The sequence below is a fragment of the Phaenicophaeus curvirostris genome, chromosome Z (genome assembly GCF_032191515.1).
Source record: "Phaenicophaeus curvirostris isolate KB17595 chromosome Z, BPBGC_Pcur_1.0, whole genome shotgun sequence".
Taxonomy (NCBI): Eukaryota; Metazoa; Chordata; class Aves; order Cuculiformes; family Cuculidae; genus Phaenicophaeus; species Phaenicophaeus curvirostris.
Window position 1 is genome coordinate 65,055,945 of NC_091431.1, and position 105,865 is coordinate 65,161,809.

The following is a 105,865-nucleotide window of genomic DNA, read 5'->3' on the forward strand; positions in this document are numbered from 1 at the left end:
TAATATCCTTTTTTATGAATGGTGGGGAAGCGGCAGCTGTACACAAGGATAAACAGCCGTCGCAGCAAAGATGCTTTGAACTGCTCTGCTCGTTTGGGAAAGAGATCTAAGATAAAGCCGAATCTGGAAAGCATCAGCGGCGGTGCGCGGGGAGCCGCTTATCACCCCCGCGGTCCCTTTCTGCATCCCTTTACCCCGCAGGGACCGTCGGCGGCGGTGGGGGGGGCGGCGTCCGATGCGTGTGTGGAGCCCCCTCCCCCGCACATCTGGCCCCGCCCCGCCGCATCTGCCGGCACATCTGGGCGGCCGCGGCCCCTCCCCGCGGGCACATCTGCGGGGGGCGGCCCCGGGCCGGGGCGGGAGGAGCGGGCGGCCCGGCGGAGCGCGGCCGGGGCGGGCAGAGCCCGAGCGGAGCGCGGGGGGAGAGGCGGCCCGATGGGGCGGCCGGGCGGCAGCCTGGCCCCGCTCCGCCTGCTGCTGCTGCTGGCGCTGGGGCACGCCTGGACCTACCGGGAGGAGCCGCAGGACGGCGACAGGTGGGAGCGCCCCCCGCGGGACAGACCCCCCCCCACTCCGTGACTTTTCTATCCATCCTTTCCTTCCTCCCCTCTTCTTTCTTTATTTTCTTTTAATTTTCTTTTCAATAACCCGACTCCCCGCCTTGCAGGGAGGTTTGCTCCGAGAACAAAATCGCCACCACGCGGTACCCCTGCCTGAAACCCACGGGCGAGCTCACCACCTGCTTCAGGTGAGCGCTTGCGGGGCGTGGGAAAAGCGCGCACACGCGTGTCGCCGCCGGGGTCGGGGACAGGCGATGGGGCATCGGGTCATCTCCTCCCCGCCCTGCTCGGTGCCACCGCCCCAGGTAACCTGGCCACATCCCTCTCGTATTCGGCATCGCTGCTCTTGCCCCAGTGGAAGGTTTACAAGGGGCGGCTGAGGGAGCTGGGGTTGTTTAGCCTGGAGAGAAGGAAGCTGAGGGGAGACCTTATCGCTCTCTGCAAGGAGTTTGTAGTGAGGTGGGTGTTGTTGGTCTCTTCTCCCGAGTGATAGGATGACAGCTTCAAGCTGTGCCAGGGGAGGTCCAGATTAGACATTTGGAAAAAAAATTTCACTGAAAGGGTTATCAGGCACTGAAACAGCTTCCCAGGGAAGTGGTCAAGTCACCATTCCTGGAGGTATTTAAAAGACAGGTAGGTGAAATGCTTTGGGATATGATTTAGTAGTGGACAGGAACAGTTGGGCTAGATGATCTCAAAGGTCTTTTCCAACCTAGTGATTCTATGATTCTGTGATTCTATGAAAGGTGTTATTAACTTGCTGCAAATGTCAGCTCAAAGGCATCGCAGAAAAGGATGCGTGTGATTTTGACTGCTGTATCTTGGCCATCTATCATTGATACAGTGAGAGAGGCTTCGTGCGACCTGGATGTCTAGAAGTGCATTGGAGCTATAGCAACATCAGTTGTAGTGTAGTCAATGGGACCAATTATATTCATGCCACCCAAAAGACATCACATTTAAGTAGGTGAATTATATGCTCAGAATGAGTAACTTCTGCAGCAACCAGCTCTGGGATAGCCTTCAGCAGAGGCCTCTCAAATTAAGTAAAATTAATCCAGCTCTGAGTTTTCATTTTTCAACTGTGTATTTGAGAAACGTCATCTGTTTCCAGAATAATTTTAAAGCTGTTTTAATGCTTACAAATGTCTGGAGCAGTTGTCAGTAGATGTGGTTTTGAAGCAACAGACACGAAGTCACAAAGTAGCGGCACACACGTAACTTTTACTGATGTCCTCTGATGAGTCCCATTCTCACAGATGAGGTGTTTAATGTATGAAAGCTGCTTCTTGTGAGAGGATGCTTTTTGGGGGCAACTGTGTTCTGCCTGCATGTGTATTCTGCACGTGGCAGGGAGCCACTAACGTATACCAAAAATATGATAGGGCACGTTAATGCTTGTGAAAAGTGTTACAGACATCATCCGTTTCTTTCCAGGCAGTTTTCTGTTTGGCACAAACACTAGGGAGCTGCAGACACACAGTGCAGCAGTATTGTCCCTCTCTCATGTGCTCAGGACTGACTCATGCCCTCCGACAGCCACCTGGGAAGGTTTCACATTGCTGCCTACTTCTCAGCAGCGTTAGCATCCTTACAGCCTCTGAGGAGGGCTCTGCAGGGATTGGAGACCACCCTTCTTGGCTTTCCTCTCTCCTCTCTCCTCTCTCCTCTCTCCTCTCTCCTCTCTCCTCTCTCCTCTCTCCTCTCTCCTCTCTCCTCTCTCCTCTCTCGCTCTGTGAAGGTGAGGTAGAACTTGCTTATAAGGAGCCTTGCAGCACACAGCAGCACACAGCACTTTCTGGAGACAAGCAGAGTGTTCTCAGGCTTTGCAGAGAGGGAGAGTACTTGGTTGAACCTGCAGCATCTCTCTAGTTTGGAAGCAGAGCACTGGGGTGAACAAGGTTGTGCTGAGTGGGGAGTTATTGAGTTATTGAAGGAAAAAGCAAGAGTAGGAGCTGCATAAAGCAGCGCACACGTGACTGTCCTGCTATTTACCGCGTGCCCCAAAATCCATCTGAGCAAAGTTGGTCTGCTTTCTGTTTAAGGGATGAGGACCTCACAGGCTCCCTCGGCTGCTGCGGGCCACCGTGCAGAGAAAGCAGGACTCTGTCCAGCTGCCAAGTCCCACTTGTAATTTCTTTCATCCTTGCTGAGGTATTTCTGACCTTTGGGCTCTGGTTGTGCTGAGCCCTGCCTCCCTCCCCAGCTCTCCCCCTGCGCAATCCCAAGTGGTATTCACTATTCACCCAAACCAGCACATATTGTGAGTGAGCATTTCTAAACTGCTTCACTGCATTCTAGATTGTTTGGTTTTGATTCATGTTTTCAAATCTATGACTGCCAGGTTTGCCTTCCTTAAAAAGAAAAAAAAAAGAGAAAAAAAAGAATTTATATGTAATCATGTGTTTTCAAGGTCTAGACTTTAGGGTGGGGTAAGGAGAGCTCTTCGTCTCCCACTCAGCACACTCTCTTTCATGATGTCCGTATGCAGAAGTGCAGGGCAGCATCTCCAAAACAGAGTTGTGCTGCTCGGAAAAGCAGCTCTGCACAGAGGAAATACCTGTGCTGCGATGTGCTGCTGGTCCTGCCCCTTGGAGGTGCCACGCTGAGGCAGACCAGCAGCGTCACCCACCCGTGATGGGTGATGGTAAGGTAGACCTTAGGAGAAGAGCAGAGTCCTTGTTGCTCCTGGTAGCAAGGTGTACTTTCAGCAGGCATGTGGGATTAACCTTGGCGGAACACATTTTAATTTAAGATTTGTCAATATTTTGAGGTTGAGCCTGTTAACGACAGAAAACTTGCAAGTGTTGACTAATCCTGTGAATGATTCAAGGAGGGTTATGTTTCATAGGACATTCCGGTAGGTGCTTTAGGATTTGATTTTCACAGCTGGAATGCCAGTGAACATTTCAAAAACTACAGTTGAACAGAAACTCATCTGTAGCTTTAGGGAACTTTAACTCCATGTTTTTGAGAAACGTGGTATTCTAATATTTATTCTTACAAAATTTCCTTTTCTATCTTCCTCAACAGTTTTTTCACTGTATTTCATAATGACAATAGTTACGTGTAATACAGTAATTTATATATATTGTTAGAGGTAGTTTAAAAGGATAGTTAATGTCGGTTGTAGAGAGGAGGGTGCTGGCCTCTTCTTCCAAGTGACAGGGGACAGGACAAGAGGGAATGGCCTCAAGCTCCGCCAGGGGAGGTTTAGGCTGGACATTAGGAAAAAATTTTTCATGGAAAGGGTCATTGGGCACTGGAACAGGCTGCCCAGGGAGGTGGTTGATTCACCTTCCCTGGAGGTGTTTAAGGCACGGGTGGATGAGGTGCTGAGGGATATGGTTTAGTGTTTGATAGGAACGGTTGAACTTGATGATCCGGTGGGTCTCTTCCAACCTGGTTATTCTGTGATTCTGTGATTCTGTGCTATTAGCATACACAGCTTTTTTTTTTTTTTAGGTCAAAGTACCTTTTGTGTAGAAATTAAACAAACTAACACAAAATCTCCTGTCATAACACGTTGGGCATAAGGCAACATGAATTTCTAATAATGACCTGCTGTGCAATTAGTTAAATAAAAAAAGAAATATATTTGAAGTCAGATGTCAAAATTCCTCAGGAAAATTAGTTTTCCAAAGCATAAATTCTTGACTGAAAACAATTTTATCCTTTTATTCCTCTGGCTGCATTTTTTAATGAAAATTAGCAAGTTTGCAGAGCGCTTTAATAAAAATAGCATCTTTTCATCACAAAAAATATTTCTTGAATTATTTTTTTACCAGATTTACTCATGAATAAAGATGAGCCAAATGGAGGGCCAAGCCAAAAGAGGGGCCAAACACTGAGAATATATTGGCATTTTTCCCTGTGGTCATAGCAACCTTGTACATAATTAGATGTATTTTTTCCTTTTTGAATCTGTGCAGTCTGGCCCTTGACTTAGTTTGATTTGTATTTTTTTAAATGTTCTTTGTATTTATTTTCATAAGAGTACAGAGGAACAGATGCAGAGAGCAGTGGGAGCTTGTACGATATCTTTTCAGTACAAATCTCATTTGAACTCTTGTATATAACTGCACAAAGTACTTGGTACTAATGGCCCCATCAAGCAGGTACAGAGAATGAGTAAATTCTGCAAATTTGTTGATGTTATAAGACTTTGAATTCATACTGTATGCAAAATTCATCAAATTTGCTGATATTTGGGCAGCATGAGAATATGAGGTTCCAATACTATTACGGTGTTATCCAGCTATTTGAATGTGATGTTAACCTGTTTCACTCTCAGACAGATGATGTGTTGGCATGTTAAATCAAATGAACGTTGCTGTGGTTTTCTTCAGTGCTTCCATGAGTTATCACTTGCATGTGACAGTTCAGTTTGAACATCTTAGCTTCAGTCCTGTTCATTACAGTCCTTCATTCATTTTCATTTTAAGCAGTGTACATTGATTCTGTGGTCCAGAAGGAAAAGCAGTGTCTGGAATAGGCATCCCCTTGCTTTATCCTGATTGTGTAGCTGTGTTCCTGTAAGGAGACGGTAGGGCTTATGCTGCTTCCAATGTCAGGAAGCTTAACATCTAGTCAGGTACAATTTATTAATTGGAATTGCTTCCTTTTTAAAAACCAGCAGAACTTGATCACCTTATTAAGTGCTGTATATTATGAAAGCTAACTGTTGTATTCAGGTGGAATTCAGAGAATATAGAGAAAATTATTCAGAAAGACCATACACAGGCTTAACAGGCTTGTGGGAGCTGTTTACCCATCACTAGCTGGAGGAAGAGTCAAGCAGTAAGCAGATGGGAAAATGAGAATATTTATATCCCCTGACTGTGCAAATCTCTTAATCTACCAGACACTTAAATATTGTTGAAAATTTACTTAAAAGAAATCATTTTACTCCTTTTTAAGAATTTTTGAAAAAAATAAAGGGCTAAATTAAGGATTGTGGCATGCATGAATCAGGCAGATGAAAATTTGAACCTGGATCTGCATAGCCTGAAAGAAAAATTTAGCCATTTCCTTCATGGGGAAAGGGCTTTGTTCTTTTATTCAGTTGAAACTATTGGTCTAATTCCTGGGACATGATGAGATGCATCCATGGGTGCTGAGGGAACTGGTAGATGACACTGCTAAGTCAATAGCCGTCATATTTGAGAAGATGTGGCAGTCCAGTGAAGTTCCCACTGGGTGGAAAAGGAGAAACTTAACACCCCTTTTTAAAAAACAAAAAGAGAAAGACCTGGGGAAGTACAGGTCTCAACCTGTACTCAGTCTCAACTCAGTACCCAGCAAGATCATGGAGCAGATCCTCCTGGAAACTATGCTATGGCACGTGGAAAATTAAGAGGAGATTGGTGACAGTCAACATGGCTTTACTAAGGGCAAATCATTCCTGACAAATCTGGTGACCATCTACGATGCTGCTATGGTGCTGGTGGGTAAGGGATGCCAGAGGGACCTGGACAGGCTTAAGAGGTGGGCCTGTGCAAACCTTATGAAGTTCAACAAGGTAGAGGATGGATTGAGAGCAGCTGTGAGGAGGACTTGGGGTGTTGTTGGATGAGAAGATCAACATAACCCAGCAATGTGTACTTGCAGCCCAGAAAGCCAACTATACTCCAGGCTGCATCAAAAAAGTGTGACCGGCAGATCGAGGGAGGTGATTCCTCCTCCCACCCCCGACTCTGCTCTGGTGAGATCCCACCTGTAGCACTGTGTTCAGTTCTAGAGTCTGCAGCACAGGAAGGACGTGGATCTTTTACAGCAAGTCCAGAGGAGGGCCATGAAGATGATCAAGAGGGCTGGAGCACCTCTTCTTTGCAGAAGGCTGAGAGAATTGGGCTTATTTAGCCTAGAGAAGAGAAGGCTCTGGGGAGACCTCATAGCAGCCTTCCAATACTTAAAGGGAGCTACAGGAAAGACTAGGAGGAGCTTTGAGCAGCCTGATTCAGTGGAAGGTGTCCCTGGCCATGGCAGGAGGGTTGGAACTGGATAAGCTTTAATGTCTCTTCCAACCCAAACCATTCTATGATAATTCCCTCTCAACTTGTAAATAACATTGACTAAATCCATTGACAAAACTGACTTTTTCAAACAAATAGACTAATGACCTGATGAGAGAAAATACCAATCTTTCTTTGACATCATGGTAAACACTCTCTACTTCCTGCATGTTTTTCTGATGATGAAGTGTACTGGTTCATCAAGGAACATATTATACCCGAATTTTCTGTGATGGTGATGTAGAATGCTTCTGTCTCTTCCTTATGCAGGAACAGCAGGGATTAGGAGATGTAGAAAAAGAAATCTTGACAGAGTAGTCCTAGCTAATGACAGTAAAATCTTTGTCAAGGCGAGACAAACTTTATGTGTTATATCTGCAAATAAACCCCATGTTGTCAGGCTTAGATCTTAATCAATAACTTTTTTGGTAGTGTTTCACAAGCAAAAGCTTTTTTAAATAGGATAAACGCATTTCAAAGTAGGTTGTCTGCTTCTTCATCTCATAGTTACAAGCTGCAAGTACCTTACAGAAACCCTGCCTACATTTCAGGTTTTAAATTTTGCTCTGAAAGGTTGCTCTGCACTTCATAACAAAAAGACAATGCACATGTATTGCAGAAGAGAATGCGAGTATACTTACACACTACTCAATTCTGATGCTAACTAGAGATCACATGCCTCAAAAAGCATTTCTTTTTACTCTCTTGAATGCTGATACTGTGGTGGAGCCTACTACTTTCATAGACTGTATCATTTTGCACATTCTTAAAAGATAAAAGTAATTGCAAGTAAGTTGGATTGTAGCTGTTTCACAAAGAACAGCACTTTCACTAATATGCCCGTGGGGACCATATGCAATTCCTGGTTCCCAGATACTTGATGAGAATGCTGCAGAGCTTTCCAACAGGAAAAAAAAAATGCTGTGTACAGTTTTAAAGCTTTCAGACGGAGTAAGCAAGAATTACGTTTTGTCATCTTATCTTCAGACTTTTATTTTTAGACATTTCTTTTTTATTGTTGCCGTTGCGTTTCCTCTCTGAAGTTTCGCTGACCATTTCAATTTTAACAGAGTTGAAAGAGCTCCAATTTATATGTTACGTTGTAACAGTGAAAACAAGAAATTTATCTGATGAGAGCAAAGTACTGCTTCTTCTCCAGTTATCTTGCAGGGAAATGCACTCTGTAGTGGAATCTTGCTGAAACTTTACGAGAGGATATGATTTAGAATTGTGTTTTAGTTTTAGAAAACTAAACATACACAACATCTACAATTCCACATCTGCCAAAAGAGTTTCTTTACATTTCAATAAACTAAGAATTCTTTTGCAAATAGGCCAGTGGTGACATGCCACGAGCGGCTAACTCTGTGCTTCACTCAGGGTAGCATCAGCATCTGAAACATGCCTGCATAGACTGTGAGCACTGCTGAAAAGAGCTGTGGTAATGTTTATTGGTAATCAGATTGAAAATGAGGAGCACCGTAACTTATTAGTTTATTTATCCTATGATGAAGCCTGTGAATATACACATAGTACTGGGCCTTTTGAACTCCATATCAAACCATCATCATGAAAACGTTGTGTTCAGCAGCTCTGTGATGTGGCACATCTATGGAAGGAGTGCTGCTCTGAAAATCTCGTTAGTACTAACTCTATTAATTCATTCACTAGCAGTGTTTATGAAGAGATGCAACGTAGATAGGTGTTCCCTTAGTTAAAAAGTTTTTGTTGTCTGTTTTATATATACATATTAAAAACATCTTCCTGGAAATTGCCATCACAGGTAGATTTTCATACATGTATACGTAAAATCTCGCTTCAGTACACCACTTTTCTACAAAACAGTGTATACTACAATGATACTAAGATGTTTTTCCCAGCTTTCCTAGATTTTTTTTTCTCGCTATTGCTTTAGAAGTAGCACTTTAAAGTTTCATGGTTCTGATTGCAGTCAGACTTTAGTTTGATTCAATTTCCTTTGCTATGATTGCCAAGGAAACAGCTTACTCACAGTTACTGAGACACATTGTGAATTATCGACCAGTTAAGAGTAACAGCAATGCCACACATGTGTCTGTAGGTTTCCATACAAAATTTAGGTGCCATGACTTTCTGGGTCACTTTGCTGTCTCAGGCAGTAAGGCTAAAGATCTTAATTATTTATGAATTTTTGTGAGGTTAGGGAGGGACACTTGTGATTTCAGCAGATGTGGACGCTACTGGTTTGAGAAAAGCCTTCTGCAGCAAAATGCAGTGCTTCAGTGGGTTTACTGTGAAGTGTCTCCTCTGTAAAGCCAGTTCACTTCAAAACGAACCAATATAATTAATGATATAATGAACCAATATAACTAATGAACTTTCAGAACATTTTGTAATTACTCTGAGTGGTACACTGAGGTAGGAAGTGCTACAGTTAAAGGATGAGGTCTGGCAAATGGTTGTTTGTGTAGTCCAGAAGTTTTTGATGTTCACATCAAAGCAGTATAGAGAATTTTAAAACTGGCAAGCCCAGAACTTTATGATAAGTGCCCTCCTTACTGGTTTGATCAATAATGAAATCCAGGTGCATTGCATTATGGTTTTCATCTACAGAATACAGGGTTAAGTTTGAACTGACTTTCCTGGGCATGTTGTCTAGCTCAGAGACTCCAGACAAACAAAATGGTAGCCCCAGGGCCTCCTGTGGCTGATGCAAAATATGTAATAAATACAGGCTGCCAAAGGGAATAAGACTTTTGTAATTATCATAAGTATTGTATATGCTCCCTAAGGTCAAGCTGCTTTGTCCTTAGAGAAGTGGTTGCATACTCCCTGGCTAACAGCAGGACATTATTAATACTTGTATTACTTCTGCCATTGTGATAGAGACCTGTTGAGCCGGGCTGTTCTATGCTGATTGCAGTCAAAACAGGCAAACAGAAAAAGCAAGAATGGAAAGATAAAGATAGACAGTGGCAAGGAAGAGAAAATTAAAAAAAAACCAATATGGGTGTGGAGCAGGGAGAAAAAAAGCAATATAGACATAAAAAGAGAAAAATTCTATCTTGCTGGTGGTTTGTGTGACAGATGCATGTGTGATAGAAGAGAGGTAATCACTCCCCATTTAAACGTTTCCAGCCCTCTATTTAAGTAGAAGCCAGGAAAACAAAACATCAGCCAAACCCAAACAAAACCACACATGCACGCACCCCAGGGAGGATGCCTGGTCTCCCAGCTATACTTGAAGCTAAGGTACAGGAGCTACTACATCTTCCCATGACAGCCTTTCCCCTTCTTTCCTTCCTCAGCTGGAAAAACCTCTCTTCCCCCTCTGTAAAGAGCAGGTCCATATGGGGGCAGGAGAGACACCTTACAGGTCAGTATCTAAATTGCTGGTTCAGTCTTTGCTCGGTTCATATTGTCTTCAGTCATTGTCATAGCCCAGAACTACTGGGAAGCAGTTGAACATGAAATATTTAAACTATGCTTAGAAAAACAGATCAGGCTTATTAGACATCCCAGACAAGACAAGATTGCCCATTTTCTGCTGTGAAAGAGCTTTGACAGAGCACAAGAGCATTTGGGCAGCAGTTCTTTCTGAGGCTTCTGCAGTGCTTGCCTTTCTTTATGTCACTGCATGTTTGGGAGAGCAGTTCCTGCATGTGTGCAACAGGGTCACACAAAGCAGGTATGTGCAAGATACCTAGAAGGCCTGTACTGCTGATTTACAGATACCTGTACTGCTGATTTACAGATGTTCAGAGAAACCTCACCTGGGATGTATCACATTTTGGTTTGTGCTCAGGCTTGTGCAATCCTGGTCACTTAAGGTATGTGTGACTTCAGGTTTTTGTTGAGATTGTGCTGAATTCTCACAACCTTGAGTTTAATCTTTTGTCTCCACCACAGTGCCCTGAGATGACTTGTCTGTCAACGTGTGAGTCATTGCTGAGTGTTCAATATCAGTGTCACTTCAGCTGGAGCTGTTGGGGATGGCTTGCTTTGTGCTAAGTCAGTGACAGGGAGCAGATCTGCTCTGGAGACCTTTGCTTGTGTTGATTATGTCTCCTACAGACCCATCTGGGACACTCCAGGGTTCCTCTCTTTAAAATTCATGATTATTAGGAAGCTGAGAGTTGTGCCTACCATGCAAATAATCAGAGCTGACTTTGATTTACAGATAAAAAAAAACCTTTCCCCAAATTCTGTGCTGATTTTTTTCTCTCTGTTTTCCATTTTTTTGTTTGCTCAGTTTCAGTTTTCAAACTAATGGTAGCTTCTTTTGTAAACTAAGAGTAGCAAATGTCACTCTACTGCTCTGCTTTGCTGTCTCTTCTATGTTGTTCCAATTGTAGGCAGAAACAATGGAAAGCAGAATCCTATAGTGCTGACTTGGTTTCTTCTTGGCCTGGGAAAAGAAAGCAATTTGTTTGCATCTCCTTGAGGGTAGCTCTGTCTAAAATTCAAAGAGAAAAACAATTTCAGTTGCAGACAGTAATCTCAGAGTTCAGTTGTGTTCGGAAAATCCTTCTTGCATGGTGTTTTCCATCATGATGTGTTGATTTCATTGCTGATTCTGGTTTAAAAAAATACATTTAGCATACATCCATCTAGTAAAAACCTGTAATTCTAGGGTTTTTGTTAAATTTGAGTTCTAACTACGTACCTTTTAATTTTTATGATCTGTGCTGGAATTTCAATAAGGTGTGATAGACAGCCATTATATTCACTGTATTAATATTAGCAGCCATTCAGTAGTGAATGCACATCAAACAGGTTTTCTCTCTTCAAATGAGCTCAAGAGGTGTGTACACAATATCTTAAGTGGGAAAGAAAGGAAAAATCAAAGCTGTGATCTGAGTTTTCAAATGATTTGTTCTTGGAGAATGAATAGGCTTATAAGTCAAAGGCAAGTTAGTCTATAGAGTGGGTTTGAGGATATATAGGACAACATTCACCTGGGCTAGCAAGTGTACAACAGAAATAGCCTTTATATGGAGAAATCAGTAGCGCATAGCTTCCAGTGTTAAACAGCAGCATTCAACAGTTGGCTTCACAGTCTCATTACCCTCCCTCAAAGGGGAAGGTTGACCACCAAGTTCTCCATAACAGCATGTGTAAGTTGAAGAAGTTGGATGATACAGTTTGCAAAATGGATGAAGAAATACATGAAGTATTATCGTAGTATTTTATGAGTAATGGGTAAGTGCTTACAATTTAGAAGTTTGTGAAAACACATCAAAAAAGTATGTTCAGAATTCTTTTTATAAGAGAGAGCAAATAACTTTATTGGATGTGTTATTTCATTGTAAATAACTTCCTGCCCAGAGCTCAAGTGTCTCAGTGGAATGTTAATATCTCTATGATCACATTCAACACGTTTAATATATGTTGTAAATCTGACATCTTGCCTGTTCTCAAGATATTATTATCATACTCAGTTTTCATTATGGAGTTTATTATCATAGCTGCACCAAAAAAGCAGTGTCGGTTCCTAAACATTGCTCTCTGGAATTCTGACAAAACCCCTTAGTTTAGAGATTATTGCCTTTGAGAGTTGAAATGAGTTATAATTCAAACAAAAATAGCCAAACTGAAAGTTATTTAATCTTTGTAATAGCATCTGTGGGAAGAATAAAAATGGGTGAAAATGGAGTTGAGGGTCTTTGGTAGATCTTAGTGGTTGAGAAGCAGCAAGTGAGAGAAAGACTTGAGGGACCAGGGGTCACCAGAGCTACTGTTTGGTAAAAGCTTGATCCTCCTGGGGATCTGTGCTCTTAACTACAGCTTCCTAAGGCAGGAGCAAGGAGCAGTGGCAGAAAGGCATGCTGGCAGTCTGGGCTGATCTCTGCCTGCTGCTTGGAAATCTGTAGCATGAAGAATCCAGCTGTGGTTGGGCTGTTGGTCTGCACGGTGGCCCAGACAGTTTATGAGCAAGAGCTGCTTCAGGCTGTCTCATGTGCCTCAGATGTTGGCTTCTTGATATATTACATAACATGCTGCTTAAATAGAAGATTTAAAAGAGTGGGTTTTGCTTAAGCATATGCAGAAAGGTTGTTTTAATGTATATCTGGATTTACAAAACTTATTAGGTTTTTTTTTTAGTTTGTTTTCTTTTTCCTGAAGAAAGTGTATGTCTGCTTCACTGGACTTAGTACTCCCTGGAGGCTACAAATGCGTATCCAGAGAGCAGTTGGTGAAACTGCTTTAAATGCCAAAACTAAGAGATGAAGAGCCTATAGCAAATGGCTTGGTTTTTGCTTTTTTGGAATTTGCATGGAAAAATTCTCATTTCAGCTTTTCTGATTTCAAAAAGAAGAAACACAGAATGGAATATGTTTTAAAGATGGACACCGTGGGATTCCTTTTTATTCTACCTTGTCTTCTAGCTTGTCTGATGGCAAAACAGAGGATATTAAAAATGTTACTTCTGAGTATCTTTCCCTGCTTACTCTCACCCTTCAGCTCCCCACATTCTTCCTTCCAGACAAAACACAGTAAATTAGGAATGAGGGAGGGAAACAAGACAATATGACACTTACCAGTTTTTAGACCTTTCTTTTAAGAGTCTGCTTCAGAAGTCCAGGCTTCATCTGCCCTTTCTGTATTCAATCAGTGGGAAGAAAGGGAAGGAGTTATCCTTCGGGCCAAGTTAACATGTCTTATTTCTTCTTAGTTTTAAAATTGGTTAAAGAAAAAATGAAAATTTCGCTGTGGTAGGACCTGGTACTGAGCTTTGTCCACAGATGTTTTATAAAGACAGACCTGCATTCCTGGTATCTCCTCTGGATCAAAGTAGATTCAAAGTGCATTCAAACCTTCTCTTTGTATCTGGTCTCAAATTAGGCCCATTTCCTGTAGAAATGTTCTTGTGTGGCACAGGAGCTCAAGAAAACTACTTGGCATGCATGAATGTGTTTGCAAGACTGTTACCTTCTTGATTGTTTTTAGAAGCTTGTCTGTGTTAAAGAATGGCTCTTTTGGTCCTCTGCATGGGCCCTAAAGATGCTGAAGGAAAGATTTGCAGAGGGCTGCATTTACATAGTTCTACTGACTTCCCTGAAGGACAACAATTTTGGAATTCATAATTCTTCTTAGAGTTCCATGAATAAAAGAACTCAAAAAAGTTGTTATAGCAGACTGAATGCATCTTGCCACCAAGGAGAGTTCTGTGCTTGACTTTCCAAGCTAAGTTTATTGTTCAGAGTCTTGTTTGTACTGTTTGTTGTCCTCGTGCTGACCTGTATTTGAGTTGTAGTTTTATGGAGCATGCCTGGAGGGGTACTTGACAGTGCCCCTCTAGATTTACATCAGTGGGAGCACTGTGATCCTGGGAGGCAATGTTGTTTAACCTTAGGACAGACGTGCCAGCAGTTGAGTTGTAGTTCTAGATCCTGGGTTAAATTTCTGTGCTCCTCAAGGAGATGTATCGTGCCAAATACTGCCTTTAGTTACGTGCTATTGTTTACTACCAATGTCAGTATTATCTGCTTCTCCAGCTATAAAATGGAGGAAAAAGCCTAATTTATGCCTCACAGACAAAGGAACTTGATAGCTTATACTGAAGATGTTGTATTACTGTTATAGCGAAGAAGGTCGTCATAAATCGAATCTTCAAATAACTTGCTGGACTTTGTTTGCTTATGGTGATTTGTTGTCATTCCAGTTCAACAAAATGCTACTGTTTGAGATAAGAGGAAAAAATGCTCCCCTTTTTGAAGTATATTTTTTCATATCCACTGAGAGACAAATTAGATTTTTGTGATGTTTTCTTATGTTGCAAAAATATCCAGAGTATTTCCACAGTGGGAGTAAGCTAATGGTACATCACTGGAACATCTCCAGTGAAAATAACTGTAGTAGAGTGAAAAGAGCAGCAGAAAACAAGTAGTCAGCAGCAAGAATGGCTAACATGTACACATATGTTTATTTTCACATCCTCGTTTGCAATATGGACTGCTGGATATTTTTAAGTACCAGGAAAAAGAGACTTCAAACATTTTCATTGACCTTGCAGCCATTACAGTTACAAGTTGTTCCAATGAAAAGAAAATTGTTCCAAGAAAATTTCTTTAAGGACTTATCAAAGATTTAGTGTAGGGCAAATGTATCTTCAGGATGGAAATAGAGGAGAAATTCCTTTTAATTGTGTCCTAGGACTGAAGACCCTGGCTGTAATCCATATTGTCCGATCTGGTGCTTTGCTCTGTAGGTCTTCTCTTTTGGAAGAAAGAGCCAAATTAATATAACAGTCCGTTTTATTAAATGCTGTCTTGACTGTGCTTCTTGGAAATATAATGTCTCAGAGGATGAAAAGTTACAGCAAGTGTTTATTACTAAAATCCAGCCTCAGTTGCAAGAAGATTGACTGTTTCAAAGTACTCAGTATCCTGCCTGCTACAGTGGGATGCATGTGGAAAAAAAAGGTGCAAAGCAGCATCAAAGATCTGGAAAAGTCTGTGTCGTATCTTACTCTGGAGGCAGGTGATTGGTATTTGTGTGAAACACTTGAGAGTGTGAGTTTCAGTAGTCCTTCCACCTCTGAGTTGCCTTGTTAACTAAATAGGGCTGCTGTGGGGAAGACCTGGACCGTGAGTCCTTGCATCGCGCCAAGTTGCCCTGTGATGATTGCAAAGAGAAGCAGAGGCTTCCAAAATTTGGGTCTGGAAGTCCTCAGTCAAATGTAAGTTCTGAGACTGGGTATCAATAACAGAATCAAAAGATACTTTACTCCTTTTTAAAAAAAAAATCTTTTGTAGGAAATACATAGTCCATTTATATAGCATGAAAATAAATCTGTTTGTGAGCAGGGCTTCTTTGGAAGAGCAGTTCTTGATAGATACAGAAGTAGACACTAGCCTCTGTTCAAAATAGATTTTATTTTTTAAATGGCTAAACTGCAGACTGTAATAAATTTCAAGATTTTTCCTTGCTACTGGAGACAAAATGAAGTTGGTAGTCTTCGAATGCACATTTCCATCTTTTACTCCATAGTAGGAAGACATACAGCATTCGGAACTCCCTGAAATGTTTTAATGGTATCTTTATGAAGTGTAATGCTTAGTCTCTTGGAGAGAATAATTTTTTTTTGGCACCCCTTCTTACTGAAGCATGAGTTTTACAAGTAAGTGCAAATTTTTATTTTTTTTATTATTTGGTAGCAGCTATAAAAATAACAAGACGTGTAGAGCATGACAGCTTATTTCCCTACTTTACTCAGACTAAATGCATTATTTTTACAAGTCTTTGAGAGGCACAGACACCTACTAATTTTTGTTTGCATTGTTTATAGTAAAAGTTTATTACTTCTGCTAACAAAATCTTTTATTAAAAAAATCTCCTTAAAAAGTAGATTTTCCACAGTGTACTTTTTCTATTAAATGCTCCAAGGTTTTTCATAGGCTGCAGTTGGATGGTTAGTCATTCCCTTTATGAAGTTAGTGTTCAGATGGCGGGTTACCACAGAGCCCTCAATTTTTCCCCTTACAGCATAAAGCTGAAAATCATAACAAAAGAAAATTATTTATAAACTTAGCATCTCAACTGTTAATGTTAGGAAGGTTCTAACAACGTCATAGTAAACTCTGTAATGGCAGAGCATGAATTCTCTTGGAAGAAGTTTATGTTGAGATATGACAGCATATGCACATAAAAATGCTACGCAAATAACTGTTCTATCCATAACAGCAGGAGTAACTTGTGTTTGGTTTTTAGTGCCTGTGAACAAAAAAGTATAGCTAGAATCAAAACCTGTTCTGCAGCACCAGTGAAAATTGCATGTGTCTCTATTGGCTTTGATTGAACTTCTCTAGATTTATGCTTCTTTAAATGATAGTGAAAATGAGATTAGGCCCTGGAATTCTGCTTTTGTGAAATGCCTCACAGTTCCCTTCATCATGAAGTAATTTGATCATATTCTACAAGGAGTCATTTAACTCAGCAGTTGTTGTGCTTGAGCAATTAAGTTCTGTTTTTTAAGCACTTTTCTGTCTCACTATATATTTTTAAAGTTATTTTTGATTGCAGGTAAACAGAATTTAAAAAAAAAACCAAACAAACGCAACAATCAACAACTGTCTTGTGAAGATCAGTGTAAGTTTATTCTCAGCCCTGTGAGGCCCAAAGGAATGGATCATCAAACCATTTGGCTGCTTCACACAATCCATTTTGGTAGGAGGCAGATGCCTATGTACCATCTGAGGACCTGTGCTCAAGTAGAGGGGATAAAAGATGAGTAAGGGTCGGTTAATTCCTGTATGTGGTAGCACCTTGTAACTTACTGACAAGAAGAAAAAAAACTCACAACTGGTTACAAATCTCCTCTGTCCACTTTTTCTTTTTTATCTGCTTGCAAATATTTTAACTGTGTTAAACAGTGCTGCAAGTGGGCGTAGAGGTAGAGAACACTTGAACCTTATCAGGAGTCTGGGGAGTACATGTAACTCTGCCAAAGCAGGAATTGGATATGCCCAGAAGGGAGAAGCCCCAGCCAGCACCAGAGCAGGGCAGGATTACAATGTCCTCACTACAGTCCCTCGTAGTGTGCTGTGTGATGTGGTACGGTGGGGTGAGTCTGAGAGGATATTAAAGACATGGATCTTATCACAAATACAAAGATGCACAGGTTTTGAACAGAAAATTAATTATGGATCATTTCCATGCTAGGGTGTCTGGAATTGGAAATGCAGAGATACAGAATGAGCATCCCTGAAACCCCCAATCTGCCAAAGTACTGTAGTAAAGAGGACAAAGCCCATTAATCTGAATAAATGAGGGGGAAACGATGTCTTTGAAAACTCTGAGATTTTGCTAGAATTTGGAGAACAAACTGATGCAGGATTTGCCCTGGGTCATCCAGAACCATGAAGAGCTGCTCTGAAGTGGTGCTTGTTCACCAGTCTCAGAAAAGCCAAGGGGTGTGTGTCTTCAGGAAGAAAGTCACGCATTTTCAGTCTGCTCTAGAAATGTCACTCCAGGCAGACTTCTTTAGTGTTTTCCTAGAGGAATATATGCAACTGCTGGAATGTTTGTGCTTTTCTAACACTCTTGCTTAGTGGATCATCACCTCTGGTACTTAGATCTCTGGGAATGAGAGAAAATAAATAGTGGTCAAAACTTGGCAGGAATTGATCCCCAACAGGGATTACCTAAACCTTTTGCTGTTCCATGTATCATTTAAAGAGGCAGCTTGTTTTAGGTAAAATAAATTTATCTGGCCCAGTGGGAATATTGAGGTAATTGTCTCTATCAGGAGGTGGTGCTGGAAGAAAAAGGCTCATCAGCTGCAAAGACACTGGAGGAAAAGTCTGGTACAGGAAAATGAAGAGCTAGAAATCAGAAAGACAAGTGTGATAACATAGTGTATGCAGTGAAGTATTTTTAGTAGTGGTAAGAAAATTTTAATACTACTGTGTAAGCCCTTGGTGAGACCTCAGCTGAAACAGCCTGTGCAATTCTGGATGTTAACTTGCAAGCATGAAGAGTCACACCTGGGACAAGACTTTCAGAAACCGATACAGCCCATATGATGGGAAAAGGGAAATGGTTTAGAGATAAAGTGAAGCAGCACCACTCTTGGAAAGGCACAAGCCAGTCCTGGTTTAAAAGTTGTATAGCTGTTTGAGTGACAATGAGTACCAAGCTTTAAGACATTGATCTTGTTAGGTGTAGTCCATATTGATGTGGAAATAGGACTTTTAGGTTTGGAACTGGTTTGCACTGGGAAGTCTGGACATCGTGATAGGTCCATGCAAGCATTTATATGCAAGCACCTAACTTGGAGAAGTTGACTTCCCTCTGCTCTGTAGCTCATATACTTTCACTACGTTGCAAACCTGTGTGCAGATGTTGAGGCTCTGGAGCAAGTCCAGAGAAGAGCAACGAAGCTGGTGAAGGGGCTGGAGAACAGGCCTTATGAGGAACGGCTGAAAGAGCTGGGGTTGTTTAGCCTGGAGAAGAGGAGGCTGAGGGGAGACCTCATTGCTCTCTACAACTACCTGAAAGGAGGTTGGGGAGAGGAGGGTGCTGGCCTCTTCTCTCCAGTGACAGGGGACAAGACGAGAGGGAATGGCCTCAAGCTCCGCCAGGGGAGGTTTAGGCTGGACATTAGGAAAAAAAATTTCACAGAAAGGGTCATTGGGCACTGGCAGAGGCTTCCCAGGGAGGTGGTTGAGTCACCTTCCCTGGAGGTGTTTAAGGCACGGGTGGATGAGGTGCTAAGGGGCATGGTTTAGTGATTGATAGGAATGGTTGGACTCAATGATCCAGCAGGTCTCTTCTAACCTGGTTATTCTATGATTCTGTGATTCTATGATTCTTGTAAAAAGCTGATTAAGCTGGCTAGACTGAGCCAGCGTATTCCCAGCTTGCATGGGAACTGCTAGTGCCCCCCTCACATCTTGTCAGCAGACCCCAGAACATGGTCATGCTTACTCCAGCCTGGAGGTGTTTGGGGTCAGCAAAAGTGAGCCATTAGGGACACCCGTACTACCCTTCATATTTGCACTAGTGTGTTGAGGTTTTACTACTGATGACTTCTGCAGGCTGGAAATCCTCAGTGTCACCAGTGTCCTCGTGTCTTAGTATCTGGTGCTCCTTCCTCTCTGGCGTTTTGACTGGGCTTTCAGCTCTGTTATTGAAAGTAGTAAACGTGGGAAATCTTATCTCTTGTCTGAATGACTTCCATAGCTGTGCTCAACATCCTGTGATGGTGCTGTCTCTTTATTAATGTCTCCCTAGTCATTGTTAACATGGAACAAATATCCCTGGAAACAAACAAAACAAGGAAATATAGAAAATATTTGTTATAAACCAGAATTGTGTTTAAATAGAAAGTCTTCCCGAGGAGCTAACTAAAATGCGCTTAGATCAGAACATGCTTTGTCTAGCCCTGAATGTTGACTTTTCCTTCTGAATCCTAGCGAGATAATGTGGGCTTTTTAAAAACATCACAGTCTCTCAAATCATGGTGAGTTTTTTGTACAGAATGATTTAAAAGCTGAAGTGGAGTCAGAGCCTTAATGTCATCAATGTGCATAAATTCTTGAAAAATTAGATTTTTAATTAGTTAACAGTATTCTATTGTAGTCAGTTTTGAGAGTGGATAGAGATGTTTTGAGTATGCTTTTCTCAGTACCTGGTCCACGGATCTGAGTATCAAGCATATAGTATCTTGAGGGATACAATTTCAGGGAATAGCATTGTTTAAAGAAAAGAACAGTTATTCTTTATGAAGTTGTTCCAAGAGGCAGTTTTGAGATTGGATGTCTCGAGACACATGTAAAAAGAGAACTTTTTGTATGCATGCTGCCTGTTCAAATCCAATCTGGAGGCTGCTGGCATACAGTTAGGGGTATTTTGGGTTTGCTTTCTTTCATTAGGAGAGCAAAGAGATGGGTTGTTTTGTTTAGGTGACTTTCACAGATGCTTGTTACTGAATAGTAACAGTGCAAAGACTTGACCTGGAGGTTGACTCTCCAGTGACCCAAGCTGGAATAACTAAGAAAGCAGCAGTTACACCAATAAAAGCTTCAAAAGAGTTGAGGTTTGAGAAAAGGGAGATCGTTGCTTATAAGAAGAACTGAACCGATGCCAGCAGAAAGCTGATACAGGAGCGACATGAGTGATATTATCTCCCTAACAGACGTGACTGTGTTACAGAGGCTGCAAGGTCAGACCTTGGGTTTGCTTAAGGGCACAAGAAGAAAAAATACATCCTTTCCATAGTACTGTAAACAGGGATCTGAGACAGGGTAATTAGTGTTATTGGAATGAGCTCTCTGCTTTGTGGAATTTCTTCATGTACTTCTGAACCAAGAAGCAGTCTTTGGAAAAATAACTTGCAGCAAGTTTTAAATGACTCAGTGGTCAGACAGAGAGAGGTGATGTCTGTACTTTCCACCATGTGCATAGAAGCTGCTCAATCTAGATGATTTTTACCATGAGTAGGATCTTACTACAGAATGAGGATTTACAGGATGAAATCAAGGCAAACATGTCCCAGCCGTCCACTTAACTTCCAACCCAACATTTAGAGCTGTTTTCCCCTTACATTCTGTATTTAAGTGTCATTACCACAAATACCAGGGGAGCTGGAGCAGATTCTGCCCTTTTTATTACTATGTTTGTAGTCCCTGGGACGTGAGTGAAGGACAGTTCAATTGTGAGCCACAGTGGCAGACCATCTCCAAAGGCATTCTGGTTGCTTGATGGAGAGAAGCCCAAGCTTTCCAAATATTTGAGAGTTAATGACACATTTCATGCTAGAAATAGTCACCACGTGAGTGAGTTATTCACTAACTGCAAGGAGGGCTCAGGGGTACTGGAAGATAATTTTAGAGTATTGCAGTCACCTAGGTACTTGGTTAAGTCTTGTGCCATGTAGTGATGCTTCTGTAACTTTATATACAGATCAAAGAGAAGGGAAAAATACCAATAACCGATACCAATGATTTTTTTTCCAAATTCTGGGGGAATTGTTAGGATTTAACAACCTGACAAGTCTAAGGCCAGGAGATAAAATGCACTAGATGAACCATTATACAGAAAAGTAAACTAGTGGATTTTAGCTGATTGGTCTTGTTGCTTGCAAATTTATTTAAAAAAAAAAAAAAAAAGAAAGGATGCTGCTATGATCAAGTTACTTGCTGTGGGTCAATGTGTTCCCAACTGCAATGTCAAAATAAATCAAATCCTATGCCTAAATACCCTGAGTGTTGCCAGGGCTACTGCCTGTGGAGCTTGACAAGACACAAGGCAGCAGCAACTGATGTCCTCAGTGTCACTGAGAAGCTAAGCCACCTTTTCAGGTGGATATGGTGGCTGGAAACACTTCTGATGGTTGTGTTCTATGTGTTTTATCTGATCCTCCCATTTTACCTTTTTCTTTTTTTTCTTTTTTTTTTTTTTTAATTCTCTTTTTCAGTATAGAAATGAACCTGAATATGTATTTTGCTGTGGCACCTACTAAAGACACCTGGAAATAATCCAGTTGTAATTAGTTGTTACAGACTAAGAGCAGTTGCTCTGTCTCATTCAGGATTTGAAAATATAGTTCCATTTCTTAAAATAACTGTATCTCATGCTGTGATTTTGGCAGGGATCTCTATAGGGGGTACAATTTACCAGAAATGGGTGGAGACCTCAAGAAACATTAACTTTCTTGGAGAAGTCTGAAAAGACCAAATATTATGGGAAAGATTGGAAGAACACAAATTATCTCTAATCTCTTGAGAGATATTAGAAATAAGGTTTTATATATGATGCCTCATATCTATGAACTGAAATGAAAATCCAAATGTGAAATCAGGGCCAGGAAGCACTTTGTATTACTTAACAATCCCTGATAGCCGTAATTTATACCTGGGTTACAGGGAACTTAGAACAGTGTTTTAAGCAGTGACAGCTGTAAGCTTGCTGTAATTTTTCAGAAAAGGCAAAATGAGGGAAGAGTTGTAATTCTAGTGGATTTGGGGACCTCTGTTCTACTTGTCTTAAATGTGACCCCAATACATGCTGCAGAATGAAATCAAGCAAGGAACTCTGTGCTCTAAATAGCAACTAGTTACGTTTTCTTAAATCCCTAAGGAATGCAGGATTTGGGGGTAAAAAAATTGCTCTGTTGCTATCTGATATAAAAATTGCTTTTTCCTCCAATATAGATTAGTTTTTACCATTTCACAATCTCTTCCATGTAAAGGATTTTTAGACACAAGATATTTGTACATTTGTTGGGTTGTTTTGTTGTGGTATTTTTTCCCCCAAACCAGGCTGGTCCTTTTAATTTCTGTTACATAGCACTAGTGAAGTAAAGGAAGCACCACAGGGGCCCTGAGGACACGAGTGGTGTTTCAAATTCAGGGGAATCCAGAGGAGCTGTAAATCCTGTAAGAGGACATTGTGAACATGGTAACTCATAGTCTGAGGAAAGCTGTCCTGAACCTCCCTGAATACAACCTCTGGCTTGGTGTGCAGAACCACCCTCCACACAAATATTATCCCTACATCCTGCTGCACGTTTCCCACGGGCTGGCAGCGAGAGTACACAGCATCCTTATTGAGGATACTATATTTTATTTTCAAGCAACAAGTCTAAACCCTATCTGTCCCTGATAATAGGACCTGGATCCTGCTGATATCAGCGTCTCCCATCAGTTGGCATTAAAACTCACTGGGTGGGGAAGATATGGGTGGAAGGTTATGTTAAGTGCCCACGAAGCCTTAGCAGTGATCTGTTTTGAGGAACAAAGTGGTATTTGCTGTGGGATAAAAACCTAAATTGTTTGCGTTTTCACTGACATTTTGCCAGTGGTGTTTTAGAGCTTAGACCACACAAGGAAAATGGTGTTCCAGGATATATTGCCTCCTTAAAGAGAGACTCTGAGACTATGACCTAATGTTTATAATTGTAGGAGTTATTGAGAGTCAATTGAAAATGCAAAATTCCCAAGTGATTGCATTTATCGGTTGTGTGATTAGCATGCTTTTGTGGAGCATAAACAGCTGAACAAACCCAAATGGTTGAAGCAGTTCATAGGGAAAAAGAAAATTAAAAATATGTCAGATTTTGTTGAAAATATAGGTAAGGCATGATTTAAACTCTGCTTAGAGAGAATGATCAAAGGATTTTTTAATGGGCTTTTCATCATTGCTTGTCTCCGTAAATGTCTGAACAAATACAGTTTACTTGGAAACTGATAGGAATATGGATAGCATCACTGTACTTAGTGGGATTTTACACATTCAGATACAAAAGCTCTCTTTATGGATTACTCAGGAGAAGGTTTGGTTTTAGCAAAGTGCTCCTAAGATGAGCTTTACTTTTAGCATAAATATATTTAAATATAGCTCTCTCTCTCTCTCATTCTCATATATATCATAAATTTAATATACTACATATGTAATCTTATATATTTTTATATCTATTTTTATTATTTTAAAATATATATTTGTAAATGAAATCTCTTCATCCTTTCCTAAAGCACCATGTCATAGCATTGCATTTGTGTGAGTCTACCAGAAGTTTCTCTGGGTGAGATTACCATTTGAAGTCTGAAACAACTTGAAAAGTATTTTTTAATTCAGATTTCAGTATATAAAGTCAAAATTGTCATATGTTGGGTGACAGAAAGCCAGATGTTTAGTGCTGTTCTATAGAACCTGGAAAACCTGTTTTGTTATAGATGAAGCATTGTGATTTCTGCATTCTAGTTGTATCTTATTTTTACATCTTTGTTAGCTCAAGAGAGAACGCAAAATGATAATTTTTTTTTTTAGCTTCCTTTCAGAAAAGATTTATTGGTTTTAGGTTTTGGCTAAGGTTGAAGTTAAAAACTTCCCAGCTTACTCCATCTTGGTATGCTTTCCTCCTGCAGAAAGAATCTGGGAAAAGAGAGTTAAAACTAAAAGTGCCATTATAACTGAAAATTGCAGATAAGTTTCAATAACAGTGTAGCAAGTTTTGCTTTGTGATTACCCCATGTTGTTCATATATGATCTTAAAGGAGACAATTTTAATTTTAAAAAATAGAATTTTTTTCTCTTTGTTTTTTGTTAATAATAAAAGAAATCGGAACATGTTCTTCTTTAAAGTGTTCGTCTTAAAAAGGATACTTAGAAAGTTGGCTTTTGGTGGTGACTACTGCCAAAATTATCATCCCTACTGCCACAATATATGAATGTTTCACAAGCAATACCCTGTTTCTACATCTTCTTTTGTGAATGTAAATTCTGCTGATCCAGGAACTGCAGAGATGTCTACATGGCCATCACTCGAAATCCAGGCTGGAAGGTGCTTGTCCAGGGGGCAGCTTCGGGACGGATTTATGCAGCTTTCTATTTGCGTGCAGATGGAGTTTGCGTAGGGGCTGGGAACACTATTTTTATTGGTTCTGTTCTGTTTTTTTCCTTTGGCTGACTTTGCCCGTCTTCGTTCACTCAGCCCCAGGAGTGTGCTGTGGTTGGGACCTTGCACTTAATTCACATCAGCAGTTTCAGTAAACACTTAGTAAATAACAGATCGTGCATTTAAAAAAAGATATGTTTTGAGATGTGTTTTTTTAACAGATTTAACACCTGTGTTATTGGCAGTTTTTAACAATGCTGTATAATCGAAGAATTGTCACGCATTTATTTTGGAGAGGCAAATACTTGCAGATCAAGGGGACCTTTTCCATTTGCTCCCATCTGCCAAGCCGCAGATCTGCCTGTTTGCATTGCTTACATTTTGGATGACTTCTTCATAAAATCCAGGACAATGGGGAGTCAAATGCCTTGTCTCCACATGGTGTGTCGGATTTCCATGGTCGTGGTAGCTTGTGGTATGTGGAACTGCTTTAAAACCACCTTCTCCTTCTGCCAGCCAAGTGCCTCAGCTGGGCTCTATGAAGGTGGTGGTTTTCTCAGTAAAACTCATGACTCTCAGTTTCTCTGCTTAGCTTATGATTTATTCCTCAAAATGACCCTAACGTGCATTTCTTGTAAATGGCCCATAGCCTCACGAGAGTGGCTTGGCTCATCTGCTGTGGCTTTTGAAATCCTAATGACCATTTAATTGAGTAAATGTGAGATAAGCTGTGAGCTGGAGTTGGCTTCATGGCTCTGATTGCATTTAAAAGTGTCATGGTCTTCAAATGATACGTGTCCTAAAGCGTTAAACCATCCTGCTCACTGATGGCATTAAGCTGTTTTCCATACTCACGGTCTAGCTGTGCATCTGCAGCTCAGTGTGAATTGCCCCGCAGTTGGGGATGCCACAAATATCCATGTACACTGTCTTTCGTTACACAGCTTAATGAGATTTCCGTGTCCTCTGGGAAACCAGCATGACCCACAGATGGATGATAATCATGTTATTTTTCTGCTGCCACCATGTCCCTGTACTTCTGAGATCCTCTCCAAAGAAAAGGCATAGCTATGTGTAACAAACTGCAAAAAAAGAAAGAAGTTAAAACAAATGCCAATACTTCACACTGTTTAAATGTATTTTAAATAACAGAGGGAAGGAATATATTAATTTTTTGTTGTTGTCGATAATTTTGTTTCCATAGGAGCCTCCAGGTAATGCTGAAAGCCTGGTGGTGTAATTTCTGTGCTAATGGCAGATGCCCAGCAGGAGATAATTACCTTTTAAGAGTGCCTGGCTTCTTTTTTAGGTACTTAAAGTAACTGGCCAGCAGACAAGAAATGTTTCCAAAGTTTTGTGCTTGGGAAGAGATTTCCCAAACTGCAATCTTTTATCAAGAAAAAATGAGATATTGAATAAACTTGCAGGGAACCACTTAAGATCTGACTAAAGGAGAATTCTGCTCCAGACAACACAAAACTGCAGGAATGTGTTTTGTCAAAGTCACAATTCACTGAATTAAGATTTCTCAGAGCTGACTGCTCTCCCCTTCTCATAGAGCACAAACACAGAAGATATTTTTCCGTTTTCAAACCCTCTACGTTTGGACTCCACACCATCAGGGAGTGAGGAGCTTGGTTGCTTAGCTATGTCAGGGAATGTAGAAGTTCTGTTAAAAGTTTCTATTCATTTATATCCACACTGTGAAAAATATTAGGGTATCAAATTAGACAGAAAGAGATCATCAACCAGGTTGCAGAAATTGCAAGCAACTTTTAGCCTCATATTTAACAAGGTGTGAAAATTTCTTCTGCAGTCATCAAACTGCAGTTTGTGTTTTACCAGCCTTAACACAACTCTCTACATGATTGCTTATAGTGCCGATAAAATATATACTATTGAACTGTGTTTTATATAATCTCTTTTCAATTAGTTACTAAAGAAAAAACTACCCAAACTGTAGAAAGGGAAATGTGATTAAACATCAAAATTTTAAACTCATTAAGTGTAATGAAAAAATTGTGCACAAAACTAGCATCCTTGAACCCTTTTGTATTTGCCTCTTATGCACACTTTTTCATCTTTGATTGATAAGGAAGCTTAGACTATGCAACTCTAAAATCGTGGTTTGAAGTTATGTAATTTCTAAATATTTTAAAGTGAAGAAACGTTTAGCATAATCTCCTGTTTCCGTTAGATGTAATGCCTAGAAATGGGGGAGAAAATCTGTTTCTCTAATTGCATCATGCACATCCACAGGACATCTCCAGCCAGCCAAGCACTGTCCCAGTCTGTAAAGAAAATGATGCTGAGAGCTTTGAACTAGTACAGGTCTAATGCATTGTGTGTGGTTCAAGTGTTAATAATTCAACCATATTCTCTCCGAGTTAGCAATATGGGTTTCTATGGAATTGCATCTCTTGTTAAAGTGGAGACGCAGTATTTGTACAGCTTGCATGATAATTTGAATATACGTTTAAAAGGTGTGCTATTAGATTATTTATTTGTGGTGGAAGTCTAGCAGGTGTTTTGTAACACCTGCTTTTGGTTTTGTTGTGATAAATGACTACCTGACAGATGTCTGATAGGAAATATAGTCATGTCCCAGGCGAGCCAAGACATCTTCTCCTTGGGCATAACCAAGAGTCTGATCTTTTCCTTCTAACACTGAACTAATACAGAGTTAAATTCTTAACTAGAGGATTTTTGTGTGAGCATGAACTTCGTGGCTTTTAACATAGCCATAGGAAATGAAAAAGTCATTAATGAATTTAGAGTAGATAAGCATGCAAACTGAAAACCAAAGAGGACTCCCTGTGCTGAAAATGTTAGACAATACTGGCTAAAAACTCTTTTTGTGAGGTTTTTGGTCACACTGGAAGGAACAACTTCAACTTTCAGCTGTTGTATTGTTACCCGAAGGGCTTGCTAATACCACACAATTAATTGAGGCTACAAATAGACCCGTAATCCTCCTGTCACATGCTGTTTTTTTTAAATTTTGCCTTATGTGAATGATGTTAGTCTTTCCATTTTTGGATAAAATTACGTCCATTACACAGTCTACTAATGGTTTTCCTATGGGAGGCAAATCCTCACACACTAGTGGTCTCTTGGATGTTGTTTCTCATCCAAATTCAGATTACATATTTAAAGCCATTTTTAGCCTCTAATGCTGATGATGCTTTGTAAGATGACACTGCAATGAGGAATACAGCTTGTTCAGTGCCCACCCAAAGCCAGCAGGAATGCCTATAAGATGTTTTCTTACATACTTTTCTCGCCTGTGGGCGGTCTTTGGTCTACGAGTTAATTGATCCAGTATTTTCTGAGATAATTATCTTAAGCTTTGACAGGTTGGTTAGGAAAGCAGTTGCACATGTAAATCAAAAATAAAACCCATATACATTCAGCACACTTGCAATTAGGCGGCAGTACTATGGTTGGCTTATCAGGAACAACGGTGGAATTTTTTCCTTCTTTAGTTGAGGACAAGATTGGCATTTGATTACTGACCTCTCAAGAGTTCAAAGCTCTAGGAAAGACCTCAGCTATCACACGTGCTATGATCATTTGGTGTTTCTCAGGGATGGTAAATGAATACCATTGCACCCCGAAATTTAACTAGTTCCTCTAGGATTTATGTGATGCTGAGAAAAAGGCCCAGGATGAAGTTCAGATCAAATTTTTAACTTGCATGGTGGGACAGCACAGCGTGTTTGACCTCAAACAGTGTTTTAGTCTCTCTTTCCTACTGACTTACTGTAGGGTGGTGTATTTGGTAGTGTTGGTGTGGAGGTTGCAGTCTGCCTTCAGAAGAGACCTGGGGGTGCAGCATACTCACTGCTGCAGATTTTTTTGACTTCTCATACTCAAAGAAATGAAAATTGATCAAAATACCAATGAATCAATAATTGCTACTAATAAGATGCTTGGCTTTGGTTATGATTTAGCAGTAGTATTTACACCAACAGCTTTTATCAGCATTTAGCAGGAGTGGGAACAGCCACCAGAGTGTAATTAAACTCCATTTAGAGTGTTTAATTTGTGCTTTGGTGCTAAGGGAGTCACTGCAAAGCTTACAATTATAAACGGGATTTAATCATAAAAGATTAAATAAATCCCAGCTACATTTGACAGGCATGTCGCTCTTCAGTGAGTCATATGATCCATAATTATTCTCCAAAAGCCTAATTAGCTCCATTCCTTATTTAAATTGTAATCTTCCACAAGACTATTCTGGCACAGCTTGATCTGTGTTGCCTTTTTGATGTGAATTTTGCTTAATCACAGTTTTTATCCATCCAGTTGTTCAGCCCTGCCGTGAAGCCTGGCTGCTATACTCCGTGTTCAGCAAGATGCTTTAGAAGCCTCATAACCTGGCCTCAGAAATCTTGTGTGGCCAAGTGCCCCAGGGCAGGCGATAGCAGGAGTCAAAGGCCAGCGCTATGGAAAGCAGCATGATTTAAACCTGTCTGAAGAAATGTCTGAAGAGGTTTTTTGCTGGAGGCTTTCATTCCACCTGTTGCCCTATGACCTCCTCCGCTGGGACAGAGCCACGCTTTGTCTTCTTCATGGAAACTTTTATTTTCTTCCCTCAAATAAAGTACCATTTCTCTTCTCTGTTTCTGTCCTTTTTTCCTGAGCAGGGTTTCTAGCAGGAAAAACCTGGGACGTATTTTCAAAAAATACATACAATTTTGGTATGGTACTGGGTGTGTGTAATTTTGCCAAATGTATATACTTGGCTCGGGAAAAAATTAAATCTTTACCTAATCAAAGATTCTTTAACAATTGTCTAGCCAGAGTGCATGAACTTTTCCAAATACTTGAAATTATTAATGGAGATGCCTTCTGAAGTGTAATAGCAAACCTGTGTTTTCCTGTAAGTGGGTATGTAATCTCTTTACATCTTATAGTGCTGGGGAACAACATTTGTCAAGGTTCATTTGCCTGCAGTTATCCCTTGTTCATCCACCTTTAAAACTCAGTTGCAGAATTTCCGAAGTACTCTCTGTTGAACAACAACAAAGAAATAAAAGGTCTCTCATGCATACTAATGGCTTGCATGTTTTGCCTGAAAACTTTAATGGGTGGCTGTGCTGTGCGAATGCTGTTTCCTCTACATCGAAAACTGATTTGGAGCTGGAGGCCAGAACTCTGGAGAAAGGCGTAGCACTGCTGTATTTTCTATGGCTAAATTTCTTTAAAGAAAGCTTAAACCTCCCCATCTGCGTGTGTTTCTTGCCCTGCTTTAATCTCAGCTAAATGACCAGACTGTCTGGGAGTGGAGTTGTGTAAACCCTGGCACAGGTATCAGAGCAAAGCTTTGCAAATGCATCTCAGTTCCACTATGCTTAATTTCACTGATCCATCATGTCCCACTGATGTTTTTATTCTTTTATTTCAATATTTTTTTTATTCTATTATTCTCCAAGTAGACGGCAAATACTGTAGCTGTATAGAAATCCAACCCAAACCTTGCTGCCGGGAGGAGTGCTAAATGGAGGAGGACTTGAGTTGTTGGCACTGATATTGGACAACTTCTTTCCATTTTTTTTTCCATAAGATTGCTTGTTGAGGCCAGCAAAAGCCTGAGTGAGTTGTGCTGTCCAGTCCAGTGGTGCAGTCTATTCCTCTCTGCTGGTGATGTGTGGACTACAGAAGGGAATTAACAAGCCATGCTGCAGGTTTTCATTTCATATTGCACAGGCTCCACACTAGAGGTTGTGAGATGTCTGTTGCCAGCCACACAGAGTTGCTGACCTGACTGCTGTTCTGTACCAAACTTTCAAGGATAAGAGCAATCCCCATGATGTGGGGCAGAAGGAGCCCCCTGGCAGTGGTGGTTTGGTAATCCACACCTGCCCTGTGCATGGCCAGCCCTCTGCTTTGATCATTTTTCAGGGTATTGATTCCTGATGTTTCTGTCCCAGTCTCCTGACTTCCAGGTGTCATAAACTCTGCCAGAAAAGAATCTCATTCAGTACACACCAAATCATTCAATACTGGAAAGTTTCCTTAAAAACAGTCTGCGCGGTCAAAGAGATTTCCCAAGCGGTCATAGCAGATGTCAGATGTTCTGCTTCTAGCAACTCTAGTTGCTCCAGGGGAGGTTTAGAGCTGGTATTAGGAAAAACTTCTTTACTGAAAGAGTGGTGAAGCATTGGAACAGGCTGCCCAGGGAAGTGGTGGAGTCTCTGTCCCTGGAAGTATTATAAAAAAATGTGTAGATGTGTCACTGTAGGACATAGTTTAGTAGGCACAGTGGTATTGTGTTAATGGTTGGACCTGATCTTGCAAAGTCTTTTCCAACCTTAATGATTCTATGATTCTAGAACTTCAGAGTTTCACCCTCCCTTAAAACAGAGGGATACACCAAGGCATTTTTAAATATACAATCCATAGGAGTGGGGAAATACTTTGCTATGTTTCTGCAGCTAATATTTTTCTGTGAAGCTATGATATGAAACCAATTGTAACTTAAAAAAAAATCTTAGAAATAAGAGAGTCTGAGTCTTGAACTTGAAGCATGTGGACTTAAATTCTGCTCACTCAGGTTCTTTTAGTTATCCCATAGATATCCTATTGAGTTGGGTCTGAAAACAACAAACTTTATGGCCAGACCCAAAGATGGGATATATCACCAGGGAATAAAGAATGTTGACTAATTCATCAAAGGATAACTTTATATAGGCTTTTCTAAAGACAACTTGAAGTGTTCCAAGATTTAGAACACAATTTGATGGTTTTGGAGGGGTTTAAAAAAGGAAAAAGAAGGAGAAAAAAGCCGCCTAAGGAAACATTCTGTGTTTCTGAAAAGCCACATTTCTGCTGAATGCTCTTCTTGTTTTGTCAAGTGTGTTTCCCTTGACACCAAGAAGGGACAATGCCAGTGGCTTGGATACCCATCTGCCCTGGGTACCAGAGCTCTGTGTGGTGCTCTTTCTGGTCCCTGTCACTCTGTTGACCATCTCCTTTATTGCCCTTCACCCTGGGCTGTCGTTAGTCCCCAGTGATGAGAATTCTCTTATCTAGCCTGCATTAATGCACTCTGAGCCAAGTGTGTCCCCCTTACCCCTACAATGCAGGCATTATGCATGTGCATGGATTATACTATTTGGGTATATCCCTGCAAAGAAAGATTGAGCAGAACAGGGGCATTGTCCTATCACACCACTAGGGAAAAGGTTTAAAGAAGGAGGACAGTATAGACAGGAGAACTGGTTGGAGAAAATACAAATGCTCAGCTCTGCAGAGGTGTCCCCATGAAAGGCACTTTGCTCCCTGATAGCACACCTTTGCAGCTGCAGTTTAGTCCCAAAACCTGGACAAAACTGCTGGGAAACTTGATGTCTTTCCAAGATTTCACAGTGGCTTTGTTAATGCACCAAAGCCTTTGTTTGACCTATTCCTTTAAGCCCCAGGGTGCAGCATTGTTTAATTTAAAAAAATGATTATTTTGTGAATAATAATAATTGCTATGTGATTTATTTTTCACAATTTTTAAACCAGCATTTACCAAAAATAGTTGGGGCATTTACATAATTGAGAGCTTTCATAAAAGATATTGTCTACCTTATTGTCCTTGTCTGTTCAAATATTGAATAAATCCCTTGCCAGGGAAAGCAATGGGATGCATGAGCTTGTGTGTGCTGATAAAAGATGAGTTTCATTCATTTTGGTGAAGCCAAGATTTTCAAAACCAAGTGAAGTCTATTTACTCAATTTCTGGGGTCTATGGTGACTGACAGGAGTCTGGCTTTTCTGGGATGGAGCAGGGAACATTTTGAAACCCAAACCACGGGAGCTATGATGCAAAGAATGCCTCAACTCTAGACATTTTGCCATCTTAAAACACCCATATGGCAAAAGACAACCCCAGTGGTAGCTGATAGATGCCTTATTGTGAATGCCAGCTCCTTGGAATGCCACCTCCATATTCCTGGAAGAGAAGAAGGATAGAGGAGGAAGCCTATTTTTAATGCTCTTTCCCTAAGCTATTGCATGAGATAGGGCTGGGATAGATGGACTTTTGTTTTGACCTACCAATGGCGGTTTTGTGGTCTTATCATCACTAGTTATTTATACTGTTCTTGTGTCTATTAATTTCCAGACCAGCCGTGTTTTACAGTTCTGAGCATTTGGAGAACACATGCATGTACTTAGTGAGTTCTGATTTAGTTTCCCAGTAACTTGAAAATAAAATATACCTCTTAAAAAATCATGAAAGATTTGAAGAGCCAAAATACAACACTTAAAAATGGCAAAACACTCTAAAATTTGCTTTAACAGTTTGGATTCACTAATACATTCCTTTTATCCATCCTAAACTTCTTGGCGTACTTAAAAGATTCCTATTCAGATTGTCTCTAACAAATCCATCCTACAGATGGGTTGCACAATTAAACCCAATCTTATGTTTCTTTCTTAGGCTTTCAGTGTTATTATCAAATTCTGAATTGATTGTTGTTTTCTAGTCTTAATTTTTGTGTCATTTTAAGTGCACAGAGGGGGTTTTAAAAAATAATTTGAGCTGGGATCATGCCAAAATCTTCATCTGGATTCCTGGAGAATGAAGGAAGCTTTGAATCAAACAGCTGGCAAGTTTGCTGGGTAGAGAAAGGCCAGCGCAGTGCTCTCGGCCTGTGCAGTTATCCACAGGAACTCTTGGCTGCTATAGCAGAGTTGCTCAACTTTGCGGTTTCATTTGGAATCTTGCGTTTGAGGCTTTGCTTAACACCTGAGCTGCCACTACACAGCTGTCCTGTGAAAAAGCTCTGTCTTGGGGGTAAGGGGTGGAGTTTTTTTATTGTTAGTCATTGTTAAGCCCTTGTTTACAGAGGGGCTCAAGAAGATGACCATAAACCCCACAACCATCAAGCGAAGCAATCCAATCTCTGTGCAGTATCCATGTGCCTCCCTTGCCACCTTACGCTGATGAGATCCCAGTACAGTGGGATCCTGCACCCTTCGGCTGTGCAGCATCTCAGAGCCACTGTCCTTACGGCAATCTCAAGGTGGTTTCGTGGTCCCTGCTGTGAGGATGTCAATGAGCCACTCTCGTCCCTGATCAATGAGGAGACTTAAAACTATAAGAAGAGACTACAAGCTCTGCTCGGTGCTCCTGATTTCTGGAGCTGCATCAGACTCTGGGCTCTGCTAGATCAGGTGGTACCACATGCCTGTGAGCCCAGGTGAGCCCTTGTGGCTTTAGGGTTCAGAGAGAAACTGTGGTTGAAGATCATTTTCCTCTCTATAGCTCTTCTTGGACCTGCTTGGTGTGACATACTTTTTTCTAGACAAAAAGATTATACCATCTTGGATGATGTCATCATTGGTGTCCCCTTGGAAATGCTGTGTTTGTTGCTCTGCTTGTACACATTGGTGTTTTTCAAGCAGAGTTTCATCTGCAATTTCACGACACAGAGTACTTGGTAGTACAAGTTTCTCATGTCTCCCCATCTGCTAGTGCCCATCTCCACTTCACGGCCTTCACTTTGACTGCATGGCAACTTTGGTCTGACACCGAGAATGGTGGGTCAGGGAATGGATCTTGTCTTTTCTGGTGTTGCGTTTGGGTTGTTTTCCTCTTTATTTTCCTTTTTTAAGCTAGAGAAGTCCCTAATGTGGCTAATGGAGTGGCCTGTGCCTGGGCTGGGGAAACATCATAATAAGTACAACGAGTCCCTCACGAGTAGCAGAGCTGTACCTACAGGGACATTGCTGCCATCTACCCATGGACTAGCATGTTTGTGCCTTCAAAAAGGATTCCTAAATTATTTTACATTTTGTTCCCAAACAAATCTATTCTTCCAATCTCACCTGCAAATGCAATGTTGTTTGTTTGCGAGCAAACAAAGTGTTGCAGGGAGCACACCAAAAATTTGCTGGCTACAACAGAGTGCTGGAGCTTTGTGAATTTTCTTCTAAATTATTCATAGCCAATTTTACCCCTCTTATCCCAATCTTGACGTGAACAGAGTGAGATAACTGAGTTAATTCCAATTATTAATGTAAATGTGAACATTACCTTTTGGGTGGTGAAACATTAAGTATATCTCGTGGCAGGAACTACCAAGGTTACAAAGACACATTTAGGGAAGATGCGTGTATACATTTAGCACATTGAGTGCTAATGCCAGAAAGCCTTCTAGACGCTGGATCAACTCACTGCTCTTCATGTCACTAAATTTAATACTAGGAAGTGTTCTCTCTTCCACATAGCAGAAATGCATATTCAATTAATTCATTTTTATAATTAGAAGCATATTCAATTTCAAACTTCTGATTGTCATGCAAAAGTTGAATCTGAAGTACTTCCCAAGTTTAAAAAATTATTATAATATCTGAAAATAATAAGAAAAAAAAAGCTCATGTCCAACAATACTTATTTATAAAGACTTCTAAAGGAGAAAAAAGAAGAAACAATGTAGTTTTTGTGACCTGAGCCTTTGGCACCCACCCAAACCCGTTTGCATGCTGAGTCCATCCATTATACACTTTGTCAAATCTTTCCTATAATCCCACTGTCTCTGGTCTTAATCTTAAAAAAATAAGCCTTTGTTTTCTATTTGACTCTAGAGGATAAAGAATAGGAGACTGTCTGCTGTGTTGTCAAACCTGGGTGGGCATTTTAATGTGCCTGTACATTTTTCTATTGTGTAAGGGCATTTCCCTCTGTGTGTGTGAGTCTGCTGGGTGTCCATTGTTTATATCCTCTGCTGGTGTTATCTCCAAATTCCTCCTCTTCTCCGAGGGAGTAGATTTCTTCACAAAAAATTCTCTTCCAGGCTCAGAAGGGCTGTCTTCGCTGGGCCACTGGCAAGGCACGCAGCTCTGCTTGTGGGGTGCTGGGGGGTCAGTGCTTCTGCAGGGATGAAGCCTATATTAAGCTTTTAAGGGGAGATAATAAGAAAGTTGCAGTGCCTCAGGACAGAAGGGAATGCAGGGCTGCTCTGCCAAGGGCAGACTTTGCACACCAGGCTGTGCAATCAAGAACTGAGTATCTCAACACAGTGAAAACTGCAGCCTCCATTTCCTTTATGATTTTAGGCTATACTTCATGAGTTTCACTATTATTTGTAAAGATGCATGTCAGTTGCAATAGCCACAGCAGACTTTGCGTGCAGCTGTTTATTACTTTTTGTTGATGCAATTGGTGATGTCAAGTCCCAGTCTGTATCTTTGCATCCCTCAGGAGAGCAAGACACATTCAGCTGTCAAAATATCACATTCTGATGGGGAGGGAAGAAAAGGCAGCATTTAGTCTTGGATTTGTCAAAACTGTTGTTTGTCACCTATCCCTCCATTTTAGCTCACAGTTCAGATAGCCTCCCTATGCTCCCTGTGGTGCTGAAAAAAATACAAGACCTTAGATGCTCTGTTATTTTAAGATTAAAACAACATTGCACTGGCTCACATTATGCTACTAAGAATTGTATCTCATAGTTTGGTGAGTCTGTATAACATTAACCTTTTTTTAACTAACTACAATCTTCTTTTTGCCAAATGTCCATATCTTGAGGATTATGATAGTTGATACCCCATATCAAGAATTGGGCTTTCGTAATCCAAATTTGTGGTCAGGTTGATATGGAAGTGAAAAAGGGATGGGTTACTCCGTGGCAGCATCTATCTCAAAAAGCAAAAGGTATCGGTTAATTGCTTGCAAGCTCTTGTCATCTTATTATAGTAATTTCTTTTCTATGTAATGTAATTTCTGTACTTTCCCATCAGTGATGCTATTGGCATTGTGCCAGCTGAAAATATTTTATACCTGCAGCTGCAGCTGGTCTCTTGGTCTAGGTCCTGTGTTTAACTAGCTCCCTGTAATTTGACCATGCAGGCCAGTGTTGTAGTCTTACAGCAGTGCCTTTTCCAGGGATGCCTGTTAAGAGGATGATTTGCTCTTTACAAGTCAGTTGACGAAACATAACAGAACTGCAGTGCAAACCGTTACCAAAAGGTATGTGAATATTGAGCTTTACACCACAAGAAAACCAAGACTTGGCAAGCTGCAAAAGCAGAGGCTCACTGTGTTTTACACAAAGGTGTGTAAAGGACATAGAGGGCAACAGAGGTGACACCAACAGGAGTAGAAAAAAATGCTTGGTACAGTAATGGGCTTCAGCTGTGAGATCAGTGGGAACAGCGATGTCCAGTAATGAGCTTTTATTTGTTTAACTGGAGCAAGTTCTTTGGTTTCTATACACAGAAATTGTCTCTGTGTGTTTGCTGGTGAATCCTCCCCATCTCCTAGGTAAATGTGCATATGGTGTGATTATTCAGGGGGAACAGGGCAAGCAAGCTGCAGCTGCTCCATGCAGCCCTGTACAATGATAATACTCACTAACTCAGCACTTCCGGCACTACCTAAAACCACCAGAATTGTTGAGCTGAATGCTGCTGCTGATCCACCAGCCATCTTTATGAGCAGCCAAAGTCACTCTCCTAAATACTCTCCAGTAGTTTTTCTCCAATTTTCAACCCAGACACTAACAGAACAGGAAACAGTTTCTATATATTTAATCAAAATAAGGGATTTCTCTTCTGCAACTTTGTTCAGTTTCCCCTTTGACGGATGAAAACTTTGTCATCCCTTGGCAAGTAGCTCCAGAGTTCAAATAGCCACTGTGTGAGTAAAACTTACTTTATTTATTTCTTACTAGTTTCCTCTGATGCTCCCTGCTTCTTGCAATGTGCCAGTAACATAATATTGGATGGTACATTATAGTCATGCACTTTCAGCTTGGCAGACTCCAGTATGTTTTATGGACATTTATTTGGGAAAAGTTATTCTAGCAAAAAAGTTCCTTCTGTAAAGTCTCTGTTTCTAATCCCTCATATTGCTTAAATCTGACTTCTGGGACAAACATCTCTTAAAATACATTTTCCGTTAAGTAAAACGTTTTTCATTTGTAGTCAGTTAGGAAAGATATTACTGAGGGACTCGCTTCTATTCATGAGATTGCTTATTTGTAGGAGCAGGGAGCATTTGTGGCCACATTTAGTACAGGCAAATCTGCACCTGCAAAGCTTGGGGACTGTTTCTGCTGGTGCAGGGATGGTTGACCACTGCTGTGACTCCCCAAAACCATAGCTGCCCTCTATGGCATTGTTACAGATTTGTGGCAGAATTCCAGGCTTGCTCTGGCCACCTTGCACCATTGAGATGATGCACTTCTGTCCTACAGCTAGTGCTCCAGCCCCAGTAGTGGCTTCTGTCCAAGAGCTGTGATCTCTCCTTCATCTTCCAAGACCCTCACCTGCTTTGGGTTGACTTGTGAGAGGCTCTTGCATGCCAACCGACCTGCTCCAGGGATTGATGGCCAGTCCTGGGGCAGTGCTGCCTGTGTGGTCATGGCTGGAGCTAACTCCCTGCATGGGTATAGTCCTGGAAATAAGCACCTCCTAGCCAGGCTTTTTTCAGAGACCCCAAGAAATTGTTTCACCACTTGGCTTATGCAACAAACTCATCCTTGCCTCCCCTTTACCCAAAACGTGGCCCACAGCTGTCCTGCAGGTTGCCTGGTTCTTGTTCCCACTGGTAGACCTGAGTTTGCTGATGCCAAGGAGCAGTTCTTCAGTTATCCTTCCTTAGGCTGATCTATCACCATTTTGGGGCAAGCAGGGAACATGGGAGCTTCTGTCCTCCATCAGCTTCCCAGAGAAGTGGCAACCCAGCAAAGCAGCTGCTGGTCATTGGGTTGGATGCACAATGACCTCCCCTGGGACAGGTGTACATGGGGCTTCGAAAGAAGGGACAAGCCTGTGAGTGTTGCGGCCTCTCTGGATGTGTAGGCTTTACCACAGGCATTTCCTTAGGTGACTTATTTACACGGAACGGGGATAATGGGATTTACTGATAAACTGTAGAAAAAGGGAGAGTTGGTGAAATGAAGGCTTCTTATCTCTCTGTGATGTGGCACACAACCCAGGATATAAATTACAGTTTTCACCAGATACTAATGTAGAGGCTGTTCCTGAAAGCAAAGGTAAAGCCTGTGAAGCACGCTAAGCAGCTGTGTTCTTTTTCACCAGCTTAATGGTAAGTGACTCCTTAGATAACTACTTAGCTTCGGTATCTGTAAACTGTGGGTGTCATTTGGGTGGGAGAGGTGGGAGGCTGAGAAAAGGGCTTATTTCTGTGCTTTCTGGGATGTCTTCAGGATTGCTGTGAGAAGAGTCACGGGCTGGATGCTAATGAGTTCAGCAGCTGCTGCGACTGACGTTATTTTCCCACTGTCAGAACAGATGCTGTGTTGCCAGGCTGGGTATTCTTATGACGATGGATAACTATGGTCTGGTGCCAAAGCTCCTTCTGTCTTTATGGGCTTTTTCATCTTTGTCCCTTTAAGATTTAAACCAGTTCTGCTCTTACAGAGCTTCTCACTTTCTTATGAATATTTGAAATCGTAGGCATAAAATGCCTATTTTTTAAGCTGTTGACCACATCTTTTAAGTTATACCTAATACTGGCCCTGTGGTAGGTTGTTACTGTGTTCCTTGTTATCACAAGTGCCATAGACATGGGCTGTTGTACCTACAGGGACCCGCAGAGCAAGTCTCACCATGTGCCTAGTTAGCAGCAGTCTCTATCTCATGTGGCCATCCTCTCTTGCAATTACAAAGGATAAATATCCATCTGCAGACCGTGTTTTCTGAAAAGTTCATGGACAGGTCTCAATATACACCATTGAATCATGCCTTCCCCTAAATAAGAGCTAGCTTTTATTATTTCTAAGGGTTCAACCCTATTGCTAGAGTATTAATGCTACTAGTTTATCTTTCTTGAGGCAGTGTAATATTTTCTTGGCTATGTAACTCTTCTTCCTGTGCAGCAAACAGATGTTTCCACTGGATTCCTCGCATCTCTGAGGTCTTTTTCCTGGATGTTTTACATACAGTTAGACTTTATGAATGTGTAGAAGCTCCTTCTGGGATGTACTGCATTTCTTCCCAGAGAGTTTCCCAGGGTGCTGGGCTATCTGTGAGCTTTCTGGTGTTTCTTGGAATTGTGTGAACATCACTTTCCAGCATGCTTTATCAGCCAGGGGTCTTGCCACTTTATGCAACTGATAATTAACAGACATTAATCATTACTAACAGCCAAGGCAGGTTTTTGTCCTACTATTTCACTTTCTTCATGTTGGATACTGCCAGCTTTTTCGGTCTCCATATTTCTCTCTGTTTTTGAACTTTTACCCCTGTAACATAGTGTCTACAAATAACGTAATAAAACATAAAAAATAAACACTAAAACACAAAAAAACTAAAAATAACAAATAAACAAAAAATAGCATAATATATTTTTTTCATCATGGTGTATATGAACGTGGGGGGTGGTTTGCTGTTCCTTAGTTTTTCGCTTTGCTATACCAAGGCCTATGGTTTTTTTTCAAGCATAAATACATTGCTGTCCTTGTGGGTCTGACTGGGATTTCTACCCTTTGCTTAGAGGTGCAGATTTTGGAGACGAGTATCTCAGCTGTGCTGCAATGAGCCTGACATGCCTGCACAGCTCCATGAGTAACAGCAAGCACAGCTAATCTGTGCTTTTCCTCTTACAACTTTCCAGTTGAACATACGCAAACAATTTGGGCTGAAACTTCAGCTTGGCAATATTGGGGTAATAGCTCTGCATACAGGACAAAGCAATCTTCCACAATGGGATTACCTCATGGGAGAAGTCCTTCAATTTGTTCCAGCTTGGCCTCAGAAATATATTTTGGTTTGGTTGGTGAATTTCTAAAAATGAAGCTAAGACAACCAGGGCAATGGTTTAGATGAATGGTTAATGAACACTGGTCCAGTTACAGCTCTTCTGTGCAGCTTGTTCCTTATCCTAGCAAAGGAATTAAAAAAATCCATCCCATTCCTATGTTGTTTTACAGCACTTGCCCAGAACTAGTTCTTAAACTTACTGGTTTAAAAATAATTGTTAAGCTCATGTGTTTACAATCAAATCTATCTTTTTAAAGTAGGGGGGGTTTGTGTATCTTTGGTGTCTTTTCCCCTCCCCTCTCTTTTTATGGAGGAGAGTGTGATAAGTGTTATGGAGATCATTCATCTGCTCTAGCACATTAAGCAAACTTTGCAAAGGGAGACATGAGTTGCCTGCACTGACTGCACGCAAGGGACATCCCTTGGTCTGTCCCCTAGTCTCCATCTTTTATCTCGCCTGGCCGCCAACTATCATATTGTGAGCTTTAAAGCAGGTAGCTTGGGAGCTTTTTCAAACTCGCAATTTTTATTTTGATTTTCAGAACATCTCAGCACTCCTTAATCCCAGTTTGGATTCAGAAAGAGATGTGCATGCTCTGTGGTGAGAAGATGGGATGCATCTGTGTCTTGTTCAGGGAAGTGCTGCATACATCTTTAGAAAGGAGACTGGGAGCTTCAATCACATTTGACACTCTTGGATCCTTCTTGGCTTAGCTACAGCTGCTGGGTGTCATTAGTGTGTTGCTTTGGGCCAAGCCCAGAAGGATTTTGGTATTGCAGTGGCTGACTTCTAGGCACCCAGCCACCTAATGAAATCCAGATCCCGAAGTCAGACATCCAGACACATTCAGGGGAGACAAAGGGCCTGCAAGAGGGAGCCCCAAGAAGGCCCATGGGATGGGAGATGCTGTGTGAGCAAACCAGCAGGGAGTTATGTTGAGATGTTACTCAGTGTAACACCTGCTGCTTGGAGGCTTTTCCTATAGCTGGTTGCTTACAGCACTACAATAGGAAAAGCAGAGAGACCATTGTGATGAGACCTGTGTGATGTTGAGAGGCTTGCTTTAGGAGCTGGGTACATGGGGGCTTGATGATGGCAGGAGCACTTGTGCCCTTCTGCTGTATGCCCCAGCAGAAGAGTCAAGGGCCTGAAGGCCATCAGCAGGGTTGCCAATGTCAGAATTGAAGCTGGACTTGAATAGCTTAGTCCTTAAATTCATCTAAATTTCAGGGTGAAGTACTTTCATGGTACTTTTCTCCAAGTTCTTTGCACAGACTGGACTGCATGGAAGGAGCTACATGGAAGCTAGATATTGGCAAATAAACATTAAGATACTTGGCCTGTAAAGCCCTTTTAACGGAACTGCCTGTGACACGTAGTATGCTCCATCATTTCACAAGGGTAAAATACCTCTTCAAATAAAAAGCAGCCATGCTGGCAAATTATCTTCAAAGGTAGCAAAATAATCCCTAAGGGGAGATCTGCTTTTGTGAGGAATTCCCCAGCAGACGGCTGGGAGATCTTAACAAACAAGTCCTTTTTAACTGCCATGTACTTTGAAGCTTGAGTGAGCATTCATTCATTTGGCACAAAAAGCAACAGTGAAGGGAGGGGGGCAAGGGGGTGGAAAGGCTTAGTCAAGGTGAAAACGAAGTTGGGTCTTTACCCAAAGCCATTGTGGGTACAAATGAATTGCTTCAGTGGAGGTAATAAAAGATATGTTATCCCACATTTAATAAAAAGCAACAGTGAAAATACAAAGAGCTCATTTCAGACTTCACTTATCTGATGTTTATTGCACACAACCATTTCTACCAGGACAGAGACCCAAGAAGTGTATTGCCCTTTGAAGTGTGGGCTGTGTGGCCACTTGCCCATTCACTGTTTTATGGCTAAATCTGCTTAGTATGATCCACTTTCATCTTCCCAGTGGCAGAGGGGAGAGGGCAGACAGGCTTCTGGATGAGCCCACAAATGTGCACCAATGATGGGGCAAACTGGGGACTGCTTCCTTCTGGGGTGTAAGTAGAAAGGAGGATGTGAGGCAAAGGGGAGGCTGGGCTCAGTGGGATGCAGAGCACACACGGCTTTCAGCAGAAGTGAGATGCTTGGCAGGACTGCGAGGACCACAGGCTTTGCAGTGAAAAGCACTCATCAGAGCTATTGTGGAGTGAGTTTCTGTTCCCTTCGAGTAGCAATAATATAACCTGGTCGTATTTTTGCTTATCCTGCTAGTATTTTCAACTCTCAGTTGAAATTGTTGTGTTTATCTCCAGTAGTTAGATCATGGTATTTGGAAAAATAGATTTCTTGACAGCGCATTCCTGCTAACTAAGATATTGAAGTCTGTGGAAGAATCCTCATTAACGTCAACAAGCTTTGGACTGGGGCCATGATCCACTTCCAGGCACTGCACATTTTTTCTATCAAGAGCAATTATTTTACAGATGAACTGTAATAAACTGGCTGATAAGTTTACCTTTGTAATGCCATATAGGAAAAAACATCAGTGGACTTGAATCACAGTCATGTTTACATTTTATTGTATAACACAGTAACATACTTACAAAGCTTATCTTGAAAAATATTTTTCCTTTTGCTGAAGCATTTTGCACCAACCTCATGCTTGTAAGCAAGACCATAGAAATAAAGCAAAAGGAATGGATTAAGATAGGCTTTTCCAAAGACTTGCATTGTGACTGTTCTTAAAATAACATCTTTCTTTCCTCAGAAAGTAGGTTGTTCTGCTGTGATATCATTGTGGATTCATGACATTGAGAAGCAAACTTATTTATATTAATGAAAAATATTTCAGTTGAAAATGCTGTCAAAACAATCTCCAGGAAAGTTATTGTTGTGGACTGGAAAGAATGCTACTTCACGTGTGTTTAATTACTGGGGGGGGAAAAATGAATCTTGCCTTGCATCACAAAAATCAATCTGCAACAACAGGAAATCCTGAGCCATTTGTGTAGACGTTCCTCTTTCACTGTAACTGGCAATTGGTTCCAGCTTCTAAAACCTGTCTTAATTCTTGACAGCTACAATAATACTGCCTCAGCTGGGCTCTACACAGCAATGCTCTGATGGTGAGTCTGATTTAATGTTGTAAATAAGAAAACCCAACCAACAGTAGAAATGACCTGTTGGTATACAGCAATGCTCTACAACATTTTTGTTAAGAACACAGAGGTCAATAAAAATAAGTGTGTGGGGTTTTTTTTCCATTGCCCATAAAGTTCATGCTCTGCATCAGCTGCCACGTAGCTGATCTTGCAGGATCATTTTCCAGGCTGCAGCATGACTTACATAAAATTTCTCCTTACTTTGCCTGACCCAGTTCCTGTAGCTCAGTGTTTGTTATATATTTCCTCTGATAATCTTTGCACTGTGTCTTTAGTGAAGATTACAGTGTTCTCTTCCTACATGTGGAGGCATCCTTCTTCTGCAGGAACTTTGTGAGGAGTAGTCTTCAGCTTTCAGGGAACATCTTCTCTTCCTGTACTTTGCCAAGGAGTCTACAGATGAGTGTCCAAACACTGTTCTGCAGCTCCAGCATCAGGAACCACCATGACTGCTGGCAGGCAAGACTAAACCAACCCTCAGGCTGGATTTCTGCTGTGGCAGGGCTGCTTGTAAGAACAAGAGCAACTGATCTTGTATGCAGTGGTTTCCATGTGGAGAGGGATTGAACAGCTAAGGATTTATTTTGAAAAAGAAGCGACAGAGGGGGAGTAACATAGGTCTCTGAGGTCGGGAGTGCACAGCTTTTCATAATCTAAAATCTAAATGCGTTTTTTTAGATGTCTAATAAAATTATCAGGTGGTAGGTTTACAGATGATGAAGTATACATGGCTTCAAAAGAAAATTTTCTTCAGAGAAGAAAAGTCCATCCTGAGCTCCTGGGCATCCTGAATGTAGAGACGCTATCTCTGCCTTACCTGCTGTATTACCTTTATGAATGACAATTGTAGAAATGAGAGATTTTTTCTTACTCGAATGCTCCTTTTGGAAATAGTGGGTAAAACCTCTGCCATGCAGACTGGAGGCTATGATTTGTAAATACTAGAAGAAAACAATAGAACAACTCTGGCTGTAGGACATCAAGCCCTGTCTCTCCTGGGGCCATCTGGGAACTTGTTACAGGTTTGGGGGCACCTGGAACTCCTGTTTTTTTCAGAGGGGGCATGAAGACATTGCCCCACTCCCTCCCAACATGGACTGAGAATTTTGTTTTTTCCTTATTCAGGAAAGAGATCATCCAACATCTGATCAATTCACTTACTGGTGCAGCTTCGCGAGTTAAACTGCTTCTAGTTGCTGCTATAACAAGATCATGGCAGAGCTTACCAGATGCCTTTATTAAGTTACAGAGCCCCCTTTCTAATATTCGGATTCTATGTTTGTTTACCCAGGGATTAATTAGTTTGTTTGCACTGTGAGTCACTGCCTGCTGTTTGGAGAGTAAACATGCGCTGCCCTGTGATGCGCTTGAAGCTGAACATGGTTAGATGCACAGCAGTGATGGAGCAACTCGGTGATGAACTGCACCAGCAGCTGGTGGCACTGAGCTGCTTAATGCTTTTAAAATGCAAATATGTTCGCAGACTACAACAACTGCAAGCCTCAAATGGAAGGCATGGTATCTGTCCATATTACATATTATGTCCAAAAGCCTGGGGCAGTCTGAACTAGATTCATGTGAAATTATCAAAATTAAATTGCCCTTTCATAAGCAAGTTTGAAAAGCTGGAAACTTTCCAGCTTTTGTTGACACTGAATTGTTTTCAGTATTGTAGGTTTATTGAGTTGATGTCTGTAATGAGTAGCATTTTTTGATGATTCAGTGTAGCTGATCTGCCAGATTTGAAAACGCAACCAGAAGTAGGAACATGGTGAAAAATGGGTGATTGTGGGGTGTAAATGAAGCATCATGAGGTCAAAAATAACTCATGAAAAAAGGACACTGTCATTTACAGTGTATGCAAAAGTAAATCATACCAAACAAATGGGCCAAATTGGTGTGGGTGAATGCATGGATGGTTTCTCCGCTGATATCAGTAGACGAGCTCACGGCTAAATTAAAAGCACTACAGGAAAACAGCTAAATTGATTGTTTCTGGATAGAAGACAAATACTTGCTTTATTCAACTTCTTCTTCCAAGCAGAATGAAAGGTAGTATTTTTTAAGTTGAAAAAATAAGTCTTCAAGCATAAATTCATCTCATAACCATTGCCACTGACATTGTCTAAGATACCTGGAAGCTCCAGAGCATGGGTGCAGATGGTAGCAGACATACATTCTCAGTGCCTTGGAGAGGAAGACTTGTCATTCATCCTGTTGGGAGTGAACTCAAGTGATTTCAGATTGGTTGTACACCAAAAGTGAGGAGCAGAGACCAATTACACTGAAGAGTTCACAAATAAACATATCAGAAAACAGGAAATAACAATACTTGGTGCGTATTTTCTCCTAAATTAAGGTATGAAATAAGAATTCCAAAATATTTTGTGGCCTAACATGTAAAATGCTTTTTTTTTTTTACCTGGAATTTTTTCCTTTGAAAACATTGTCAACATTGATGCAGTCATAGAAAACATTTAGATTACAGTTAAACAGTATTTTCCAGTGTTGGATGGGTCTCCTGGGTGTTTTTGACCTGGCCTGTTGAAGTCAGAGACACTTAGCAAGGAGCTCCTTAAAAAGTGGGATTTTGTTTTCAAATTCTATAGTTTAAATGGGATGATGTGAAGGCAAAATTCATCTGATAAGTTGTTCATAGATAATAGTTTAACCAATTCAGTGGATGCACACATACATAGATATATTAATAGGATAGTAGAATAAGATTACTTTGAAAATTATTAGAGCTGAGTTATTTTGTTTTACAATATAGCATAGTATAATGTCTCACTTCTTTGTGGATCACAATTGCAGTAAATACTTCGAGCAACCTCATCCTCTCAGTTATTGCCAGTGATCCCTGCCATGACATGACTGAATAAGCATCAGTATTGTGGGGATCGAGTAATGGAGGACTCTGTGGAATGGTAGGAGAGACTAGTTTAGAATAAAGCAAGTTGGACAGTATCACTGTACAGCAGGAGGCTGTGAATGCACCCTGCCTGCCCCGTGCAGCATACTCGACGATCTCAGCATCAGTGAAGTGCTATTAATAATTTTCCTGGGAGCTTGGAACACACCATTGTTCTACATAATGAAAGGAAAAGTAAATAAAGTAACTCCTATTGTAGCTATTTTAAAATACTCAATGTGCGGAATGCAGCTTTTCAAAAATACTCTGGTTTGGGTTTTTCCCTCTGTGCGGACTGACTCCGGCACTTTTCTAGTCAGTACTGTTCATTCAAAAGTCTGGTATTGATAATATAGAGGCATTAGGGGCAACCCTTCCCCCGCTGTATTTCCACTGGTAATAACATAATTACGCCAAAGGCAGCAGTGGAATTTACCTTTTTGTTTTAATCCTTGCATAGCAAATGAGACGTTAATTAGGACTTGAAAATCCTGATGAGATGTGAACTTCCACCACCTTTTTAGTGATAGAATCATAGAATCATAGAATCATAGAATGGTTTGGGTTGAAAGGAACCTGAAAGAGCATCTAGTTCCACACCCTGCCATCAGACCAGGCTGCTCAAGGCCCCATCCAGCCTGGTCTTGAACACCTCCAGGGATGGGGCACTCACAACTTCCCTGGACAACCTGTGCACCACATTCATTGTGAAGAATTTCTTCCTAATGTCTAATCTAAATTTTCCCCCTTCCATTTAAAGCCATTCCCCCTTGCCCCATCACTCCATATCCTTGTAAAAAGTCCCTCCCCAGCTTTATTGTACGCCCCCTTTAAGTACTGGAAGGCTGCTCTAATGTCTCCTCAGAGCCTTCTCTTCTCCAGGCTGAATGACTTCAACTCTCTTAGCCTGTCCTCGTAAGGGAGGTGCTTCAGCCCTCTGATCATCTTTGTAGCCCTGCTCTAGACCCATTCCAACAGTTCCATATCCTTCTTATGCTGAAGATTCCAGAACTGGACACAGGTGATAATATATGTTTGGAAGCAGCTGTGGTTCTGACACCCACATCAAGAGTTCTTCAGATGAGATAGGAAAAGATATTAAAAAACGCACCCTACCGTCTTTGAAAGCAAAGATCATACATGGCATCACTAGCTTAAATCACACTTCTTAGTCTTTGAGGTGTATGTGAAACTCTGATTGGCTGGCAGCTACAGCAGGATGAGAAAGTAGCATTCTTGGCAACCTCCGACTTGATTGAAACAGTCTGTGTGTTCACCAGAAGTCCAATCCTTTTCTATTTACTATTCCTCTGTTATTTATACAACATTGCAACAACATAAATATCCTACATGAAAACCTTATTGCATCCTGTTTAAAATAGTTGTTTTGTTGTGTACTAGTCATATTTCCTGAATACGTAAAACCAAATTTTGTGGCCAACTTTCCCCAGTGCTTATAGGAACATTTATACCGACAAACACAGATTAATGTGCATGCACATCCCTTTAGTGCCCATAATGCTTGAGCCTGGATGGTAAAGTAGCTTTGCACGGGATTTCCGCAAGGATCTGCTATCTGTGACTTCTGACTGATTTTGCTGGATTTTACAAAACTGAAGTAGCTCCATTGTGAATGGTACAAGAAAGCTGCTACGGAGCACGTGATGTTAAATGGATTACCAAAAAGCCTTCCTGCTAGCTGTGGTGCTTGCCTGCCTACCTCCTGGAAACGAGCACAGGAACATTTTTTTGCGAGGGGAAAAGAACAGTGTGTTTTCAGAGAAGTATCGTAATTTGTCCCCTAAGGGTTCATTGAAGAATATTCTTTAGAATAATGACTTTTCATTGGGATAAAAAAGCCTGTAGGATTTTAGACGTTGTGCAGGTTCTGGAAAAATCCCAGCTAGTGAACAAACTTTCTTTTCTCTTTGTGGTAAATGCTTATTATTCACAGCAAAGAGCTGAGTCTGACAAGAAGCTCAGATCTGGCTTCCATTTTAATAGTCCTTCTTCTACTCCTCTCCTCCAGCAGACTTTCGTGTTTCTTGCAAAGGTTTCCATTTTACCACAAGCACAATTCCAAGATGCAATAACATTGTTCCCTTTATTGGATTGGTTTTGGTTGTTGCTTAGTTAGTAATGCAGGCTGTCACTGCCAGTCCCAATTTGTGACTCACTGCAGAAGAATGCCCGTGATGTAGCTTTACTCCATATAGGCAGTGGCTTTCCAGCCTCACTGGGGCATTGCAAGGTGTATTTTTGCCCCTTACATCCCATCTGCTTCTGGCACTCTGCAGCTTCTCTGGATGGGGTTCATCTGGTACATCAGTGTTTTGGCTTTGATTGATAAAGGACAGCAGGAGAAAAATAGCTCCAGTGCTAAAGGGTGACCTAACCCTTTGAATCAGAAAGTAAAGTAGAAGTGAAGATGAAAGAAGAGAGATTTAAAGTGGCATTTCCATGGTAGTAATCTAAACCAAGCCAAGGCGGGCAGCCCAGCAGCACAGGGAATGCTGAGTATTCAAGGGGTGGGCAATTGCTCCCACCTTCCAGACAGCCCAGGGTTCCCCTTTGCTCTTCTTCTGTGCAGTGGCTGTCGGCTGCCTCATTCCTTACACAAACAGCCTATCCTGCTGGCATGTCATCCTCAATTACGGCATGTAGCTGATGGTTTGCATTCATTAATCATCACTTAGGAGGAATGCCGGGGAGGGAGTTGTTGTGCAGTTCCCTCTCTCGCGTCCTTGCTGATACAAGGCCTTTTCACGTTCTTGTATTAAAAACATGACTCCCTCTTTATCACTGTCTGCAGACAGGGTACAGCTGTGGTCAGCAGCTTCAGCCTTCCAGAGGTGCAAACAACCTCAGCCCTTTGCTACCACCATTTCTCATTTATGGGTGCAGAGGACAACCCCATGAGTGGTGCCACAGGTGGAGCTATGAGTCCTACAGCAGCACAGCCATGGGTATCTCGGCCACTGGGGCAGGCAAGGTGAAAGCTGAAGTAAAAGCTTTGAAGAAAAAAGCAAAAGGTGTTAACAGTCAGTGTATCTCTTGTTGTGTTGGAGCAGGGGTTTTGATAAGCTCTGTTTAGGCCCCCAGAGGTGGCTGAGCACCAGCACGTCACCTCCACCCTACTGGGGCTTGGGACACTTGGCTCCCTGCAGTTAGTAAACATAGACAAAAAGACTTGGGTTCCCCCCGCTCTAGTATTTTCACTGCCAAAACCAAACTTTATGTATAACAGATGGAGCCAGTCTGCAAACTCAGAATGCTGCTCATCTCCCAGGCTTGACCTTCACATGTAGAAAATGGCAGGGAATTCGTACTAGCTATTTTAGCAATCCCTGGCAGTTTGACTGATTTTTAAGTGCTACAAAACATGTTTTGCATTTAAAACAGAGTTTATTAGAATCTCTGGATTTACTTAGTATTGCTGCAATGTGTTTAAAAAGAAAACTACAGAGAAACCTTATAGTATATCTGGCTTTTTGTCTCTGCCAAAGAGTCAAGAAGTATGAAATTAAATAATATTCTAGCACAGAGTCAACTGCTGGGCTTCAAAGCAGGACCTTATTTAAATTCACTTTGGGGTGGTGGATATTTTATTGAGCTTTCAAAGTAAGAAGAAAAACATAGTCAGCTGTTGCCTTACAAAACGCTCCACCGACGTGAGAAGTTGCTGTCCTGTGGCTTATGGTTCCCCTATGTGCAACAGCATGAAAAGAAATGAAATGGGGAGCAAGGCCTGGCAGTCCTCTACTTGCAAGTGTGTGAGGAAGAGGAGGAGAGAAAGGCACCCTGTTATCCTCTGCAGTGCACCAGGGAGTACTCAGTACTGCTGCCCCACACATGATGACTGCACAGGAAAACCCTTCATGTAGGTGGTGGGTATATCAGGCCATGACAAGAAATCTCTGCCCCCAGCCAGCATCCTGAGGAGCAGTTTCTGTCGTGGAGAGAAGGTGGGGTGGAAGATGAAATCCTCTTTTCTGTGTCTCCCCAGCACCCCTGTCTTCCTTCTTGTATCCCTTCCTCTCCTCTTGAGGACAAGATTGAGAGGTTTCTAGCTGTATAATCCTTTGCTTCTGGGAATGCTGGAGAAGGACATGTAAAAATGAAGCAAGGGCTGCAGAAAGAGAAGGTTTGTGAGAGCTGGGGCACACCTTCCAGCTCTTTCTGGTGTAGCAAAAATGTTTCAAGCACTGTTCTCAGGTGACATCTGGCTGCGGACTTTGGTTTGCATTTACAGTAATAGTGAGCACTCGCAGCTGCATCCAGAGACAGTGAGAACCAGGCTTCAAATACAGAATGATGCAAAAACTCTGAAAACTCATCCTCTTGTGTTCATAAATCGCTCCACAGTAAGTGATCATCCTTTTATCCTCATCTCCCTGTGTTTCAGCTCCCTATCTGGCAAATAAAAGAAGAAACTGTCCACTGACTTCACAGAAACTGCTTATTTTTGTGTGTATCTAGATGAGTGTGTTTCTAGTTCACTATATAAAATTAACTGTATGAAAAGAAATGCGTAGTTGTTAGAAAACAGCTCTTGGACAACTCATTCATCTTTATTTTCCCACTGGTAAAATCCTGATTCTGACCGAGTGGTTATGTTTTGTCTTTCTTTCACTCAATGCACTCTTTTTAATCCTGTAATCTTTCCTCTTGGCTTCAGTTGCTGATCTCCAACATGAATCCTATAAAATGCGCTTTGGAAATGTAGGCATGTTGTTGGAAATGTATGCATGCTAGTAAATTTTCCTTATCTCTCATAGCAATAATACTTCCAAAATCTCTGTAGCAAAGGAAAGGACATGCTGCACATGAATCTGTCCTTAGCTGACATGTGGTTTTGGAGTGTTTTCTTAGCCCATCAGTAAGACCACTTCCAGTGATTCATTTACATCTCTTTGTGCTTGCATTGGTCAAGAGTTTATTGCAAAAGGTGAAATGCGTTCTCCAAAAACGCAAAGCCTCAGATCTCCAGTCAAATGCTACGGAGAAGTCTATAAATACCGTGCAGATCATATGACTGAAAAGTGAATGGATTGTTTGAGCTCAGTGAGCACATTATCTGGTTACTTCTGGGGTCTTTATCATCTGTTCATTGTCCTGGACATGGTTATTTTTTGTGGGCTCTTCCCACCTCCTTTCTGACACTAATTTTGTCATGTAGATTTAGCAGCGAAGCAGATGCTTGCTTGAGAACCTGTCAGTGACTGGCAGTGCTCCTACCTTCCTCTTTCCTCCTGAACATCAATCCTGTCTTATTTGTCCTGCCTCTGCCTGAGCTTTACTTTAATATCTCAGTGAAAATAACACAATCTTGTGATATATTTTCAGTTTTGAAGAAAAAAAGCAATGCTCCACTCTCTGTCCCGTGCAGAACTTAAAGCATACATTGTGTTGTGCATGTCACTGTCTCCCCTGCAGTCTGCTAGGATATCTAAAGATGCTCTAAACTCTTGGAAGAAGAGATATAATAAGCACACCTGGAATTAGAAATGTGCTGGTCATAGCATGGCTGCTACCTGTGGGGTTAACATTTTTTATCTGTTTTTTCATCTGCACGAAGGACAGCCCCAGAGCAGCCTTGTTTTCTTTGGCTGTCATGCTATTGCGGGGCTGTACTTCTCACCAGTGTTCTCCCACGATCCAGCTCTGTTCGACTTTTGGGTCTAATGCTTCTGTTAAATGGTTCTCCACTGCCAATATTTATGTGGGGCAGAGTGTGCTCAGGAGAGGCCTGCCAAGATTTATATCCTGTCATGTAAAGCATGTTTTTGGAAATAACGGCATAATTGACTAGGAAAACAACTCCCTTCTGCAACAAGCCAGCCTGTCATGATGGTTAGCACAATGACCAAGGGCCACCAGTGAAATTTCAGCTCTTGAAAAATGACTGCTGAATTTATGACGTAGGGAAAGCTTGCCACATACCTCTGCTAAATTAGCAGAACTGTACTGGGGCATAACCAGAGCTCAGCTAGAAAAGGGTGTCAGTACAGCCATCAGTTCATCTAATGTTAGAGTGATTTGCTTTTAGGTGATGCTTTAAGAATCGTTCCTTGATTTTGGTTTCTGAGCATGATGCTGCTAAAAATACCAGCAGTTTTCTTGGAATTTGCAGTGTGTTGTGTTCTCAAGAGAAAGCTGACAGTTGCAGATTATTTGGGAAAAACAGCAGTGGTTTGGGGATCTGAGCTGACTCTATTTCAAGGTTGGGCAAGCATGTATTGCAGTGTGTTTTCAGGAGCTTTAATGTGAGTATTTGCCACACAAAGTGCTGGTCAGAGAGAGTGCTGTGAATAGCATGCACTGCTGCCTGTCTCCGTCACAGTGCTCAGCAGTGTGTGGTTACTGACTTGCTGTGCTGTTTTGTTTCCCCAAGTACTGAGACTGGTCACCGTGGGTATCAAGAGAGGATGGCTGTGTTTGAGGGCAAAGACTTCATGTGAGCACCTGCTTTTTTTGTGTGCAGTGATCTGGAGTATGGGAGGTCCCTAATGATGCTCGCTTTGCAGTGAGCGTTTTCATCACGCCCACCTGGTGGAAACCCGTGAGAATCATGTTGCTGGGCTGTGATGGTGCTTAACTGCGTGGGCATGAGAGTCTCCATCTCCCAAGTGTTCTCAAGGAGAACGAGGACTTGCGTCATTTCTTACACATTCATCTATACTGCTGACCTAATGATCTGTGTTAATACACACTGCTGCCTCCCTTTGAGAGCTGCTGGGCACCACCCTTTAACTGGGACTTTAGTTTTTGTCTTGGTTTTTCGATTCTGTCTCTTATTCCCTGTTGGCATTATGCAGTACTAGCAAAGTCAGTACCGCATAATTTTTTGACAGTTGCATTGCCATCACTGGCTGGATTTTAGGCTTCCTGCCAGCCCTGCATTTCTATGGGTGCCATTCCAGAGGCAGACGATGTTTTGCAGGAAGAAAAGCCCTGGAGTCAGTTCACATTGCAGTGGCTGGAATGGTGGTACAGAAGTCCCTGGGTGAAATCTTCTTGCTGCAGCTAGAAGGCATTAAAAGCCCTGGTATGAAGTCTTGTTGCTTATAGAAGTGCCAGTTCATGTATCTGTCTGTCCATATGCACCTACATAGGCATATACTGGCCCACTGTGAGCCCCATTTTACACAATTGTTCAGAGAAATCCAAACCTAGCCCACCATTCAGCTGGGATGAATTACAAACCAAAGTCCAGCCTTTCCATGAAACATCTGCAGGCAAAATAAAAACTTCAACAGTATCCTAGCCACATTTATTTTGCATCTATAGGCTGAATTATGAATTGAAGTGAATCTCATTGCATACTTGACACATTTCCTGTTGACAATGAAGCAGTAGAAGCAGGCTGGTATCCATCCCCACTGGAAATGTTCACATCAGTCTTTCATTCCAGGAAAATAATTTGGGTTGTTCTGTAAACTAACTGAGCTGATCCATAACCTTTTGTCTGGCTGTGCCAGGGACATGTAATGCAGTAAGCGGGGAGGCGTTTTCCCCTCCCCATACTTCAGACTGCTCTTCAGGTCAGTATGATCCAGGAATGCAGTTGTAATCTTCATTTGGTTAGAGGAGACCATTTAGCTTGTTGGGTGACATTGGAATTACTACTCCTTTCACAGGGAAGAGATTACAGCCATGTGGTTTTCCTTTCAGATTTGGGTCTTGGTTTCCATTTACAAGCGGTTCTTGTAAACAGAGCATCTCTGCTTCATTTTTGCTAAAAGAATTCTTGTCATAACACTTAGGGGCTGCTTTATCTTGCCTTCAAACTAGCGCAGGTAGCTGGCCAGGCTGAGATGAAGCTGCTCTTGCTCAACATTCCCATTTGCAGCAGGAGCTTCAAAGTAGATCAAAGCAGACTGTGCAGCTTAGGGCCACCAGCACTTGGCTGACAGAGTTTCTAAGGGGCTAAGATAGCACGTCAGTGGATGTCTTAGTGCACATTTAGATAAAAAGCTGGCAGATGGCAGCGCAAAAGCACTACTGGGAGGACTTATACTGTACCTAACTCCTGTCTGCAGCCTGCAGCATCCCTACACCTGCCTGTGCCAATGGGGACAGACAGGCATTTTGCCTGTGGTGCTCATCCAGAGCTAGTCCTCATGAAAAAGATACAGGTGATCTTGAGTGCTATCATGAAGCACATGCAAGAGAACCGGGTGATCAGGCCCAGTCAACATGGGTTCACAAAAGGCAGGTCTTGCCAGACTAACCTGATCGCCTTCTATGACAAAGTGACTCGGCTGCTGGATGAGGGAAAGGCTGTGGATGTGGTCTTCCTGGACTTCAGCAAAGCCTTTGACACAGTTTCCCACAGCATTCTGCTTGAGAAACTGTCAGCCTCTGGGCTGGACAGGCGCACACTCTCCTGGGTGGAAAACTGGTTGGATGGCCGGGCCCAGAGAGTGGTGGGAAATGGTGTGAAATCCAGCTGGAGGCCAGTGACAAGTGGGGTTCCCCAGGGCTCAGTGCTGGGTCCAGCCCTGTTCAATGTCTTCATCAATGACCTGGATGAAGGCATTGAATGCACCCTTAGCAAGTTTGCGGACGACACTAAGCTGGGTGGAAGTGTCGATCTGCTGGAGGGTCGGGAGGCTCTGCAAAGGGATCTGAACAGGCTGGACCGCTGGGCAGAGTCCAATGGCATGAGGTTTAACAAGGCCAAATGCCGGGTCCTTCACTTGGGGCACAACAACCCTATGCAGTGCTACAGACTGGGAGAAGTCTGTCTAGAAAGCTGCCTGGAGGAGAGGGACCTGGGGGTGTTGGTTGACAGCCGACTGAATATGAGCCAGCAGTGTGCCCAGGTGGCCAAGAAGGCCAATGGCATCTTGGCTTGTATCAGAAATGGCGTGACCAGCAGGTCCAGGGAGCTTATTCTCCCTCTGCACTCGGCACTGGTGAGACCGCTCCTCGAATCCTGTGTTCAGTTCTGGGCCCCTCACCACAAGAAGGATGTTGAGGCTCTGGAGAGAGTACAGAGAAGAGCAACAAAGCTGGTGAAAGGGCTGGAGAACAGGCCTTATGAGGAGCGGCTGAGAGAGCTGGGGTTGTTTAGCCTGGAGAAGAGGAGGCTGAGGGGTGACCTCATTGCTCTCTACAACTACCTGAAAGGACGTTGTAGAGAGGAGGGTGCTGGCCTCTTCTCCCAAGTGACAGGGGACAGGACAAGAGGGAATGGCCTCAAGCTCCGACAGGGGAGGTTTAGGCTAGACGTTAGGAAAAAATTCTTTACAGAAAGGGTCATTGGGCACTGGAACAGGCTGCCCAGGGAGGTGGTTGAGTCACCTTCCCTGGAGGTGTTTAAGGCACGGGTGGACGAGGTGCTGAGGGATATGGTTTAGTGTTTGGTAGGAACGGTTGGACTCGGTGATCCGGTGGGTCTCTTCCAACCTGGTTATTCTGTGATTCTGTAATTTGTCTGAGTCCTGTGTGAACATCCTTAATCCTTTAACCTCCACCTCACCCTAAATATTGCAGTTAGTGTTGCGTGAAAAAGTACTTGTTATCTGGTTTATTTAAGTCTGCTGTCTCATTGTTTCTTTGGGTCTTCTCTGAATTTGACAAGGGAAGACATAGCACAGCACTCCTCCTTATCTGCCTGCTCCCCCCTGTTCTTCAGTTTCAATCCTCTGTTCCACCTCCCTTCTACTGTCCCTTTTTTCTTTCCACTGAAAAGAACTTGTGTTGTTTGCAAGTTTCCTTTCCAGTAGTGTTCCATGCTTTTGAACATCCCTTTCCTTTTCTCCAGACTTTTTACCTCTTAAGTTCTCCTCCTGTACAAGTGTCCTCTCACAAGCTTCTTAGAAGCTGGGGATGCAATTCATTTCAGATGTAGAGCTGTCTTCAGAGACTTAGTCCCAGAGCTGTAGATCCTGGGACCTACTCACATATTGGTGGGTTATAGACTGTTCAACTCTGTAACATGTTTGTGGACCCCAGCGGAGTCAGTTGCTGGAGCATGATGTTCCTGTGCAATGCAAGCATTCAACAGAGGGACGAGGAAGGAGTTCACAGGCCCTGCCCAGTCCTTTGGGCATCCTCGTAAGACAGCCCTCAGTGCTGGCTGAAAGTGGGACTACTGGCTCCAAACACATCAGTGGCAGGGGCAATGGATCACCGCGACAAGGGAGCAGCTCTGGAGTGCCACCCGAACCGCTGGGCTGCCTCATTGCTGTTCTGATTTTGGAAGGCTGTGCCATCCTTTTTTACATCCATTGTGAATACTGGAGCAGAAAAAATGGGTTAATGCCTTCCAGTTCCCTTGTGTGGTCATGCAGGAAGGAGATGCTCAATTTCCATGCAGTTCAAGACCTACCTTTTCAGAGCATACTGAACGTGCTCCCCTGCTTTCAATTCAACAGGAAACCTAAATGTTGCTTTTTTTATTTCCCCTCTTCCAGTGAGAATCCATGCCAGGCCTTATTTCCTCAGTTTTCTTTCCATCTGCTGGCCTGCAGGGACAAATCCAAACAGACTGAGGTGGGGAAGGCAGGCAGGACCATCCAGCACATTCTCTGCTTGGTGGAGTTGAAAATCTCTCCCTCTGCATCCAATGCACGTTGGCTAACCCGACCTCTGCAGACACGGGGGAAGTCTGGATGCAATTCCTATTTAAAAAGCCCAACTATTTGAACGCCCTTCTGAGCCCAGGACAGGCTGGTCTCTAGGGCACCATGTATAGAGTGCAGTTCAGCACTACGGCAATGGTTCTGTTTTTAACGGCATTGATGATCCCATTGTGTTATGGTTTTGGTCATCTCTGTGTGTTTTCATGTGAAATGATGCCATTCTCTCAGATTTCTTCTCTGAACTAGACATGCCTACATCAAAATATGTTTGTTGAACGAGAAGCCATTAGCGTTTCCAGAGATGATCCTCAGTGCATTGCTGGCTGATGCATTTGTTCTCCCCTCCTGTGTTTCTAAGTAGCAAAGAATGTATAAGTAAATAATGACTTGGGGGTAGAAATTGGTAATGGAAAAAATAACTTGAATGAGATTTGATAAAAATGTACTGTTTGATTCACACTCATGGGCTACAAGCATTTCCTGCAGGCCAGTGGGAATTGGAAGACTGTCTTTGTGGGACTTTGAAACCTTAGACTTTTCAAAAGTGAGACAATCTCTGTGTCTGTTACAAAACATCAGACAGCAATCAAGTTGTATTTTAGCAAACAGCTATTTTAGGTACTAAAACCAGCAGAACAAAATCCAGCCTCTAGCTTACAGATACGCCACAGTGTATCGTTCTTTTCTAATTTGCCATTGCTTTGAGTACATTAAGACATTTTTAACTTGTAGATGTTGAACCTACAGAAGGATTACTGTGATCTTTTAATAAGCCATGTTGATGAGAGGAGATTAACCCCTATTAGTAGGAGCTGAGCTAAATCTAGGTTGAAGGCATTAAGCTGAATCAAAAATTTGTGCCACTGGCAAAGTGCGTAACTACGTCACTGGAAAAATGCTGTGTCTTGCTTGGATATAAAACAGGCCAGCTCTGAGGAGGGTTGCTTATCAGACCTGTTTTCCCCTCACTGGTTGAATGATGGACTACAGCCTCTGGTCCCTGGCCTCCTGCTGTATTGAGAGGAGAGGGATGAGCTGGGTGATGGTGGGTGCAAGTCCCCAGCCCTGGTAGCTGAGCCTAAGGCTCAGCCGCAGTTTTGTGCCAGAGCTCATGGCCTGTGGAGCTGGGGACGCTGTGAGAATCCCTATGCTTCTGGCTGCGTGGTGGTGGTGACCTGCTTCGAGCTCACTGAGGCCAGCTGGCCGTACCACCATCACAGGGATGAGATCGAAGCTAGGACTAACTGAGGTTCAAAGGCTGAAATGGAAAACTAATCAAGCAATGCAATTTAGACTTCTTACAAAATGTTGGGCTTGGGGGTTTGGAGTCTCCTTTTTGCCTTTGAGAAGCAGCTGGTAAATTTTGATCTGTAAAAACTGCATCTCAGTGAGGAACTGAAGCACTTTGGCTCTCAGGTTCTTACTTTTTTTTTTTTCTTAAAATTTTGTGAAACAGTACTTTTGTTAGGTTTGTTATTCTCTCCTTCCAGTGAACTGTTTGTCACCTCAAAAAAAAAGAAGAAATTCCCTAGCTCAAAGCCTGAGTGTCCTCAAGGCTGGAGGAAGAGTCACAAGGTTTGCTATGGTTCTTCAGCCTGGAAGATGCACTTGCAGATCAGCTACATCCAGACTGGCGCGTCCAGACTGCCTGATCGGTCATGCTTAATTGCTAATTAGCTACCTCCAGCCATTTCTTTGCGAATTATGATAATGAACATAAAGAACTGTTTATTCTAAATGAGACTTCCCGAGGATAACAGCCTCTTCAGTGGCTGTGGAAATGAAAAGCAAGCCCAAGGAAACACCAGGGCACTGTGGGTTTTGGCAACAGATGATAAACATTTCTTTGTGTATGGAGCAAAGCATGTAATTTACTGCCCAGCTCTAACAAGAGCTGTCTTGACCATTTTGCTATTCTTTGCCATCACTGCCAAAACACAACAGCTAAATCCCAGTCAGAAACTGTGCAGTTGATGTTTTTGTAAGTAGCAGTGTTAAGCTTACTGAACTTTATCTGTAGAAAATTAATTTATCATTTTTATAAGATCTTGCATGTTCTCATAACTGTTCCATTGCTTGTAGAAGGTTGAGCAGGTCCTGCCCATCCTCTGTAGAGGACAGTGGTGGTTGGACCAGGTAGCACCTAGAGAGTTGTGTGGATGCATTCAAAGCCAGGAAGCTTCTGTTGGTCTCCATGACAGTTTTGCATCATGACAGTAAAAGATGATGATCTAAAGCTACTAAGCTTGCTCCTTAAGTACAATCATCCATCACTTTTATCAGTCCCCAGCAGCATTTACTTGAAAGATCGTTCCCTGATGAGAACTGATGACAGTGGCTACTTCAGTGCAATTCTGGTGACATCTGAGTGGGCAATAAAAGTCTAATTATTCATGTTTTATCCCTAGAGTCACAGGACAGGAGAACATATCAACACAGAACAATGCCTAGGCAAAGCTATGGGTGCAAGCAGCCATCCCACTGCTAGGCCCATGCTAGCACTGGCTTGGACATCTTTGAACACTGCTGCATGATACCATGTGAGCAGTGAATTGAATTAATTAAAATTCAGAGATTCAAGTTGTGTGCTAGTAAGAACAGGATCTGTACTACCTGGTGATGAACATGGGGAGTGGTTGGAGCTTCTAGAGGACCATTGGGCAAGTCAGGGTCCACACTCAGTGGTGGGGCATCCTCAGCTGATTCCTCAAAGGGGTTAAGTCAGGGACTCTGATACTGATGTAGGAACTGTGCACTGGGCTAGAAAAGTTATGGACCTAGAGACCGGAGTGCCCATTCCCTTGATTTTTCACCCTGGTCTGTGTTTTACAGTTGTCCAACCTTAGACATCCAGCAGTGCTCCCTGGGCTGGCACTGAGCTGTTTTGGCAGTCCATTGTGTCACATTGTGATGCTCTGACTGCATCTTCTTCAGGACCACATCTGTTAAAACACTCTGGCGGATAAAGCAGAGGTTGGGCATTAACTGGAAAAGTACAAGGGGACAAACATAATCTCTGACAGCTTCAAGGAGAGCTGAAATGGAATTTGGTGTGTTGGAAACAGTGATCAATAACATCACTGTTGCACACAACAGTGACCTTGTGAACATACAAAGTGTTTAGCGCTCACAAATTAAGAAAAGCCAATGCTAACCGCATGCCAGCATAGTTTTCACTGGACTTCTGTGGTTCTCTGTTATGATTCATCATTTAATTACATGATTGTAGTCTGGGATTTTTTTTCTAGTTCTGTTTCTGGAAGGGTTTCCTGAGCACTCCAAATGCAGTGAATTTTTAGTATTGCAACATCTCCCTGCCTTACAAAACAGCTTAATCCGCAGAGAGGGTCACTAGAGCTACACAGCTGAGGGGGCGGCTGCCCTTGTCTGCAGCTCTGCAAACAGAGTTCCCCTAAGAGCTCCCTGAAGGCCACCCCCTCTCTCTAGGAGCTCTCAGTTCGCAATGCTTGGCTGTCAAACCACAGGCACGCACCCAACCTCCCACTCAAGGTGATGCATGGGGGTGCTGGGGTTGTCTCCTCGAGGAAGATCTCCGCAGGGTCTGCCCACCCCATCGTAGGAGGATGGCTGTGGGTTGTGCTTGGAGACTAACAGCAAGGAGGCAACTTTGGGGTTTTCCCCTTTTGCCACGTCCCAAAGCAGCAAAGCTGTGAAAAAGTTTTTTTAAAAAATCAGATAAACCTGCTGAACGTTGGGACGTTAAAGCCCAGGTCTTCCCTACCAATCTTTATCACTTAACCAAGGCTCTGGAGTTAGGAGATTTGTCATGCTGTTGCCAGGCTGAGCTGCTCTCTGAAACTGTCTGTCCTTCTCTGCTGAGTACAGAGTGACCTGTGCTCAATCAGGCCCCTTGCTGTGCACACTGGCAGAGTGAATTGGAGATGAAATGCAGGTACTTAGCAGAAAATCATATATTCATCACAAAAGAAGTGGTGGGATCAATTATCCTGCACTCACACACTGTGCTAATGTGGGGAGCTGTCCTGGTCCGTGTGTGTGTGCCTTCCATACCTTGTCATAGTTGTGTCTTAAAAATGCTTTTCATGGTAAATCTAAGGAATTATCTAAGTGAGAATTCTAAGAAAACTAAGCAAGGAACTATCAATTTTCTTGAAGATCTCTTTGTGTTGAACTTAAATTTCTATTTGCAGCTCTTGTACTCCAGTGGTTAACATCATGGAAGAGAAAACATATTATTACTACTAGCACCAGTACTAATTATATGTGTGGAAAGGCCCAGAAATTCAAGTCAGAGAAAAACATGTAATATGACACATTTCTAAATGAAGGTGTACTTTTTATTTCAAGGAAGGGGGTGGGGGCGGATGCCAGAAAACACTACATGACTTTCCAGAGGAAACTACAAGCTACATGCAAGCAGGAGAGAGCATTGGTGTTTTCAGATTATGGACCTCATCGTTGTATATGATGACGTTTATTACTGCTGAGCACCAATGCTGTGGATTTTTCTGAGTCCTTCAAAGAATGAACAGAAATGTGGGCACAGGATGACTTAGTGCGCTGGCACTGAGTTTTCTCAGCATCACTATAATGCGAATTGCTTCAGTATCTCCACATTACTCAGGGCTGCATGTTTTTCTTATGCTCATAATGCAACCTGCAGACTTCACCTGTAATGAAGTGCTCTTTCTAACATCCTACCTTACCTTTCATTTCTTTTTTATTATTGAAATATTTTATAATTGATTATTATTAATGCACAGAAGTGTCTGTGTGGGCAACAATAAAAAGACCAAGATAAATTTATTCTGACTTACTCTGCAGTTGTACTAGATAATAGATATTGGATTTCTGTTAGTATTGTGATTCCTTTAAATAAAGACCATATGCCCAAAGTCAGTGCCTTGGAGATAAGTCAGACATATGGCTGAGATTCCACATTTGGGAATGTAAATAATGCAGATGATGAGATTATAATACAAAATATGCCCATTGGGTTATAACAGTGATGAACAAGCACTTCATTAGGTAGGAAAGTTGGGGAATAGCAGGCAAACCAAGAGGTTAAATTTCTCAAGTAATGTGTATGATTCTCATTTCAGTTTGGAGTTTCCATGCATGGGTTTGGGAGATTCTGCTTTCCACTGCCTGCCAAACCTTTATTCCAAATATAGTGGAGTGTGCCAGATATAATATAGCACTTTCAAACAACTTTGTAGAATCAGATTGATATCTCAGGCTATAAAAATGTTGGGTTTTATTCCTTGGGGTCTTATGGGAATACAAACCAACTTGTGAGCAGAGTAAGAAATATAGCTTTTTTATTCTGCATGAAAGATTACCTCCACAAAAGTTTATCAGTGGGAACTGTGGAGTGGGCTGAAAGACAGCACACAGGTATTACATGTAAATAAATTGGCGAGAATGTAAAAGCAGTCCCACTTAACACAAAAGGTATGTTCTGAGAGGAAAAGAGGTATGAAGCTTGCAGTGTTAATCTTGTCTTTGCTGATACTGATTTAGCCTTGTATGCAGATTTATCATTGTTTCTAAAGGCTAACATGGACTAATGCCTTGAATGTACAATCTGTTTACCAGTGACATCACTTTCTGGAGACAATATCCATTCTACAGGGAGAGCTAAAATTAACTCAAGGAGAGCCAAAGTGACTGCCACCCACAGTCTCACCAGTCTTGACAAGCTAGTCAGAAAAAAATGCACTACTCCTTTATCTTCTAGGCCTCCTTAGCTGTCACTCTAAATTATACTTGTTTAAGTACAGCATCAAGTTGAAAATATCTGGGAGTTTAGTAATGATGGTTATAGCGTGAAGCATATTAGAGGACCGTTTAAGTCAATAGGAAGAAATCACCGAAACTTTCTCAAGTTGTTAGTTTTAGGTGAAGGTGGCAACTCTTGCCAATGATCAGGGTTGTCATTCATCCTGGGCAGCTGATCAGGGTGGCACCTGCTGTTGCTCATCAATGCTTCCCGCAACAGATAGGACCCTGTCCTGCCACTGGCCAAGGCCACAACTGTAGCTTCTCTGCTGCAAAAGTTCATAGTGCTGTTACTCATTTTATTTGGAGAAAAGATTTTAAGAGCCCAAGGTACATCACATTCAGTTGATACTTCTCCCATAACTAATCTCAAAAAAGAGTAGATGACGCTGAGATAGTGATGCAGTTGCTAAGGCTGAGGCAGATGAGACTATTTGGCAGCCCATTGCAGTGCACTCTCAAGATTCATCTCACTGAAGCCAAGAGGTCTTCCCTTTACAAATGATCCAGATTGCTCCCCTGGTGCAAGAAGATGTCCCTTGCGCCCATGAAGACATCCTGGAGGAAAATGATCCCTCAGCCACAAGTGCTGTGACATGAAAATGCTATAAAAATACTGTACAGAGAACAAAACAGTAGCAGAGGTGAATGTATGTGATGTAACAGTTGTTTAACCTTCGTGTTAACAACACCAAATTTGTCAAGTTTATGGTGCAGCCCCAGTGCGGCCTGTGCAGGCAGGTTCAGGTCCCTCCCTAAGGATCTAGCCTTCCCTGTATTTCCTAGGTATCAGAGACATTATAGTAAATTCATACTCTAATACCTTAATTGTGCTAATGGTAAAGGCAGAGCAAGAAACATGGCACTGAGTGTTGTCAAGAAACAGTGTGAGCTGTTCAGAAAGGGTTTCTGCAGGGGCACCAGAATTAGTGTACAAAAAAAGTGACATTGTGAATGAAATGCCAAAAGCCCATCGCAGAATGATGAGGAGAGCTGGGTTTCCACAAGCAAACATGCATATGGCCAGCAGCAAGCACATCTTGGAACTGAGACTCAGAAGGATGCTTCTGAGAGCAGGCAGAGCAAAACCTGATCAGCAGAAAAAATAAATGTTTGCAAGTAAATTGAAGAGACCTTGCAGAGGCAGATGAAATCACTGAATGCTATGACTGGGATGGTGCACAGCGTGGCTGTCCAGGGTGATCTGCAGGGAAGGGAAACCTGATGAAATGATGAAAACCAGGGGGCATTCATAAAGACATACAGGGTCTGACATAAGGAAAACATCTGATTCTGTGCAGCTGAGCTCATACAGATTGCCTGAAAAGGCAGGCTGGAAAGGTCTGAAGCCAATAATCCTCCATGCATGCCTTCAAGAAGTGATGTTAGCCCTAGGCAACAGTGCTACATTTTTATATGCTATACCATCTTCTGGGTAAATTGGTCAGTAACTCTGATACTGATCTCACTTTGGCTTCACTTTTTTTTATTTTTGCTTCTGAGTCCAAACTTTAAGCCTATTTGGATGCTTCGAACTCCAGAGTCACTCCAGTGATCACAGCTCTGAATTACTGCTTGTAATCAGAACTGCTCCACCAGCTCCAGCAGAGTCATCCCCAATCTGCATTGGTTTTAGGAAGGGGTGTAGTAACATAAATTTGATGTGTGTGCGTGTAGGCACTATTCTCTGAAAACACAACCCTGTTTCAGTTGTGATACATAATTAATACAAGGGCAGTCACACAATACTGCAAACCATGAGGCAAGAATGAAAGGGGAAAAAACAATCTCTCTAGCAGCTAGAAGCATCACATGTTATTTTCCAAAGGTCTCAATTGAACAGTAAAATTAGGCAAATTGTACGGCAAAAATGAGCACCAAAGAGCAATGGAACCTCTCTTTTTAGATGAAGTAAAATAGCCTCAAACAAAGCAACTACCCAAGACAAAGTGCACTGTGATGCAAAAGTTTTAGATGAGCTTTTGTGTGGGTCACATGACGGTCCATAAACCTGCCAGTTACTTGTTGGCAATAACTTCTAGATGTAAAATACCTTCATCCCCAAGTGCTTTACAAATGCACGTAATGGGTATGTTCTCAGGTATTTCCCCACTGAGGACATGCACCTACTTCTGAAGGACAGAACAGCGATGCCTTGGGGGCACACGCCACAGTTCAAACCGCAACAAGAATGCTGGGTCCGTTTTCAACTTCAAGGAGAATTTCTTTGCAACTTCAAATATTTCTTTCCTTTAAAAAAGAGAACAATTAAAATAACATTACACAGTGGGTCAAAAGCCTAAAATTGATATGCTATGTTTCATTATGTGAAATATTTATTTTTTAATAGGTAAATTGAGAATAAAGCTTATGCTGTCTTCCCAGGCAGCATAATCTTGGCAAGGTCACAGAATCCTGACTGTGCCATTTTCTTTTTTCAGGCGAGATCTGTTTTAGATGAATGTTTAATTTTTTTTAAAAGATGGATGGAACTGGGGGGTTGGTGTGGTTGTTTTCCAGCATCAGGCGGCAGTAAGTTTCCCCCCGTAAGTCAGCACGCTTGAGACTCTCCATGCTTTCATCACAAGTAATCTCCACCAGCTCAGGACCACATCTTCACCAGCCACCTGAGGACGAGAGAGTCCAGGTCTGGGATTGTGGCGTTGGTGCTTAGCTCCCTTGCATGTCCCAGAGGTTTTTGCCTTCAGGTCTCCATCCCAGCAAGGGCTGCCTCACTGCAGGTTCACTTTTCCTTTGGCTCATTTCCACCCTTTCACTCTCGTTGTTTTGTAGCTGGCCAAAGCGAAGTACCTTTTGATCCTACTTTGGGCTGCCCAGGCATCATGCCTCGCAGCAAAGCCCATTTCCAGTTTTGGGGCAGTGGTTTAGAGTGGGGCTGAGGGCGGAGGAGAGGCTTGATTTCAGCTGGAGCATGTCTGCAAATAGCAAGCACATAATATGAATTTGGGGGTTGAGTTGACTTGATAGCATTTAAGCTTCTCATAAAAGTCTTGTGTTCAACCTCAGTAGGTTATTTAGGGCTAAAAGCATCTTCCAGCAGCAGGGTGGAGAGAGGAGCAGCAGCCAGTGCCAGCTCTGTTAAGTTAGGCAATAGGAAATGGGCTTTCCAGGGGGCTGGGGCTGTGGTTTGCTCGGTTAGGGCACAGCGCGGTTGCTCCTACAATTAGTACTTGGCTAACAGGCAATTGACACCAAGTTCAGGCTCTGTCTGGCTTGAAAGCTGAGCTCTGTGTGGGACACGACACAGTGGGGAAATGGAAGGAAGTTTATAAAAAGAACTTTGCTTCTTATTTTTAAAACTGGCCTTATGCCACCCATTTGCTCACAAATTAAAGAGTGGGATGCATGGACTTCGAGTGGGCACCGCTGGTCTGGCACACTCCATGCTAAAATCACAGCAGCCTATTTGTTGGCTGATGGCATTCCTCCTCCTGCCATTTTTAGCAGAGAAGCTAATTGTCACGTCAAAAAGCTGGTTCATGAACTTGCCATCATCCACTGAGTGCAGTCTAAGCGCAACAGCAGCTACACAGGCACTGCGGGTACCACTGCTGCATCCCAGATACCAAGTCTTCTAGTGGCACCATATAAATAACAGCTCATTCCAGTGATGCTTGTCTGCTTAGCGAATTGTTTCAAGATTCACTCCATCCACTCTACCTCCCAACAAATAACCTGTAGATGTGTGGCTCTAAAAATAATCCTTAGCATTGGAGCCACGATACAGCATTACTACCTAATTCAGCAAACTTTTGTACTGCATTGTTTTAAAAATTAATGCTTTCCGTATGCTAGAGGCAGTTTATGGAGACAGATTCTGTCCTAACAGAGACTGCTTTGTATATAGAGCATATTTTGCTATCATCTCTGTGGACAGTAAACATGGATCTGGCTTGTGAACATGTTATGTTAAGAATTATTTCTTTCCTTGTCCAATTCATTAAGTCTGTATACTTAGTAGGCAGTTTCAGCTTTTACAAGGTCTTCTCTGGGAAAAATAAAACAGAGAGAAGAAGGAGAGAAACATCTGGATCAGTGAAACACTCTTGAAACAATATCTTTTTTAGTGTCTTTTTAGAGATTTCCAAGGGCTTACATTAAGAAGTTAATTCCATTGCTTCTATTGATGTTGAAAATGTATTAGGAGCACAATTTTAGCTCAATCTTGATGCTTAGATAGTGATCAGAGCTGGCCAACTCTTTTGTTTGAAAATATTGTCATGACAAATAGCAAATTGTTTGTATTTCATTCAAGATTTACTGCTTTTTTCAGTTTTTCTCCTTTTAAAATTCTATTATGAAAATGTTAAGAAGGAAGGAAGGAGGGAGAGAAGACAGTGAGAGGAGGCAAAGCTGCAATTCTGTTGCAATTTAGCAAAATACTTTTTGTTTGTTTTGATTTTTCTATGTTTGTTTCCCATTTATTTAATAATCTTCAAAGAATATTTGCTAGTTAGTACTTTTTTATTTGGTTATCTACTGTTTTATACATTTATCAACAAACTGGAGCTAAGATGCTCCTTAGGGGCTGAAGCACATCGTGTTCAAGAGGAGCCCCAGGGAGCTGTATTTGTACTGTGTGGAGAGGAGAAACATAAGGAGCAAACTGAATTGGTGTCTCCAACTATCTAATGAGGAGCTATAGAGAAGAGAAAGACAAGCCTTCATTAGAGGTGCACACAAAAAGGGCATGAGACAAAATCTACAAGTTGCAGGAGGGACACTTAAGGTAGATATAAAGGGGGGAAGTGAACAGTTAAGCACTGGAAGACGGTCCTGGAGAAGTGTGGCTATCTCCATCCCTGAAGACATTCAAAACTCATCTGGGTGATTTCCAAAAATCCCTTGCAACAAAAATTATGCTGTGAATCTACTTTTCTAAAATTGTGGGGGTTTTTTCTAGGATTTATTTCTGCTACTTATAGAATGGCTGAAACCTTGACTTGAAAGATTCTCTTGGCTGCACTGAAGCAGGGTCATGCCCCAGTGACTTTAAGCCAGTCCTGGAAGGATAAAAATCCTTAAGCATAAGTGGCTGTTAAGCAACCTTATGTGATTCATGAGGTATAAAATTAAATCACTAAGCTTTTTGCATTTACAAAGGGTGTGCTCTGAAGATAGAAGCCATTTTATGCCCTATGTCTATAAATGGTGTAGACAGAGTGCCTAGTTTCACTTTAATCTGGGGTAATTCGCATAAACCTCCATGGTGTCTTTTCCTTTCAATATGAGTTTTACACACCAGAGAGACAGTGAATCCAAAACACAGACATCTTCCTTATGCTGCCTGTTAGTTTTCAACTCAGTGCTGGAAACCAAGATGTCATCTGGACATCGCAGGTGGCCAGCATAGAGAACAAGGTGCATATTTCTTCAATTATTTTTCCATGCTATTTGACTTTCCTAAAAACACATGTCTGACTCTCTACTCTTCTAGACTATTTAAATCAGAGGCATTAGCCTGGTTGGACTTGTTTGCTTGCTTTCTTCTTGGGGTTGAATTTCAACAGCCATGGCAAGTTAAAATATCTGTAAAATATTTGGATCAAATATCTGTGTCTAGGGTGTAGATGGATGGCCTAGATTACAGATGGATGGTGTGCCCGTGTCAGGAGTACAAGAGCAGGAGTAGTGTCAAATCCCAAATCCATCAACACCAGGAAGAGGTCTGTAACAGTTACCAATGACAAATGTCAACCAGACTTGATTAAATTAATGGCATAAGTCGTTGTTTGAAACTATTCTTACTTATTCTTGTTCAATTGTAGCACATCCTCAGAACGGATCACATGCTCACCCTGAGCCTTGGGCCCAGCCTGTTCCCAACCTGGCATGGGATTTCTGCAGAATCAGGATCAGGCCCTTACCCCTAAGTAAACGTAGATTGAGTTACTAGCTTGTCTCTGAAGCTTAATTGGTGTTTATGTCCTGTATGGGGAAGTAGTTATAGAAATCTGACTTCCTTCCATAGTTTCTATGATGTGTTTCTCTGTGCATGTGTTGTGGAAAAGGCACTTGCCTTTTATTGTTTATCAAAAGGAGTTCCTTAGGCATTGCTTATGCAGCATTTTTGTGATCTCCTTGACGAAAGATGCTATATAAACTGAGTTGTATTGGACTGAACTCAGTAAGTCTGGGAGCTTGCCAGTATTTTATTGCTGTTTGACTCCAGTGACCGAGCACCAGCACAGCAGCCAGCAAGCGAGTGCGTCTCCTTGCAGCACTGCTCTGGCTCTGCCTTCCATACTGAAACAGAATTTATTACTCTCTATCTCACGTGGATATTTGGTAGGAAATTTGAGCTACAAAATGAAGAGTCATGGAAGTTTAAAAAAATTCAAGAGACAGGACACATGTGCTGTGATTAGTCTTGTACTCTGGCTCACCTTGGGTTGGATAAATAGTTGAATGTGTGCCGTGAGCAAGACATACTATTTACAGACTTGGAAGGAAGTTTGGCTTGCAGTCTTCTAATTGGAAGTTAGAGGTGGTGGAAAAAAGACTTTTGCTTGCTTTTTGTACTTAAAATCTCAAAGCAGTGAGTTATTTTGAAACACAGTCTCAGTCTTGGATCACTTCAATTGAGATTTAGAAGTCTACTTGCTCTTAGAAATGGCAATGTATTTATGAGGATACATTATGCATCACATTAAACTGTGTAATAAATGAAAAAAGTGCTATCTTTGTGTAAAATTAATTTTTTTCTTCCTCTCAAATTTCACACCTGTCAAACATTAATTTGGTTCTGCAAAAGCCATACCAACTTCACCTGCAAAACTAAACAAAGTCATTTTCTTGGTACAGTGCCAGAAAATAAAAGAAATTTGTAAGACAAGAGAACAAGACAAAGCTGACAGCATGTATATGAAGCTGAGACTAAGCAGATGAGAACAGTCAAAAGCCTTTTATTTAATCATTCCACTATTTTTGACATGCTGTCTAATGATAAACTACATGAGCATTCCCTTGTACTAAGAAAAAAAAAAAAAACAGAAGAAGAAATAAAAATCCAAGAAAGAGGGGAAGAAGGTACAGTCAAGGACTGAGGGAACTACATATGTGATTTTGAGGATAACGTTCACATGCGTGTGAAATACACAACAAATGGCATTTCCAGTGGCAGCAGATGTAATTACCTTTTCGAAGTTTTTAGAGTTTCCTTCTTTACTTAGAGAATATTCACATGCGAATTTTTACTTAGTCATTTTTGGACATTGTTACGCTAAGTGAGATAGTAACCACTGATGGTTACCAGTGCCGCCAGTTGGTCTGTGCTACAGAAAAAAGCGATGATTAGTCTGTGGTTTGTCAGTATGTTTGCAGCACCAGGACTCTGGTTGGTCAAAGGACTGACAAGGGCCAACATTAGTTGTGCTCCTGTAGCACAGTGTTACATCTTCCCCAAAAATGTGAAGCCTTAGTCTGTATATTTCATGTGGAAATCCGAATATGACCTTTTTCTTTCATTACACATTGGAAGGAAGGATCACAGGGAAGATTTCTAGAAATCTGTACTCTGCCCAGAAGAGACTCAAAAAGCTGAGTTTTAATTGCCACTTCTTCCTCCGGCAAACAGCAGCTCATGAACTCTTTTTTTCTCTTGTGGGGATTCTGGCAAGGTTTTCACACCAACCCTCTTTTCTGCATCCCAAAAGTCCTAATATAGTCCAAAGGTGGTGTTCTCCTGGGACTGCTGATCTGTTGACACAGGGGGATAAGTTGGGGAAGAGGTCTGCCTGCCCTGATTTTGTTTGAACACCTCATCGCACCTCATTTACTTAAATGAAACCACAAACCTCGTCATGGTGAGATGTACTGCACCACGTCCATGTAGAACAGAGGCCCACAGACTGCTACAAAACAGGAATTAGGACAGATGTTTCTGGTGGTTAAATATCCCAGACTTGTGAATTTTTGCTATTTGTGTATTCTATGGTTTCATGCAGGTCAGCACGCCAAGCCCCAACAATACCTGTGCAGGGTGGAGGGTTTCTTGCACCCCTTGAGGTCTTTTTTTAGAGGAAGAAGCTTCACACATTTACAAATACTGGGGCTGCAAATCATCATTTGAAAGGTCCCTTCTGAGAAGAAGGAACCACAGTTTATACTCCAGTGCCATAAAACTCGCTTTGACCATAAAAAGATGACATGAAACAGCACTTTGAGGAGAGAAGGAGTCCGTTAACAATACATTACAGAAAGGAGCTGCCAAGGAGCATGTCTGAGAGCTTTCAAGAGCATTGGCCAGAGTCTCCCTGGGTAAGCACTGGCATGGTTCCCCAGAGTCAACAGAGGTATGTGACTTTTGCCAGGGGAGGATCTGGTCTCTGGCTTGTATTCGCAGAAGTGGAGCCCAGGAACTGTGAATCCTGTCAAAATCTTCCCATTAGCAATGGGATTTCATTTCTGTTATCTGTCTTAATAACCAGAGCTGAGCAAAAGAGCAGATAGCAAGGCTTTTCCTGAGAAAAAGAAAACCATTATATATGGGTAAATTTGTTTGACTTAAAAAGCTGACGAGAACCATGGCTTAGACTCAGGGATTAATCACTTGCAGAAAATTCAAGTAGTAAGATGCAGTCATTTGCTGTCAGAGGCCTGAGTTCCAGCTTTGCTGCTGAAGGATGGCTCTATGTGCTTGTTCAGGCAAATCTGGCTTTATTCAGACAGTTAAAAGAAATAAAGAAATGTACACATACGTACTCAGTCATACATGCTGTGTAATTTCCTAAGCAGTAAAAGGCATGCACCATCCTCTCTGTTATTCACTCTCAGCTGGGACAGTGACTGGGAGGGCTCAGGCTGGCCTTGGACCTTGTGTTACACCCAATGTGGACATAAATTATCTCTTTACAAAACTGTGAAAAAGGACTAAGTCAGGAAATCATGGCAAAGTGTATGCTGAGCAAGTGTCTGCAGGGAGGCTGTCCTCTCTTACTCAAGATTTCGGTATGTATCCCACAGAAAGGCAAACAAAAATAGTGTATTCAGTTTTACACCATGTTGCCATAAATCTTCCTCATATGAATTACGACAAAACTGCACGGCTACCGAGCTGCTTCCTTAATACGCTTGTGCTGCAGATGGGCTTTGTCTGTGCATGCTTTGGCAGACAGACCTTGCCCCCATTTGAATTGTATATAGAATATGAGAAAAACAAGGGTTGTTTTGGTTTTATAAGGTACCTTGTTGGGTTGCTTTTATAGCTGTCTAATTATGTTTTGTAAGTTTAATGCTGCATTTTACCTTTGCATTTTTGCCACTCTGAGTATTTCTCAAAGTCAGGGTGTTCAGAAAGAAGCTCTGAGCAGGCACAATAAGGAGCCGTTTTAACAAAGACCCCTTTGTGCTATTAAACACAGCCGTGCCATGGCCTTTGCTGACTCAGGTCTTCAAGATAAGGCACAAGTTCTTCTGAGTTCGTGTTATGATGTTGTCTGAAGAAATACAGTTTTAAAGTTGTTTTATGTCTTTTCCCAACAGGAAATTGGCTTTTTGATTAAATACATTTGCCTGATTATGTTATTGTTATTTTCTACTAGTGTCAATATATTTAGGCCCACATAAAATGTCCAGCAGCTCTCATGCCTCCTAAACTGTGATTCTTTTGACATTCATGGATCAGAAGGAGTGTGTCAGAGAGGGGGGTGTCTGGCCTGCCTGACCACTTAGGGAGCTGCTGCATCTTCCATTGAAGTAACTTCAGACATCAGCTGAGCTATAGAAACTGTCCAGGTGTGTGCTCTTACCCCTGATAAATGGGAGTTAAAGTACTTCTGCTTGAATTATCTCTGGATGGAGCCATCTGGGAGGCTGACTCTACCTGAACCCCAGCATTGTAGGGATAAAGTAAGGGTAATATTTTATCATAAGAACTTACTTTCTGATTCAGTGCAGGGTGCCCTGTGTCTGCTTTGCTCCTAGGGGGCAGATATTTCCTGGAATCGCCTCTTCGGTTTCTACTTTTGACATCTTTAGCAAGAGCTTCCTTAACATTTTATGTTCATCTGAAACAAGCATAAAACTTTTGTTTTTCCTGTCCCTTTGCATTTCCCCATTGCCTTCCCTTTTTTCAATCATTTAATGGCCATTGTGTATCTTTTTCAATTCGTGATAAAGTTTCAGAGTTGCAGCTGTTGTCGTGTCCCAAGTCACTGACATGTTACTGCAGACAGATATGTGTTAATTATCACTTAGAATATTTATCCTATTATTGTTTGCATCTCCAAGGCATTTCAGCTGCTGTAGGACCCTAAATCACTCCCTCCCCTCTCATGCGGAAGTATTTTCCCAATACATATCCCAGTCTCTCCAGCACCGTCGCCAACTGCAGTCGTGATGCACCGCAGGAGGTAGGTTGGGAGCCACAGCAGCCCTGTACCAGGTGGAAACAATTATGGGAAAAAAACATGGTCTGCACTGGATGAGTTACTGCTGATAGCTGCCAGATAAGCTAACTTAATAAAGTGGTGGCCTAATTAAGCCACATTCCTTGCATCTTGCCTTTCGTCCTGCCTGTCTGGGACGATGCTATCAAGCAGCTACTGCATTGGAGCAGTAGCAGATGGAGCGAGGGTCAGGAGCAGGGCGGGCATGTGGACAATAGGATGTTGGGGTGCTCCTAGAAAGCTTAGCTCCCCTCAGTCTGCAGAGTGGTGAGATAGAAAAGCCTGCAACAAAGGGAGATCCATCGTTTGCCACAGATGTGCTTATTATCCCATCTTCTGACATTCAGTGGTCCAAGGGCACCTCAGCCCAGAGCAGAGGGGAGCACAACATCTCCCTGCTTCTCCTGCAGCTACTAGTCAGGAAAAAAATGGATGACTTTGCTTTGAGAGAGTTCCTATTGCTAAGGATTGTCTTACAGGTAACACAAAAGTTAGACATTGCAGTGATCAAAGTCATGGGGCCTAAAACCCTCTGTGAATTTGGGTTTGTGCATGTTCCTGAGTGAAGATTGCATGAGAATCAGAAGTTGCTATATTTTTAATAGCTGAAGCACCCCATTAAAAGCTGTTACACATAGGTCTGCCAGCAGTTTCTGCTTTTGGAAAACAGATTTAAAGTTAACAAATCAATTTAATTTCTCTATAGATCCAGATTTTAATGGCTGATCTTCTCACACAGCTGTGTATAAGTTCATATTTGATGCATGCTCACATGTAGAGCCACATAGCAACCACCTTGCTGAAAGTTATTCAGTAACTAAAATTATCAGTGGGGACCCCCTCTTACCTCTCACTATGTACAACAAGATCGCTGCTGTGCAACGTTGATTAGACATGTCAACCTGGAGCAGGATGTCTGAAAACGAGTATTGCTATTAAAATGCCTTTGCTAATCATCAACTTACATGTCCATCATTTTGACAGATTTCTCATTAGGAATGTAAAAAGATGAAGCACTCAGGAATCCCAGGGTTGCAATCTAATGTTCAGCTAAAGTGGGTATTGTCGTATTATATTTCCTGTGCCTTAACCCTGAAGTAGCAGTTTCCCTGACAAAATCATGCCTATGGCTGAAGCTTGCTGTTGAATATTGTCTGCACTAATACAGAAAGGTGTAATCAAAGGGAATTGGTTTCTGGACTGTGATTCTGAAAGCAGGGCATCCCTCCTCTAAAACACATCTTAAAGTGTGATTTAGAGCTTTCATGATGGGAAGATTTAACAGAAATTAAAAGGGAGACTGAAAACTAGGAAATAATTTCTCAAAATCATCTTATTGCCCTGTGGAACTGATTGTTGCATGGTGCATTTGAAGCTACAGATTTCAGCAGGGGCTTAGGTATCTGCCAGGGCAGCAGTTTTCCAGTTGCTTTAACTGGAGCAACACCTGGCAAGGCTATGCAGAGCTGTGCTTGCTTCAGGATGCCAGGGCAGTATTTAATGGCTGTAGCTCAGCATACGGTGTGTTCTCAATGTGTAGCTGTGGGAGAAGGGTTTGATTAGGACAAGCGGTTTGGCTATCAAGAGAATCCAGAAAGGCAGACAAGTCTAGCTAAAGGCCATCACTGGTCAAGTTGAGAGGAGAGAGGCAACTTCTGCAAGGTTCCCAGCAGGTGAGACCTTAACCAGGAGCAGGCTGTGCTGACTAAGGCTTGCATCTGCTGCCACAAACCACTCCATCGATGGGAGTCCTAAGCCTGAAAATCGGGTGGATATTCCCAGGAAGAAGAGTAGAAATGATGAAAACTGCTGCTTCCTCTTCCTGGTTTGTTCTGGCTGGTGCAACCCCACAAGTCATGGCAAGGATGCATCTCATGGCACGGATGCCCTCCTCTTCTTTCCCATTTCCCAGCCCTCTGTCAAGCCAGGCTGTATATTCTTCTCAATCACAGCTACAAGCAAGCCTTTATTAGCCTCCCTTCTTCCACAGACAGGAGGAGATGAATGTGCACTTGGAAAGCCATCGGCATGGGTTGGAGTATATGAACAGCCTCCCTGATGCACCTTTGAACTCATTCCTCCTGCACTTGTTTGTCTTGCAGATAAAACTTCACAGGAGTGTTTGGAGAAAAGTCTAATGAGGGACCACTGTTTGCATAACAAAGAAAGGCTTCCTCTTCAGATGTTCAGCCTTCATTAAGCATAATTTATATTCCAGCTAATCTTAGGAAGAGGGTAAAATATGGAGCCAAAGTTTGTTTTTACATAGTTTGGAGTAAGGCCTTGTTTGTTTTAAGTGGTCACTTGCAACTGATAGTTGATTTAAATTCAACATAATGATGATTTGTGATGGCTGAGTGTTGTTTAGGGGAGTGTTGTGTCATTGACTGCCATGGCTTTAGCACTCTTCTGCGTCAGTTACTGAACTAGAGGATAAGATGAAATGGATGGCTTCCCAGTTTTGCAGATATTTCGCTATGTCCGTAAGGCATAAAAAACTGTGAATCTGTAAAATTCTGCACCATCTCCACCCTTTTCATGTAGACTTGGTCAAATGGTGCATGTTACTTGTCTTGCAGCAGTCTTGGTAAGCACCACCCCGAGATCTTTCAAAGGTCACTAGGTCCCTGCAGCGAGTGGCTGTGAGGGTAAAAAGGGAAACAGCTCTTTGTAAAGACTCCTCAGTGCTGCTGGTAGTCCTGCTAACTTTTTGTGGTTTGCTGCCTAGAAAGCAAACAAGCAGATATAGCTGAATTCCTAAATGTCACTACAGGCCTGTGTGTAAGAAAAATTAATTTCTCAGCACTTTGTTCGTACATAAAAGATGTCTCATCCTATTGCCTCTTCCCTGCATTTGTTTCCCCTGCCTGTCTGAGATACTCGCCCTTGATCCAGTTGAAATATCCTTCCAGTATATTTCTCTTATCACTTTCCAGTTTTATTAAAAGATGAGAAATGGCTGATAACATTTATCTTGAATGTTCTCCTCACTGAGACTTACCACTGCCTGCAAGTTTACATTGTGATGACAGATGTTTGAGAACACCCTTCACTGTATCATGAAAATTATGACCAGAGTTCTGTGTATAGACAGCACTGAGGTGTGCTGTATATTTTCAACCCAAGAGGGTCAGGGTTTTCAGAAATTACTTGGGATGCACTGGGAGAACCCAGCCCCAGGATTCTCAGGTGGCTGGACATGCTGTCATTTAAAATGCATCAAGGACTGAGTAGTGGGTTTCCATGTTGTATTCTTTAATGCTGAGATACCTCCAACTGCAAAGCTCAGGATTCTCATCTTTTTTAGTTCATCCCACACCTAATCTACTCATGACTGTTTTAAAGGCTGTACCAACCTTTAGAAAATATATTTATTTATTCATTTATTTATTTTATTGTTTTTCAGGAAAAAATGCTGTAAGGGTTATAAGTTTGTTCTTGGACAGTGCATCCCTGAAGGTATGTGATCTCACTGTTCTTTTCCTTCATGTCCCTGTGCTTTTGTCTTTCCCTGTTTGCCTTGTTCTCCATACTGCCACTTTGCAAGAGTATCCTAATATAACCACAAGCTCAGCTGTCTCTCGTATGTTGGTGGGGGCAATTGTTTCCAAGAAATTGTTGAGAAAATAAAAAGATTGATGTCTTCCAACTTTTTCACTTTGCTTGCCAGGGCTTGATCTTACCCTAAGTACAGGTAGCTGCACAGTTATTTTAACATGACCTGCTGTAAACACAGGGACACGTTCAGCTCTTGCTAAGTACTTACATAGGAACCCTCAGTGCACCTAGGACCGCAGCCTTCCTGGCTGGTGTCTTTTACCATGTACCCCTCACATCTATCACAGCCAGTTTGGCTTTTAAGTGCCCAGGGAGCGTGAGATTAAATGAGTTACTTCTGCCTTTAGCCACCTATTTCCCAAAGATATCAGTGAGGCAAAAGCATTGCCAAATGATGTCACTCTTCTACCGCCTGCCTTCATCATGGGCACAGCTTCATTGTCACCAGGGGCAGAGGGAGGTGGGAAATCACTCAGGGTAGTTCATGCAGTAGTGAAAAGGGAATGATCTCCTCCAGAAAGAGAGGAGCATCCTGTATGTGCCAAGATCCCAGTATTCAGATGTTGCTGCAATGAGATCTCATTTAGGAGCAGGCTGAGCTCTGCCTACTTTAACCTTGGGGGAGCGCTTTGCTGGGTTTACGCAGCCGATGGTTCCACTGAGCATTGTAACTTCTCCAGGTGTTCCCACCACTTTGCCTGATTTGGATGATATTGGCCCTGAAGTTATAGGAGAAGAGGAAACGTCAGACAGAGTCAAATGGCCAGGGACAATAATAAATAAATAAGAGAGTCTTGTTTGCTCCAAAAAGTTGGTTTATGGCAACACATCCCTCGATTTGATGACATATGGAAAGCTTCAAGTTGACCTGAGAGTTTTCACAGTTTGGGATGGTGATGTTTTGAAAAGAAAAGCGACAAATTAACATGCTTGAGAGAGTCAGCTGGTTTTTGAGTTACAGTCTCTAGCCAACAGGGATTATAACCCAAAGTCTGATCCTGCTGCTTTTTTTTTTTTTTTTCAATTTGTATCTGCTTTGCTGCTGGCTGGGAACACTAGAACACTGGTTGCAAAAAAAACCCCCACATCTTCTCAAAGCAGAAATTGTGCATTTGCTGCTTCCTTACAAAGAAATGGCTCACAATGCCAGCCTGAGCCAGAGAACTGTGTATAGTTTTCGTGAAATCTATGCTCACAAGTTCCTCGTCTCAGGGTTTTGCAGTGAGTTTTGTCATAGTGTGTGGTATGAGGTGACAGCCCCAGTGCGAGATGGGCCCTTGGAGAAGACAGTTTTGTACAAGGCAGTTGTGTGTGTACAAGGCAGAAGCCATGGATTGTTTTGGAGTGGAAAAAAGCCAGAACTCTTACAGCTTGGGGTCCAGCTTTCCTATGGAAACAGTTTTATGTGCTGGTCATTCACTAAATACAACGGATACAGCAGGAAAAGCAATAGAAGCAAAAATAAAATTAGAAACATGGTAATATATTATTTTAGGCTTCTAATTTTCATCTCTTGAGGTTTTAGGTGATTATGAAAGCAGCTTTTTTCGTGTACCCACTGTCTTCTCTTAATCCTGTCTAATAACTGAATCTCAGTAACCTAAGAGTTTCTGTCATTAATTGAATTTCTCTGCTGGCTGCTCTCTTCCATTGTATATCCATTCTCCCTTTTTTGGCTCAATCTATATTTTGCCTTGAACTTCAGAGGCCATAGCGATTGTTATAACATCTGAGATGATCCTGTGCTATTGGTATAGGGATGAGAAACATGATTCAGTTAAGAATTCATTTCACTTACTCTCTTTCAAGACATCACTTGGCTCTTCACACATTGTTTTGGCATAATCTTGACAGAGTAGCTGTATGAAATGCATATCTTGACACAGGCACATAAATACATTACAGATGTGAACTTATTAGAGCACATCTGCACCTTTTAATTCAGTACTGGTGAGTCAAAGCCATGAAAAGGAGTTCCAGCCCTATCTCCTCCATGATATAGCAGTGGCTGCAAGGAGGAAGACTGGAAGAGGGATGGAGCCTTTTGTGTCCACCCTTTTACAATTGCCTCAGGAAGACACCAATCTCCTTGTTGGACAGCTTTTATTGAAACAGACTCTTTCCCAAAGGTTTATGTCCCATGTCCATGTTTCCTTTGTGTCTTTCCCATGTCCATCTTTTCCGTGCATCTTTCCTATGTCCGACTTTGGTTTCTGTCCTGTTATTTCTCATCTGCCCTTGAAAAGCAACAGAAATCAGTGCAGTCCAGTATGAGCCCATGCTCACAGTTCTGTATTTCATTTGCTTCAGACTCACCTACTTGCTTTGGGTTTCACCTGCAGGAGCGTGGAGCGCTGATGCTTAGGAAACATCAAGAGGAGTCTGGTTTGTGTGTTTCTAATTCCCCTTGTAGCATCTCTTCCTGTTGCACTTGACCAGAAAAGTGGGTCAAAAAACAGCTCCTCAGCCTTTTCTCTGGAATGATCATCTTCTTTGCTTTGGAGACTCACAGCTGCAACCAGCTCCTGTCTTGTGGCGTCTCCAAGAATAAAGCAGGGACAGATATTGTCCAAAATAGTTTGTTTTGGAGAACACCCCCCTACCACCAGTTTGTTACTTGAGTTTCTTGACCATGGACTAATTCAAAGCAAAACAGTCAATGACACACAAACACTAGTCACATTACTCTTTCCTCATTAGTACTATTTCCAAAATTTCCTTAGTACAACTTTCCATGTTGTGTTGTCATTCCTGAGTTCACTGAAACTTGTGTAGAAACATTTGTTCATTTGCTTCAGTTTTTTGGTTTGGTTTTTTTTTGTTTTTTTTTTTTTATATTTTCCTAAAGTCTAGAATAGCCAGAACCTCACCATGCAGCTTCGATTCATTCTCAAACCACGTTTCTTAGGCTGGACTGGCAGACAAGGGCTTGAATGTGAGAGGGCACCTGCATCCTCAGTTCAGCAGAGCACACAGAGGTGGTGCAGGAGCTTTTCCCCAATATTTTGCCAGTTGTGAGAACTGATCCTGAAGGAGTTGTGCTACCTAGGACCAAAGCTCTGGGGACACACAGCTCTGTGACGTGAGACGTGCCCACAGCTATCCTGTGATTTTGATTGACTATGCTGGAATGACCAGCAGGGAGATTGGCACCTCCTGGACCCTTCCCTGGCTTTGTATAACAGTAAATGAAGCAATGGTTTTGATCGACATCAGCTAAGGTGAATGTGCAAACCACATTTTAAGACTAGTTTCAGGAAACTAGTGAAAGGGCTGGAGAACAGGCCTTATGAGGAGCGGCTGAGAGAGCTGGGGTTGTTTAGCCTGGAGAAGAGGAGGCTGAGGGGAGACCTCATTGCTCTCTACAACTACCTGAAAGGACGTTGTAGAGAGGAGGGTGCTGGCCTCTTCTCCCAAGTGACAGGGGACAGGACAAGAGGGAATGGCCTCAAGCTCCGCCAGGGGAGGTTTAGGCTAGACGTTAGGAAAAAATTCTTTACAGAAAGGGTCATTAGGCACTGGAACAGGCTGCCCAGGGAGGTGGTTGAGTCCCCTTCCGTGGAGGTGTTTAAGGCACGGGTGGATGAGGTGCTGAGGGATATGGTTTAGTGTTTGATAGGAACGGTTGGACTCGATGATCCGGTGGATCTCTTCCAACCTGCATATTCTGTGATTCTGTGATTCTGTGAAATATGTCAAGAGAGAGGTGATTAAAAAGACTGGCCTTGTTTCGTCTAGAGTAAAGGAGGCTGAGGGGAGATGTTATAACAGTTTTAAGGTATGTGACAGCTGCTACAAGGGCAGGGGGGAGTAAACTGTTCTTCATAGCCAAGAAGAAGAGGGCAAAAATAATGGCTTTAATGGGAGTTTGGATTAGATAGGAATAGAAAACTTTCTATCTGCAAGGATATTTAATCTCTGCATGGTGGGGCATCTTTGTCCCTCAGGGACTTCTAGGCGCAGGTTAAATGAATTAGGAAAGGTTTACAGAAGTCCTGCTTGTGGCGGGAGATGGACCCTTCTTGCAAATTTTAGTAGTACACATCTATTCATGGAAGCACAGGGAGGACAGAGCTTGTTTTGCCTCTACTCTGAATAGGCTGAACATGGTACAAGCCAAATCCAGCATCTGTGTCAGCACCCTGGCTAAGGAACTGGCATGTTCACCTTAGTGCTGGGCACACAAACCTGTTCTCCATCTGATTTAATTTCACTAGAAAATGAAAACTGAAACTATTCTCAGAAAAAATACTAATAATGTTATATATATGGGACTAGCTTGTAGTGCCCAATGTAACAGGCGTTCACAGACCCAGCATCACCTAAAAAGCCCAAACTAAGCACCCAGGCTGATTGTGTTTGAAGGCAGGGCCATGTTTTTTATTCCATGTTTGTAGAATACACCATTCAGCCCCAGTTACTGCTGGGAACGCACCACCACAGCACTGCAGGCAGACTTCAAGAGTTAAAATCAAGGCAGTTGTGATGTAAGAAGGAAAGAAAGGATGCCTGCTATTCAAAAGAGGACAAGCACAAGGGAGGAAATGCTTGGCACCATTACAATGGTATTTTTTGGTCTAGGGGTCTCCGCTGTGACATACAGCATCTTGTTAAGTCTCATTTGGTGCTTTTCTATACCTTGGCACACTGTCACTTTTACACCCAGTGCTACCCAATGTGCTCTGTATTCTTTGTACAGCAAATGTGGTTTTACTTGCTTTAACATCTATTAGTTTGTTTTAATTATTTGGAAAAATCATCATACCCAGAGATGTCTGCTAGTCATTAGTGTGAATCAATAATGAGTTTGGGTTTTAATTATTTTATACTGTATATGTGGAAACACAGCGCATTGCCAGGAACTCATTTGAAACAATTAGGTTTGGTTTAGATGTATTTATTCTGGAGCAGGGACAGGTTATTTCTGCTATGGCCACCCCAGTACCCAGGTACTGGAGGGTCACAGTGACAACCATGTGGATGCTGTATGCAGGATGAAGTTCCTCTGAACTGATGACAGAAACTTGCTTTGGCACAAAACATGACCTTCAGCAGGGTTTCCCTGAGATAGTTCTGAAACCTGGTGCTGCTTCAGCCTGTCTTCTCCTGGCAAGTGTTCTCCATGGCGCTTCAAAGCTCTTCCACCCACGGCCAGTGGTTGCCCATATCTCCCCAGTCCTTCCCCCAGCCTGATGCCAGGGGACGAATCAAGTCCCTGGCACAGCAGGGATGCCAGTCAGACTCTGTTTTGCTCTGTTGTCCATTCCCTGGAATGCAGCTCTGCTTCTATGTAGAAGTGGATTGGCTCTCTTTCAGCTTTCAAACTGGGACTTCAATCTTTTGGGATTTCACTGACAAGCCCAGCGAGTGACTTGAAATACCCTAATCTTCACATTACTGTTATTAAGAGTTATGATGGTTTTGTAAAAATGTGTTCTTTGCTAGAAGGTTTAGAGCTGGCCTTGAACAATTACTGTGTGATTTCAATTAGCTTTTCCTTACTATGTAATTTTTGTCCAGATTTGGAAGTTAGCCTCACAGTATTTCACAGCATTTTGCTTAGGAAAAGTTCCTATTAGCACTTAAAAATCTGTGGAAGAAAACAGCAAAATGCTTTTAGGTAATTTAATATTTCTATGAGAAGAGTTATGAAATTCTGCAAACTGAGAAAGTGACCCTTGCTGAAAATCGAACTTTAGAAATAGTCTAACAACTGTAAAGCTGTAATTATATATTACAATGTTACTATAATTTACTGCTTGTGTCTCATGAGTGTTTAATTTCTAGGTTTCTTCAGTCCTCCAAAACAATGTAACTTGACTTTATTAGCAGAGAGGTGAAATGTTTCCTGTCATAGCTACTGCCATTGGTATTTGCCTAATCATATTTTTCTCTCCCTAGACTATGATGTCTGTGCTGAAGCTCCTTGTGAACAGCAGTGCACGGATAACTTTGGGCGAGTCTTATGCACTTGCTACCCTGGGTATCGCTATGATCGGGAGAGGCACAGGAACAGAGAGAAGCCTTATTGCCTGGGTGGGTAGAGCGTGTGCTGACTTCACCTCTGGTTAATGATGTATTGTGCTCCCTCAGGTCTTTTAGATCTGAAACCTTTCTTATTCTCGTTACTATTGCAGCACAAATATGTGAAAGATTGGTTCCCAGAACTAAGAGGTCTAAACCTCCCTGAAGTTATTAGGCAGTAGTACCTAAAACAAGACATATGCACCCAAACACTTTGAAGTCTTGGTCTGATGTAATTTTCCCTTTATTAATTCCTCCTGCAGGTTTTGAATCATATCCGGGGTTTTGGCCTGAGATGAGGGTCACGATTCTAACAGTATCCCTTGAAGTACTGTAACCATGCATAATTGTGAAAATAAATCCTTGTGTTTTGATTCAGATGGCTAGTATGTAATTCAGGACTGATCACTCACATGTGGTCCTTGACAGGCTAGTCCCCTTTTATTCTACAGTTCTGCCCTGTGTGGTTTGCTGTGCTAGGGACACAAGTTTTGTAAGATTGAGCTTGGATGCTCGTCAATGCAAAGAAACGGTCGTGCAGTGTTCACTGATGAAATGCCAGATGTGTTAATAATAATAGTGGTGTCTGCACAGAGCTCCATAAAATGCCAGATGTGTTAATAATAATAGTGGTGTCTGCACAGAGCTCCATCCCAAGGTACCAGTGGTGCTACAATTACTCATTTATTTAATGACAAAATCTCTTAATACCTTAGAAGGAAGTTTTTTTATTTTATTTCAAGTCTGAAACCTCTGGCTGTAGGACATTTTCAGCTCTTGCTCCTCTCTAGATATTGACGAGTGTGCCGCAAGCAATGGGACGCTGTGCCCTCACATCTGTGTCAACACCATGGGCAGCTACAGGTGCGAGTGTCATGAAGGCTATATACGAGAGGAGGATGGCAAGACCTGCACCAAAGGAGATAAAGGTATGTGCTAGTTGGGGTAAAGGTCCTGGGCCAAAGTGCTCTCTAAAAGGTTCATCTGCCATAAAAAGAAATTGCTCCCTGTGCCACACTTAGAGCTGGGTATATGAGTCATGGATGCCCCTGAAAATGGTGATGCCCCTGAAGACCCTGCGTTGTTCACCGGGCACACAAGTGCCTGTGAAGCATTTTGTGCTCTCCTACTCACTGGTTTGTGACCTGCACGCACACAGCAGTAAATCAGTAGTCATATCTATAAAGGAAGAGCACTGGAGGATGTGGAAAGCATCTTTTCCTGGAGAGGCAGAGCAGCTGATCAGTGAAACTTGCTGTTACAGCTTCTGTTAGACTGTTTCTCCTTGATCCAACTGCTAAAAACTGTATTTTGCTCCCATACCAACCTGGATAATACCAGTCCAGAGTTCAGAAGACACAGGGGGAAAAGAAAACAAGTCAGATCATGGACCTTATAAGCCTTCATTAATTTCATCTGTTAATTAAATTAATTTCATTTTGTTCAATTTGTATTTACATGCTAACATCTAAGATTAGCAAATGGCTCTGGGTTGGGTGGTTAGCACCTCTGGGCACTCACAGGCTCAGAAAAGGTGTGCCTGGAAATTCCACACAACTTTCAAGCAATACTTAAAACAATTGCTAAATTATGTTGAGCAACACTGAATTCTGCTGATCTGCAATTAGTTTGTGTGTCTTGTGGCTGTGGTCAGATATGGGAAAGGGGTAAAAGTGAGGGCTTGTTCTTGCTTTCCACTGTTGGTTTTGAAGTATATATGTGTGCTGTGTATAAATTATTTTAAAGTTTTCAACCTCATCCCAGTTATTAAATTTAGACTACTGCAGATTAAATACTGATATGACAATTGAAAAAGAAAGGAGGAAAATAATAACTTATGCTCTGGAAAAAAATTCCAAACCCCAAACCAAACACTTTTTGATGAATGGTGACTTACCATAGGTTCATCAATTAAAGCCTGAACACATGCATCGGAATGCTCCAAATTCCACTGGATGGCCAGAACAATTTATAATTTTTATTTTCCTCTGAAAAGATGTAACTAGAGCCACTCCATTAACTTTACTTGTTCCTTGTAGTTTTTAAATGTTGTTGTTTTTTTTCTTATAAGTGTGTGGGAGTCATAAAGGGAAGAGGTATAATCTATATAACCCCCTTGAAAATAGTTTTTTTTACTTAACTTTTCCTCTGGCTAGTTCAAATTTCCTGACAGGGCAACGTCCAAAGCATTCAGGATAGATGACTATTCAAAATATTCAAGGATGTGGAAATAATTCTAATATTTGGGGGGTGGGAAATTTACACTACATGTACACGGCGCATAAAAATGTCAGTTCCAGTTGTTAATCTGGAATGAAATACCCACCATCTCTCGTAACATTTCCAAAATCAGCTGCATGAAGCAGAGAAAGACACTTCCTGCTCTGTTGCCCTGCTGTGCTCCAAGGTTAAGTTACCAACTGCCAGACCCCTGGTGGAAAAGAAAGTAGACCCATCGCTGTTTCACAGGGCTTCTGTCCCTAACTCATCCCAAAGAAAATCAGGGTTTTCGGCAGCCTTGAGGAGCCGGCTGTAGCGATGCACCACCCTGTGGTCATCTCCAGCCCTGCACTGCCCTGCAGAGCACCTCATCCACTCTGGAATTGCTTCCTAAGGAACAGATTACATGCTTTTCATGGCAGCTGGAACACTTAAATTTGATTTTAAAATCTCGTGTCAGAGACATGAAAACACGTGTTGGGCATTCCTCTCCAGCTGTAACCACGTTGCATGTTTTCCAGGGGATTATTATTCACATTTTCATTGTGCCAGGCCTGAAGGCTGCGATCTGGGCACTTTTTTGGCTTTTTTTTCTGGGCTTGACAGAGAGCTTTGGGTTTGTGCCTGGGGCACAAGAATAGAGAGCATTTTTCCTGCATCCACAGTGACGTTGCATTTGATGGAGACAATACAGCTACCCACACTGAAGTAGGCAAATGAAATCATCTCAGCAGGCTGAGCCCAGATAATACAACACAGATGATCAACTCAAGTCTCCATGCAAAGACCGCCCACGGCACAGCTCCCTGCAGAGCTCTCTCCTGCCAGTATCTCCTTCTCTTCCAGCATCAGCAAGACAGAGTCTTCGAGCACATGCAAAGAAAACACATTGCTCCACTGAGCTGATCTCTAATTGATAGGCACCACAGGGCTCACCAGTGTCTTGCCGAGATAAAAGAACACCCATCAGGACAGCAACGTCATGCATGAGTCAGACTGTGTGCTTTAGAAAGCATTCATAAAATGGGACTGGTTTAAACCTTCTCCAAAATAATTTTAGTTTCCTAGTGTAGGTCTGTGCAATGGAAACAGGCTGTGTAAGTGCCTTATTCAGTGCTGGCCCAACTGACCTTTGTAGGTGACCTTCATATCTGCACCACACGCGGGTTGCTCAGTTTAATTGCTTCCTGCCCCCTCTGGCGTGATCGTAGATGGCTTCTGGCTTTATCCATGTTTTATTCTGGCTCTGTTCATAGTTTGGTCCTGATACAGGATCAGTTGGGGTAGAGTGAATGCTTGATGGATGACTTCTTCCCTGGGTAAATCATCACCTCTGTCTGGTATGAGTTAGGGGGATTCCACCTCTCTCCTGGGATACAGCTCATGCTTGCTGATGTGACACTGTTGGACTTCTTCCTCCGACAAGTCAATCCAACTAGATTTGCAGAAATCTCAGTGGTATGATGTTTCCCAAACATTAGCTGACACCTCTTGCCCCCTACCACATTCATCTCCTTGGACTGTTACAGCCCAGTTTTATCTGTACTTGTCAGCCCCGTGTACCACATCCTTCTCAAAGATAAACTGGCTTTTATAATGAAACACGAGGCCAAATTCACCGCTTCCTAATCTGCACATAATTCCACTGATTCTAGTGGGATTGTATTAGGTTTCAAATAGCAGAGGCTCTGGCAGTTTCTCCCTATGACTCTATGTTGCTTTCATCAACATTTCTCAGCACAACGTGTGCATATTACAAGGGAACTCATTTGGTAAGACAGCTATTAAAAGAAGTCTTGGTTAAGACTAATACCAAACCCAAAGTTTATTGGAGTTTGGAAAAAAAGACATTTTTTTCTAATAGCTTTATATATGTGCATCTGTAAATCCTACACAGATCCAAAAATGGACATTTCAAAGCGTTGATTTTTTAAAAGAAGATGAAAAATTGGAGAGGGAGGAAGAACTCCATGAGGAAGACACAATACTGACCTGTGGCCAAGAGAAAACTTAACTTGTAGAAATATCAAGAAGTGTCTTGATTACAGCATAACAATTCATTGTTAAAGGAACACATCCTGTGTGAAGTTTCTTTGATCTACCAGAGAAAAAAGACCCATGGGCAAAGAGGTTTTGGAAGAAGACAAAAGCAAAATGATTGGCATTAGAAACACAGTATTAAGGAAACCAGCGGAGGCTGCGTATTCAGGTATCTTCACACAAAGGCTGGAGCCCCTCTGGGAGATATTGTGGCCAAATAGTCTTCAAGCCAGCATAGCTGCAATTCAGTGAAGTGGTATAAGATCGTGGACTACAGGAGGGAAGTGAGATTGTGTAGGGAAAAAATCAGGAGGGCTAATGCTGAGCTAGAAATTGGATTGGCCAAGTCTGTGAAAGATAACAAAAAATCTTTCTACAAATATATAAATAATAAAAGGAGGACTAGGGAGACCTTACAGACCCTATTGGACACAGAAGGAACAACAGTAACAGGGGATGAGGAAAAGGCTGAGGTACTTAATGCCTTCTTTGCCTCAGTCTTTAGTTGTAAGGAGGGTCGTTCCGTCTGTGTACAAACCCAGGAGCTAGAGGAGCATAATGAGGCTCCCGTGATCCAAGAGGAGGTGGTCAGAGCCTTGCTAGCCCAACTAGACACCCACAAGTCTATGGGGCCGGATGGGATTCACCCTAGGGTACTGAAGGAGCTGGCGGATGTGCTGGCCAAACCCCTTTCCATCATCTTCCAACAGTCCTGGAAGACTGGGGAAGTCCCACTGGAGGCTGGCTGATGTCATGCCCATCTACAAGAAGGGTCACAGGGAGGATCCAGGAAACTACAGGCCTGTCAGTCTGACCTCAGTGCCAGGGAAAGTCATGGAGCAGGTGATCTTGAGTGCTATCATGAAGCACATGCAAGAGAACCGGGTGATCAGGCCCAGTCAACGTGGGTTCACAAAAGGCAGGTCTTGCCAAACTAACCTGATCGCCTTCTATGACAAAGTGACTCGGCTGCTGGATGAGGGAAAGGCTGTGGATGTATCTTCCTGGACTTCAGCAAAGCCTTTGACAGAGTTTCTCACAGCATTCTGCTTGAGAAGCTGTCAGCCTCTGGCCTGGACAGGCGCACACTCTCCTGGGTGGAAAACTGGTTGGCTGGCTGGGCCCAGAGAGTGGTGGTAAATGGTGTTAAATCCAGCTGGAGGCCAGTGACAAGTGGGGTTCCCCAGGGCTCAGTGCTGGGTCCAGCCTGTTCAATGTCTTCATCAATGACCTGGATGAAGGCATCGAGTGCACCCTTAGCAAGTTTGCGGACGACACTAAGCTGGGTGGAAGTGTCGATCTGCTGGAGGATAGAGAAGCTCTGCAAAGGGATCTGGACAGGCTGGACCGCTGGGCAGAGTCCAATGGGATGAGGTTTAACAAGGCCAAATGCCGGGTTCTGCACTTGGGGCACAACAACCCTATGCAGTGCTACAGACTAGGAGAAGTCTGTCTAGAAAGCTGCCTGGAGGAGAGGGACCTGGGGGTGTTGATTGACAGTGACTGAACATGAGCCAGCAGTGGCCCAGGTGGCCAAGAAGGCCAATGGCATCTTGGCTTGTATCAGAAATGGCGTGACCAGCAGGTCCAGGGAGCTTATTCTCCCTCTGCACTCGGCACTGGTGAGACCGCTCCTCGAATCCTGTGTTCAGTTCTGGGCCCCTCACCACAAGAAGGATGTTGAGGCTCTGGAGCGAGTCCAGAGAAGAGCAACAAAGCTGGTGAAAGGGCTGGAGAACAGGCCTTATGAGGAGCGGCTGAGAGAGCTGGAGTTGTTTAGCCTGGAGAAGAGGAGGCTGAGGGGTGACCTCATTGCTCTCTACAACTACCTGAAAGGAGGTTGTAGAGAGGAGGGTGCTGGCCTCTTCTCCCAAGTGACAGGGGACAGGACAAGAGGGAATGGCCTCAAGCTCCGTCAGGGGAGGTTTAGGCTGGATGTTAGGAAAAAATTCTTTACAGAAAGGGTCATTGGGCACTGGAACAGGCTGCCCAGGGAGGTGGTTGATTCACCTTCCCTGGAGGTGTTTAAGGCACGGGTGGACGAGGTGCTGAGGGATATGGTTTAGTGTTTGATAGGAATGGTTGGACTCGATGATCCGGTGGGTCTCTTCCAACCTGCATATTCTGTGATTCTGTGAAGATGTTATGTAGAGTTCATCAGAAAATCCCAAGTATTAGCTTTTGGCCTTTAACTTTTGAGCCATCTCAACACTGTACAGAAAACTGTTCAGGTATTACCAAGTTGTCCTCTCAGAAAGGGATGGGCAGAGCAGCTAAATACTAAAAATGCTAAATGCAATAAAGAGGAATATGATGGGCTACTGTAATTCCAAAGAACTGCAGCTGTGGGAGCAGGTAGTTGATGAGCTGGGAAAACCCCTAAGCCTTCGCCTCCAAATCTTCTGATCAGATCAGCACTAATACCAATGTCTTACTGCTGCTGGTCATTCCAGCATCTTGTCCTTGCAGCCCTCACCTCCCTGATTAGGAGATAAGAGAGATAAACTTTTCATAGAATCATGGAATACCAGATTGGAAGGGACCTCAAGGATCATCTGATCTTTCCTGGCAAAAGTACAGTCTAGGCAACGTTTCCCAGCAACCTGTCTACCCAAATCTTAAAAGTTTCCAATGCTGCGGAATCCACCACTTCCCTGGGGGGGTTATTCCAATGAAATGTTCTCATTGTGAAAAGTTTTCCTCTTGTGTCCAATCAGAATCTCCCCAGGAGTAATTTGTACCCGTTACCCCTTGTCTTTTCCATGTGACTCCTTGTGAAAAGGGAGTCTCTCTCTTCTCTGTAGCCACCCTTCAAATACTAGAACGTGGTGATAAGGTCTCCCCTGAGCCTTCTTTTCTCAAGGCTGAACAAACCCACTTCTCTCAGCCTTTCCTCATGTGGCAGGCTTCCCAGTCCTTTGGTCATGTTTTAGCCTTTCTCTGGACCCTCTCCAGTCTGTCCACGGCATTTTTTTTTTTTTTCTGTAACAGGGACCAAAACTGAACACAGGATTCCAGGTGTGGCCTGACAAGTGCTAAGTAGAGTGGGATAATGACTTCTTTATCTCTGCTGGTGATGCCCTTGTTGATGCAGCCCAACAACCTGTTGGATATCTTTGCTGCATGCTGCTCACTCATGTTGAGCTTCTGGTCCACAAGGAACCCCAGGGCCCTTTCCACAGAGCTGCTCCCCAGCTGAGTAGGTCCCAGCCCGTGCTGCGCTCCTGGATTGTCTTCTAAAAGCAAGCATACTTGACAGAGCATTATATCAACCAGACTAAATGTACTGAAAATCAGGTTTTCCTATACTTGTGCAACAGTGCTCTGTAGATGACCATCTGATGGGTGCAGTGTTCCTTACTGGACCCTACAAACTTAGCACATAATATCTTTAGTACTTGAAAGTTCAGGTTTTGTTCAATATGATGCAGATGTTTTCAAAATCAATACACATTTCTGAAAAGATGAAGAACATTAAAGTGGGTGTCCAAGTGAGAAGTATAATACAATAGCTGAGCGCATTGTAGTTGATTCTTCTTGAAGATTTTGGCTTTAACCAGGAACACCTGCAGAGTTTTTCTGTTACAGAACATGCTCTGAATGGTTAATGTTCAAACATCTACAATAACCCTCCCAGGTAACACTGTACAAAGCCACACATCATACACAAGGCCTCAATACCTTTGGTGATTCCCAACAGCTACATGTGAAACTAAAAAAATCTCACCTAGAGTTTGCCAGTATGTGTCACCCTGTGTTTTGGCAACCACGTTTCTCTTTAAGCTGACATCTGTTAAGACAGTGCTTTTTTGTTTGCAATGCCAAAGTGCTTTACTGCATATGAGAATGGAGAAAGGAAGAAAAATAACAATTGCAATATTTCTTACATTTTTAATCACTTAATAGATTCCTGAAAAGATCTCATTCATGCATTGTATCAACAGGTGTGACCCTTTCATTTGTGTGGATTTAAATCCCTGTCATTAATCTCAGTCCCCATCTCTGCTCAGGCTGATTCCATCACATGGAGGAATAACTACCAATGATAAAGAGCAGTTTGTGCAAAGTGAATTAAATGACCATATTGTGAGGGATTTTACTGTAATTCATAGCATATGAAAATTTGCCCCTCAGGAGACTGTAAATCAATCAGTTCAGATCTATAGGGTCAATCTACCCTGCACACAAAGATAAAAGAAGGGGTGTAAACTTTTTCAGATATTAAAAAAAAATAAATTCTTTGGGAACTGTTAACTGAAAACAGCTGCTTTAAAAATGAGCTCAGAGCTGTCCCTGCAAAGCTCTCAGCCTTACACAGCCATTCACAGTTAACGCATTGATAATGACAAGATTCCCTCTTCTTTTCACAGTCTGGGGAAATGTTACAACCCCCAAATTGCTTTTGCAATCACATCATGGACTTCTTTGCTTTGAATCTTTATATTTGTATTGGAAACTGTTTTCTTTCAGCTGCACGTCCTGAGAAACCTGAAAATGTGGCAAAATCAGGGACATGCTGTGCCTCTTGTAAGGAATTTCATCAAATAAAGCAGACGGTTTTACAACTGAAGCAAAAGGTATGAATGTTGATCAGTCATGTCTTTACCAGACCTATATGTTTTATGACAACTGAGGTTAAATTTAAGTGTCTGGAGCTGTCACTGCCATGTGGCTCTTGTGCCCATAAAGATGATGGCAACATATTTTAAAAATAATCTAGGAATGGCATCTCTTCCTTAGCAAGCTTCTGTATTGCTTGTAAGCAGGTTGCTAACCAAGCTTATGGAGCTGTGTTACCAAGCTGATGACAACAGGGTCTGGCAAACACCCATCCCATCTCAGCCCAGGTTTCTTGGCAATCTGCACTGGCCGCAGCTTTTCATTCATTCTGAATGCACAGGATTTTGGACTTGATCCACCTTTAGTGAATGCAAGTGCAAGACATTCTGCAGATGCGGGAGCGTGGCAGAACATGATTTTGCATTAATAGGGTGCTGATACAGGATTCTTGCCAAATAGGAGACGTGTGACTAGACAAAAACATCACTAGCAGATATATTACCTTTGATTTATTTAAAAAGAAAAACCCTCAGCTCAACCTTTTTAGTTTTCCCTTTGTTCTTGCAAGTAGGGAATAGTGCACCTAAAATCTTTCCCTGGCCTTTAACTGCTGCTATATGTGTCCCCCTTTTGGACTTGGATAGGATTGAATTAACCCAGCCCAGGATTTGGAGAGCCAAGTGCGGGAGTGCAGGTGTAATGCCTTTTCTGGTGACATCACCTATGAACATTCAGGTTCTCTGAAACGGAAATATTCTGCAGGAATATACTCAACAATGCATGTTGACAGGCTGTAGTTATTACATTTCACCAATGGTGCTCATTTAATTTCACTGTGTCAAAACACAGTTTCCACTTGTTGCATTTAATATTATTCATTTGCATTTAATATTATTCATTCAGTGTATATTGTGAAGGAAGACACCTGCTTCACTAAAATTAAATACACTGAGGTTTGAGGTGCTCTTTGTCACAAAAACCTCAAGACATCATGTTTTCCTTCTGAATACATATGGACACAAACATGGAAGTGACAGAATTTCACAGGTGATGGACATTGTGATTTTCAAACAAATGGTAGCAAACAGGTTAAAAAAGGATCCATGTTTTCAAGTGGCTCTTTGTCCAGCCACAGCCTGGGGTGCTGAGTAGGCTCTCGCTGACCCTCAGGGAGGGACCTGGGGTCACACTCTTGGCCAGGTTGTCACTGCAAGAATGGATAGAGACCAATGGCTTAAATTAATGGAAAGTTTTCTATGTCTGACTTCCACTGTTAGGTGCCTGTGTTCAAAACTCCATCCTGGAAAATGAACACCATCGATAACCTGTCATGGTGGACACTTGTAAAGTGTCTGTGGCTAAACTAAGCAACTCACTCTTCCTGCATAGCCAACTCCTTTCTTGGTTCATAGCTTAAATTTTCCTAAGTATCTTCCTAGTGGAACTTGATCTGTTTGGCATACTCGGAGCCCACTGGGTTGTGGCTTCCCTGGTACCCTCAGCATTTTTTATCCCATGGAGAGGAAAGCTTCAGTCCATGCTGAGAGGAGATCTGGCCTCATGCTGCTTCTCTGCCCAGGGAGACATGAACCCTCGTGTTTCACCAGCAGCTCTCTGTGGTCAAGTTCTTCTGGGGAGGATGTCTCTTAATATCTGTGGTTGAAGCTGTTCTACTTTGCACAGAAAAATTCACTTCTGTCTGCCAGAGAAACAGTTTATAGGAATTAGCCTTCAGTCTTGTGGTTAAGGCTTTCAGGCCTTACGAACCTTAAGGAAAATTATATTCATAAGGACCCAATCCAGCAAACACTACAACTGGGAACTGGAGTATGCTTCTGCAAGTGAGAGGTGTGGTTTTGTGTCTCGTTAGGAAAAGAGAGGGGTAAATTCAGGTCCTGCTACCTCTGGTGGTGGCTGTAGGATTGAAACATCCATTCCAGATCCAGGACAGAGTAGTTCTAGGATCAGAAACATAAAGTCGCCTCGCATGCTCATCTAGTGGGATGCACTGTACTGATATATTCAGGGGATGTGGGCAGTCCTAGGATGATCTCAGACCTTGACAGAAGGAAGAAGAATGGAAAGCAGAAAAACTGGGGGAAAGATATCTGATACACTGACACACAGCCAACAAAAATTTTTAAAAATTGAGTAAGCTGAATCCTATTGCACAGATGTGTTTAAACATCTTAATTAGAAAGCCATGTTCCACATCGCTCCTGTCAAGCACTGTGAAAGTCATCTAAACCATAGATCTCCTAGAAACTACTCAAAACTCCAGATGCAGCATGCAACACAACATGTGGGAGCCTTGTTTCTAGTATTGTCTATCTTCAAAATTTACCCTTGCTAATATTTGCACGCACATGGAAAACAATTTCTTTTCCAAGGACCATTAAGATTTGGAGCTGTGGATGGAGAAAGCCAAGGTCACTCTGGACCAGGATCCTGGTTCAGTTAAAAGGTGAAACAGAAATTAGGCCAGTGAGCATAGCCATTTCCTAAGAGGATGTGAGTCAACACCAAAAACACATGGTTTGGCCCCAGTATATGTAACAACCATTTTCTGGCCAGAAGATATCAAAAAGCAGTGAGTTAGACCAGATCCTGGGTATTTTGGCACTCCTAGTGTATGCCTCAAGTCCAGCTGACTCAGTGTGGAAGCACGTGTAGATGCTTTCACAGCAACTATGTGATATTTTCTTTAACTTACTGAGTTACAACTGCACTGTTAAAACAGCCTTTCTGGCAGGAACAAATCAGTGTTTAAACAAGGGAAAAGAATACACTTCCAACTCCTCTTCTTGATGAGTTTTCACCACTAAATGCACCTTCTTACTCCAACCTGGGCATTTAACATGAAGAGGATTCACAGCAGGGACTATATACTAAATAGTATATATTTATCAGCTGCCATAGCAATAGATCCCCAAAAGAGGATGTAGTCAGAAATTTAAGCACAACCTCTCAAGAGGACATCAATTAATCTGTCACTCAGCTGTGGACACCCCAAAGAAGAAACACTCACTGATGACACTGAAAGTAACTGCCTGGAAAATAAAATGCTCTCAGGTATTCACAGGATTGAACTCTGTGTCTCTGTTCTAGCATGGCAGTGTTGATGCTCTAAAGTCCTTGGTGTATTTGTGTCATATAATGGAAGTCTTACAGCATGATGGTCTTTGCAACCTTCCATTCATACCCAGCCAGGACTCTGCTCTGGACAGGATGGACATACCTCCACAAAAAAAACTTTTGCAGTGTGCTGACCAGTGCTGGCCAGTGGGCCTCCTTATGGTGGTCCCTGGCCAATGTGGCTACGTGAGCTCCCAGCTGCAGAATTTTTCTCATCAGCTCCAGGTGTAAGGTGCTGTGACCCATGGAGTAGCCCTTTATCTTCCGCAGTCCCAATGCTTTGATCTGGGCTGCATGGGCTGGGATGTTGGCTGAGAAAGCTGCAAATGTGGGTAAAGAAAGCAGATGGTTTTCTTTGGAAAAATGAAGACAGTGCAAAAGGGACACTAATAGATGTGCTGGATCCCCATTTCTATGTGAGCAGATTCGTGAGAGTAAGCACAGAAGAAACATCCTTTGGGGTTTCTGTGAAGTACTGACCTCATCCAGCCACTGACTTCAGTGGAAGTGGAGTGAAGGTACCAAATTCTTGCAAGACTTACATCATGTCTCTTAATTTGCCTTTAGCACAGTCATCTTGTCTTTGGGATAGCAATGCCCTCCAAAGCCTGAGTCACAAATGGCTGATAAATCCTTGTATTCCTGTCATCGCATTTTTAATTCCTGTCTGAAGAAATCAAATTGATGTTTCGGAAATGCCACCAGGAACTGTCTCCGCATTTCTAACTTTTTTTTTTTAATTTTGCTTCCTTTGGAACTGTTCTGTGCATCCAACCCCTAACTGCAAGCAGGAGCGGCTGCCCTTAAAGTGTGTTCCTTAACTAATAAACCAGTAAATTGTTTGCCAAAAGAAATTTGCCCATTATAGTACGCACTGCACGTGCATCACATTATTTTTTCCTGTGCTTTACGAACATTAGATTTGCACTAAGGGAAAGGGGGTTTATATAAAATAATTACAGAAACAAGTAGGAGTCTTGAGAACAGTCCGGTGTAGGGAATTCCAAATAGATGATTCAAAGCATTGTAAGATAGCAGGACTCATGCTGTATTTTATTTGAAGCACCTCTCCCACACCAGTGTTGCAGAATCCAGCATCAAATTATCCACTGAGTCAAATTCATTCAGGGAGAAACAAAGCTGACCCAGCACTAGATCTGCCCTCCTATTGCTGAAATAGCTCTTCAGTTCTGTTTTGCAGAGCAAAATTCCCAACTCTACATGCATCAACTCACCACTAATAAACTTCTTTCCTGGCTTGTCATCTCCCCTCAGCTGTCTATGGAGAGACTAAATATTTGCAGAATATTTCTAAATATATTTAATTGTTAAATAGATTCAATTGGGCAAAATTAACATTTAATAGATAATTAAACATCTGATGTAATGGATAAGGGCATTTCAAACCACAACATGCAATTATTCTTACATTCTCATTTACTTTAGCTTTGTGTCCCTATGCAGAGCAGATCCAGATCTGTGGCGTTAAACAGTATGGTTAAGAGGCCAGATCCACAAAGGATTAGGGACTCTTATTGAGAGGGTTAGGTACTTGTGCAGCAACTGAGAACTTAAAGTATCTGGGCAGATGCCCTGAGGAATGGCAGTAAATGAATAAAGGAAAATTCAAATAAGGAAAAAGAAGTTTCCTGGGCAGATTCAAGCAGTTACAAGACTTAAGCTTGTTGCTGTACATTTCCTGAGTTTCTCCTACCTTCCATTTGGATTGACCTGTAGTATTTCCATGGTGACTTGAAAGGTGAACAGCCTCACAGGAAACATCAGGGTTTCTCCTAGGATGCTGGTTCCAGGGAAAGGAATGTACCAGATGGAATAAATACCTTAAAATCAAATGGTGTTGTGTTTTTCATGTGGTATGTTTCAAGCCTGGGCAACCTCCTGGGTGTATAATACCTGAAGTGTGGATCATCTCTAGGACCCCCTACCCAGAGCTCTTGCTACATGCTCATGCACATAGACATGCACATCCTGTGTGTGGAAGACAGAGAAGGGTGCCATTTTTTAAAATCCTGACTTGTCTTCATGAGTCACATAAAAGATCCCATGGAAAGGCATTGTAGACTGTTACACCCCATGATGATGTTTTCTCATCAGGTTTCTGTAAGGTGATTGGCCAGAAAGATGTACAGGTGAGAGTAAGAGTCCCCAAGGCATCCTTGTAGCTGGTTCTGACTACCTGTAAGGAGGTCCCATCACAGTGTCAGGGAGTCAGTTTTCCTTGGGACCACAAAATATGGCAGTAGCTTCAAGGAATTTTCATGTCCATACTTGAAAAGCATCAAGTTGGCCAGCTTAGGAGTAACTGCTGTTATAGGCTTCAACACATTCACATTGTTTTCTGATGATTTCAGTGAAGTATTTAAATGTGCTGTTTGTTCACATGAAAGCTTAATCAAGAATGTAATTTATTCAACTGAATGATGAAGAGCTTACAATGATTTTTGGTTTTGGCAGGTTGCTTTGCTACCAAATAATGCTGCTGATCTTAGCAAGCAAATCACTGGTGAAAAAGTGCTTGCATCTAATGCATATATCCCTGGCCCCCCAGGCCAGCCTGGCCAACCAGGACCTCCAGGTAAGATACAGAATGGAGGGATGTGAGTGTGCACTAGTGCCATGAATAAAAATTATAAGCTTCAATATTTCAGTGTTACAGGATTTCATGTGTTTCATATGTTGATTGTTATATTTGCATTTGTGCTAAATTTTAAAACAAAAACTTTCTGGTCATTATGGTCAGCCTCTGCCAACTGTCTAACATCATCCATTTTGCCTTAATCTCCCTGTGTTTCTCGGCATGCAAGCTGTGTTTGTCCTGTATGTGTAAAATTTCTCCCCCTCCCTGGGTTATCTCGCATGCTTCAATTGTCGTTTCCTATATTTTAACTCTGTCTTAAAACACCCCATTTCATTTCAGGAATACCTATTGCTTTAGCTCACTGTCATTACTCGAGCAGAAAATGTGCTTTCAGTTTGCGGGGCTCTGTACCAACTGTTTTATTTTTCCTCATCTGGTTTTGTGAGGATTTATTTGTTGGTTTTACATGTGTTCCAGATTCAAAGGAATCTGAAAAGAGTAAGACTCTGCTCACATCTTCTTAGCTACATATAGGCTGAAACAATGAGTAAAGCAGAGAGTTCCTAAAGCTCTAACATAAGCCAGATACCTTGCAACCTGCAGACAGTGATGCTAAAAATTCTGCTAACTCTGTTGAATGCAGATCTAATTTGGGGTTAGCGATAAATCCAAGGAATTCTAGCACTGTGATAAGTCTTAGGAATATTCCTACAGGGAAGTAGCAGCTATTCCTCACAAAGTTCAACCTTCTCTCTACTGAACTGCTCCCTCTTTACCCCCAGTTTTGCAGTCTCGCTTTGGTTTTTCAGTCTTTTATCTCATTTTCTTGGAGGATGAGTATCTTCAGTCTTCAGTATATGATAAGTGCCAGGACTGTGGTTAGCAGTTCAGCGCCGGACTCTGAAGGGCACCGTGCGCCGCCTCGCAGTCTCTCTAGCGTAGGCCTGACTCTGCTTGTCCTCCATCTGGTCCCCCATGGCTGAGCTGTCCAAGGTACTGTAGCACTGTCCGTTCCGCTCCAAACCCACCGATCGCCTCTGCCCCGCTGCTGGCAGTTGGGTCTTCAGGAGGGGGCCGATAGGTCCACCACTGCCCTTTCCTCCTCGTGAAAACCCTAACTGCACATACTCTGTCCTGCTGAACCCTTTTTGCTCTCTGCCTTCCATTTTTTTGTGTCTTTCACACGCCTTCAGTAAGAAGAAAAGTTCTTTCCCCTCTCATTTTAAAGCAAGTCAACCAGTGACACTTTAATGGTCTTTATTTTGTGCAAATATTGTTTTAGGTGCCTGATTTTCTGTTTTTTCTTTTCATAGCATTTCTCTTGAATTAAAGATATACTTTATTTACTGTGTACTTCCTAAAAAGTGACAGTCTCTACTGCAGAAGCTGAAAAGGATATAAAGCAAATTGGAAGAATTTCTTGCCCCAATGCATTGGCTACTTTATGGGGCAAAAGAGATGTGCAAACCACCACTGAAAATGGCTTGCTTCTGTGCCAGTCACGTAGATGCCCTTGTCTCAACATGCCCATTATATTTCTCAGGCTTTCTTTTTATGAGATGTTTCTCAGATGTGACTTGTTCTTTTCTTCTTAGTGTGAAAATAAGGCACTTTGCTTTTCACTTCGTTCCCAGTCTGTGACCCTAACCACCTGGCAGTGGCAGTCTTGGCTTCTTTGTATACACAAGGTTTGGTTGTTTTGTGAAAATCTCTTGTAGCTACTGTGACAAGGAGTAAAGTTGTCTCAGATGACTTCTGTGTTGCTGTGGTTTTGGATGTGTTAAGGCAACCAGTCCACTGGGTGGTTCAAACAATGGTCAGTCCCCACTGCTTGCAATGATGAAGTGTCCTTGGGGCTTTCCTTGACACATAACCTTTGCTGTTGATTGCAGGGGCTCCAGGACCAAAAGGGAGTCAAGGAGTTCCTGGGTCTCCTGGACCTCCTGGACAGCCAGGGCCTCGTGGATCAATGGGACCTATGGGCCCATCTCCGGACATCTCACATATTAAGCAGGGCAGACGGGGGCCTGTGGTCAGTATCTTCATCTCCTGTCATGCATTGCACAGTTGGCCTTTGCTCCACAACTTCTCATGTCCTTGTGAACACTTTCTTTTCTCTTGCAGGGCCCACCAGGAGCCCCTGGGAGAGATGGTAGCAAGGTGAGGAGAGCTAGTGCTTTCCAGCATGTAGGCGTGTGCAGAAGTGAAGTCCAGGCTTCCTAGAAAGACCCTCTACACACTTGTAGTCACACCCTTTTACCATCTTATTTCCTCTGATACTCTGAAAATGTCCTGTTGTTCCATCCCTTCATGTCTTCCTTCTGTTGTTTTGTCATTGGCATTCCTTAAGTCTTGAAAGCAGCCCTGCTGAGCTATCTGTCAAGCAGCCTTCTTTACTTTCTCTGCAGTTCTTTTGGCTTTTTTGTAGAAGTATTGATGTTTTAGCTCATTTCATTGCATTGCTATTTTGTGAATTTCTTCTGTTAACTGGTTTGCTCTTTACTATCTAGGAGAATAGGTGCTCCTAATTTCCTAATCAGTGGAAATTTCCTTGCATTCCTCCTTCACTTTCTTTTTTCTGAACCAGCATAAGCTGATGATTCTTGATCTTGAGAGAGTAAGGGAGGCAAACTGTGATTTCCTTGGTTTCCTTTAATCACAGCACAGTAACTAAGGTGGTGTTCATTACAGGGCGAGCGAGGCGCACCGGGACCAAAGGGGATACCTGTAAGTATTGCTCACAGGAGGCATTTCTACAAGAGTGATGTTGACTGCTAACAACAGGTTAGCCAAAAAGGAAAAAAAAACCCTTTCCTATGTCAAGAGTACAGTGAAAGATAGTTTACATGCACAGAAAATGCGGCTGGAAACAAACTAATTGCCTGTTTTCATCCAAGTGCTTTTGCCTACATACTCCTCACTTGCTGGGCGTGATACTGCTGGCAGTAAGTGCACCTCTGCCCTACAAACGCAGTGGGGTGTCCTCAGAAGGCAATAGCATGAGATCCCACGCAGAGTGCTAGTTAGTACCATTCAGCCACTACTGCTAATGCCTTATAAAATCCTGCCCCTTGTCTCTCTCTGGCATCTGGGAAGCTATAGGCTTAGAGCAAGTCATTAGGAGAAAGATGAGTATTTACAATCTGTTTTCAGGTGAAAGTGTTTAAAAATTTATTTCTTATGGTATTTTCTCATTAGTGGAATGGCCTTTTAAAAGTGTGTCCAGCGAGGTGTCCTCAGTATTGAACAGTGCACTCTAGAAGTCAGCTAAAAAGAACTGATAGTTTTCTAAAATCAGATAAAACCAAATGGATAGTCTCTGTATTGTAATTACCAATATATTTAGTAAGTGATAGACAGCAGCGATGTTATCGTATTGAAAAGATACCTTCCAAATAACAACATTCCTGAGAAATGTTTTTAAATAAGTAATAATTATTGATTGATTAGTCATTCTAAGAGTGTGATTTCTTTCAGTTTAATACGAAGGTGCATAGGGAACCAAGATTTATGTCCTGTACTCCAGTGAAGTTCAAGATACTCTGAGCAGATATAGCAAAGGAATTGTTAAGTAATTGCAGATGTCTTGTAAATATAGGCTTTGCATGCAAAAACATTCGCTGCCTTTTGAAAATTGTTTCCTGAGCAAGTTGATTCAAAAACATCATTAATATGAGGCAGCATTTTACTAAGTTCTCCCTGCAAAAGTAATTATATCAACCTGTTTTGAAACTGGAAGAGTAAAGTGGAATATAATTAATGACTGTGCCTTGTGACTGCAGGGCCCACCAGGTTCATTTGATTTCCTGTTGCTGATGATGGCAGACATCAGAAATGACATCGCTGAGCTGCAAGAGAGAGTGTTTGGGCACAGGACTCATTCATCAACAGAGGAGTTTCCATTACCTCAGGAATTTACAAACTATCATGACACGGTAGATTTTGGTTCTGGAGAAGACTACAAACCACGGGCAGCACCCAGAGACTCCAGGATACAGAAGGCAGCCCATCCTTAGCTACACCTACTGAAAAATAGAGCCCCTTTAGAGTTCTTCAATATAAAAATGCACTGACAATGTAAAAAAAAAAATTATATATATTACTTCCCAGTTTTCTTTCTGCTTTTCCTCAACCATACTGCCCATACTGTAGCTTTCTTGGTTCATGGTACCCTTCTTGCAGTAATTCTGTACTGTCAAGCCTGCACTGGTCATTGTATTTAGACTAGCAAGAAAACTTTCTTAGTATATAATACCGTTAAGGCAAGCTCTAGCTAATGGCGCAGACTACAGCATTTCATCTGCCTACCTTGCATTCTATGTCCAAATGACCCAGCACCCAAATTTTGCCAGGGGCAGAGAGATAACTGAACATCTTCCCTGCATGGCATCAATAATGAAACCCTTGGTCCACGGTTATTTTATACATGTAAACATATCACACCACTGAACTCAGTTCTCTAGCAACTGAACTGAGGCTTAGGAATCTGTGAAAAGTGGATCCCTGTTTCACAGCAGAGGCCAGCTGTAAGTGAAATGTCATCTTCTATTATGCTCCACCATGGCAGAAAAATGAAAAAAAAAAAAAATTATGTTGAAGCAGTGATACAAGGGTGCTGCTCATTATCTGGAAGTTAGTTGGCTTTGTGTTGCTAGAGTATTGTTCAAAGAGAGTCAATAAGATGTGTTTGTCCTAAACTAACACTACTTTTCCCTTATCATTCTCACATTGCTCAGTGTGAAGGCCAGTTCCCTCCCTTAGTGGATTCATGCTGGATACATTACACAAAAATGAACAAGAGAAAAGGGGATATATAAACCAGGAAAATTCAGCATAAGTGAATCAAGTAGCACAAAATCGATCCCAGCCTTACAGAAAGAGTCGGACTCTGACCTCCTCTAGGTGCATGTCTTCCATGGTGAAATGCTGAAGTCCAAGTAAAATTGAGTCCAGAGAGAGGCCTCATGTTTGCAAAGAGATTCCATCTGTTTCATTCCTCAGCTGTGTGAGAGCAACCCAAGTGGCATTCATGGAACTGGAACACAGAGTTGGAGTGTATTTGGCCGGATATATGAAGAGTATGAGTAGGACTGCGTGAGACAAAACACTTCAACTGGTACGAGGATGGCTAAGGCGAAGGACTGGGATCCTGTATTTTGAAGGGGGATAAAAGGGAGTGCACTTTTTTTACACTGGAAAATTGGATGCACAAGTTAGACCATACCTCATGGATGATTTCTTTTGGATCTCCACAGCTGCTGAGGACTTTGCCATGCTTTGAAGATAAAGGAGTACATTCAGCACAAAACTTCAATGTTGTATCTGTGTAGTTGCTACTTCTACAGTATCTGTAGTGCTGGGTCATGTCCATGTTACAAATGCAAAGAAAAACTTATTTTGCAATGTTTTTCAGGGCTTGCATGTTCTAATAGAATAAATACAAGTAAAAATATAAGCAGGCCCTTTTCAGATAACCAGTAAATGTTTAGATTCCCTTCCAGATTCTCTGGGCCATAATACAGTTGGTGTAATCCCTACACCACTGGTACCAATCACATTGTATGAATATCTGGCTCTCTAGACCTTTTCTTAGACCTATTTTGTATGTTTTCTTAAGAGGTTGGGTTCATTCCTGTAATCATTTCTGAACTCCTCACTGTCGTTATGCCACAGGCAAGGGCATCAGCTTTAAGAACATTAATGTTCTATATTCCTCTTCCATGTTATATGTGTACCAATATTTACAAAGCAATGACAGTCCTGGCATAGTTTGGAAAAAATTATAGAGCTCTCACCCTGTGGTCTTTGCGCTTCTCCACTGGGAGGAGCTCTTCCAGCAGCTCCGGATGGAAGTAGTCTTGTGAATCAGGTAAAAAAGGAAATCATTGAGACTTATGGAACGAACTTGCGGGGATCCCAAAAGAGCAATGGTCTTATATGCAGCAGGCTGAAAGAAACCTCTAAGACAGTGTGAACTGAGGCATTTATGTCTTATCTTCTTAATTTCAAGCAGGCCTCTAGGTATAAAGTACATTGTCTATGAATATGCAATTTTAAGTAAATTTGTTAAATGTCAAATGCTGTATTTGTAACTCTTGCAAAGTGTGTAACTCTTGCATATATTTACCACCACACGCCATCACCTGCTGGATCAGGTTGATTCCCACTATAGAATTAGTAGCTGCAGTTTTTCGGGCCATCAGATACTGAATAATGAGTTAAATGAGACACTTCCTACAAACCAGCTAAATTCTATCAGCCACAAGAAGTTGTGTTTTAAAAAAGGCACTTATTTTAGTTCTAAGCTCTGCTTTTATGATACAGATAAATATGAAATGAGGAGTTCCTACAGTCTGATCATCCAGTTCAGGGACAGGTGCTAGCCCTGCTGTCCATAAGTATCCAGGGAAGGGAAATTCTGAGACTGGACCAGAAAAGTAGATAAAATACACGTCTCACTGTAAGCAGAGAAAGCTGTCCCACAGACTCATGAACACAAAATATGGCATGTATTCACATGCTTTTCTGAATGGAATCATCAGTCATTGCTCTTTCTGGAGTCTGCATCCTTGGCTTTCATAGCCCAGAGCTGGGTTTCCAACAGACATGCTTATGCTATAAGGAGAGTAGAGGAGCAGTTCCTTGGGTCTGTCCTTGTGCTTCACCTTCCTCTTTCCAGACTCCCTGCCCCACACCTGGTGGCTGAGTCCCAGCAGCAAGGACACAATGTCAAAGATGTGTCCACCTGACATGGCACAAGAATTCCTCTAGCAGCAAGAGCCCTACTGAGCACAGCTGGGAAGGTTCAGTCTTCTGTCTGCGTCCCGCTAAGCTCGTTGCATAGGTCTTTCCATTTTATTTCTGATTAATTGTATGATAACTTTTGTAATGCATTTTATCAGACATTTCATTAAGATTTCTGGATAAACACATACAGACACTCAGACAGAAAATGTCATTTTCTTCAGCATACCCAGAGTTTTATAAAGCCAGAGTAATTTCCAGTTTTAAGTTTGGTTACTGGGCAGACAGGGAAGTCATTACCTTGTAAATTATTTATTACTCTGTAGCCCCCAAAATAAAAACATACTCCCCACCCCCCTTCAAGAATCCAAAATAAAAATGTAGAAGCATCTACATTCATGCTTAGTTTTGACTCCAGACCCCTGCACATGACAACTTTGTTTCATATAAATACTATATATAATTTTATTAGAAAGAAATATTATTTTGATGTTAAGACATCAAGTTATAAGCAGAAGGATAATAAAGAGTTTGTTATTTTATTAATATTAGAAATATATTTAATGGAAACATTTGCAAGGGTATGTAGTGATGGGACAACAGTAACGGGTTTAACAAAATTGTAAAGCTGGGATAATGTTTTCTTTCAACACCATGCCGAGTACATACAGGATTAGTCTTTCTTGCAAAGGTGGAATACTGACACAGAACTCCTAAATTGGCTAAATTGGAAAAAGGAAAGGAAAATTGATTGTAAATGGAATTGAGGTAATGTTTGGAGTTATTGTTGCCATTGCAGCTTGAGTAACTTTCTTCCTAAAGAAGAATACCTTCCTAGAGGTATTTCAGAGTTAATACACTAATCCCCAGAGAAGCAACAAAAGATGGGGGTGGGATCCAAGAATTTGTTAATTTCACATTAAAACTGTATGTTTGTTCCTATTACACATTCCAATAACTATACTGTCCACTTTATTTATATAAGTATATGAAATACTAAAATGTGTATAAAATGATTGTGATTTTATGATGTATTCGTAATAACAAAGTTATTTTTTCTTATGCTGTTGGTAACTGCTTTTGTTACACATTCTATCTCTGAAATACAGAAATGCTGGCTGCAAGAGAGAGGTGGCAGGAAACCTCCTGACGCTGCCTCTCAGCATTTTATTTGCAACTGCATTACACACACTGCCAGGAGGACTATGGGGACATCACCTCTTGCAGAACAGGGTAGATTCCTGTCATTGTGGAAATAAACCCACCCCTGCTCTTAGGATAGCAGCTCCGTCACCCCACGGTGGCTGCATGAGGCTGGATCCAGCAGCTTCACCCCACGCTGCCGGGATATGCAGCATCTTCATGGTGTGGGGATGAGGGATGCAGTCCGAGACTCCTCTGGCATCCTGACACCTGTACTGGAAAAAGGGGGGGAATGAGGTTAAGGCTCTGCCAGGCCTTGTGGCTGCCTCAATTTACAAAATCACAGAATAAGTGAATTAGGTTGCAAAAGACCTTTAAGATCCAGTCCAACCAGAAACCTAATGCTGCCAGGCCCACCACTCAACCAAGTCCCCAAGCACCTCATCCACAGTCGGTTAAACAGCTCCGGCAGTGGGGATTCCACCACTCCCCTGGGCAGCCTCCCCAGGGCCTGACAACGCTTTGGGTGAAGAAATATTTCCTAATATCCAATCTAAAGCCCCCCTGGCGCAACTTGAGGCCATTTCGTCTCCTCCTGTCACTCGTCCCTTGGGAGAAGAGGCCAGCACATCCGTCACTACAGCCTCCCTGCAGGAGCCCACAGCCTCCTCGGCGCTGAGGGAGAGACTGGACTACAGCTCCCGTCATGCCTTGCGGCGGACAGTGGCCCACTCGATGCTGAGGGAGGAGCTGGACTACGGCTCCCGTCATGCCGTGCGGCGGCCGTGGGTCATGCCTTGGGGGAGGGCTGGAGTACATCTCCCGTCGTGCCCCGCGGCAGCCCAGGGCCAACTCCATTCCACGGATGGGCCTGGACTGCAGCTCCCGTCATGCCTTGCGGAGCCCTTCCACCCGCACCA

The 105,865-nt window shown here is 42.3% G+C and overlaps 1 protein-coding gene across 1 annotated transcript; it reads left to right on the forward strand.

The window, feature by feature from the left end:
- Positions 1 to 382: 382 nt before the first annotated feature.
- On the forward strand, positions 383 to 102,492 carry CCBE1 (collagen and calcium binding EGF domains 1). Its single transcript, XM_069880634.1, has 11 exons — positions 383 to 536; positions 668 to 748; positions 76,329 to 76,381; positions 82,382 to 82,516; positions 83,296 to 83,433; positions 91,235 to 91,341; positions 96,935 to 97,055; positions 98,951 to 99,090; positions 99,183 to 99,218; positions 99,750 to 99,785; positions 100,841 to 102,492. Exons 1-11 carry the CDS (start codon positions 436 to 438, stop codon positions 101,072 to 101,074), a joined length of 1,182 nt encoding a protein of 393 aa, XP_069736735.1. The 5' UTR covers positions 383 to 435; the 3' UTR covers positions 101,075 to 102,492.
- Positions 102,493 to 105,865: the final 3,373 nt, after the last annotated feature.

Excerpts from the sequence above, each read along its gene's own strand:
- CCBE1 (XM_069880634.1), top strand. The coding sequence starts at position 436 with ATGGGGCGGCCGGGCGGCAGCCTGGCCCCGCTCCGCCTGCTGCTGCTG. Across the intron at positions 76,382-82,381 it reads TGGACAGTGCATCCCTGAAG|ACTATGATGTCTGTGCTGAA; the intron begins GTATGTGATCTC and ends TTCTCTCCCTAG. Across the intron at positions 83,434-91,234 it reads CTGCACCAAAGGAGATAAAG|CTGCACGTCCTGAGAAACCT; the intron begins GTATGTGCTAGT and ends GTTTTCTTTCAG.